At 35.0% G+C, this 144,179-nt stretch overlaps 11 protein-coding genes across 19 annotated transcripts; 6 read left to right on the forward strand and 5 right to left on the reverse strand.

Annotated features, from left to right (window-relative positions):
- Nucleotides 1-1,662: 1,662 nt before the first annotated feature.
- On the reverse strand, nt 1,663-5,955 carry LOC108998865 (protein SUPPRESSOR OF MAX2 1). Its single transcript, XM_018975601.2, has 3 exons — nt 4,310-5,955; nt 3,630-3,900; nt 1,663-3,484 (listed from the first exon to the last, which is right to left on the reverse strand). The coding sequence occupies exons 1-3, from the start codon at nt 5,515-5,517 to the stop codon at nt 1,835-1,837; spliced, it is 3,129 nt and encodes a 1,042-aa protein (XP_018831146.2). The 5' UTR covers nt 5,518-5,955; the 3' UTR covers nt 1,663-1,834.
- An 11,509-nt stretch (nt 5,956-17,464) lies between these two features.
- On the reverse strand, nt 17,465-24,864 carry LOC108998899. 5 transcript variants are annotated; one of them, XM_018975656.2, is made up of 12 exons: nt 24,573-24,864; nt 24,272-24,401; nt 23,894-23,974; nt 23,561-23,720; nt 23,355-23,441; nt 21,504-21,631; nt 20,480-20,576; nt 20,297-20,374; nt 19,982-20,207; nt 19,374-19,597; nt 19,166-19,245; nt 17,465-17,750 (listed from the first exon to the last, which is right to left on the reverse strand). In XM_018975656.2, the coding sequence occupies exons 4-11, from the start codon at nt 23,684-23,686 to the stop codon at nt 19,222-19,224; spliced, it is 990 nt and encodes a 329-aa protein (XP_018831201.1). In that variant the 5' UTR covers nt 23,687-23,720; nt 23,894-23,974; nt 24,272-24,401; nt 24,573-24,864; the 3' UTR covers nt 17,465-17,750; nt 19,166-19,221. The 5 variants fall into 5 exon arrangements, with proteins under 5 accessions (XP_018831201.1, XP_018831200.1, XP_035538852.1 ...); XM_018975655.2 differs by having other exon boundaries at nt 23,894-23,983; XM_035682959.1 differs by lacking the exon at nt 23,894-23,974.
- Nucleotides 24,865-26,512: 1,648 nt separating this feature from the next.
- Nucleotides 26,513-33,060, forward strand: LOC108998917 (tRNA (adenine(37)-N6)-methyltransferase). 3 transcript variants are annotated; one of them, XM_018975683.2, is made up of 10 exons: nt 26,513-26,648; nt 26,754-26,875; nt 27,980-28,156; nt 29,403-29,503; nt 29,907-30,102; nt 30,207-30,299; nt 30,817-30,876; nt 31,013-31,087; nt 31,681-31,761; nt 32,377-33,060. In XM_018975683.2, the coding sequence occupies exons 1-10, from the start codon at nt 26,558-26,560 to the stop codon at nt 32,746-32,748; spliced, it is 1,368 nt and encodes a 455-aa protein (XP_018831228.1). In that variant the 5' UTR covers nt 26,513-26,557; the 3' UTR covers nt 32,749-33,060. The 3 variants fall into 3 exon arrangements, with proteins under 3 accessions (XP_018831228.1, XP_018831229.1, XP_018831230.1); XM_018975684.2 differs by lacking the exon at nt 27,980-28,156; XM_018975685.2 differs by lacking the exons at nt 26,513-26,648; nt 26,754-26,875; nt 27,980-28,156 and adding an exon at nt 28,163-28,649.
- A 3,386-nt stretch (nt 33,061-36,446) lies between these two features.
- Nucleotides 36,447-52,460, forward strand: LOC108998882 (diacylglycerol kinase 4-like). Of its 2 annotated transcripts, none has more exons than XM_018975621.2 (13): nt 36,447-37,048; nt 37,984-38,106; nt 38,266-38,403; nt 38,486-38,571; nt 39,643-39,730; nt 40,885-40,960; nt 41,609-41,691; nt 42,729-42,799; nt 48,391-48,468; nt 48,700-48,787; nt 50,492-50,608; nt 51,200-51,385; nt 52,352-52,460. In XM_018975621.2, exons 1-12 carry the CDS (start codon nt 36,719-36,721, stop codon nt 51,356-51,358), a joined length of 1,437 nt encoding a protein of 478 aa, XP_018831166.1. In that variant the 5' UTR covers nt 36,447-36,718; the 3' UTR covers nt 51,359-51,385; nt 52,352-52,460. The 2 variants fall into 2 exon arrangements, with proteins under 2 accessions (XP_018831166.1, XP_018831167.1); XM_018975622.2 differs by having other exon boundaries at nt 52,300-52,403.
- LOC108998809 (glutamate receptor 2.3-like) lies at nt 52,124-56,352 on the reverse strand. Its single transcript, XM_018975512.1, has 5 exons — nt 56,100-56,352; nt 53,913-55,240; nt 53,469-53,781; nt 52,965-53,374; nt 52,124-52,684 (listed from the first exon to the last, which is right to left on the reverse strand). Exons 1-5 carry the CDS (start codon nt 56,350-56,352, stop codon nt 52,124-52,126), a joined length of 2,865 nt encoding a protein of 954 aa, XP_018831057.1.
- A 20,718-nt stretch (nt 56,353-77,070) lies between these two features.
- Nucleotides 77,071-88,439, forward strand: LOC108998875 (conserved oligomeric Golgi complex subunit 3). Its single transcript, XM_018975613.2, has 24 exons — nt 77,071-77,348; nt 77,515-77,721; nt 78,271-78,315; nt 78,404-78,478; nt 78,612-78,707; nt 79,102-79,179; nt 80,034-80,119; nt 80,282-80,348; nt 80,495-80,557; nt 80,656-80,757; nt 80,978-81,082; nt 81,169-81,261; nt 81,497-81,585; nt 82,331-82,550; nt 83,697-83,783; nt 84,413-84,529; nt 84,615-84,647; nt 84,830-84,916; nt 85,007-85,069; nt 85,983-86,099; nt 86,815-86,907; nt 87,382-87,507; nt 87,759-87,859; nt 88,045-88,439. The coding sequence occupies exons 1-24, from the start codon at nt 77,262-77,264 to the stop codon at nt 88,175-88,177; spliced, it is 2,370 nt and encodes a 789-aa protein (XP_018831158.1). The 5' UTR covers nt 77,071-77,261; the 3' UTR covers nt 88,178-88,439.
- Nucleotides 88,440-92,475: 4,036 nt separating this feature from the next.
- On the forward strand, nt 92,476-96,012 carry LOC108998876 (small nuclear ribonucleoprotein E-like). Its single transcript, XM_018975614.2, has 6 exons — nt 92,476-92,654; nt 92,787-92,813; nt 92,969-93,031; nt 95,380-95,458; nt 95,540-95,585; nt 95,661-96,012. The coding sequence occupies exons 1-6, from the start codon at nt 92,613-92,615 to the stop codon at nt 95,668-95,670; spliced, it is 267 nt and encodes an 88-aa protein (XP_018831159.1). The 5' UTR covers nt 92,476-92,612; the 3' UTR covers nt 95,671-96,012.
- A 15,020-nt stretch (nt 96,013-111,032) lies between these two features.
- Nucleotides 111,033-112,272, forward strand: LOC108998781 (protein GLUTAMINE DUMPER 3). The gene has a single exon (XM_018975479.2). The coding sequence runs from the start codon at nt 111,130-111,132 to the stop codon at nt 111,619-111,621; it is 492 nt and encodes a 163-aa protein (XP_018831024.1). The 5' UTR covers nt 111,033-111,129; the 3' UTR covers nt 111,622-112,272.
- Nucleotides 112,273-117,701: 5,429 nt separating this feature from the next.
- Nucleotides 117,702-119,251, forward strand: LOC108998820 (PTI1-like tyrosine-protein kinase At3g15890). Its single transcript, XM_018975525.2, has 4 exons — nt 117,702-117,754; nt 117,886-118,036; nt 118,169-118,431; nt 118,539-119,251. The coding sequence occupies exons 1-4, from the start codon at nt 117,702-117,704 to the stop codon at nt 119,209-119,211; spliced, it is 1,140 nt and encodes a 379-aa protein (XP_018831070.1). The 3' UTR covers nt 119,212-119,251.
- A 7,907-nt stretch (nt 119,252-127,158) lies between these two features.
- LOC108998881 (zinc finger protein CONSTANS-LIKE 5) lies at nt 127,159-129,056 on the reverse strand. The gene is made up of 2 exons (XM_018975618.2): nt 128,114-129,056; nt 127,159-127,999 (listed from the first exon to the last, which is right to left on the reverse strand). The coding sequence occupies exons 1-2, from the start codon at nt 128,861-128,863 to the stop codon at nt 127,628-127,630; spliced, it is 1,122 nt and encodes a 373-aa protein (XP_018831163.1). The 5' UTR covers nt 128,864-129,056; the 3' UTR covers nt 127,159-127,627.
- A 10,773-nt stretch (nt 129,057-139,829) lies between these two features.
- LOC108998774 (probable 1-deoxy-D-xylulose-5-phosphate synthase 2, chloroplastic) lies at nt 139,830-143,845 on the reverse strand. Of its 2 annotated transcripts, none has more exons than XM_018975474.2 (10): nt 143,586-143,845; nt 143,273-143,454; nt 142,966-143,130; nt 142,678-142,828; nt 142,108-142,379; nt 141,603-141,876; nt 141,205-141,512; nt 140,782-141,063; nt 140,374-140,658; nt 139,830-140,254 (listed from the first exon to the last, which is right to left on the reverse strand). In XM_018975474.2, exons 1-10 carry the CDS (start codon nt 143,698-143,700, stop codon nt 140,099-140,101), a joined length of 2,190 nt encoding a protein of 729 aa, XP_018831019.1. In that variant the 5' UTR covers nt 143,701-143,845; the 3' UTR covers nt 139,830-140,098. The 2 variants fall into 2 exon arrangements, with proteins under 2 accessions (XP_018831019.1, XP_018831018.1); XM_018975473.2 differs by having other exon boundaries at nt 139,831-140,254; nt 143,273-143,452; nt 143,581-143,837.
- Between the last annotated feature and the right edge of the window lie 334 nt (nt 143,846-144,179).

Here is a 144,179-nt window from a genome sequence, read left to right on the forward strand (position 1 = left end):
ATATCAAAATATAAGAATTTATTTTTAATTTAAAAAAAAAACAAAAAGGAAATTCACAAAAACTCAAAAATCACATGTTACAAAATCTTACCTACCTAACCATATATATATATATATATATATATATATATCATAAACCTCAATAAATAAATAAAACACATGTAAAAAGGTTTTTACTTTTACAAATTACTTATCATCTTTCCTACCAACTTTTATAAAATTCAATACAAATACATCTCTGATTAAAAAAAAAAAAAAATCTCAATTTTGGGTGACCATAAATGTCCACATGCAGAAAATCTAGAGAGGGAAAACATTGAACAAGAATTCGGCTCCTGCTGGGAGGTTTGTGGATCAAGAAGGAGAAGGAGAAGTAGCCACGCAAAGTCACGTAATTAATGCAAGCACAAGAGTCGCGTCGCACCTGATGAATGTAGTAATACATAGCCATCATCACCGTCCACGTGATACTCGTGCCAGCTCACACCCCTCTTTTTTGGACCGACCCCTCTATTGTTTTCACCAATCTTCCAAGACTTCGAGTCATGTCAAATGCTAATATAGTTCATGATATATACTCGTGTCACCATGACACCAATCTCGCCACCTTAAAGTTAATCAACCGTATTAGATAAGGAAATTTTTTTATACCATATTCTCAACATGTTTTCATCTTACTATGGTGATGGTGACATTATTAATTGATTTTTGTTATTTTTTTTTTAAATAAGTGATGATTAAAAGGTGATAAAAATGACACATTGTTCAATTTAAATAGATAAATGAAAGGAAAAATAATTTGTATAGCCTTAAGATGGATAAATCTCACAGATTTAAAAAAAAAATAGATAAATTTAAAATTTACATAAAAAAATATTTTTTAATAGATAAATTTCACTTCTTTTAATAAAATAAAATGTATAAAAATTACTCATCTTAAAACTATATCTAGTATCACTCAAATTAAAGAGTGAATTGAAAGAATGATAAGGTTACTAACTTACTCCTTCGAATAAATTGATACCAGAGAACAGCATTCCCTTCACTACCTAATCCGTTTTTCTTAAAAAAAAAAAAAAAAAAAAAAAAAGAGAAATTATTAGAATGGATATACCATCAATGAGGTAGAATCTCAGAAAGAATTCGTACCGCACAATTCCACTCATACTCAAAATCAATCATGTGTCGACTGTCAAGAGTACTCTGGATGGAATCTTAGCACAGAATCGTATTCAAGATAGAAATCTGATCGATTTACAGTTTATTTCAAAGTCATAATTTAATAAAAAAAAAATTTATACACAATATTTTTTATAATACTTTAATAATTATATTTTAAATAAGAGATATTTTTATAAAATATCTTATAAAAATAACTGTTTTATAAAAATATCTTCATCTTATAATATTATTATATTGTGAAAATATATTATATATATCATTACTCTTTAATAAATAAAAATAAAAATGGCAGGCAGAATAGAATGACAAAAATAATGTAGAATGCCATAAATCTTATTAATAGTTGTCTATGTATGTAATTTGATTGAAGATAATATAAAAACACCTAATACTCTTCTATTTATATTTATATATATGTGAGGAAAAAATAATACAACATCCAAAGAAATTAAATAATAAAGAAAAGGGGTGAACGCACACTGTTAAAACGGATCCCGTCTATGTATCCAACGTTTACTACTCTCTTCCAACGGCTTTTTTTTTTTTATTAATCTTTTCACCTTTTCAACCGTCATGCTCCCCGCCAAATATTTCAGCATATTTACATCTCTATTCAACACAAATGTCAAAATACCCGCTGCATCCACCGACCTCATGACAACCCTTCAGTCACCACCTTCACGCTACTTGGGAGCCAATCTCCACAGCTCTGGCTATCCGAATTGCCGTCGTATTCGAGCCTAATGACCATTGAATCATTGCGTACACTGCTGGGAGGGTGGCACGCCTTGATCATCTGGTGGAAGCTCGGAGCCAATACTTTCTCCGTCCATTCTTCTAAACCCACTTGGCCTTGCCATACCCCACTCATAATTTTCTCGAGCGCTTCGTCTTCTACTTCCATTGAAATTCTCATGTCACCCATCATCGTCGTAAATCTTTTGGTAATGGAGCTTGTGACCTCGCTGCGAAAGGGGCCAAAGTTCACAGGCTTGAAGACGATGGCCTCATCAACAGCATCAAGCAGATCACAAGGTACTGAGGACGTTGTGGGTGATCGCAAATTAATGTTGTTGAGCCCCTGCTCGTACTCATGTTCGACCGTGAGCTCACTTGAATTGTGTGACCCATCTGTCCTGTCGTCCTCGACATCGGCAGCTTCATTTAGATCGAATGCTAAACCTGAACTTGGTTCCTTCCTACAGGGCTTCATTGGCCTGTCTCCACTGTGTAGCCAATTGGCCCGTCGTTTTGCAGTCTTCTCACAAAGGGATAGCCTTAACTGCCAACCGCCTTTTGCTAAACCAGCAAGCTTCTCCTCGTCGTCAAGCGTAATGCCATTGGATAAGTATTTGAGATTTTCTGGCAACCAACTTGAAGTAAGAATGAAGATGACATTTCCGAGACTGATTTCACGTCCATGAGAGTCAGCCAGACGCCCTCTCTCCATTGCCCGTTTGATGCTCCCTCGAACTAGCATGTCTGCTTCGTTAATGTCCTCAAGTATGATTACCGAAAAGGGATTCCTCCTAACTGCCTCAGCAATACGATCCAATGCTGTCTTACCACGGAAACTCATATCTGATTCTCCATCATTGCGTCGAGGGCCAAGACCGATCATTATTGGATTGGACCTCGATACCAGCTCCGCAAGAGCTGATGCCATCTTCTTCTTGCCAACCCTGTCGGGACCCATAAACAATAACCACATATCACCTTTTGATCCAGCACCACGTTGTCTTCCATTCCCGACTTTGCATTGGGTCACAGTCGTAGCTACTGCTGATGCGGCTTCCCGCTGCCACCACACCTTCTCTATTAGACCCTTGAGGAGCTTCTTGAATGAGTCAGTATCTAATGTGTTAAGCAGTTTATTGGTCTGCATTTCATACAAGTTGTTCTGAGGTTCAGAAGACACGCGGCCCAAAAGATTTTTCATGTGCTCTTTAGGGGTTCCATCCAGGCTGCGTTCGGTGACCTTTGTTCGCCCAAGAACGAGGTCAGTCCTCACAGGGCTACCTGGTGAGGAAACTGCCTTCTCGGGGGGTTGAGCGGGGACTCGATTAGTGTTCGGCTGCAGAGTTTCCTCGAGATTTCTGTTCAACTGTAATTTGGGTTGAAAGGCTTGGCGACCAATCAGAGATGTATTGTACAACCCCGCCATCGAGAGATGTATAGGAGCAATTCTCTCAGAGCTGAGATTGGGATGATGGAAATTCGGATGCAGACGCAAGCATGCATCATTCCATTTCTTGAGTAACTCTTGACTCCTCTGCTTCCGAACCAGTTCTAGGTCCTTATTCTGTAAAGGATTAAAATGATAATTGAATATAAACAATGTCTTTTAACACACAAAAGAACAAATGAAAAGGGAGGCATGGAGGGAGGGAGAGAGAAGAAAGATTAGGCTTGTTTTGAGCTTGTGGACCAAGTTAAGTTGAATTTACCTGCGTCTGGTCCATTGTTTTGGCATCACCTTCCTGGGCTTTAGCATTTTGCAACCACTGCGGCAGTGGTGATTGGGCCGCTCCTGATTTAACTTCGGAAGATGAACTCTCAAACTCCTTCGGTAAAAATTTTGCCAGCTCTTGTTCATAGTTCTGAATGCACTGTGGGCAGCAACTTGTTCTTCTGGGCAGAGCGGTTGTTGCAGCGGGAAAGCCCTTCAATGGGGACAAAGACTCGACAGAGCTGCTAAGGATACCGTTGGCGCCAAGCCTGCGAGACAAGAACAATGAAAGTAAATAAAAATTGCGAGTAAGCATGCGTTCAATGCCTAAACTGCATCACACAAACAAGAAGACAAAAGATATCAAGTCCTGTAAACTGCCTGAAGAAAGGGATCTATGCGATTTCATCAGTTTTTGAAGCTTCGATGGGTGGAAGAAAAAAAAAAAAACCACCTAAATTTAATCTTAAAGCAGGATTAACTTTTCAAGGAATAATGGGTTCTATAACCAACAACCGCGCCGCGCGGTTACGAAATTCACAACCAATGTACAGCATAAAGAATGGCATGATCGACGTCTCTGACATCAGAACTATTACCTCCGCTATCAAGTGCCACTCCAATAATTTCATAATAAGCATTATATTGATCCAATCAAAAGAAGAACACCAAAGATACCTCGGAAACATTGTGGAAGGCCCTCTCGCAGCAATTGGCACTGCCTGAAGATCCCAATCATTTTCCATGGAAGTATGATAGACCTGGCATCTCAAATAAGTCTCACAAGTTGCAGTCCCGATCAACCAAAGTCGCCCTCCGAACCTCCCCAACAGCTTCCCCATCTCCGCCACTGCAGCACGCCCTACCTCTGAAACCACATGTTGCTGCGGTGCAGCACCCGAACCCACCACCCCAAAAGTCACTGGCTGCTCAACTAGCCATTTCAAATCACCCAAATCAAGAATAACACCACCACCTCCATCACTCAAGTTAGCAATCCGCGTCTCGATCAAATCCCCCAATTCTTTAACCTTGACCGGTACTTGGGTTTTATCCGAAGAAAACTCCTTGCCCAAAGGAATCACCTGAGCGTTCATGAGAGGCCCGTCACCCAATTCCTTATTCTCAATCCTCCTCAATAGTTCCCTTACCACCGCCTCCGGCTCTGATTCGCCTACCAATACCGGGTTCCTCTTTTTCGTCCTTAACAAAATATCAATAACCCGCTTCACCTCCTCACCCCTCTGTTGCCCCATTTGGGCCGCACTCCCCTGCTGCAACCGGGGATTTAAATACAGATTCCTGTTCGTCGTCGAGGGGACTGGTGTTGCTCCAGGTCGGAATCCCAATCCAATTGGAGAAGAATTAGCAACCGAAGCCGAAGAATTCATAGACTGTTCAATTGTGGCCTTGACAGCCGGGCTGGAGAAGCTGGCCTCTCGCATAACTCGGCTCACACTGGGGTCGTCAAGAATGGATATAATCAGCTGCTCCAGCTCGACTTTGACGGCTAAAAGTGGCTGCTGCTGCTGCTCGGGACAACCGCGGCGCTGATGCGCCTGGGCACGCTTAAGCGCCGCCATTAGAGCATTGGAGATGGGCGGTTCCATCCCCGGGCTAACGTTCTGGGCCGTCGGGAGGCGCTCCAGTGCCACGCTAAAGCAGAGCTCGAGGGCCCGGCACTGGAGCGGGTGCGAGGAATTGGGATGGGATTTGATGCAGGCTTGTCGGAGGAAGCCCGAGGGAGAAGCCAAAAGGGTCGCCGCCACGTGGAGAGGCGTAGTCTGGCCGTGGTTGCGTCGACCAGCCTCGGCGATCGAGTGGTTAAGCACGGTCGCCGCCTCTGGCGTTAGGGTTTGCTGGATCGTGCTGAGTCCGGCTCTCATTTCCAAATGACGAATTCGACAAAACCGCCCCGACCAGACGAAGCCCAGAAGGTTTTGCTTATGGAAGTTTAGTTAAGCAAAAGTAAGCCCTTTTCTTAGGGAGTGTCCTTGGGATTGGGCGTATTTGGAGAAAGAAGCCAAGTATGCGTAAAATTCACAGGGAAGAAACCAGAAATGCAGAGAAAGACAGAGACAGAGCAAAGTAGCAATGAAAAGGGTCCGGTTGGGGTTGAAAATGGACAAAATTCGGGACTTTGAGAAGATGGTTGAGGAAAAAAAAAGGAATCAGCAAAAAGAGAGCTTTTTTACAAGCAAGAACAAAATCAAGAAAGTAACACCTACTAGGCTTTTAAAAGTTTCCTTTAGGGATCTATATACCTCTTATTTTCTCTCCTACTTTCTTCCTTTGTTTCTATCACTCGCACACATGCATCCCCAAAAAAAAAAAGACAAACTTTATACGAGAAAATTCATCATGAAAAGGAAAGATGAGATCCCCTCCTTCACAAGAACCTTCTCATCTCTCTATTCCTCTATTTTCTCTTTTTATATTTATTTTGGAGATATCTCCCTCCCCTTTCTATCTCTGTATATCTGAATCCATATCCCAGAGAAAATACTCTACTTTAATAAAAAAGCTAAATTCGATTATAGAATAGAAAAAAATAAATCTTCACAATCTCTTCTATTTTATACTTTATATTTTTATTATTTTTTTTATCAAATATTTATTATAAAAATAAAAAATAAAAAATTTGAAATAATTTAAAATAAATAAACTCAAAACAAATTTTAAAAAAATATTAAAAATTTTAAAAAATATAAAATATAAAATGTGATAAAAATTATGTAATATAAAAAATAGAGTGTGATGAAAATTATGTAACAAAACTCAAAAAAAAGAGGTCAAAATCAAAAAGTATCTACAATTTATTCACACTTCACATTTTATATTTTTTTAATTTTTATTATTTTTTTATCAAGTATTTATTATATAAATAATAAATAAATAATTTTAAAAAAAATTTAAAAAAATTAAAAAATTAAAAAAATATATGTGAAGTGTAAAATATGACGAAAATTATGTAAAAGAACTCGGTGAAAATATACCCCCAAGTCCAAACCTCGTCAAAATACATGCTTTGCGTCACTACGTGCAATAAAAACATCAGATCAAAATTTTTTTTTTTTTTTTTTGTGCCTATGATACTTTTTCTTCGTGTCAATTCGTTTCAGATAATGGAGAGAGATAGAGAGAAAAACAGTGGTTTTTAGTTAGAGAGAGAGAGAGAGAAAGCGGTCAATCCACAGTCCTAGGCCGAGAAATAAATGTTCAAAAGAAAAGAAAATAAAAGAAACTCCACGCTCTCACTTGGCGGGTCACACCACTCCCCGGTCTCTCCTAATTCAATTTTCTGCTTTTCACACACAAACGCTGCAAAGGTATCGCACGGGTCCCCTTTTCACCTTTTCATACTTAATACTCTCTCTCTCTCTCTCCTCTGATTACCCAGTACCAACTTTGTAACGTATCAATCGGGCATATTAAATAAAATTCTTAAATTTATAAAGTTAGATCAAGAAATCTACTTAACTTATAACAAAAAAAATTAGTGATTTTAAATTTTAAGATAAAAAATATATTTTTTTAAAAAAAATAAAATAAATATTTAAATATAGGAGGTGTTATGATTACCCATTTTGTTTTAGGGATGGTTTGAAACCTTATATCATTGCTTGAATGAAGCTGGAGAGAAATTTCAAAGTTGTATGGCAAAAAAAACAAAAAAGAGAAAACTGGCATTAATGATGGTGGCTTGGATAGTTTCAAAGTTTGTGTGCTTGAAAGGCTGAAGTGAAACCGCATCCAAAAGTTTAAAGAGCCATCATGATCTTCTTTTACATAAAAGTTTAATTGTACCAATTAGTGTGTTTTCTGTAATGAGTTGTAAAAATCCCTTATTCCCAGTCCAGTGTATGCAGTAGTACAATTATTGTTTCTTTCTTTAAAAGAAAATACACAAAATTTAAAAAAAAAAAAAAAAAAAAAAAAAAAACTTTTTGTTGGTTTCTTGTGGAAGGAGAGTACTCTTTCATTAAATGCCTTGAAAATGGCACAATCCTACCCATCACAAGACACAGCCGCCCAATAAAATCTAACAATTAATTGAGTGCAGTACTTCAACTTGGTTCATATGAATCAAACAGGTTTTAGATGAGGCTTTCATTAATTAACTGGATATGTATGACCCTCTTTTCCATTTTCATTTCGTCATCATTCATCAATGACTCATTATCACCTACGAAAATAAAACATATTTCATTCGAAAACATCATCAAGTTTATTGGGTTGCAGCTGCCATTTTACATTTTAATCTTCAAAACAACAACGATAAAATAAAAACAACCCAAAACTACTTCATTTTGATGAGTTTGTCTAAGGCTTCTAGCCCTAACTTTACGATCACAAAGTATATATAAGTTCCAACCAAACATGACTACGATTACCTACTTTATTGTTTTGTTAGTAGAAAACTCAGGAATGCGAAACAGCCTTTGGCAAATACCACATATATATATATATATATATATATTTTATGAGTTGTATTTGTTTTTAAGAGAAGATGACATACCACATTTCGATTTTATTAATAATTATGGTATTACAAGAGGGAGTACTATGAGAGTTATGTTGGGAATCTCAAAACTAAACTCTTAAAAACTACGTGAGAATTATTAAAAATAATAAAATGTTCAAAAATATAAATCTATGGGCGGGGGGAACGGGGAGCCCTAAGGATTGCATTTACTGCTCATGATCCATGATAGTACAAAACATAAACAGGAATCGAAAGGCATGAAAAATGTTTTTAAGTTCAAGTGCTAACTTTTTGGGATTCCAAACTTGAAAGCGGAGAAATTAGCACACAACTTTTGAAGATCAAAGGGTACTGTTTCACAGTTAGAAAGAAAGGAAGGAAAAGAAAGTAAAGGAAAGGAAAATCATCATCATCATCTTCATCTTCATCATATATTCCCTTTTGGTAACGCACGCCCTTCCCTTGCCTTTTACGCGTTTCTCGAGCTCCCCATCCCACGACTGCTGCCCTGCATGCCCACCTGTTTACACTTGCTTACCTTCCTTTCTTTTCCGCACACCCTTTTGCCCCCTAATTTACTCCTCCATGCATCTGATTAAGCTTACAAGTACATCCACCTTATCCCAACCTCACCCACATATAGTACTCTGGCGGCCTCCTCTTCTCACCATCTCCATACATTATAAGTCTAATGTCTTTATAATTAACAAAATTGGCAGTACTTCGGCTAGTGATAATTTAGGATCGATGTCTACGATTTGGCTTAATTAATTAGTTTGCATGTGCAAGTTTGGATCACGTATAATTATGTATTATTATTGGGTAGAATCTCTCTTTTTTATGGTCACCAATCATGATTATTAGTTTATTCATGTTATCAGATTATCGTAAAAAGAATATATATATATAGTAATCATTTAAATTAGGATAATCGTTGTAGCAAAGCGTATGATATTCTTACTAGATCTACCATGATTAATTCCAAAGTCGCTGATGATCTTATCATAAAGTGTGATCTTTGTTTATTATTGATTTATCGCAATACAATAGGATCCATATCGTGACCAAGAGATAAAAGAGGAAAAGCTGACGCGTGAAACTTTAGTCCTATCCTTTTCCAGTGACCGAAATATAAAATTAAAGTGAGAGTTTGAAAGCTGTAAGCAGAGAAGAGAAAGAGATAAAGAGAGACTTCCAACTTTCAACATTTATTACCGTTCACGTATCTTTGAAGCCTCTTTGTCCCTTTATTGGCAATATGTAATTACTATAATGCCTCTACCTACTCACTCAAATCTCCCCAATTAACACCCTCTACTCCAGCAGTGTGCCACGTAGCAATAATGAGTATCTAGATGTTGATATAAATAAAGTAAATATATATATATATAATATATATGAGTAAGCTGGTTAGAGATAAGTTATTATTGTAATGTATATTTTGTATTCATTATATGACTATTTTTAGTTAATTATTTTTAACACCCACTTGAGTAGATATGTGATCTAAATGATACTACATAATATGTGTAAAATGAATACTCTCAATATAGAGTGACTTCTATTTATATTTATTTATATATATATATATTATACATATAAAATAAAATTTATTTAATATGTAATGTCAACTTATATTTTTTAAATAATTATAATTCTTTTTATATTTATATTTTATTTTAGATCTTAAAGTTCGAAGGAGGACTTTAAAAAATTTAGACCAAATATTTATTAAATTAAGTTTGAGTAGTGTTTCAAATTTGAAAGGTTGGAGGCTTTAATTAATTAATTGCTAATCATAAACTTGAAAGGTAATTGGGTGCAGAGTTATCTGCAATGCCAAATCTAATACATAAAGTATATTATCCCATAAAGGTTTATAGAAAAGGCAAAAAGGAGACTAGAGGCGTATGCTTATAGCTCGTTGATAGACTCAAAAAGTCTTTTAACTTTTTGCGGGGCGGGTGGGGGGGATTGATGAAAAAAGTATGACCAATTAAGAGATGCTTCGTTGTTAATTAATTTGAGACGTTCCAAGCTGCTGCTGCATGCTAGCTAGCTAGCTAGCTAGGGTCATCAAAATATGCACATTTATTTGCTTTGACTGCACTAATGTGTGATTCATAATTCAAAGTGATGAGGGCTTGTTTGACTTTGAAGATCATCGTCTCGCGATCCAATTTCGTGAAATCACTGATCCAGTTAACTAACTGGCTAGCTAAGCTTTGTGTGACGAATGGTACTCCTAATTCAATTCTCCTTAATCAATCAGCTAGCTGTAGTACTTCATGAGCCTTTTTCTAGATCTCTTCATTTCTGGCATGCATTTCATTCCATCCAACTAATTAACAAAAGGGAAAGTGGCCAGTTTCTTGCATAAATTTATAATGTGATGATCCGATTCTCTCACTTGTTAAAAACCAAGTGCATATATATTAGAAGAATATTTTAATCACAAAAAATTACATAAAAATAAATTTATAGGATGATGTGACACGATGTGATATATTATATAATAATTTTTTTTTATTATAAAATAGATTTAACGAATTGTATATATGAAATCATATCAGTTTATAAATTTACTTTTATATAACACCCTTGTATCACATGATAACTAAAAAGAATATATATATATATATATGTATATTAATCGCTTTGCATTTCTATCTATATTGAAAGCTGCACAGTAATGGATATTTTATTGCCAGCTTTGCATGATATGCCGTGTACGAGTAGGTGCAATATTTTTATTTGACATTTTGGTCATATGGGGTTGAGAAAATCTGCTTTTACTTTCGTTTTGTTTTCTGGTATCAACGTTTGTGGATTTAAAATATGATTCCGTTTCCATTGGCTTTAGAAGACCCAAAGGCGAGGGAATATATTTATATATATATATAATATATTTACATATTTTTCTCCGAAGAATAACAGAATTAGGAAGAAAAAAAGATGTTTTAATTTTGTACGTACTTGCTAATTTGGCTACGGGCCTAATCAAATTAATATTTTCATATGTGAAAATTAACACTGAATGAGAGTACATGAGTAGTACGTAGGAAAACATACGCTCAACAATTTGGACTTTGTATTAATTTCATTTTGTCTACAAGCTAGCTTAGCTTGTAAACCTGGCCGGTCGCGTACCAAAGTATTTCCTTCGCCACAACAGCCATTTCAATAGCCAAATGATGACAGTGATCCTCACGTTTCAACGCTATAGCAAAAATATTATTATTATTATTCTTTTTTTTAAATGAGTACTCATGTCCGGCCCTTATGCAAGTTAATTTATGGATAATTTTCCTTTTAGTGTAGTATATAATAAGAGTGGTGTTAGGGCCACGTACAGAAATTCTACACATTTTTTTTATCAAATAGTGTAAGTTTTTTTTTTCTATTTTTTAAACATTTTTAAAAATAAAATAAAAATCACAAAATTATTAAAAAAATACTTTCTTAACTATTAAAAAAATAAAAATAAATCAAAATATTCGATACAAAATAGGTAAACACTTTTTTTCCGATGACTCTGTCATTTCTAGCTCATATAGTAAAATAAAGGATAAGATTTCAATGCAACAGGCCAGTAATTGTCATCACTCATGATCTGTAGAATAAGTTGAATGATAAGAATATTCCAAATTAAAAAAAAAAAATGGCATGAATTTCAACACGGAAAGTCTCACAAATTAAAGTTCTAATTGATTAGGTAGCTAGCAGTTTGCTAATTTACTCGTGGAATGTTTACGTATCGATTGGAAAAAGAATGATATTTACTGTTAAAATATTAATTTTTTTTATGTGAATTTTATATTTATTTATTTTTTTTAAATTATTATGTAATACTTACACACTTACGAATTGTAAATATTATTTTTCGTTAAATTTATGTCTACGTGGATCTTTACTAATTAATAAGTCTATTAATGGAGCGTACAACTTTCGGCTTTGATTGACCATCAGCCGTCTGGGATCACCTAATTATCAAAGCACACATAATTAACGCATACATACACATATATGTATATATATATATATATATATACACACACACTTATATAGACGTGCGTGTCCGCATTCTATAAGAAATGTAATCAGGATGTACAAAACCATATTTTCATGTCAGAAACAATTACATAATAAGCTTATGGTTAGAAATATTTTGTTGAAAAGGAATTAAATGCTCTACGTACGTCATGTTTCCTATCACTGAAGTCCATCTAAATACATGCATGCATGCATATATATATATAATATGCATGAATTATGTGTATGTCGTGTACTATTATGCTATAATCTTCATTTCTACATGAGATGAAAGCGCATCAATATTGCGGCAAACATTTTGCAAAGTTTCCTGGCTGATCATCAATATTGACACGAGGGATTAATAATTAATTAATGAGCTTTAATTTATAACGTGTAAAAGTCTCCCAATTTTTCCTTCGTTTTCTTTTACGTACCCTTCAAGCTGCCGGCCTCCATGCATGCTACATTTTGATCAGAGTACGTACGTAATACTGCCTTTGATTTGTGCTTGTTACGTGCAGATTAATAACTACGTACGTACATGGATTAAGGGTACGTACTAGCTAGTAATTGTGACCGTCTATATTAATAATATAGCTATTTTAATTGCATAAATGTTATTTTATTTTTGTTAGGCAAAGAGGAGATCGAGGAGATCGATGGCGCTTTGGCATTTGACTAATTTAGAGAGAGAGAGATGCTAGCTAGCTAGAGCTAGTAGGAACAAAATAAAATTAGAAGGGATATTATTGTGGATCGAATGAATTAATTCTGCAGATATCAAGGATTTTTGTAAGGAATTAGTCAGCTAATTGTTTATAAATTAATTAGTTTTGTCTGATCTAGCTACCAAATTAAACCCACACGGTCGAATCTTAAGCTGCATGATACCGTAATAATGCCCCCCGCCACCTTAAAAAGGCAGCAGCTAGCTAGCTTACGTACGTGACCTCATCAACCCTGGCTAGCTAATTCTCACCTCATCCCACATCTTATAATAAATATTTTTATATTTTATTAAAAATACCTACATAAATATCTTATAAAAAAAAATTATGAGTACAGGATGTATGTGAGAGTAAATAATAATTTATGTATAATAAATCCCTTTTTGAAAATCTGAATTCTCTCGATTATTTAAACCATTTAGCATCATTATCAAAAGGGGTTGCTTTGTAGTTGGTTCCTTCACAAGGGAGAAATAAATAAATAAATATATACTTTTCCCCAGTACTACTACTACTACACTGGCCTTCTCTCCCATGGCTTTTTCAAGTCCCTCCCTAGCCCCACCAATAATCGAGAAACCATAATTCAAGAAACACTTTTTTTCACACAAGAAAGGATTGCTAGATCAACCAATGACCCCAGCAATAAGGATCGGATCTCCCATCTCCCTCATGTAATTTGTTTCTAAAGTAGCCATTTATTTGACCAATTAGAACCTCAAAAAGGCCACCTTTTTTTTTTCCCCATCAAAGTTAATTCAAATGGAAATCGAGCAAACGATGATGATCAACTACAAGTAAAACTTTCCGCCTGAGGCTGGCCAGGCTAGCTAGCTAGCTAGCTAATTGACGGAATATTATGAGACATGAGACGTAGGCCCCATATTCTTTTCACTAGTGCAAGCCAAACCCCACCTAGCTAGCTTTTGTCATAGATATGAATACGTTCAAATCATGTCATCTAGGTCAAACTTTAAGCAAACACATAACAACAATCACTCACAGCTGGGGAGAATTGAGTGCCATCTTCTCTAAAAAGTTTTGGTAGCTTCTTGCACTCAAAGCAAGTAGACTTTTAAGCCCCCCCTCTACCCCCACCCCCCACTCCTGGCCTCCCAGCTCCTTTTTCACCTTTTTTTTTTTTTGGTTTTCTCTTGTCTAGAATTAATGAAAGTGATATATCTTGCTTTTTGGTGAGATGAATTCCGCAGGAGAAGCACCAATCAAGCAAAAGACAACCATTGGTTCCCCATTTTCACAGTAGAATTAGTATATAATATTTTATCTTTATGAAGGAAAATAAAGATACCAATTAAGGGGAAAAAGTTTGAATGTGATGTCAAATGGAACTCCGACCGACCAAACAAATAAATAAATGAATGGATTATTCAAAAGAGAAATTTATAATTATTCTATTTCCATTGGAGCTTCGTCACTTCACATGCATATATAATGGCAAACATCTACATGGAGGATTCTAATGCTGATTGAGGACCTTTAATTTATATGTATGACTCATATAACTGCCAAATTTATTAGTGGTTTAATTTGGACCTAGCTATATATATATATTCATTTTAAATGACAGATCATAATTTGGAGGCACCGCCCCATCAAAGATAGACTTGATCAAATATATCCTATACTTTTTATGATCTTCATGAAAAAAAAGGGACAATTGGAAGATGCTAAATCCCCACCTCAAAAGCTTAATTTAATTGAAAAAACATTTATAACGTTATGGCATCTGCTTCCTTTTTTCAACCTTTTGAAGTTCTTGGAATCCTTGAGAGTTACCAACAATAGACAAATCCCACTTAGATTAGGCAGATGAAAAGCTACTTTTTCTCCACTAATATTGCTGCGGAAATTTGGCTTTGTCAAGCATGCAGCAGTAGTAGTAGTAGTACTGGTACTAGTCCCGCGCGCGGGCCTATTATACTTTACACCTACACATGATGAAGCGTTTAACTTTTCGATCATGTAGAAATTAACAAAAGGTAATTTCTAAGAGTGACTAACCCTAGCTTTTGGATACATATTATAAAGGAAGAGATGCATGCGTACGTAAGACACTTGAGCCTTACATCAATGGAATGAAGTGCTAGCTGATGAGGTACGTAATTCCTTTAAACCAAAATGTCGATCGGGTTTTTAAATATTGTGCTTTTAAAGTTAAGACAAATCTTTAAGATACCATGAATATCTTAAGAGGGACCGAAGCTATTTAATTAATTAATTTACTTTTGAATTTTATTATTAAGGCCGTATATATATATATGCTAATAAATATTTAATATTTAGTACGTAACAAAATAATTTAAATAATATATATATAGTTTCTTATTCTACAATATTTCTTTCTCAATATATATGGATGATATGCGATCGAGGAAAAGAAAAGAAAAGTACAGAAATAAATTACCATGCAGGTTGTAAAACTTATAGCATTCGCTAGCTAGATAGCTCTAGCCTGGCACATACGTATATACGCCATGATATCGTGCTTGTCAAAACGACGTGTGTGTTTGAAATTGTTTTCATCGATATATATTATATATGTTTATAAAATGAAACATTATCAATTCTGAAGTCATGACCATATCATTAATTGCCGCCCATTTCATCTTCATGCACGTTATAAGTTGTATCAATGCATGCATGCATTGAATATAATCCTCATCACCAACATTCAATAAGCTAATTAAAACTATTAGGTGGCATATTCAATACTAAGGGGTGCCTTGAAAAGACAATACTAAGTGTTCATTAATTTGATGAATATATATATATATATATATATATATATATATGTGTGTGTGTGTATGTACCGATGGCTAATGTCGTCCTGAAGTTAATTTCTGAGCTTATCCCTTCAAGTACTGTACTACTGATTAATTAATGATTCATAGATTAACGTTTAACTAAAGGGAAAGGTTATATCTAAAAACCCCTTAATCGATCGGATCGGAGGTTAAAATTAGTTTGACTCGAAGGATTAATTAAGCTATTGTTTTCCATATACATGACAGATAGAAGACAAGTACGTAGTTCTATCTTTTTTCCAAGGAGAACAAATGTAAACTGATCTTTTCTTGGTTGGACTGTCATGATGATCTTCAAGAGTATGAGTTCCTAAGTGAAACCAAATCTTTCTTATGAATTAGTATTGTTGTTTACTATGCGATTTTCCGACCTAGTTAATAATAACAATTAATAAAACAATTCGATTATAGCAATAATATAAGATGATGATGTAATAATTAGATGGTTCGATTGATTAATTGATTAGGGCTACCTTGTTAAATTAAAAAATATCTCTTTTTTTTTTAATATGTCGTGGTAGCTGTTTATGGTTTTGTTTTGGAAATCCATTTCTCTCAATTCTAGGGAAACCATTTATTTCTTATTCTCAGCGAGTTCAGAAGTAAAACGAATGCCCTATGATGTCATACACCATCCGTATAATGTCTATAAAAGCCTGCAAGAAGCAGAACCAATTCCTACTGTTACCTCCTCCCCCAAGGAAAAAAGAAAAATAAAAGAAAGACTGCTGGGGAAGTAAAGTAACAAAAAAAATCCAGGTCTTAGATTTTATGTCTGTATGGTGAGATAGGGCGAGAAAGAGAAGGCTTGAAAGCTGGGACATGCGCCTGTTGGCCGCAGCCGAAAAAGCTGATTTTGCCCAGAAACTTTCATGTCAGGAAGAGGCTGTGAAAGCATGCATGGCACATCTGTCAAGAACTACATCTTTTAGACCTCTCTAAAGTGCACACACAAAGCTACACCGAGAGAGAGAGAGAGAGAGAGAGAGCTAGTACACTTGGTTTTGTTCTTTTTTCCTTCCCTTCCACCACGACCACCCTAAGGAATCCCTACTTTCCAAGGCATTTTTGCTAACATTGTACTATTCGCTTGACTTTATCTTTGCCTTGTTTGTGGGGTTTTGGATTCCTTTTGGCCTGGAATTAAAAAACTCCCCTTTTCGCATTAAAAAATTAGCAGAAAAGATAGGGAAAAAGAGTCACATTAATGCAAAAAGTGGAAGCCGGTTTGGCCAATAACAGGCAACCCCCGAAAATGCTGCCGAGCTTCAGTTATGCACGCTTCAATCCCTATTTCGCAGGAAAAAATGACTTTTTGAAGGATATGGAGAGTGGGCCGTGGAGTATTCAGGAGAATAACGAGACTTTGAAGACGATGCTTTTGTGTTCACACGCGTTCAAGGGCCCAATAAATCTCTCATGAGGTAATCGTAATTATATAAAATCTAAATAAAAAATCGAATAATTTTAATAAAATAACACAATCATATTAATTAGTTTATCTTTAAAATAATTGTATGAATATAATTATTTTAATAAAAATATGGGATTTTTCTGTTGTGGTCGCATATGTGATGATACTATGGGCCTGGTGGCATAATGAGTACAGTAGTCTTTGAAAAATTTCCCAGCAACTCTCTCTCTCTCTCTCTCTCTCTCTCTCCTGTTCAATGTTTTCTTTTGTATTGCACTTTTTTCTCATAGAATTTCTATTTTTTTTTTTTATCATTTACAAGCATCAACCATTGTGGACTGTATAAGCAAAGTACCAAATACAAAGAACTTCATAAATAAGAAGGAATATTTCCATCCTACATATCGCCAAAATTAAATAGGTTCTGCATTTGATTTGGACGCAGCCAAGAAAATATGCATACATATAACAAAGCCCTTTTTAAAAAAAAAAAAAAATTAAAAAGACTACCGCTTGATTTGCTTTGCTTGCTGGGGATCTCATCATACTCAAAACTGTTTCTCCACAACTCTTGTAATAGGGGCCTGACTTCCTTCTAATGCTGAGACAACCCGACCATTTATTGCTTGCTCTGAGAAAAAACAGATTTTGGTAGACCATCAATTAAAGGATCAACTCAATCAATTCAAACCCAGATTCTCCATCTAACCCATCTAATGCTTAAAAATGGATGCTTAAAAAGATGGTTGATGATATTTTAAGCATCCATTTTTTGCCCATCTCCTTTAGAATTTATTTACATTTTTCATTTTGATATAATTATTTAGACAACCGAAAACTGTATGCTTTGAATCTTTGGGTTTGGACGTCGCTCTAATGATTTTTAGAAATCTTTAATCGTTTCAAAAAATCGCAAAGAATCATCCAAATGATTCTTAAATATACTAAAGTTGTTTCAACTTATTAATAAACACTAACTCTGGATCTCTGCCCGTAGAAAATGAATTACTACAAGTTCTCATTAATGCATATCTTCGAAAATTTTTAGTCCATTCATTCTTTTTGGGTAACAATCCTTGCTAGGACCAACTTTGAGACGACTGCTATAATCTATTTGGTGCAAATAACAGCGGGATTGAGAACCTTTTTGTGCAATGAAACTTCGCTAGATGAGTAGAAGAAAAATGGGTGTTAGTGCGGTGAGATGAATAGCATTCACTCATACTGAAATAGATAAGCAAAGTGTTTCCATCAATCTAATGCTTATTCAGTAAAGTTGCATGTGTGGTAAAGCCAAATCCTCCATTACCCTGCTTATAATTCAATTCTAAAACCCAACTCAATAAAGCCTTATCTAAATACTTGGGATAGTAAAATACTTTAACCATAAAAAGATTACACAAAAGTAAACACACAAACTGATATGGTTTGATACAGTGCGTCAGATTGTAAAGTTATTTTTATTGTCAAGCAGATTTAACAGATCACATGAAGTCATGTCACTTTGTATGTTTACTTTTGTATTATCCCTTGGTGTCTGTAATACTTCTCAACAAAGTCCCATGTACCTAAGTAATGGTTTACTTTTCTAACTAGTGCAACAAGCGAGCCAATAGGATTATTTGAAAGGAATGACATGCAAGTACTAATCAAGAGACAAAGGTTGGGAGAATTAATTACAAAAAAAAAAAAAAAAAAAAACAGCAACAGACCGGAAAGGTAAGAAAACCAAACATTGTGAATGCTAATTTACAGATCAGCATATAGATATATGAAGTAAAATTAGCAATGAGCAAGTTACATGTGACATAGAATAATTTAATTAAATATGTAATATGAGGAAATGGTATATAACTTGAACGCACAGGACATGTTTTAATAACATAATCAATTAAAGAATCAGATAGAACAAATTCAGCAAGCACATAATGTAATTATTTCTTACGTCCAAATACAGATCAGAGTTCAGAAACTTTTTTATTATAAACAGCATGCATGTATGTCAGAAACTGTGGCATATCCGATGTAATTGTAAATTGCCAGTACCTTACGCCACATCATGATGAAAGAATAGACCTTCTCTTTGGCAGCGTGAGATTGTATCAGCTTGGTTTAAGGACTACATGCTGTCAAAAGAGACAGGACTGGAAGAGATCAGATCTCCCACAAAGCAATGTTCTCAATGGCATGCCGAATGACACCATTAAACAAAACTAATAAAAAGCATCATTGACATCAGAAATTAAGTCGTTACCTTAATCTGTGTCCTATTGTATGTGTATGTGATGTGCACGGACCCATCACTAGCCTGGATAACAGCTGGATATGAGAATTCCATTTCCAAATTCTCCTCCAACGTCAAAACATCACACCATGTGTCACCATCATCCTTAGAGAGTGCAACTTTAAGCACACCCCTTGAGATTGTATTATACGCAAGTAACAAACAGCCATCTCTCAATTTGACCCCATCAATACCTGGTAAAAAATTGAAATCTGAAATCAAAATCAGACATAATATGGAAATGGAAAGAAGAGAAACTGCACATGGGAACATATATTTGCAATGCCTGGAATTGAAGTCATTCAATTGTTCTCAGAAATTAACTGAAAATTGACACCAAACTGATTATAAAACAATAACCGTTTTAGTTGCTCACTATCCAATTGATTAAATACTGCAGTGTAACGTATTTCAAAGGTTATCAAAACCAAGATGGACCCGCTTTTAAAGTCCATTAAATCCATTCATAAAAACTAGATGTTGCATACCTGCTAGTATGATGCAAGCAACACAATGTTAATGTTCGTACACAGTCAACAGGGTTGGCTGATCTCCTTTCACATAATAGGGCCACTAACCTGAATTTGGATTGGGGAGTTCAGTAGGTTTTGCATAATCCCAGTTCTGGCCACCATCGCGGGACTCTGACATACAAATTCTATCAATACCTTCAAAGGATCGCAGTAAAACACGCAAGGTCCCTTTTGCAGTCTGATAAGGAACTGGTTGAATCACACTGAGAGATTCATTTTGTATGTATATTGGGCCATACTTTCTCCATGACCTTCCAGAATCTGCAGTAACCTGTTCCATGGGAGTCACGAAACATGTTAACCCTCTCCAAACATCAAAACCCTTGAATTATCTCAATGTAGCTGAGTTGTTGCTCAAACCTCCACCCATGCTCCCCAAGAATTCCAACTCTCGACAGACGATCCACAGAGCAAGAGGCCATTTTCCAGCAAGATAGGCTGAGGAAAGCAAGCAGTACAGATGACAAGTGCAACCTTTGAGTAAATGAGGCTTCCAGAGTATTTAATTTACACAAATATATTGCAAAATAATTCAAGTCATACCTTATTCTTTATTGGACCTAATATGCCAGGAGGAAGTTGTTCTCTCTCTGTCCAAGTAATACCTTTATCATATGATCGCTTCATGCATCCGCTCCACCTGAGATTTAGCCAATGATTACTAGAGATTTAAAAACAGAAGTCAAAATATGAAAAGTGTTCGTAGTTACAATTAAGATCACATTTCTGCAGAGTGCACAGTAAATTGAGAGTAGTGATAATATAGAACACATTGATAATTGAAAATAGAATGTTCAACTCAAAACACTTTTATTATCGAAACACTTGGATGATTGATCTGTAACATACCTATTTGGGAAGATAAGTTCCAAAAGATAAAACTTCCATGCATTTTTGTTCAGAAATTCAAGATTACAAAAATATAACTGCACTCAATTCCTGCCATTGGAATAAAGTAAGAAAATGAGCTTTGCTATTCATAAGCCTCGTACACCACACACCACAAATTTTTTTTTGGTTTTATTCTTCTTAAAACAATTGAATTCTTCTACTCATCATCCATATACCACACATTTGATAAGAAAAAAAAATTAAAAAAATAACAAAAATAGTGGTGTGTGAGGCTTATGAATAGAATTTTTCATAGAAAAAAGGCTTAAAGATGAAAGTAGATAATAGCAAAAAAATACATCTTCCACCCTCCAACTGACAGACGTTTAACACTTTCCTCAAACTATCAAAGTTTACACATTGCACCCTCCAGCTACCAAAAAGTTGTGAAGTGAACCATTCATTAACATTCAACCATTAAAATGTGTCACATCACCTATTTGTTATCCATCTTAATGGCCAAAATTGGACAGTTTATCAGTTTTTGAGAGTGCAATATGTCAGTTTTGGTAACTTACGATATAAAGTGCAAAACACCTGTTAGTTGGAGGGTGGGAAACTTATTATCCTAAATGATAATGAATGAACAACTTGTCAACTACTAAATGGATTTTGCTACAAAATCACTAAGGAGAAAAGAAAATAACATTACAATTTAGTCAGAAGGTTTCATTACTTTTGAACCTCTTGACCTATTTTATAGAAGATCAGCAGCTCGTCAGACGGAAGTTTAAATAAAACCGGGTTCCACATTGGAACATTTGGTTCTTCATCAACGACAACAGGTGACTGCCAAGAGCCATTCTGCCCAGAAAATACCAAGAAAGTTAAAAATAAATATGTTATTACTCCAGGGAATCAAAATGGAGTGATCAACTTTATTTTCAAAAGGGTTCATATGATTAAAAAGATTAAAGAAATCAAACAAAATGAGTGAACACATGCAGGAGTGAGGTGAATTGAAGAAACCTTCCAATAAATGCTACTCTAAACAATACTTAATACCAATGACCTTGTAGCCTAGTGGTACTTCTTGCAAAGGCGGAAATGAAGTGTAAACCCCTTTCCCAATAAGGCCACGAATGCCATGTCATAACATTCATAGTACCAGATATTAAGAGTTCTATATACATTAAAATTTCGACACGACTGAGCAATTTTTTAAACCCCAAACTCATAATGAAAAAAACCCAACATATCAAAAGTAAGTAAAATATGTCACAAAAAAGTCTAAACCAAATCGTAATAGCCTGTGACAAGCATTCGTTCAGTTTTTCATTTTCAATGTCTTCTCTACTGACTTTGGCCTGCGGACTCATTCTCATGGTACCTAGGAATGAATTCCAGGAAGACCAAGGAATTGCGGCAGTTTTTGGGTTCTCTTGTGGCCTCCAAATATATATTTTTCCCCAATAAATATCCTTGGGGGAATGACCTCAATGCAGATCATTTTTAACTCTCCAATTTATCCTCAACCAGATCTGTTTTCTCTCCTAAAAAGATCTGGTTTTTTTTCATCCAAAAGGATTCTTGACCGAGTTAAACTTCACCTAGGCAGCCATAATCCTTTTTAAACTAACCTTTCTTCTATTTTTTTTCTAACCAGTAAACATTTAATAATTTAAGCATTGTATAAAACAAAATAAATGAAACTGAAGTCCATATAAAAAATAATTACCAAAATAGCATCCCATCACAAACCACTTTAAAGGAAACCCTAGAATTTTGGGTGTGACATCAACCCTTTAACTCAGCAAGGTATGGAATTTCTAGGATGAAGGGTTCTTCCATCGATTATTTGAAAAGGTTCTTTATTTTTTATTTTTTTATAAGTAAATGATTATATTGATATGAATAGGCATAGCCCAAATACACAAGATGATATACCAAAGATCACATCTATTTAGAGAGAAGTAATAGAAACAAGAAAGTAAATTATTTGAAAAGGTTGGATAGAATATATAAAATAAATCATTTGTACAGCTGGAATATGTTTAAGTAGCAAATGAACCAAAGCAACCCCTTGCTTGCAAAAAGCAGCATAATTATAAATGAACAAGGCTAGGTTGAGAGAAAGAGTAGCAGACAAATTAGAGCTTACAGGCAGCATATGCCACAAAGGAATGGACACTACGGTTCTGGAAACTATGACATTATAATTTCAACTTTGAATGATAGAACAAGCATGTTTAGATATATGAGCAGGAACTCTATGTGCACATCCTTCAATAAGGTCACAAAGGAATGGTTAAGAAATACATCGTTGATGAGGTGATTTAGAAATTTTGAGGATCATGAGTAGATGATGGAAGAACTTAAAACTTTCCTCTTAAATACTGTGTTTTTTTGGGCAGCAACTATTGATTTTAAAGGGCCAAGTTCTAATGATTTTCTCATATCTTTTTCTATTTCTAGTTAGGTGTCCTCCTGTATATATCATGTGTACTTGGTATGTTCCTGTCATGTTTTTTTTTCCATAAATCTTCGATTACTTATGAAAAAGAGAGATGATTAGTTAAACATATACCTTGTAGTGCTGCAGCCAAATTTTCACGTCAGATGCCCCTTCTAATGCACCCCCAAAATAGGCAACCACAAAGTGCTCTTTGTCAACCTACACAAACCACAAAGAAACCACTACAATCTAGTCCACTCGCGTCAATGAAGTCAAAACTACACGCCATAAACTTAAAAAAAAAAACAAATTTTGAAAATGCTTTTGTTGTGCATAACCTCAACAATGGTAGAAGCATGACAGCTACTGAAGGGAGTAGAACTTGCAGGAAATGTGAACTCCTCTATCAATGGGTCTTCAATGTAACTGTTGTTTCTCAAATCTAAACTCTTAGGAAATGACATTGCAGTTTCTGCCTCTGCGTATGGAACTAATTTCCTGCAAAAACGTTCAATTGATGCTCAGGATTGATCAGAAGACAATAATATCACGGGCATAAAGTACATACAGACCCACCCGGTGACCCACACGGTGGTCTATTTTGAAAAAATAAATTGTTTTGTTTTTCAATAATAATAATAATAGCAGATAGAAGAGAAGAAATGGACGACCTGGTGAGAAAGGCTCTAAAAGAATGAAGGCTGTGGTGGGTGTTCAGTGTGAGATCGAAATTGGAGAAGAGAGGAGCGGAACTGAAGGTGCTTCCAAATCCATATAATGGGTCATGTAAATCAGACACAATGGAGATTGAAAACAGCAATAAAAATAACATACACGAAAACAGCAATAGAACCAAAACGATGCTTCTTCCCAATGTTCCCATTGATGCGCACACCCCAAACTTCACAGAAGTGGGTTTCATTTTTTTTTTCTTTTTTTAAATATTTAATGTTTGCATTTAAAGATGCATTATATAATATATATATATATATATGCATTGTGAGAGGGGAAAAAAAAAAAAGGATAAACGAGGTATAATTGATGTTTACCTAATAAATCGCTCATAAAATAATCCGAACTAAATATTAATTTATAGCATAAATACAGCTGCTGTGCCATGGCAATTTTGACTCAAGGGGATGACAAATTCCATTGTCTCAAGATTGCAGAGGGAAGAACCTGTGAAAGAAAGGCAGTTTGATTAGTGTACGTTACAGTGTCACCTTAACTGGTTCAAGTATCAGAGTGTTGAGAGGGACGTGCGTAGGTGCTGCGAAACTAGGCTAGGGAAAGAGACAAAGAGAAATAAAATAAAAATTATTAATATGCAGATGTAGATATACAACATACAACTGTATTAAGTAAACTGGATTAGCACGCTGCCTGATTTATCTTGCATATACACAAAGATACGCAATCCCTGATTCGCCTCCGCGGCTGTCGGCAGACATCACTCCGTCGGATTCGGTATTTGCACCAACGGTTCTTTGCAGCACATACCTGATTCGTTTACATTAATTATCGGATTCTCATGATTTCATCAATCCTTCACCAAAAACCAGTACTCTAGTTTACAGAATTATGACTCGACCTTGGTTCTTACTGACTTTACTTTTTCACGAAATGGAATCGATTGGATTTGCTTTTCTTATTTTGTTCATAACAATATTTATGATATCGATACGATACGATAGAGTTGAGATATACAGTAGCCTCATTTTCTGTATATTATTTAAAAAATATATGATTTTATTTTTTTATTTTCATATTTTATATTTTATAAAATATAAAGATAAAAAAATAAATTTATATATTTTTAAATAGTGTATAAAAGTGTGAAATATATAAAAAATTTTAATAAAATAAGTAAATGCCATTCACTATATATTTTTTATTTTCCAATTGTGATGCTAGAAGTATTTTATCTCGTGAAATTAAAGTTAAAATTTAAATAAAATATTATTAAAATATATATTTTTAATATTATTTTTTATTTTATATAAAAATTTGATAAAATTTTAATAATTATATAAAATGAGACAAGATGAATTAAAAAAATAAAAATAAACCAGGCCTTACTCACTTTGACAATGTCTAACTTAACGGAAAAATATTGAATATAATTTTAGGATTTACTTTATGTAAAATAAAATTAAAATTGATTATAAAAAAATATTTTTTTTTATGTAAAATCTCAGTTTATCTAATTTGTTTCAAAAAAATTACCAAAATTTAGACTAAATATCATTTTTCTAATCTATAATTTTAACTTTTCCTTTCAAACTATTCTTTCCGTCTATAATATTTTCATTTTAGAAAATAGTAATATTATTTATCATCTTAATTTTCATCATCTTTTCATTATTTTATAGTGTGATATTAAATGATTGGAGACTATTTATTATATTTTATTTATAAACTTATCATCTAATGTCACATTATAAAATCATGAGAGGATAATTAAAAAAGAAGAAAAATATTCACAATTATTTACTTTTAAGACATTTATATTTAAATGTTAATAAGCTATCTTCCTAAAATTTTAATAAAAATATTGTCACCTGACATAAATACCACTCGTCATCATTGAAAAACGAACAAATGCATATTAATATATATATATTTATATAATCTTTGAAACAACAAATTTTTGAAAACACCTAAAATGTTTTTTTAAAAACAGAGTATCAAAAAATATAAAATTAAAATATAAAACGGTATTAAAACCTAAAATCCGAAAACCACACAAAATGAAAAAAATAACAAAGACATGTTTTTAAAATAAAAAAACTCAGAAAAATAATAAAAACTACAAAATATAAACTAAAAATGAGAGAAAGGGAGGTGTCCTCTGAGTCCCTGGGGAACCCGGATCATAGTGTAGCCTGTGGCACCTTCATTTTTTTTAAAAATGTTTTTATATTTTTAATATTTTATTAAAAAAAATTAGCAGGTGTAATATATATTCTTTTGGATTTTAGTATTTTTTAGATTACATATATATGCCTAAATATTTGGTGTTTTATTATTTTATAACTATGTTCTAGTTTTTTCTAATATAATTACTGACGTGAATCGTGATTAATCATTTTTTTTAGTTTGTTTTTAGATAATTTTTCAACTCATTTTATTTTATTTAATTTAATTATTATAATTTTTTAAAATTTTTATATGAAATAAAATAAATAATTTAATTTTTTAAAATTTTAAAATAAAAATAATATTAAAAATATATATATTTTAACATTATTTTAATTTTTATCTCGACCTACATCAATTAATTAAGCGCATCGACGACTACGAGCAGCTACTCAAGTCAGAGACTCGCCAATCTCATGGCCACCCAGTGGTTAGGTTCGAAATGCTCGACAGCTACCATAGCGTTAGCCATCGCCGCTGCTCTCTCTGCTTCGACAGCCATCTCTCGTACTCCTCTCTCTCTCTCTCTCTCTATCTCTCCCTCTCCGACTGCCTGACTGGCGCACGCGCAGGCGTGTCAAGGCTAATCTTTCTTTTATTTACGATTCTCAGTCTATTTCTGGAGGAGAAAGTGCAGAGGTTTGGAATCCAAGATACGAGAGCTCCAGAAATCCCTCAAGTCCTCATCGGAGAAATGTGGTGCCGAGAGACAAGGTCGTATTCGGGCTCAGCAGGTACTCCACCCCTCTTCTTTCAGCACCCCCTTATCTTTAATTTTCTTTTTGTTCCATTTCATTTGTGTAAGTTTGTCTTGGCTTTCTTTGTACTCTGTTTGGTTTCTGAGAAAACTGTAGGAAAAAAAAAAAAAAAACTAGAAAGAGAAACCAAATGTTCCAACATTGAGTTTTTTATGTTTTCTGATAACTCTAAATAGAGTTATCGGTTAGTGTCCATAAATGAAAAGCGGCTTATGGTTGTTAAAGGCTAAACCATTGATTTAAAAGTTCCAAGACTGTTAGAGATTAATTTAGTTAAGCCTTTAGTGCTCAGATCATGACATTACAATACACTTTTGAATCCGACGTCCTAGGTGGCCACTCTATCGACGCTGACCCCATACTAACCATTCCCTTTTTGGCAGCTTCACACATCTATTAATGATCAATGGATTAACATCATGCTCATACATAGTACCAAGACATTTTAATCCAGCTTATAGGTAGCTCCTTCCGTGACTTGAACTCTTGGCGTGGTCCCTACTCTACACGCAACTTGCCCAAGAAAAACTGTAATTTTCAGTTGTAATTAAAATTGAATTGAAAAGAGAAATTGATCGGACTTTCTGTTGATAAGGGCTACCTTGAGGGAAACCCAACCTGCTGGTAGATTCAAGAAGGGAATTGCCAGCAACAAAACAGTGGCATTTGTATTAAAGGGAGACAACATCGTTTTAAAGTGTAATTCCAGTAATAAACGACAATGTTTTGATGTGTAGTGTAAGTAGAAACAGCAGTGTCGCAAGTATTATTTTTTATTTCTAGCAGAAATTAGTTCTGTTATGTTTGCTAGATTTGTGGGACAGTTGCTTATGTAGAAGTTGAGAGGCGGTTGAGGGCTCCCTAATCTTAAAGATAATTCCTTTAGTTTTACTCTTGTATGTGGAGGTTGGGTTTCCGACGAAGTAGCTCTTATCAATAGAGAATTCCATCATTTTCTCTTTTCAATTCACTTTTTTTTTTTTTAACTAACTCAATTCACTTTTCCTTACGATTGACAATTACAACATTCCTTAGGCAAGTTGCGTGGTATAACAATGGCTTTGGGGTTTTAATTTACAGATCAGTGTCATATCATCCAAGCTGGTGAGGCAATCATATGCGGCAGCTCTGAAGACGGGTCATGCTTCGGGGGTTCAGAGTGAGGGGAACGGTGAAAGTGGTCTGCAGATCACGCCTCAAAACCAGCTTGTCGTGATGCACAATTCTTTAAAAGAGATGGAAACCCAACTTGTCGAGGTAAATAGCAGTGATAGCTTTCTTGTCTACGAAAATAGACCTGCTTTCAGCCGGAGGCAACGGGGTTGTAAGAAAAAAGACTAAGATAGGCCCGAATCCTTTAAACTCAGATAAAGGAAAACGGAAAATTGGATTCGGCCCTGTCCCAATAACCAGATCCAGGAGAGTATGGCGGATCAAAATGAAATCTGAGTCGTTTGAAGTGGGTTCTACGTCGGGTATCAGCTTAGAGACATCAATAATGGAATGTTATTTGCCTTAGGTAACACATGATAGACTGATAGTCAGTATTACACTCTTGGTCCCCGAATAAACAATGGCTCCCTCGTCAGAGTTGAAGGAAAATGGTGTATTGCCGAGGTCTGAAGGAGATGTCAGATCCACTGAAGTTGCACATAAAGGGTCACCAGAGATGAAGGGACCTGCTGTCATCCCAAAATCTTCAATGGGGACCCTGATACCATTGGAGAGAACCAATGGAGTTGCTAAGGAGGTACGAGATTTGAATATGGGTTTGGCGTTGGTGCCTTGTGCAGAGGAATATCTAGAGTCGAGAGTGCAGGGGGTCGGGCTTGGTGTATTTTTGGTTGTTTTTCACGGGCTTTTGGGTCATTAGGGGCTTTCTAATATGGGCAATGTGTTTTCTTGTATACATTTAGTGTACTTGATTACTCCTATTAATATATATAATATTTTTACTTATAAAAAAAAATATCATTGTAGGATATGTTCATACAGATCGGTGTACTTAGGCGATGCCTTGTATATCAATAAAATTTTACTTCTACTTATCAAGGCAACAAAAAAAAAAGATAAGCTCATACGAATCCTTTATAAATATTACTAGGGAAATAATGCAGTCCAGTTCTGGAATAGGAATAATGAAAATTGAAAGGTATTATTTATTATTTCCATTAGTATAGTTTTTTTATAAGTATTTCCATTAGTATAGCTGATTATTACCTTTAGAAAGAATTAGTATAGCTGATTATTATAATTATTACTATAATTATATTTTATCGTGTTTTTTTATTTATTTCATAGTGGGAGAATCATCAATACTTTTGTAATGCTCATATGGAATAATTTCTTTTGTGTTGTTTACAATTTGTATCTGTCTTTCTGTACTGGTGATGATCCAGCAATCCATAACTGTTTATTGTTGGGCTTATATACGTTTTGCTTACAGCTCATAATAAGTATTTGTTGTTGTTGGTCATGTTCTCTGCTGATATCTTTTCTATAGGCAATGAGGAAAGCACTAGCATATCCTAAATCTGACAATTTGGAGTTATCTTCTTATCCCATGGCGCCCATTGGTGTCATCCAGTCATGCTTCTCTACCAGGTGCTTGCTATTAAAACCTCATAACTTAAATAAGCATTACCAGCTATGAAGAGTTCTTTCCCTTTTTGCTTAAAATAACATGCTTGGGAAATTTATGCTCAATCATCTAAATACAATAAATACTTTCTATCCAGTTAAAGGCATATAAAATTACTAGTCATTCTATCATTATCCTCCTAGGAAACCAGAATTTCACAAGAGTACTTTGCTCCTTTTATCCCCAGAGAGTTATTTTTGTCAGGAGATCAACACCATGACTCTGCAATTTCTCATCATGCAATTTTTGAGTGTCAAGTCAACTGTGTTTGATAAAAGGTCAATAAACATGACCAAAAGGTTTTGCATGCCTCTATGCTTATTTAATATGCATAAATGATCTCAGGTTTTGTTTGTGTGTGTGCAGGAATGGAACACCCAGGCAGCCTTTACTTGTACCCCTTGCTAGAGCATGTCTGGTATTTGATCCCACTCGGGTTCCTCCTGCATCCCTCGAGGGTCTTGGAGAATATTCTCATTGCTGGATTATATATGTGTTTCACTTAAACACAGATCTGGAGAAGTTATGGAAGGAACCATCTAAATCAAAGTTCAAGGCGAAGGTATGTAGAACAGCTATTTAACATTTTGTTTACATGTTTCATGCTTATAGTTGTTTCAAATGCATATGTTTTTAACTTCATTAAAAGGTTGGCTGGATGGCTAGGTGAGAGTACCAAGATTGAAAGGCGGAAGGATGGGTGTCTTTGCTACACGATCTCCACATCGACCGTGCCCTATTGGGCTCACCGTTGCAAAGGTTAGGATATGAAAAGAATTTTCCCTAGCGTTATGTAAAGATAAAAATTTAGGAGTCGTTTGGTTTGAGAAACACTGTCAATCCATCTCATTTCATTATTATAACTTTCTCAAATTTTCACACAAAATATAATAAACAATTCAACTTTTTCAAATCTCAAAACAATAATAATATTAAAAAATAATATTCTAACAATATTTTATTCAACTTTCAACTTTCATATAAAACCATCTCATCTTACTATCCAAACAGCTCTTAAGTCTATAAGGGGAGAACTGGAAATTGAACCTTTTAGAAGTATGAGAGGCTAAAAATCCCCACAAAAGTTTGACTCTCTCCATTTATAGTTTTACATTTTTCATATCACTAAATATATGTATTACGTTGAATAGGATTTGATTTCTGCTCTGATTTTACAGTGGAAAAATTTATTCCTCCAAATAAAAGACAAATATGCCAACTACGAAGTGGAAAGAATATTATTCAGTTTGATAAAGCTAGAATTTGTGTACTGTAGGTGGAGGCTGTAGAAGAAAATATGGTACTTCTTTCTGGTGTGGATCTGGTTGATGGGACGGTAAGTTTTTCAATGCTTGTCCCAGGTAGCCACACGAATTTTAGACTTAGTGGGTCTTTGGTATAACTTTGAAGTACATCTATGGGATGTTGCTTATGACTATGTCAAGCTGCTAATTGTTTTAATTTGTCAACAGCCTGTGGTTGATGTCAAACCTTATCTACCTTACTGTGATGCAATCAAAGGAGCAACAGTGCCGAAGTGGGTTATGGTATTCTCTCTATAGTTCCTTAGCATAATGTAATTGGACAGTTATGATACGGTAAATTTTCCAGAGAGAGAGAGAGAGCCATTTCCAATCATATGTATGACCTTTATTAGCACGAACTATATGAACAAGTTTAAAATACATGAAGAAATATGCCTTAAGCACAAACTCTAAAATAGCGAAGAAGAACATGATATGTTTGCAATTGCTTTATGTCATGCCGAGTAAAGTCAGTGTTGGGTTGGGTTTGTAATCACCTGATCCAAAACCCAAAACCTTTACAATCCTTTTGTTGAAACTTGAAATGTTCCTTCACTTCATTTTGTCTGCTTATATTTCCTATCTTATTATATTCCGAGAATAATTTTGTGGATTGTTGGAAATTGATTATAAGTTGGAAACATGCGTCTTATAGGTGTAAATGGAATTTTTCTTTTATAATAATATTTTGTTAATAAGAAAAAGCCGCAACCTAAGTTCATAGGTTATATGCATAAGTGGAATTACCTTCCCCCCCTCCTCCTCCCCTTTTTCTTTTCTTTTTTGTAATGCATATCACTAATTGGTTCTTGTTATGAAATAATACGTATGCACAGGAGGACAATTTGTTGGAAGTAGCTTCTGTTAGCTTCTCTGAGGGCTTCCCTTCCATTCTTGCTGATTGTTGGGTTAGAATGGTATGAGGCCTAATTTTCTACTTGAAATGTTTGGCACGTGTATTATTTCATTTATTCGTTTAACATTTTGTATTACATGGCGGGATAGTCCACATTTTTCTTTTTTTAAGTACAATCTGCACAGACCTGCTGCTTGCATGCTCTGTGAGACTGACTGCCACTCCACAATATGCCACTCCATATATAAAATTTATATATTTTTATGGAGCATGTTTCTGCATTGATCTTAGTATGCAGATCAGTGTCAACTTGGGCTAACGCAAACCATGTTTTGATCAAAACCAAGTGACCAGCCCAATTGGGTTGGTTCATAGCAGCAGCCACACACTGCTGTGAAGCATGTGTAAGCCATGCGTTGATTGTAATAGCCCCAAAAAATTCACTTACAGTTTTTCTACATATAACTCAGTACACCACAACAGTCCCCATGCGTTCATATCATCACAGCTCTTCCCCTCCCCCCCCCCCCCCCCAACAAAAAAAAGGACGGTTGCATGTCAATGTAGTTACTTGGAGTTTTGCTTTGTTCTCAACCATTATTTTATTTTCTACAAACTTATAGACTTCTAACTATTATATTTCAAATTTTTATTGGTTTTTTTCCCAATGTTTAAGGGTAAGAAGTCACTCTATGCTTCCCCGGAAGAGTTCCAAAGTTTAATAAAGCAGGTGCTTTCATGGGATATTCGGTCACCGTCTCAGAGAAATCGACCTTATGATTCCCATGTTGAGATAAGAAATGGTAAAGCGTCCGTTTCCGATTCAGACAGTCACCGAGATGAAGAAGCTTCTACCCCCACTAGTGATCAGGCTTCTCTTTCTTTTGGGGGAATAATTTATCATCTTAATTTGGAAGGTCTAGATGTCTCATACAGAATCAATTGCGATGGAGATGTCATTGTTGAGAAAGTCACCATTTCACCCGACATCCCAAACAGCCATCGAAACCGTTGCAATTCCTCGTCATGGATAGACAAATCTAGGTGACTCAAGGCCTTCGAGATTTGATATTGGTGTTTCAATGCCTAGAATTCTAGCAAGTTTGTTCTCTAAACATTTTTATAAAACTGGTGACTTCCCTAGTCCCTAGAAATAGCATTGCGGTTATATTATCAGTCAGTAAATTTCAATTTTTAATCAGAATGGGAGGTGAGGGGACTGCAGTCCGAAGGCTAGCAGCCACACAAAGTGGCCATGACGCTACTATCCACTATGCTCCGCCGGTCCCTACCCGTGCATGTACCATGATTAACATGTTTGAATAAGATATTTAATGGTTGCTGCTGCATATGCACTACATGTAGTTTGTATTGGTTAGTTTGTCCCATTCAACATGTTCTCTATGATTTACATTGAAATGCGAAATTCTCCATGTGCTTCAAAATCTTAGCAGCAAGCTCCGAAAGCATCATATAATTTTAAAATTGAAATTCAATGTCAAGTCTTCTTCTCTCATATATTGTTAAAGTCCAGTCCAAATATTTAATCCGTAAATAAATGATATAGTAATGATAGTTGTAGTCATGTGTAAGTATTATATAATCATTTTAAAAAAAATGAATAAATACGAGATTTACATTAAAATAAATTAATTTTTTAATAATTATTTTATTATTTTTTAAAATAACTATACAATATTTACGTATTTTACGATTATATATAACATTATTCTATAAAAAGATTCCAATCGCAGTTTGTTTAGCTTGCTGGATGGGCATAGAATCAAGTGCCCCCAAATGTAAGTTTAGGATTTTGTGACATTGGAACTGAGGCAAAGTATAATTCCATGGACGACTTTTATGCAACTTGTTTCCACCCCACCAAAACAAAACACATAAAGATGACTTCACAACGACCTTGGATTGCTTGAGTTTTAAGGAAGCGGGAGATTGATAAATAAAGTGATTTTTATATTATTTATTATTTATTTAATATTATTTAAAATTCTTTATACAATTAATCATACAATATTAAAAACTTTATTTCACGTGTTTATTTCTCATTTGTTAAGTCTTAAAATTCAGACCGTACTTTAACGAGCCGGGTCAAGTGCTTCGAGATCGAAACAAGAAGAAAAGTAGACCAGAAAACATGTTTTTCGAACTTTGAACATTTTAGACGGCAATATTGGACTGGACAAAATTGTTGGTGGGCAGAAACAGTATCAACCGCGTGGACCACGATTGATTCCCTATTGCCTGTAACCTCATGGTCTTTTTTTCCATAATTGTTCGTTTTTATGGCCAAAATTTACGCGAGTGCCACTGTGCCAGCTTGGACTAGTATCCTATACAAAAGATTTGCTTCTGAAAAGCAATATAAATATCAATGCATGATAAGATATCTGTTATTGAATTTAAAAACAATGGACATATATTTAGGCCAATTTGGATAGTTAGATGATAAGAGATGATTTTAGATAAAAGTTGAATAAAATATTATTATAATATTATTTTTTAATAATATTATTATTTTGTAATTTGAAAAAGTTAGATTATTTATTATATTTTATATAAAAATTTAAAAAAATTATAATAATAAGATGAAATGAGACTGTTTCTACATCTAAACGAGACCTTAAACAAAAAACATATATCTTAAAGATAATCAGCCCTATACATTAGAAAATAAAGGAAAAATAACAAAATATCATTGTGTGCTTATAGTTTAATTATGATGTTGAGACCTTGATCTTCATCTTTTCAACTGCCCTCTGCTAAACCACTTTATAGCCCATAACTTCTATCTCAATTTGTTTCCTATCAAATTGCCAACATAAACTTCATGAAATTACAATTATTCATTTTAACATAGCAAAAATGTAATATAACTTAGTCAGGTTTGTTTAATATGTTGTGTTTCATGTCCTTTTTATTTTAGTGACTAATTTAAGCAATCACTTAAAATACGTGATAGGAAATGACATTATTAGAATATTAAAATTAGATTCGTTATTTTCATCTTTAAAATTTGATGAAAAATATATGTTTTTCATAAGGGTAATTCTATGCATCAGCCTACACTCTCCACACACCATGCATTCAATTTTTTTTTTTTTTTTTTAACTCAATACACTAAGTGTGTTGAGTGTGTGATAAATAGTAGGCTGATGCAAATATTTTTTCGTTTCATAAATCTAAAACCTCTCTATCCATAACCCCACATTGGATTAGTTATTGGATTTATCAAAATAATAATATAATATTATTTTGTTAATAATAATATTTTTAATTAATTAATTTTTTATATTTTACAATTACACTGACTATATGTTAATTAATAATTTAATTTGATACTTAAATTATTATTTCCTAATTTAAATATATTGTGGCTCAAAATTAAGAAATAATAATTGAAATAAATAAAATAATAGTTATATAATGTGAATAGTGAGTCTTCAAATTTGAAAATAAAGAGAAATGTACTGTAGTTAAAAACTTGACATTTAAATATATGGTGAATCTAATGCCAAGATTTTAAAACTAAAATCATTAAATTTTGAAGATCGGACTCATTTGATGAGTCTAATGGTACGTTTGGGTAGTGAGAAGTGTTGAGAATGTTTGTAAATAGTAGTGAAAAAGTAATAAAAAAGTAATAATAAAATATTGAATAGTAGTAAAAAGTAGATGAAAAGTAATGAATAGTAAAAAAATAAATAAAAAGTAATAATAAAATAAAGAATAGTAGTGAGAGTACTTCACTTGCCAAACATAGCCGGTACTCTTATCATTTGAAACAAGGAGTTCATTGCACGCTTCCTACATTTCAATCAAGTATATTTTTCGTAACACAAACTTTGACGATAGTAAACCAAGCCAACATAAGATAGTTAAGCGACCAACTTTAAACATACTAATTTAAGCCTTTGGATCGAAAAAAAGAAGAAGACATCAACAAGCATGTTTGTTGAGCCAGATACGAGAATATCAAATTAAAAGTAAAAAGAAAAATATTTAGAATATAAAAAGAAAATAGAAAAAAAAATGATAAATTGATGTAATATGTTATTATATAATAAATTGTAAATTATTTTTTAAATTATATTAATTTATAAATTTATTTTTATAAAATATCTAAAATATTGCCCTATCATTGTGGAACGGTCTCACATATTTTGTTTGGTTTAACAGAATGATTATAAATTTATAAAAAATCAGAATATTATAAATGAGAAAAGATATTTATAACAGTGAATTATATAATTATCAGATAATCATTTTAAAAAAAATAAATAATTAATTTTATATAAAAATAATAATTTTTTATTAATATATCTTATTTTTTTTAAAAATGATTATGTAACATTTATACACTTCACTATTATATATAGAATTACTCATTATAAATTTAAAAAAATAACAGTTATAGTCGTGAGTATACAAGCACCACACAATCATTTAAGAAAAATAAATATAAAATCTATATAAAAAAATAATTTTTTAATAATAAATTTTATTTTTTTTAAATAATTATACGATATTTATACATTGTTCGACCGATTGTAAGTAGAATTAATTATTATAAATTTATAAACAAAATGCTTTGCGTGTCGATTCTTCTTTTACGTCCACAGCTCAGCCACGAGCTATCCCATTAAAATACCTTTCAATTTTGAGGGGTTGGTTAGAAGTCAGCTGGCATTTAATAGGATGGCCCTTTAGTAAATAACGGGAAACCAGAAGGGCAAACACTCTGTGATGGATATACTCACACCGGCGGACTTTTTTGAAAAAAACTGCTTAGTGTAGCGCTCTCCTGCCTATATTTCTGCCTCCGCCTCTACCGGTTCCAATATTCCGAGGCCGGGGCCGGTTCCACCCACCACTCTCCCTCTCTGTAAAACTGTTCATAGTGATAAAGAAAAGTAGTTCATGCATGTTTTGATACACATATACTCAGGCGCGAGAGATTTGAATTTCTACTGTTTTTTCTGTGTCGCGAGAAAGACAGAGATATGGAGTCTCCGTCAACGGGAGAAACGACGCGGATCGCCGCGAGGGCGTCTATAGTAGATTCTTTTAAGGGGTGCGGTCTGTCGGGGGTCCGGATTGACAAGGAGGAGCTCCGTAGGAGGCTCCTGATGCCGCAGTACCTCCGGTTCGCCGTGCGCGACTCCATCCGGTTAAAGGACCCCACCGCCGGCGAGAGCCATTTTCTTAATCGAGGCGAGGAGAACGTCGAGCCTCCCGAAGCGCCGATGGTCGTCTTCATCAACCCCCACAGCGGTGGGCGCCACGGCCCCATGCTCAAGGAGAGGCTTCAGCAGTTGATTTCCGAAGAACAGGTCCCCGCCAATTTCCTTTTTTCTCTTACCGAAAAGATTCTAACCAAGACTTCCTTCATGCATATCAACATATCATTATTTATGTATATGTGTGTATGTGTGAGCGCTATAATGTTTTTGTTGCACGAATTATATGACTTTTTTATTTTTTTTTCCTTTCATTTGGCGATTTAGTTGAACTGTTTATATGTTAATGAAAGTATTACATGCTGGGGCGTATGATAAAGAAGCACGGGGCTAGAGCTGTGGTACTCTGAAATGTGCTTAGTTTCGTGGGATCGATGTGTGCGATTGAGGTTTCCCTGGAGTTATTGGCTGATGACCATTACATATGTCAGAGTGAGAAATACAAGCTCTTTGGTCCTTGCATGAAATCCCATTCAAGATTTGCCCGTGGAAGCTAGTGTTACGTACCATGTCAGACGCATTACGCTTCCAACTCTCTGGCTATTTTGAGAGGACATGGAAGCTGAAAACAAACTTGTGAAAGTTGGAATGTTGTAGACTGCGGAGAGTAGGAAAAGGTTTCTTCCAACCACGCCAACATGGCCTCTAACTATCGGGTTATGAAATTACTTATATATATATATATATAAAAGAACTACCGGGTTTTGAAATCCAACAAACTCAGGATTTACCTTTCGAGTTTAGGAATTGTTACTTTTATCTACAGTTTACAAGGTTGATGGCCTTTATTAGACTTTAATAATATGCAGCAGCAAGCTTATAATTGTGAAACTTAAATGTAGGGTGGGAAGAATTTATTTGCTTTAAGGTTTGTTCTTTTTTTTTTTTTTTTTGGGGGGGGGGGGCACCCTTCTAGTTGTTATTTATAATATATTTATGTTTCTTTTTACTTATAAAATATATATATATATATATTTATGTCTCTTTTTTAATTTGGTATTTTGAACTGGGAATACTTTGTAATGCAGGTTTTTGTCCTGGCTGATGTGAAGCCTCATGAGTTTGTACGATATGGGTTAAAATGCCTAGAGATGCTGGCTGATCTTGGTGATTCTTGTGCCAAAGAGACTCGTGAAAAGATGAGGGTTATGGTATGTTCACTGGAGCACATTTGCACATATTGGTCTACATTATATAGCTCTCAGCTGAATTTCCTGAACCTCTATGGACAATTATAGTGGCACTTAGTCATTGTCCGAAATACTGAATTATATTTATGTGAAATGTAAGATATTGAGCTTCTTGAGCAGGTCGCTGGAGGTGATGGTACAGTTGGTTGGGTGCTGGGAAGTCTTGGAGAACTTATTAAACAGGGTAGGGTGCCATTTCCCCCTGTAGGAATCATTCCACTTGGTACCGGGAATGACCTGTCTAGGAGTTTTGGTTGGGTAAGATTTCTCACGCCGGGAGTATTTGGGTTTCCAGGTGATGTCTTGCATGCTGAACTGTGGGTTTGAATGCTTTATTCAGGGTGGTTCATTTCCTTTTGTATGGAAATCAGCCGTCAAAAGATCTCTCCACAAGGCTATTGCAGGTCCTGTATGCCGTTTGGATAGGTACGCTTTCTCTTATTCCGTAAGGGTTAGTGCTATATTCTGAATATTTCTGGGGTGACAATGCTGATTATTTTTTCTAATTGTAGGGGTGGTAATGACCATCAAGTTGTATGCCTTAGATTATCATTCCTTGGGGGCATGTTTTATATTCTTCATGCTTAGATGAGGTTCGACCTCTTTCTATTAAAATTCCACATTATTTATAAACAGAAAAAAAATTGTTTTAGGAGAAATGACTAATGAGGTTAGTGACTTGGAAAATAGGGCTCAAGGATAATATGCTGTGGCTTAGTTTTGAAGCTCATAATCCTTAATGCATATGCATTGTAGTCTGGTGAGCTCATTGGGTGAAGCTGGAATGCTCTTTGACTTTAAAAGAACTGGATAGGTCCCATTATCAATTGAGTTGAATTGAAAAATCAATCTGACTAAAGAGTTTCATGGATCTGATATTTATAACATTTTAAAAGTTTAAACCATAAAAAAATAACACTTTAAAAATTTACTTAGTCAATAGAATTTGATTGAAGTTATCATTATTTCATTGTGAAATTTAGATAGATAACATATTTGATCACGTGTTCATTCACAAAACATATAAGAAAGAAGTTACAATTCATCCTGATTTTTCAACTTTCATGTAATATTAAAAAATATATAAATATTAGGTGGTGGGTCTGAATTCGTTTTATTAAACATGCATGCTTGTTGCTGCGTAGACCCTTTACTAGTTATGTGAATAACAAGTGACGAGCAAGATGACGAAGATATATAAAACATAATTGTAGATTTTGTGGTCTATAAGTGAAGTATAATTATTGTGAAAACCAAGAATGATAGCTCTTCTATTTTGTCAAATCATTTTTTATTAGTTATTTTTTTTATAAAACATTATGTCTTAACAATTCTTCTTCTTGCTAATACAAATGATATAATTTGTTTCTCTTATGGTCATCTAGTTTAGCTTAGGGTCCCTTTGTTGTGGTTACCTCTGTTTTTGGTCAAAGTACTTCCTACGAGGGCTTATTGATGTGGCTAGGAGTTACGTAAAAACTGTTTTCAATGATGCAGTTGGCATGTTCTGCTGTCAATGCCAGTTGGCGAAGTTGTTGATCCACCCCACTCGCTGAAGATTACAGAAGAGTGTGCGCTTGATGAGGTTGTTGATTTAGTTAGTTCACATTCTACTGACTTGCTGCTCTATTTTACCCTGTGAAACCAAAATCCCATCAGTACTTGTTCTGTTTAGTTTCTTTTGGCATTTACATTGAGATATATCAGCTACTAAAGCATATAATGTGGAGTTACATATTGAGTTGTTCCTTTGCTCTGAAAAGATTCTGCTTTATACAAGTTAATTCCATTATTTCGATGATATCACATGTATGATCACCTATGATATATTAGTGCTTTTTTTTCCTAATTGCTATATTAAAACTGAGAATCTTGCCTTGAAGAACTAGTTATGGTAAAGGTACATGGAGTGTGAAATTTGATATTGATTCCTCATTAGGTGAAACTGATTTTTATAATGATTCCAAGGCGCTCCAATTGTAATCTTGACTAGTTCTTTTGGAGTATAAGCTTGAATATAGGTTGTGGTTTTCTTGGGTCTTAACAGTAAATACTCACCAGTGAGTTGCTGGACTGTGCAACACACATGGTAGATGTGAGTTAGACATTAAGTGTATCTTTCTTATTCATTGGTACTATAGAAATTATGTTAGCGAGGGAAATACTAGTTGTGGCTAATAGCTTTCTGGAAATTTCTTTATTGGCTTAATGTGCCAATAATTTGACATTAATTTCAGTTTTTCATTAAAATAAATTATAGGGAAAATTGTATTTATACCCATGAACTTCTACTGTATTTTCAATCTGCACCATAAACTACCAAATTTTGGCACTCTGCCACCTCGGTTAAGATTTTGACCATTAAAATGTGCAACGTGTTCTCCACGTGTTCTATTTTTCATCAATATGACGGTCATGTAGTTTGTAGTACAAATTACCAAAATTTGATAATTTGGAGTGAAAGTGTAGTTTCCCCTAAATTTTAGCGTGCGTATTTCTAAAACCTATTAATTATAATCTACTTATCTGTAAAGGAGGCCCTCTTCAATGGCAGTATTAGAATGCTAGATTGTGAAATTTTATTTAAAGCCATTCAAATCTATGTGGTTTTGGTCTTTAGTTGATATTGTGTCTGGTATGTATAAATATGAAACATTGAAGAATCAAAGTTTTGAGTAAAAAACTTGAGTCAAGGAGAGACTTTTTGTTTCTAATGATGGAAACTTTCTTGTGATGCAGGGCTTGGAAGTTGAGGGGGAGTTGCCTGAGAAAGTCACTTGCTATGAGGGAGTGCTTTATAATTACTTTAGCATCGGTATGTTGACTGGACTGGTTGAATTTAATAATTTGTTCCACTCACAGAGTTTGACTAGGCTTGAGCTTTTTTTTTTTCCTTTCTAAAGGGGACTTAGCCCTGAAGACTAGGTTGGAGATAGTAACATGAAAACACGTGCCCATGTCTCAGCTTATTGGCATGGATGGAGTTGAAACCTTAAACGGTGGAGCAACTAGCTGAAAATTTATTAACATGGTCAACCTAAAGGAAGCTCTGACATGCCCAATAATTCCTTACGGTGCTTATGTGCATCTATATATCCATTTTACTTTCTTTTGGTTTTTGGCCAAGGAACTAAACTAGGAATCACCCTGTTTAATTAAGAATGTTGAATCAGTGCATCTGCTGCAGACTTTGTTATGAAACCCCTTTTGCTATTCAAAATTAGATTTAGGCCTCATTGTTACTATTTAGGGCGCCAAACATGTTCACTCAAATGAGACTGCCCTGTCCTCAACACGCACGCACGCACACACACAAATCTGCAAGAGTGAAAAGAATTTGTTTGTAAGTTGCGAAAACTTTGTTATTTTGTTTGTAAGCCTTCGGTCTCAATAGTAGCCTTTTGAGATTCTTTCTTACACGGAACTTTTGATCATTTTTGTGAATTTATATTTTGCCGCGCAGGAATGGATGCCAAAGTTGCTTATGGCTTCCACCATTTACGCAATGAAAAACCTTACCTTGCACAAGGTCCAATTGCAAACAAGGTCGAGTTTTGAATCTCTTCTTGAATGCTTTATCTTTGAGTTTCGTTTATGCTTTGAGATATTATATCATCAACATTAGAGTTTGATAACTGATCTGGGCCATCTTTCTTTGGTATGTGGAGGTTTGTTTCTTGTATATGCTATTTGCCTTATGGGAGTTATTTGTAGGTCTTATATAGAACCCTAATGAGATATAAATAGGAGGGGGGTGGGGAAGCACTTTATAGTTCTTACAATTTTTTAACATTTCTGTGTTCCTTCAAACCATGTTGGGTGATGAATAATATTGGTTCCAACTTGAATTCGCTACTGCCAGAATCTTTGCACATGAAACAGTGATTCACTTTAATTGCTATGCAAGTAGTTTTGTTTTCCTTCCATATTTCAGGTTTCTTCCCTGCACACTGCATCAGAACACAAGGAAATATAACGTATTTGTTGATATGTTGTCCTAAGAGTTTGAAGCTTGTTTGAATTAGGCTAAGCTGAATCAAATGATTTCTAACAAATATGACTCAAGCATTGAGATTGTAATCACTCCACAAGTCTTCAACTTCCTCAGGAAAACTCTCTTTCCTAGGCCACATGTTTTCAAACTTGAAGGAACTCCTCCCTCTGTAAACTTCCAAACATATAGGACCTCTTCAGGTGGAAGAAAATTTATGAGAGGCACTAGAAAACAGAACAGGCCAGTTGATAGATAGACTAGTTGAAGCTTGCAATTAGATATCAGTGCTTATGATTGCTCTGTTGAAGCTTGATTCTTTGTTCTGTTCTTCTTTGTTTTGTTGATAATTTAGAAATGTAAAACTTATATTTTTAAAGATTAGTTACATATTCAGAAACTTGAAGTTTTGAATATTATGTATGAATTTATATAGAAAACTGTAAACTTATTTTATTCCCTTTATTATAATTGTTGTTCGGATGAAATTAGTCTTTGAAAGAATAATTACATATATTGCCAACATTCTGATGGTATCAATTATTTAGGTCATACTAACACAAGATTGCAATTGCTCACTCTGTTATTGCAGCTGATCTACTCTACTTACAGTTGCACTCAAGGATGGTTCTTCACACCTTGCTCGAGCGATCCAAGTTTAAGGTCAGATATCTCCCAATTGACATTGTTTACATTTTTTTTTTTTAAAGTGACATCGCTTGCATTTATTTTGGTGGCTCTCTATGCTTGCTACTTTGTCTAGAGGTGAACAAAATATTAATTCTTCCCAGCAGGACTCCATTTCAATTTGATTGTGTACATTATATTGATGCGCTCGCTCTAAAAGTTCCTTTAGTTCTGATGCTATGGCATTTTGCTCTCTCTCTCCCTCCTCTTTTGTTGGCTGAGACGTTGCTCTTTCTGTATCGGGCCCCTCCATCGACCCCGAAACCTCGGAGGGTTTCGGGATATGCTTCTCTGTCGCCGACAACAATTCCATCGAGGCCATCCTGCAGGCCCAGTGGGGAGTGGGTCAGCAGGCCCATCGGGGGGTGGGCCAGGGTCGCCGACGCCGGCACAACCTCAGTCGACGTCGACGGAGGAAACAGAGGCCTCGATGGAATTGTTGTCGGCGACAGAGAAGCATATCCCGAAACCCTCCGAGGTTTCGGGGTCGATGGAGGGGCCCGATACACATACAGCAAGACCGAGTCTTGGACAGGGGATGGAACAGAAGGGAGCGACGGCTCATGGGGAGGTAGTGGGTGGTCTGGCGGTGACACTACAACCGACGGAGGTGGATGTGGAAGAATTCGCGGAGGTGGAGGTGGAAGAAATCGCGGAAGGGGAAGGTCTGGAAGTGAGTTTGGATGAAGATGGGTGTGGGTTTTCATCAGGGACACCACAGAATCTCTCGGGGAGTCAGGGGTTACCCGGGACACCACAGAACCTCTTGGTGGAAAGGCCCGAGCTGCTGGCACATCCAGAAGGTGCTCGACAGCAAAGGTCACAGTGGTCCACAGCAAAGGTCACAGTGGAGTGTGGGAGCGCATCAGAGATGGTAGGAGAAAGTCAGTTGAAGATGATTGAACCAAATAAATGCTCTAAAGTGGGGGAGGAGTCTGCAGGAGTGGATCCGACTCCAATAAGAATGATTTTTCCTAATGTTTCAGATGATTGGGTATTGAAAAAGGTAGAGGAACTTCAAAGTTGCATGGGAATTTCGTGTAAAGGATATGAAGAACAGTTCAAGGCACTGATTATAGCCATTGAGGCAGGACAACATGGTACAGGGTTAAAAAGAAATAGGGAGTTAAAGAGGCTGATGTGGTCTATTAATTATGATGGAAAAGAGGGGAGTGCAAGTCGTATAAGAAACAAGGGGAGGGCTGGAACAATTGTTAAATGAAGCCTAGAATTTTGTGTTGGAATGTTAGGGGGCTGAATGAGGTTAATAAACGTTTGCGAATAAGAGCTCTATTAAGGCAATGGAAAGTGGAAATTATCTGTTTACAAGAAACAAAGTTGAAGTTTATCGATAGAAGTATTATTCGGAGCTTATGGAGTTGTCAATACGTAGGCTGGTCATATTTGCCTTCGAAAGGGGCTTCGGGTGGAATTTTGATTATGTGGGATAAGAGGGTGGTGGAAAATAGTGATGAGTTTGTGGGAGAATATTTGGTTGGGTGTTTTTTTAAAAACACAGAAGATAATTTTTTATAGGCGTTTATTGGGGTATATGGTCCCAATTTGGACAGCGAGAGGAGGTTGCTTTGGGATGAGCTTGCTGGCCTATGTTCTTGGTGGGAGGTACCGTTGTGTATAGGTGGAGATTTTAATGTGACAAGATTTTCCAGCGAAAGTTCAGGGGCGGGTCGACAAAACCAAGCTATGTTGGACTTCTCGGATTTCATTTTTGAGGTAGGCCTTATGGATTTACCACTAATGGGAGGCGATTACACTTGGTCAAATAATCAAGCCTGGTCAAGAATTGATAGATTTCTCATCTCTCCCTCGTGGGAGACACAATACTTAGAAGTAAGTCAAACTAGGCTTTCAAGGATATGCTCTGATCACTTCCCTATATTGTTAGCTTGTGGCGGTACTCAAGGGGGTAGAAGGCCGTTCAAGTTTGAGAATATGTGGTTAAAGATGGATGGATTTGTGGAGATGGTCAGGCAATGGTGGAATTCATACTTGAAGATTTGGAATGAACAGGTAGTTGGTGATGTAACTTTACAAAAGAAGAGTTTGTTTCAGGAGTTACAAGGTCTGGAGGGTGTAGGGGAAGAAAATATCAGAAAAGGTCAGGTAGTTGCTGAATTGGAAAGATTGACTTTAATGGAGGAAATTTCATGGAGACAAAAGTCAAGGGCCTTGTGGCTTCGGGAGGGGGATAGAAACACAAAGTTCTTTCATCGCATGGCCAATGCACATAGGAGGTTTAACTACATTGAGTCTTTGAGCATAGATGGAGATGTATCTTCAGATCAGGGTGAGATAAAAGAACATGTGGTAGGGCATTTTGAACTTTTGTTAGAGGAACCTTATCCATGGAGGCCCACAATAGATGGTTTAGCTTTTGAGGTAATTGACCAATATAGCATGGATTGGGTGGAGAGACCATTTGAGGAGGAAGAGGTAAAACAAGTAATCAGGAATATGAACAAAGATAAAGCTCCAGGCCCGGATGGATTCACAATGGCTTTTTTCCAGGTTTGTTGGGAGGTGGTGCGAGAGGACGTAATGCTGGTTTTTCAGGAATTTTTCAGTCATGGAAGATTTGAGAAAAGCTTAAATGCTACTTTTATTGCACTAGTCCCTAAAAAGGCCGGTGCAAGAGAGGTACAAGATTTTAGACCGATTAGTCTTGTGGGCAGTGTGTATAAGATACTTGCCAAAACTCTTGCTAACAGGATGAGCACGGTCATGGAGAAGATTATCTCTAAGTCTCAAAATGCTTTTGTGAGGGGGAGACAAATTTTGGACTCGGTTCTTATAGCTAATGAATGTTTGGACAGCAGGCTCAAGTCGGGAGATCCAGGTATCTTATGCAAACTCGATATGGAGAAGGCTTATGATCATGTAAATTGGGATTTTTTGATGTACATGCTGAGGAGATGTGGGTTTGGGGAAAAATGGAGGAAGTGGATGAGATACTGTGTGTCATCGGTTCACTTCTCGGTTCTGATAAACGGTGATCCCGTGGGTTTTTTTCATAGTTCGAGGGGGCTGCGACAAGGTGACCCTCTATCACCTCTCTTATTTGTCTTAGTTATGGAGGCTCTAAGTCGTATGGTGTCGGCGGCAGTAGAAGGAGAATTTTTTTCAGGTTTCTCAGTGGGAGATACCCATGGTTCCACTATTATTTCTCATCTATTGTTTGCAGATGACACTTTGCTTTTTTGTGAGGCAAATGAAGGGCATATACAATCTTTGAAGGCCATCTTACTATGTTTTGAAGCGGTATCCGGGTTGAAGATTAATCTTGCAAAGACGGAGATGGTTGTGGTTGGAGAAGTCAGAAATATTAGAGGGTTGGCGAATATTTTGGGATGTGAGGTTGTTTCGTTGCCATTGAAGTACCTTGGGTTACCGTTGGGGGCTTCTTTCAAAGCAAAGACAATTTGGGAAGGGGTGCTGGAAAAATTTGAGCGTAGGTTGGCCGGGTGGAAAAGGTTGTATCTCTCTAAAGGGGGGCGAATCACACTTATGAAGAGTATCTTATCCAATCTCCCCACTTATTACTTATCTTTATTTCCCCTCCCCGCAAGTATTGCTTCTCGAATAGAGAAACTTCAACGGGATTTTTTGTGGAGTGGGTTAGGAGATGAGCGTAAGTTCCATCTAGTAGGGTGGGAAAAGGTATGTTCCCCTTTGAGAGACGGTGGGTTGGGGGTCCGGAATGTGAGGGCGTTCAATAAGACCCTATTAGGGAAATGGTTATGGCGTTATAACCATGAGAGGGGGGCTTTATGGAAAGGGGTGGTGGATATGAAGTATGGAAGTGAAAGAGGGGGTTGGTGTTCTAAAGAGGGTAGGGGGACATATGGAGTGGGGCTATGGAAGTTTATTCGAAAAGGATGGGGCTCTTTTGCTAGTAACACTCGTTTGCGTTTGGGGGATGGTAGTAGGATCAGCTTTTGGCAAGATGTGTGGTTGGGAAACACGGCCTTGAAGGATGCTTATCCTATGATTTTCAGAATTGCACGGGAAAAAGAAGCTATGGTGGCTGACTTGCGGGTTCTTAACCAAGGCACACAGGAGTGGACTATCAACCTCACTCGGGATGCACACGATTGGGAAGTGAATGAGCTGGTGGGATTTCTGAGCATGCTGTACAACATTACCACTGCTGCCACTTTGGAAGATACGATGGTTTGGTGCCCCTCTAGGAAAGGGAAATTTTCGGTAAGCTCTTTTTATGAATCCATTAATATGCACCAAAGGCATATTTTCCCTTGGAAGAATATCTGGAGGACTAAAGCACCGACAAAGGCTGCATTTTTTGTGTGGACGGCAGCTCTAGGGAAGATTCCGACCTTTGATAATCTTAGAAGACGTGGCCTTATTATTATGGACTGGTGCTGTTTGTGCAGAAAAAGTGGGGAAACGGTGGACCATTTACTTCTTCATTGTGAGTTTGCTCGAGATATATGGACTAATTTTTTCAGTAGAATGGGATTAGCATGGGGGATGCCGGGTAGGGTGGTTGACTTGTTAGCAAGCTGGAATGGGATCTCAGGAACAGCACAAATTGCAGCAGTGTGGAAGATGGTTCCTATATGTATTTTCTGGTGTATTTGGAACGAACGTAATGAGAGACTTTTTGAGGATCATGAACGCTCTTTGGAAGAGTTTAGGAACTTTTTCTGGAAGACCTTGTTTGTGTGGGCCATTGCTCTTGATTTGAATGGTCTTAGTTTTCATGATTTCCTTGTAACTGTTTCGAGTCACTAATTGGTGTATTCACATGTATACTTCTAGTGTACCTGGGCTATGCCTCTTTCATATCAATAAAATAACTTATTACTTATCAAAAAAAAAAATTCTCCAGAAGATGGTTTATTTTTCTTCTCCTTACTGAGAGCTTGTGCACCCCCGGGATTAGTCGGGACTTTGTTCTCAGACACTCGGTGCCAATAAAAAAAAAAGATGGTTTATTTTTCTTACGTTGAAACCATCATCATTTGTGATGTATATTTGAATTGATCCATAATAATGACCTGCCAGATGATAGTGATTTTCTGCATTCTTTGGGTCCATGTGCACAGCATGAAATGAATATTCAAAGATGCCTTTTTTGTGAGATGTGTGCAATTTGTGGAAAGTTGCACGTCTGTAAATTTTGGAGCCACAAAATTTGAGTTATTTGGCCTTTTGCTCGAGCACTGGATTGCAATTTTATTAAATCCCTCAAAATCCTGGGGGTATTCTTCTGCTTTAATTATTTAGCTAGAGCCCTTCTCTTGTTCGGGAGGTTAGGCTCATTAGTGGCATTTAATTGTTTGTCTAAATGAGTATAGATCTTGGTATGGGGATTTTTTGGGGGCAGGCCAATTTGGCTTGATTGCAGCAAGAGATTAATTTCTCTTGTTGCCTCTTTGTGGCATAAAACGTTTGCTCTAAATTGTTCACAGTAAGGTTCTGTCAGTAAGGTTCTGTTAGCAGATGTTTTGCCTTGACAGTTTCCATTCCTACAGTAATATGTATTCATAAAAAAATAGTATTTTAAAACCTTTTTCTCATTGTAGAGGCTTGAGGAATATTTTAAGGATGCATGTCAAAAAGGTCAATTGCTCAGAATGGGAGCAGATTCCAGTTCCCTCAAGGTAAAGAACTGGTGATATAACTTTTGCTTGGCTTATACTATTCAAATGCCATCATCTAATTGGGAGTACATGTATATAACTCTTATTCTTGCTGGTCCTCTTTCTTTTTTCTAGAAGTTAGATTGTTGAATTTTGCTTGATACTAGGCTTTTAGTTGGGGTAGGATGCCATTGCCTTTTAGTTTATTGTGTTGCTTTATTTCTCCTGAAAATGTTCTTTTTCCCCTTCCAGTGTAAGGGCAATTGTTGCTTTAAATCTTCATAACTATGGAAGCGGAAGAAATCCATGGGGTAATTTGAAGCCAGAGTATTTGGAAAAGGTATCATATATTTGTGCTCGAGATGACATGCGCTACTTTTCTGCACTTTTGTAGGCTACAATAAGTCAATGCACTGAGATGCATGTTGTATTTTCCCTCTGTTATCATGACTGAGGGTAGTTTACTTGTGTATTTGTGTATTTTTTTTGCATTTCGTAGTGGTTGAAAGGGTGTTTAAGTATTGTAACTGTTCATTTTAGTCAGTTTGAGTGGTTTGTGATAGTGGTTGTGGTTGCTTATTGAGTGGATCCAAAGACTTCTTACATCACAAAATGTCCATAGGATGACAGAGTATACAACGGCAGAAGAGCTTGGTATTCTCTCTTAGTGAAATGAATGTTTTAGATATGAAAAATTCTACTCAGCAGCCCTACACCACACACCTGCTTTTATTTTTTTTCTTTAGCAGGTGTGTTGTGTAGGGCTGCTGAGCAAAATAACTCTTTAGATATGTATGGTAATCTTCTTTGTGAAATGTATATAGTAATATCCTCCACCGTGGAATAAGAGCAGGATAATCATCTCCTCCATCAAATCTTTTGGAGATATGCAATAATCTCTCTTAGTGAAATATATGCTTTATGAGAGCAGCTTGTGATTGGGATGTTGATGCATTTACTGCATTCTTTGATGTGTTGTATTCCACTAGTTTGAGACAAAGAGGTGAAGACAAGATTCTTTAAGCCCTTTTCAAAAGGGGATGGTCAGTGCCATTCTTTTTGTAATGTATTTATTCCTCATGGTAACAACCCCTTTCCTTGGACGAAAATTTGGTGGACTAAGGTCCCTCTGAAAGCTGTGTTCTCTGTTTGGATAGCATCTCTAGGAAAAATTCTCACCATGAACAATCAGAGGAAAAGACTGTCGTGGTTGAGCGGTGTTGCATGTGTAAGAGGAGTGGGGAGCCCATGGATTATCTTTTATTCTATTGGAAGTTGGCTGCTTTGTGGAGTGACTTTTTTAGTCAGGTTGGTTTGGCTTGATCATGCCCACAATCAATGGTATTGAACTCTTGGGGAGGGGTAGGTAGCAGCCCACAAATTGCAGCAGTGTGAAAAATGGTTCCCACTGGCCTCATCTAGTGTATTTGGAGGGAAAGAAACCATATAACTTTTGAGAATGGTGAACTGATGATGGAGGAATTCTATCTTTTATTTTTTTTTAAGTTTTCTCCTTTGGACAGCTTCTGTAGACTTTAATGGGCTTAATTTACATTATTTTCTTGCATCTTTTTCTCTTTCTAGATTGGTGTGTCTCTTGGGTACATTAGCCTTGTTTGTTTTCACAGATGACATGAGATGAGATGAGTTGAGATTAAAGTTAAAAGTTGAATAAAATATTATTAGAATATATGTTTTTAATATTATTTTTATTTTGAGATTTGAAAAAGTTGAATTGTTTATTTTATTTTGTGTGAAAATTTGAAAAAATTGTAATGATTAAATGAGATGAGTTCAAAGGAGTTGTGAAAACAAACGAGGCCGCTCTTGGGTTTTGAATCTTTTACGCCTTTTTAATGAAATTTTATTACACCAAAAACTTTTCTTTTCTTTCTCTGTAGCTTGGTCTTTGTTACCATGTATTTGCAAGTATGTCTATTGTCGAATGCCATAGCGACAATTCCATGGTGAAAGCCTGTTTGTCAGTGTGTGATGCTTCCTAGAGTCAATGCTTACCTAGATCTTGTTTTTGGCTTTCTTTTAGAGAGGTTTTGTTGAGGCCCATGCAGATGATGGTCTACTTGAAATATTCGGTCTAAAGCAAGGATGGCATGCATCATTCGTCATGGTTGAACTCATCTCTGCCAAACACATCGCCCAGGTACTGCTTCTACTTCAATTTTCTTTTATTATGGTTTATGCTATTATGTCAAGGTCTGACTATCAAACGCTATTGTTAGTTTATGAATCCAGCACCGGTCAGGGTGTTTACAGCGTTGGCATGTGGCAATGACACAATAATTTGAACAATATGATTCATGGGATATGTACCTTGACATTTTCTTTTATTGATAGTCATGGCGGCTCTCCCAATTTTGTATTTCTTCACCTTTTCTCCTTAATTATCAGGGTGCTTTCAGATTTTGCTGACCGAGTATCATCTTTTATAGTTGAGTTCTCCTTAATTATTAGGACAGCAAAACGCTATGTATTATTAAGTGATATCTTCCCTATATGTGAAACGCAAGGTTAGAGTTTGAGTCTTGACTGCATGCCTGGCCTTATGTTTCACATCGTTAAATACTTGGATTGGCAAAGTAAATCCTAATTGGTCCAAATTGGAGCTTTAGTACTAAATGGAAATGATAAATACTGTGATAAAATTATTCTTGCTTTTGCCATTGTGATAAAGGATGATGGTTGAGCCCTGTTAGTCGAATATTGGCACTTATGAAGTTTTATCTGGTATTAGGCTGCAGCTATTCGATTGGAAGTTAGAGGTGGAGAGTGGAAAGATGCATATATGCAGATGGATGGGGAGCCATGGGAACAGCCGTTGAGCAAGGACTATTCAACGTTTGTGGAAATTAAGAGGGTCCCTTTTCAATCACTTATGATTGGTGGAGGGTGACTATATCGTGGCTTACCTCCCATTTAGGTATGCTCAGATTCTTGTAAAGTAGGTATGCTACCTGAAGGCTTGTAATTTTCATTTAGGCACCGCAGTTAACAGTGTAATTGCTTGTGAGTTGTTGTATCAATCCATTGTTAGTCAAAATCCTATTCATTCCTTTTTCTTTCTAGTTGTGAAGACTAGCTTACACGCAATTGAGAGAGGGACGGGGTACCTGGTTTAAGGTGGGCTAAAATTGTTGTTCGTGGATTGTCCTGGTTTAGTAATTTATTTACAATTTAGAAGAATCTTTGTAGACTAATTGATAATAAATGGGCACACTGTTTGTACTCGCAACAGTTGTATGGTCCACTACTTTTTGTTGTCTTCTATTTCTCTTTTTAGTTTATTGAGAAGTTAGTATTGTTCACCAAGAAGAGAATCTGGGTTTGATTTCAAAATTAAATGTAAGGGAGTGGTTTTACCCTATATTTTTTGGTGTTTCCTTGTGAATGCAACTCATGGCTTCCAGCAGAGCGAGAAGTTTGAAGTTGGAACTTGAAATCAAGGCTAAGCAAAATGAGGGGCTGGGTTACGGGTATTGAACATTTGTCATTATTTATGCAACTTAGTTTGACATTCTTTTGAGGGACTGGGCAACTCTCTGAATCCATGTTTTCGTACGTGCATGTGTGTGTGGATACACTAATATTAAGAGCAAAGGCAGCCCTAAGGACACGGTTTATTTAAAGTACTACTCACAAAAGTAGTAATACTTTCTGTTCATAATAAATTATTAGGAACATCCACAGATGTATCATCATGTCCTAAAGGAAAGATTTCATCATCATCATCCTCGGCTACAGAAACATTTTCTGCTGTTTCATTAAATGTCCTTGAATGGTTGTGCATGTCATCTATGCGATGTGAAGCTCCCAAACCTTCGGGACTCATTGCAGGATTTGGTGTCGATCCATTTATACTCAAAGGAGGTGAACATTGATATTCCAGGTCGAAATGCTTTACCAATTTAACAAATCTCAGCCAAAAGGATCCTTCCGAAGGGATATTGTTTGAAGCTGGCCAGTGTAAACGAAGGCACCTGAACATATGGATCAAGAGGGAAGACATGGAAGCCACTCCTGTTATGATGAACAAGCCCCCAAAGCTGTACACACCAAGACTATGGGAGCCTGAAGGGATGATTTCAGGACCTAGATCTTTGCATGGTTTTTGAGGTGCCAAGTACTTGCGCCTAATTCCCTTCATTTTTTCTTTATCTTCAGTGACATTCAAGATTGCTCTTGACATGTAAGAGACTAGGGGGGATCCAAGCGGGAAGGCCTGAAGCAAGAAAGCAGAAGATTCCATAGCACTTGTAAGTAATTTTGATAGCATAATGGAGTAGTATTTCAAGAAATAGATAGGCAATCATTCAAAGGAATGTTACTATTCATTTTAAATCTTACCATCCACCACTCATACTCAGCACAATATCTGAAGCGAATTCATATATTAATTACTTATATAGATAGCTACTTAAAATGTATCACGTCACGTCAGCTGAGGATGATAAAATTTAGAATGAATGGAGGTGGTGATGAAGAGAAAGAGAGCGACTCACAAAGCCAAATCCGTCAGTTTTGTAGACTGGTCCAGCCATAGTATACTTGGAGCCATACTTGGCAAGGAAGATCTTAATATAGGGGATCTCATCAAAGATAGCAGCAACCCCACCATTTTGGCTTCCACTTGACAGTGCTTCATGATATTGCTCTGGGGTTGAATAAGGCTTCAACTTGGACTCGTCAATATTTAACTGTTTTACGAGAAGCCCTCCGACGAAGGAATCTCTATGATACCCTACAAAGTAACCATTCCTTTTGATCTCTGTTACATCCACAAATGCAGGCTTCAGTTGTTGTACTGTCAACATTGAAGCCAAGCTTGCTATGTAACTCTGTGTTAGTATGAGCACCACAAAAAGCCATATGATAAGCACCAATCTTGACCAGCTGTTCATCATTCTCTCCCCTACGTACAACAGCATACAAAAATGTTTAGACTTGCTTGGAAAAGGTATAATTTCTTTCGAAAGGAATGTTTGTAGTGGAAAAAGAGAATTTACTGTGACCGTAGATGAGCATGGAGAAGGAGAACCAGAAAATCAGGCAAATAATTTTTTTCGGGGAACCACTAAACTCAGGGTTTACACGGTGTTCAAGAACCCATATCACCAAACCCGTGAAAATGGAGATAGCCACGATGATTAACCAAAGATCCCAGCTTAGTGGCTTTAGAAAAATCCATATATTTTCGTTCTCATTATTTTTCATCAAAACCGCCATTGACACGCCTGATTCTGAGTATGGTAACGTAAAATCCACATATAACGAGCGATTAGCCACAATTGTTACGTCTCCAACCACGGCATCGAACTTCTGCAACATTTTCGAGAGAGAACAGATCATTATCATTACATATATAGCTATATAGCTATATATATATATATGAAATTACACATCAAATAACCATGTAATTAATGTATGAAAGCTAGCTAAATAATGGTCACCTTGAGTTTGAGTTGGTAAAGAAGCTCATCGTAAGTCCCAGCACTAGTCTGCCCATTTTCATTCACGTACGGCACAAACTCATGTCCAAGGAAAAAGGGCAACAGATCCATCACAGCAAGAAACAATTCAATTGAAAACCCTGATATCTTCGGCTTACCGGTATGAGGATGCCATTCCACTCTTACAAATGGATTAATGAAACCACCTCTTATTGGAACCCCGATCCTCAACTTTTTTGGCTGATCTGTTGTGTCTCCTGGCCAGATTGGTTGCTTGAGTTTGTCCTTTGATATGGAGTATGCTACTTCACCATGATGAGTGTCATCTAGTTCTCGTGAAAGTCCTTTCTTTGGAGTCCAATATCCAATAATCCTCTCTGTTTTCCCTATAATATTGAATATTTCAAAGGCTGATGCTTCTAATTGTCCCTTGACCAGATGAAAATCTCCGCTTAGTCCTTGAAATCTAGTGGTTAGAATTGCGTTCAGAAGCCTTGGACCCATTTCAGAAATTCCAAGAGCTGCAAGATCAACTTTACATTTGCTAGCATTATTTTGCTTCAAGAAACTAGAACGCTCTATGCCAGCCTTCTCCACCGCCATTGCCAATGCCCAAACAGTATCGTATGCCCATAATCCGAACAGGTTTAATCCAGGAATAATCTTATATGTTGGTTTTCCCGAGGTGAAATTGCTTGTCCGTCTTCTTTCAAAATCTTCAAGATCTTTTGACGTGGATACGTATGACCTGACTCCCAAAACACCTTGCATGGAGTCCAAGATTTCTAAATCCAGAGGATCAAACAGACCCGATAGCCCTTCTGTGATTATCCATGCATACCCTTCACTCATCATTCCTGCATTCTTTACACTAACAAAAAACTTTGATCCAAGAGAAGCAGTCATGTGCACGAGGAATATTCTCGTTTGCATTTCCTTTAATTTTTTAAGCTCCTCCAAGATATCTATATCTTTTGAGGATGGGGAAATGACACTTCTGTAAGGCACACGGACGTCAACTTCATGGAATGCATCTGTCACGTATGGGATTAAGCCGTTGCCATAATCCGTGTCTTCGTAGATGGGTATCACTTCTTGCCAGCCATAAGCCTGAATTAAGGCCGTTATGGCTTTCACTTGAGCTGAATCATTTTGGGCTGTCCGAATGAAAAATGGACTTCGGTTTGGGGGAAGAGAAGGACTAGTGGCTGAGAAGGAAAGGATGGGAACTTTAGCCTTTTCAGCAATATCGACGACAAACTTAGCTTGTGATGACCTTTGAGGTCCTATGATGGCATGTACTTCTTCGTTCTTCATCAAATCTAGAGCTGCATTCCATTTGAAAAGTTAGAATCTCAGTGTTAATTCCCAGGGAAAGAAGTTCCTCTTAATTAGGACCTATATATATACTTGCTATAATGCCCTTTCTTGGTTTGTTTAGGATTGCTGCATGTATGAAATTTGTCCAAAATGCAGGAAACAATATTGGCTTTGAAAGTAAAGGGGTTCATGCTAGCTGCTCCTAACGTACGTTATATACATAGCTAGGAAGTACTTGAATATTTTTATTGTGATCTTTTTTTTTTTTTTTTTTTTTAAAAAAAAAATTGGGTGACCATGCATTATTGATTTTGTATCGCCTGTAGCTCTTAATTAGTACCATACTCATGTAGGACTAGGGCATTTTTTTCCGCATAGGAACTATATATATGTGCCAACTCCTCCGCAAATGAAAACATGCATCATGTATAAAATCAGACCTTACATGAAAATATGAAGTATATTCTTGTAAATCTTCTTTTTGAAAGGAAGAAATGCAATAAAACTAGCACTTTCGATGCTTATTTCAGTAGAAAGCTCGGTTTAATCGACAACCTAGAAGCATGTGGTTTGTAGTACTTCTTTAAGTAAGGATATCGATACAGGACCACACAGAACTACAACCAGCAGTGGCATCTGACTCCGTATAAGGGGGATTAAGCTCTTAAAGTACTGTACCTTTTTTCTGGAGGTCGAAGGCCGCCTAGACAAACACTGGCAGATTTTTTTAAAAAATAAAAATAAAAAAGGGCAACCAGACCAGAGGTCGGGAGCAATTCAAGATCAGGGGCCAACTCAAAATAAAGTTCCTGCAATGGCAGCAGAGATTTCAGGACGTGTGTTAGTATGTGAGAATATTGTTGTTACCTGCACATGCAGCACCAACAACATCGCCCCTAGAATCCCGGGTGAAAAGAGCAAGTCTGGTTCGATAATGGGCATTCACTGCATAAAAATCAGAAAGCGCCATGAATATATAGCTCTCTGCCAACTGTCCCACCGTGGAGTTCAAATCAAGAACTACTCCCACTGGTATCACCGCTGCGATGCACTGTTTGACACAAGAGTTGAGTAGGAAGAAAAGGATGAAAGAGGCCGCGAGGTGCTTCTGGCTTGCCATTTGTCAACCTAGGCTTAAAGGACCATGCAACGCGAAATAGTTTGATGCAGTGCTGGCCTTATCATGATCAAAACCGAGTATATTGCATGCATGTGAAGGTTTATATAGAATTTTGTATATTTATAAAAGCGCACGACGCCTGCTGACAGTATTTTATAAAAATTTGAGGGCATATACGTGAGATCAGCGTTTTTGTAGACGGCCACGTCGGCCAGACAAGCCTATAAATACATGAGATCAGCGTTTTTGTAGACGGCCACCCACCCATACTTGAATGGAGATCATTCAATTCAAAACAATATCTCATGATGCTTGGCCTACAAAATTAATACACAAAGCCCTTTTTGTCTTTTTTTGAAGCGAACTACTTCGAGTCTCCAACCCACAGCTATAAAAAGTACCCTTGATCTTCCTGTATTTGTTTCCATCAATTCATACTTTCTAACTTCATGATTTATTCTACTGAATATTACACAAAACCAACTTGTGGCATGACAACCCTCGATCCTGCATGATTAGTTCTCAGTACTTAAAGATTTTGCAAGTACAATAAAGACGTCGAACACAGAATTTTGGGGTTCGTAAGTGGACATGGAAATAACGTGATTTTGGTGATCTTTATCTGAAGGAATAGGTGGCCATGTCACTGTTAGGTACTGCATGCATGACAGCTTGCCTTCGTCGTAAAGTCCTAGAATCCCATTAGGCTTCTGGAAACCATGCACAAATCCAAGGTATACATATATCATGAGAAATATTAGCTAGTGTTATAGCTAGGGTTTCGCGCACTACTCCCGTTGAAAAATAGTGAGACTGACTATTAAATATATATATATATATATATATATTTATATGTTTTATTTGTATCTCAACTTTACTTACTTTTTTAAATAGAGCTTGCATATGATCCTAAGAATATATAAATTATTTTCCTTTTAAAAAATCAGAAAAAAAGTGTTCTTGGTCCCCTTAAAAAAAATAAAAATAGCCTTAATTCGTTACTACCAACACATGATCTGTTGTAACTATATCTGAAATAAAGTTTCAAGTATACTTTTATATTTATGCCAAATTAAATTCAGATTTTAGCCCCCATTCTTTTAAACATACATTTAATCTTTTAACTTAAAAGTTTTGTCCTAAAACTTTATAAAATCTAAAAATACAAATTTCTTCGAAAAAAACGGCCCATATATAACGTGTAATATTTTCTAATATTCTTCCTTAATTCACCTCAAGTTTCTTCTTATTCTCTTCTACTTTTTCCTTTTCAACCCCCTGATGAACGTACGTAGTGACTTTCTTTCCATTTTTCTATTGCTTTATGTTCTAAAGTATACTACATGACCTCCGCCTTCATTTTCATGTAATATACTTTAACTTAATTACCTATGTTATTTAATTCAATAACATATATAGTGGGTGGAAGCTGTATGAAGTTGCTGAATAAGAACAAACCTCATTAATGCACACCGCTGATTGCTAATTATCATGTCTTGATCTTTTTTAACATCAATTAATCGTTGTCAATGCCGACCAATTCCAGCAAATTTCAACAGTGGGCCGGTTTGCATTGCACCAATATTAATTGACCGTTGATTTAAATCGTGCATGGCCCATACAAAATAAAAACGACGACGACGACCAAGACGAAAGACCATTAATGCTTTTCAGTATTGAAATATGCCTTTTTCGGAGTTAAGTAGACCATTAATGCCTCCACCAAATCATTAATTCCCAAGCTGTACGTGTACATTGTCCAGCATCTTTTCTACTTATTTATAAAATTTAGGATCGAATCTATTGCATTATATATATATATATATATATATATAGATAATTACCATGTACTATATATAGAGACAACTCAAGAATCTTATAAATTATATGTTGACGTGGCAGTAGGTCTTTCTCTCTGGAATAGTATGACTAGGGTTTATGCATGGCTGCTGCCAATCGTCCCAAGACCATTTCAGCAGCCATCCCTCGTCTGAGAACCTTTGCGGATATGGTTCTTGGTTCTCCGCAATCTCTTCCTAAGGTTGCGGTGCCTTTTCGGCCTCATAAAATAGTGGAGGGGGAGGTTTGTGTGGTGTTTTCTAAGGATGAAGTAGATTATTCTGTTTTGCCCTTCCAATTTTCTTTGGTCTTGAAGTTTTTATGTAAAAGGCCTTCGTTGGATTGCATCCGTTTGTTTATACGATCACGATGGCAGTTGTTAAAACAACCTATTGTTTCTGCGATGAGCAGGCCGCGCAACGTGTTTGTTCGATTGATGTCTGAAGAAGATTTTGTCAAGGCATTTGCTAGAGAACATTGTGAGATTGATGGGATCTAGTATAGAAGTTTTCATTGGACAACAGAATTCCAAGAAGATCAAGAGCCAGTGCGTGTCCCGGTTTGGATCAATTTGCCGGGTTTGCCTCCGAACTTTTATCATGAATCTTTCTTGCGTAGTATCACTGCATCAATTGGTCGTTTCCTTAAGAGGGACAATGCTACATGTTGTGCAACACATACTGATGGTGCAAGAGTCTGTGTGGAGATGGATGTCACAAAGGAACCATTGAAGGCGTTCTGGATCGGTATGCCAAGGACTCCTCAGAGTTTCTATCAAGTTATAGAATTTGAAGCTCTTCCGGCATATTGTATGAGAGATGTCATGTACAAGGGCATAACCTTAAGACGTGCAAGTGGGAAGGTAAAAAACAGGAGATGAACCAACAGGAAAGGAAAGATAAGGGCAAAGCAGAGCAGAGATGGGTTCGGAAAGAGAAGGAAATTGATCACCCTGTTATTCAAGAGAAAAAAAGTGAGGAACATCCTATAATCAAGGTCCATGAAGGGATGAGAAGTAGAGTTATAATCAAGGTCCATGAAGGGATGAGAAGTAGAGTTGGTGAGGAGGCTCCTAAGGAAATTTTGAATTTACCAAAGAAAGAGATAGAGCATTAGGAACCGGTTACTATCCATAATAGGGAAGAGAAAAGCCTTATTCCAAGTTCTTCAGTTGAGGAAGTTGCACTAAGAGAGGAGGTACCGGGGGGAATGGAGTTGCTGGTGCGGGAGGGAATGGAGATGGTTGTTGTGGGGATGAAAAACTATGGTACTTCATATCAATGTTTAAAGGGGTGTTCTGATGAAATTTTTAGTTTGGAAGATGACAACAGCACTAACATTGCATCTAGTTTGCAAGATGAGGAGATAGAAAGAAATTCTATCGCAATGTTGGCCGATTAGGAACAAAATCAGGGTACAATGGATGTATTCTTGACAAATGAGGGAGTGAAATTTAATGAAAGAGAGGTTTTAGATCCTCTCGTATGTTCCGACTCTGAAACGACAGATAAACTGGTTCATTTAGCTAAAGGAAAGCTTGTAATATCTTATTATGAGGTTTCTCAAGAAAATAAAGTGAAGGAAAGAGGATTGAAGTTAAGGGGATCATCTCCGATCATAAGCAGGCCCGTTAAGCTTAATCTATGAAGATTCCTTTTCTATTCTGGAACACTCGAGGTCTTGGTACTTCGCGTAGGCGTCTAAAAAAGTTGATTGAGAAGTTGAGTTTGAGAGTGTTTGCTATTGTTGAACCTATGATATGTAAGTCCAGAAATTTCCTGTGGAGAGATTAAAGTTTTGAATTTCGTACTGTATCGGCCGGTAAGGCCAAAATATACCCTTTTTGTGGCATAGCCGGTACAGAGAAGGGTATAGTTTCGTACCAATTAGAATTTCGGCCTTTACTTTTTTCTCTATTTTTTTTTCATTTCTTCAAACTGCAATCTCATTTTTTGACCCCCCAATTCAGACCAGACTATTTATAATTTATATATATATATTTATATATAATTTATTCATATATAGACTATTATTTTAGAATATAATTTATATATATAATTTATTCATATATAGACTATTTCGAAACGGTATCGGTATTGATATATCTTGTTTCAATGCCTCGACCAAAACGATCACCAGTACAGTATTCAAAACATTGGGCGAGATAGATTGAGATTCGAGAATTGTTGTTCTAATGGTAATTTAGGTGGCAAGTTATGGATTTTCTGGTCCCAGGACGCGGATGTTACGATTGAGGCTATGGGTTATCTGTTTGTGACTGTTTGAATAAAGGAGAACTTGAAGGAATTTATTATTACTTTTGTGCATGCTAAATGTTTTTATATTGAGCGTCGGCGGCTTTGGAATTCTCTGTTGGATGGAAACCCGCAAAACTGCCCATGGATAGTGGTGATTTCAATATTATTTAATCTGATCAGAAGATTTTAACAATTGGGTGGTTCTTGTGGTCTGTTTGATATGCAAGCAAGTGGACAAATTTTATCTTGGTGTAATGAGCATGCTGGTCATGCTAGAAGTTGGGCACGTTTAGATTGGTGTTTTCTTAATATTGCAGCTCTTGACGTATTTCTGGAGGCTCACTTGAAATACTTGTTGCGTATATCTTCTGATCATTCTTCGATGCAGATAATGTTGGAAAGGGAGGTGGAACTTTATGGGTACATTTCTTTCAAATTTCAACAAATGTGGGTGTCCCATGTGACATTTTTCTTTTGTGTTTCACAAGCTTGGAATGTTGCAACGTTGGGCTCAAGGCTATATAACCTTGTAGTGAAACTTAAAAGCTTAAAATGGGCTCTTAAAATATGGAATATATAGGTGTTTGGCCGGACCGAGACTAGTATTACTATTCTAGAACTCGTATTAAAAGCTGGAGTAGAGTCTTCAAGTCCAGTACTCGGAGAAGGTGGAATTGGACTTAAATACTTCTCAAATTGAACTTTTTGTGTGGATGGAGAGGGAACAACAACGCCTAGCACAACAAGCGAAGCAAGGTTGGATACAAAAAGGAGAAGGAAGCAGTGCATTCTTCTATGTAGGTAGTCGTCGAAACCAGAAAGTAGTAAAGGAAATGAGCCTAGATGATGGTTCCACTCTTTCTTCACCTAAGCAAATTCATGATGGGGCCATAAGGTATTTCACTTCTTTCTTGAAAGCTAGCGTTAGGCGAGTGGAACCAAATATTCATGATTTGGTGCAAGAGGTGCTGACTCAGGAGGATAATGAGATGCTGAGCCGAACGCGAAGCTCGTAGGAAGTCTTTGATGCTCTTGATTCCATTATGGTTGATAGTAGTCCAGGCCTTGACGGCTTTGGATCGGGTTTCTATCGGTCTTGCTGGCATATTGTGGGAGAGGATGTTGTTGAGGCAGTGACATAATTTTTTTGAGGTATGGCCCTTCCAAGATTTTTTAATGCTACGTTTCTTGTTCTTATTCCGAAAGTAGAGAATCCGACTAGTTTTGATAAATATCGGCCGATCAGTTTATGCACGGTGTTTTACAAGGTGTGTTCTAAAATTTTGGTTAATAGACTTTCTTTGTTGTTAACAAAAATAATATATCTGGAACAAGGTGCCTTCATTCCAAGTCGAAGCATTTTTGAAAACATAAGCTTGACCCAAGAGCTGATACATACCATTAACAAGCCTAATTTTGGTGGGAATGTAGTTATAAAGATTGACATGGCGAATGTGTATGATAGACTGATAGTGTTGATTGAGGATTTCTTTTGAAGATTTTGTGAGCGTTTGGCTTCTTGGAATTTTTTTGCTCTCTTATTAGGCAATGCATTCCATCTTCATGGTTCTCAGTGGTTATGAATGGTATCCCTAAAGGTTTCTTTAAAGGCGGAAGATGATTGAGGCAAGGGGATCCCATTTCACCGTATCTATTTATTTTAGTGGAAGAAATACTTACTAGAATGATTAAGAAACATGTGGAGTTGGGTAAGATTATTCCGTTTTATCATCCAAGAGGTACCCCGATTGTTTCACACATGCTATATGTGGATGATGTGGTTTCATTTTCGAATGGGGGTAAGAGGTCTATAAGTTCTATTATGAAGGTGCTAAAAGAATATGAAAGTTGGTTTGGTCAAGTGGTGAATAAAAGAAAGTCTTCAATTTTCTTTTCCAAACATATCTCAATACTCGACGGCGTTTATTGCTTCATAACACTGGTTTCATGGAAGGTCTTTCCCTTTTATCTACTTGGGGGTGCTTATTGTTTCTGGCATGTTGTTGACTTCTCATTTTGAAGTTTTGATTAATAAAATTTGGATGCGGATTGAGGTTGGCAGGCAAGAATTCTTTCCAGTAGGGCTTGGGTATTGCTATTAAAACATGTGCTGCAAAGCATTCTAGTCCACTCTCTTTCTATCTTGAAGACACCTAAGTTTGTTATGGAGAAAATTTCAAGGCTTATGAGCACCTTTTTTAGGGGAGTGAAAGATGGCAAACCTAAGAAAAAATGGTGTGCTTGGATAGACCTTTGTATACCGATCTCAGAAGGGGGTTTAGGGTTGCATGATTTGCATGAAGTGTAGAGTTCATTACACATGAAATTGGCTTGGAACATATTGAATGGTTCTTCTCTATGGTCTAAATTTTTTCTCACTAAATATGTTAGGAATAAATATATTACTGTGATCAATCCTCATAAAGGTACAAACTTCTCGCAAATGATCTTGAAGCAGCTTCCTCGAGTGCATGCAAATTCAAAGTGGAAAGTGCGAGATGGTAAAGTGTTTTTTTGGCAAGATCGATGGTTTGGTGATGCACCTCTTTGTGATTAATAGGTCATGGAATTGCCAAATCTGAAATTGGAGGAGTGCAAGTCTGGCAGGTCATGGAATGTGGACCTATTCATTCAGCTTGTGGGGTGTGAAAAAACAAAGGAGATGATATAGCAGTTGAGAAGGACAAAAGATGGAACTAATTTGCTTATATGGCTACCGAATTCAGATGGAAAATTTTTGACTCGTAGTGCTTGGAATTGTATATGAACAAAAGGCCCGAATTGTCCATGGTCGAAATGGGTGTGGCACACAGCTCTTCCAAAAAAATTTCAGTAACCATGTGGAAGGCAATGCATGTATGTTTACTGCTGGATGATTGGATTAGATGGGTTGGTATTCCGTTAGTGTCTCGTTGTGATTGTTGTAGAGCTCGTGCTTATGAAGATTTTGATATTGTCTCTGCGTGCGGAGAGTTTGCAGAGCAAATATGGCGCATAGCTTCTCAAAGTATTGGCGTGCCATGTATGGAAGGTAGAAACTGGGTAGAAAGGGTTGAAAGTTGGCAACAACGTGCTCGGAAATCATCCAAATATGGGCAACTGCTGGGCATCTTGCCGTCTATTATAACATGGAGGATATGGGGCCAAAGGTGCAAGGCGAAAATAGAGGGTGTAGAGGAATCAGTTCAACAGGTTTGGTCCTCTATTAAATTCTAGGTATCATGGGTTGCGATTAAATTGAAGGATGTTAATTATTTTAGTCGACACGATGAGGCGATTTTACGTGGCTTGAATTTGCCGTTTGTTTCTGCAAGAGAGTTAACTGTCAAAACAATTCAATGGTGCCGTCCGAAAGAGGGTTGGGCGAAACTCAATGTGGATGGCTGTTCTCTTGGAAATCAGGGTGCATTAGGTGCCGGGGGGAAGGGGTAATTTGAAATGATAGAGGTGAAATGCTGAGTGTTTTTGCTGTTTCAACTGGTCATCATTCTAATAATTATGCAGAGTTGATGGGGCTTTTACATGGTCTTAGACATCTTAATGGGTTGGGTTGTCTGAGAGTTAAAATTGAGATGGATTCTTGTAACAACCCGATCCTAAGTTTAGGCCATAAGATAAGTTCTATGTATTTTTTTCATATAACTATACATATTATTATTATATCAGATTTTACGTCCCTCTAGAGTTTTGGTTTGAATTCAAATCTTAATTTTTTCCTATCTCCATCGAACCCCATCTCTTGATTTTAGCCTCTGAAATAAATACTATAAACCTCCAAACCCGTATGCCTCTTAGTATTAGTTGTTAGTATTCTAGTGGAAACCGACTCTGTTGATGATCAATTTCTCCACTTCGCACGTCTCAACTCCCATGCACATGCACGTCTCTACTCCTTTAGGTTTCCTTTTATTTTCTCAATCATCTACATTTATAAATTACACTTATCCCTTCTACGAGAAGAGAAAAACTCGAAGTCAATGAGTCTCACCGTGAGTCACCCCACTGCTGAACTCCTCCACACCGTGAGCCCTTCCCCCACTCTCAACCACCGTGCAAGGCCAAGAGCCCCCCAAACACAATAAGCCTCACTGTGCGCCACCCTCTTCACGGACTCATCTGGGTGAACCTCTGCTTTCCACGTCCGAAACAGAGCAGTCACCTCTCCTCCACTGTAGCCACTGCAAGAGACGCCAAACCACCTCTCCGACGACACAAAGTTTTCCGGCCATCCTTTTTCTGTCGCACCCACTCCCTTCCGATAAGCCCACCGCCATCTAAAGTTCTTCAGTTTTACAATTCCTCTCTCTCTCTTCTCTCACGGCATCGCACCACCCTGCCTAGGAACCTAGTCACGTCGCCGGCCACTTCCAACCACCCCAGAGCTGCCATCACCTCAGTCTGCCCCTCAGTGAGTTTCGGCCCTGTATCGCACGCCACTCCCCTGAGCCTCTGTTTCTCTTCATTATATAAGTTGTGTTTGTTTTTAAGTTTCAGTTTAATGCCACTGTTAAATGAGATTTCAAAGTTTGCCCTTGACCCTTGATACGTAAACCCCTGAGCCTCTGTGTTATGAACTACCTATATGATTTTAATGGGCCTCGGGCCTTAAAGCCCATCCGGCCGAAAGTCCTGGTTCCTAGTGGACTTCTTCATTCATGGGAGGGTTGCTTTACAAAAACAAAAAAAAAAAGTAAATGCATGCTTGTGAGGATCATTACGAGGAATATTATAAGCTGAGTGGTTAATTTCTTAATTTAAATATGAATTATTCCTCTATCTAATTAGAGCGTTCTTCGTCCGTTATAGTTATAATTTGCATCTCAATACTTTATAGAAGATTATATAAAAACTAGTTTACGTCGATATATATATTGCGCGGCCACTTCAAGTGGTATCCTTTAGTGGGACATGGATGAGAATTGACTCTCATCTCCCGCCCCGCTACCGGTGGGGTAGAAACCGCACCCCGCTCCCCACTACTCAACCCATTATCTAAAAAAAAAATTTTTAGTTTAAAAATATTTTTAGACTCAAATTATAATATAATTTAAAGTATAAATTGAAATTTATACATTAAAAAAATACAAACTCATTAGAGTTATATTTTGGATTATCTTGACCTCTTAGGCCAACTATTATATAGGATACCAATGCAATACAATAGTGATAGTTAAGCAATGTGGGACTTAACAGCATTAACTTGAAGTTAAATTCAAGTTTTTAACAAATTGTATATATTTATATACAATATATTTATATAAACTATTTATATAAATATTATAAATTATAAATTTTTATATTAAAAATGGGAGGAGTGCAGGGCGGGGCCCCGCAGGGGTCAATCTGCCCCCCGCCCCTGCATGCCCCCGCTGCCCACCCTTACCAAATCCCCCCCCCCCTCTCTCTCTCTCTCTTTATGTAATGTATTTGTTGATTTTGGAATGTTTGTCGAGGACTTCTATCCCACTAAAATTTATATCCTGTAATTCTTTAGCTTATCTATAAAATACTAAACTTGCCTAAAAAAAAAAAATACATATATATATATATATATATATATATATATATATTGTGCGGCCACATCACTCTTGCATCGCAACTAACAATCTTATAATTTTAAATGTCTGGACTCTCTCTCTCTAATTAATTGTTGCTATATGTGTGAATTGGAAGAAAATTTCTTGGTTCTTTTAGTCTGAGTTATTATATTTCCAAATCAATGTGTAAAGTAAATTATTTATATTTAAATACTAAAATTTGATTTATAAGATTTAAATTTTAAAATTATACTTCCAAATCAAATTATGTCTATTAGGTACGTTATCCACAGTACACCGGCTTATAAATATAATTTTTTTTTAGAGCTCGTTTGGATATTAAGAATATCTCATAATATTTGTGAATAGTAGTGAAATAGTTTGAATTAAGATGTTTTATTAGATTTTGAGAAATGAGAGATAAAAAGTTGATTAAGAATATTATAAAATAAAAAAATTATTTAATATAATTTTTGTTTTGAAATTTGAAAAGGTTGTATTTTTTTTTTTTTGTTTGAAAGTTTGGAAAAACTTAATGATTATATGAAAATTAAAAAATTGAAATTAAAAAGTATTTTTTTTTAGTGATGTTTGGAAAGAAAATATTTGTAAATATTTAAGAATAAAACAATTGTGTTATCAAATGTTCCCTTTGTATGAGGGATGTCTACCTTGTGGAGGGATGTTTTAACACTATTTTTTTAGGTTGGTTGTCACTTTAATCTCTGAATTTCAATTTAAACAAATTCAACCAGCTTGTTGTGTAAAAACAGTCATATTAGAATAAACAAAACAAAAACAACGAAGGATCGAAGATATTAATGCATGGAGATCAGCAACTAGCTAGGTAGCTAGGTAGCTAGCTGTGGAGTAATATACGGGAAAAAGCTATAATATAGATAGTTGGAGCTAGCTAGCTAGCTATCTCCTCCACATTAGAGTGATGTGATGAATTAGCTTGGTCGGTCAACAAAGTTCCAAGTGTTGAGATTATTTTTCATCCATCTCGATCAACACATGCATGTCATCATGTACATCATTAAAGATACATTATCAACTATCTGCATATATATATATATATATATATATGTATGTATGTGTGCGCGTTGCACTAGTGAGAATAAAGTAATAAAAATGGAAGAGAATGAAATGATGAAAGGTTTGTGAATCAACCTCCTAATTAATCTGTTGGATGTGGAATAATATTGATCCATGGAGTGGGGTTCGATCGGATGATTTTACACAACTGTACGTACAAGACTTACTGTGAGCTTTGGTTGAGAAGGAAGCTGGCAGCGTCCGAATCGTGGATGGACGGCGCAGTAGTAGTGAGGTGGCGGCAGAGTAGGCAAAGAGAAAGAGTAACGATACCATCACATTTTACAATACATTTTATAATATATATTATAAAATAAAAATATATATTATAAAATAAGAATATTTTAATAAAATATTTTATTAAAATATCTCTCTTTTAAAAATATTATTGTATAAATTATAATGAAAAGTAATATCTATTTATCATTTTTTAAAGATAAAAATTAAACCAAATCAAACCAAACTAAATAGTATTTTACTCGATCCATAAGAATTATAGTATGTAATGTTGTAGGTGAGAACCTTTAACCCCTCAATACTATTTATAACCTTCCGATCATCAAAAAATTTAAGGACTTTGTGTCCTATTATGATTAAAAATAGAGTTGTACTTATATCCCACTATAACTAATCACTTAAGAGATAATAATTGAACTATCTTAAATCCATTAGAATATGGATATGTGGGACATAGAGTTTAATCAAACTCTTACACCTCATTGTTGTCAAGAATATTTTATGGGGTTGTTTTTTAAAAACAAATAAAAAAAATGAAGTTTCCAAGGCAATACCGAACCATGTTTGACCAGACTAGCTATGGATGAAAGACCAACAGACCACTTAATCATCTTTAATAATAGACGAATAAAAAATTAAGAGGATGCTCGATCCCTAGAGCACTCCATAACGTATATAAATATATATATATATATATTAAATATGAGAAGTGCTATAATTATAAACAGATTTAAAAAATAACAACACAAACTAATCTTGTGTAATACGTTAAATCTATATTACAATAAAAATAAATTTACAATTGAACGTATTACATCAAATCACATTAATTTATGAGTTTATTTTTATAGAATCACAATAGCCTTTAATTTGTTTGTGTAGTTCTAGTAGTATTTCTTTCCATCTTTATTGAGTGATCATAACGTATATATGAAGTGCATTACATGGTCTAAAAAGAAAGCTTGCTGAGTACTAGATCTATGTTTTTTCCGATCTTCAAATTTAGATAAAAACTTGAAAAGATCTTGATATGTATGTACTCGATTAGCTAGCTAGGTGCTTGGTCCATATATAGGTGTTGCTAGTTGGTTTTGGTTGGTGTACTCTGTGTGATGCTGCTAATTTTGGGACCCTGATCTGCTGCTGGATATCTTGATCATGTGTATATTTCTGTTGCCTAAATAGAGTACGTAACAAAAAGCCATCGATACTATTTAATTTCCATTTATAATATTGTGATATTTAAACGCGTACAGTCATAAAAATGGATTTATAAATGACAATGATCATAGAAATTCAAGCTTTAGACTTTGTTGTACCGAATCTACCGATAGCATTATTATAGTAATAATTTTTTTCATTGAATTCCAAAAAGAAAGTTGAATCTTATATTTTGTAAGGTTTTGTCATGTCATTCAACCTGTCAACTGGCCACTTAATTAGAGCATCCTTATTGGTTTGGCTAAAATTTAACTTTAACTAAATTTACCTGATCATCTAATGCTTAAGAAAGTTGTTTAAAGAACAGCAACAATGACAACAACTATAGTAAATGAAGACTCCACGGGAATATTGAATTGCAATATTTGACTAGACGAAGACATGCATGCACTGGCATGCTTCTTACTTTTGCTTAAATTTCGTGCACCTAGCCTTCTTGTTTCTACCTCCAGTAAAAACCAGGAAAATGAGTCCCACGACTCCCACCTAGAAATGATTTCTTCCATAGAGAAATACTTTAAATACAAAATAACTTTACATATTAATGCCACTTAATCATGTATTACGTCAAATTATAAAATTATTTTTATCGTAAAATAGATTTAATATATTATATAAAATCATATCACTTTGTAAGTTTAGTTTTATATAATCACTTTGTCTTTGCATCACTTCTCTTTCTCATATTCATTTCATGTCATCAGATTCTAGAATTAAAAAGTTATTGTAGAACTTTTCTTGTAATTGCCAAAGCGAGTTTACACTGATGTACACTTCGCGGAAAATTTTCTCCCTGAATTTTGTCGTATTTCTAAATATGACTAGATTGATGAAATTCATGGGCCTAACTCATCTCATAAAACCGGTTATATAAGAGAGGATTGCTCATTGCTTATAAACATGCCCAAGACCTTGTCCACAGCCAATGTGGGATTATTCCTCAACACCCTCCCTCACGTGCAGGCCAGTATTTTTTCTGGTCCTTGTCACGGGGTAAGTAGTGTGGGCCCACATTTGTCCTGTGGCAGGCTCTGATACCATGATGAAATTCATGGGCCTAACTCATCTCATAAAACCGGTTATATAAGAGAGGATTGCTCATTGCTTATAAACATGCCCAAGACCTTGTCCACAGCCAATGTGGGATTATTCCTCAACATAGACGAGCTCATGGCACTGAATTTTCTCCCTGATGTAGTGGGATTGCTTGGATTTTCTTTGATCATTTCCTCAGATCTCTTTTATGTGACAAAAATAGTTAGACTAAATTTCTATATTAGTTATTTCTTACCAAACATTTAATTAGTTCAAAAAAAAAAAGACTTGATCGTATTCATGTGAGTCGTGACTGCATGAAAAAGACTTCCTTCTGGAAGACCGACTTTATTGAAAATAGATGACAATTTAATTGGCCTCATTATACTGACATATATATTATTCAAAATTGTCACATATATAATTTTTTACCCGTGTTGATGCATTTACTGCATTCTTTGATGTGTTGTATTCCACTAGTTTGAGACAAAGAGGTGAAGAGAAGATTCTTTAAGCCCTTTTCAAAAGAGGATGGTCAGTGCCATTCTTTCTGTAATGTATTTATTCCTCACGGTAACAACCCATTTCCTTGGAAGAAAATTTGGTGGACTAAGGTCCCTCTGAAAGCTGTGTTCTCTGTTTGGATAGCATCTTTAGGAAAAATTCTCACCATGAACAATATGAGGAAAAGACTGTTGTGGTTGAGCGGTGTTGCATGTGAAAGAGGAGTGGGGAGCCAATGGATTATCTTTTATTCAATTGGAAGTTGGCTGTTTTGTGGAGTGACTTTTTTAGTCAGGTTGGTTTGGCTTGGTCATGCGCACAATAAATAATATTGAACTCTTGGGGAGGGGTAGGTAGCAGCCCACAAATTGCAGCAGTGTGAAAAATGGTTTCTACTGGCCTCATCTAGTGTGTCTGGAGGCAAAGAAACCATATATAACTTTTGAGAATGGTTCGGACTCGTTTATTTTTCTAAATGAGATGAAATGAAATGAAATGAATTAAGATTAAAGTTAAAAGTTGAATAAAATATTATTAGAATATATATTTTTAATATTATTTTTGTTTTGAGATTTAAAAAGTTGAATTGTTTATTTATTTTAATTTTTGTATAAAAATTTGAAAAAATTGTAATAATTAAATAATATGAGATGAGTTAAAAGGAGTTCTGAAAACAAATGAGGTGTGCTCTTGGGTTTTGAATCTTTCACGCCTTTTTAATGAAATTTTATTACATCAAAAAAATTTTCTTTTCTTTCTCTGTAGCTTGGTTTTTGTTGCTATGTATTTGCAATTAAGAATGTCTATTGTCGAATGCCATAGCGACAATTCCATGGTGAAAGCATGTTTGTCAGTGTGTGATGCTTCCTAGAGTCAATGCTTACCTAGATCTTGTTTTCGGCTTACTTTTAGAGAGGCTTTGTTGAGGCCCATGCAGATGATGGTCTACTTGAAATATTTGGTCTAAAGCAAGGATGGCATGCATCATTCGTCATGGTTGAACTCATCTCTGCCAAACACATCTCTGACCATCAAATGCTATTGTTAATTTATGAATCCAGCAACGGTCAGGGTGTTTACAGCATTGGCATGTGGCAATGACACAATAATTTGAACAATATGATTATTCATGGGATATGTACCTTGACATTTTCTGTAAATAGTTGGAGTGGAGCTGCTGAGATGGCAGCCCTCCCAATTTTGTATTTCTTCACCTTTTCTCCTTAATTATCAGGGTGCTTTCAGATTTTGCTGACCGAGTATCATATCTTATAGTTGAGTTCTTCTTAATACTTAGGACAGCAAAACGCTATGTAATATTATTAAGTGATAATATTCTCCCTATATGTGAAACTCAAGGTTAGGGTTTGAGTCTTGACTGCATGCCTGGCCTTATGTTTCAAATCGTTATATACTTGGATTGGCAAAGTAAATCCTAATTGCTTAGTCCAAATTGGAGCTTTAGTACTAAATGGAAATGATAAATACTGTGATAAAATTAATCTTGGTTTTGCCATTGTGATAAAGGATGATGGTTGAGCTCTGTTAGTCGAATATTGGCACTTATGAAGTTTTATCTGGTATTAGGCTGCAGCTATTCGATTGGAAGTTAGAGGTGAAGAGTGGAAAGATGCATATATGCAGATGGATGGGGAGCCATGGGAACAGCCATTGAGCAAGTACTATTCAACGTTTGCGGAAATTAAGAGGGTCCATTTTCAATCACTTATGATTGGTTATTGAGAAGTTAGTATTGTCTTCTATTTCTCTTGTTAGTTTATTGAGAAGTTAGTATTGTTCACCAAGAAGAGAATTTGTTGCTATATTTGTTAATTGAAAGAAATTTCTTGATTCTCTTACTCTAGTTCACTTTTATAAAAAATTTCATCTCATCTCATCTAATTATTATAACTCTTTCAAATTTTCATATAAAACAAAATAAAAAATTCAACTTTTTCAAATTCCAAAACAAAAATAATATTAAAAAATTCATTTTAACAATATTTTATTCAACTTTTAACTTTTATCTCAACTCATCTTATTTTATCTCATTTTATATGTAAAAACAAACGAGGCAGTCTGGGTTATTATATTCTCGAGCCTACATGTAGTGTACATCACTTAAATGATAATATTTGATTTATAAGATTTATATTTTAAAATTTTTCTTATAAATTAGTTATGCCCATTAGGTGTGTTATCTAGTACACCAACTTATAAATATAATTTTTCTTTAGAGTTCGTTTGGATATTAAGAATATCTTATAATATATGTGAATATTTGTAAATTTCTATAACATGTAAAGTTTGAAAACAAAGGATTGTATGAATGGAGACTTGAATAATTCTCATTACTTTTATGAAGATAAAAGACTGTACAAAGGGTTTATTTATACACTTCATTTACCCGAGTATATCTGTAATAAACTTAACTAACTTAACTGCTTATTTACAGATGAAGCTCTTTGTTTGGCTTCTAGAGATTTTAATTATAATTTCTTTATATGATTTTCTATATTCTAACAATATTAGTAAAATAGTTTGAATTAAGGTGTTTTATTAGATTTTGAAAAATGAGAGATAAAAAGTTGATTAAGAATATTATAAAGTTAAAAAAATTGTTTGAATATAATTTTTGTTTTAAAATTTTAAAAAATTATATTGATTATATGAAAAATTTGAAAATTTGAAATTGAAAAGTATTTTTTCTTTGAGTGATGTTTAGAAATAAAATTTATAAATATTTAAGAATACTTAAGAACAATTATGTTATTAAATGATCCTAGAGGGGGTGTTTTGACACTATTTTTTTAGCTAGGTTGGTTGTCACTTTAATCTCTGAATTTAATTTAAACAAATTCAACCACCTTGTTGTGTAAAGACAGTCAAATTAGAATAAACAAAACAAAAACATGAACAAAGGATCGAAGATATTAATGCATGGAGAGCAACTAGCTAGCTGTGGAGTACTATGCGGGAAAAAAGCTATAATATAGATAGTTGGAGCTAGCTAGCTATCTCCACATTAGAGGATGTGGTGAATTAGCTTGGTCGGTCAACAAAGTTCCAAGTGTTGTGATTATTTTTCATCCATCTCGATCAACACATGTCATCACGTACATCATTAAAGATACATTAATATCAGCTATCTGCATATATGTATATATATATTTATATATATGTATGTATGTGTGCGCGTTGCACTAGTGAGAATAAAGTAATAAAAATGGAAGAGAATGAAATGAGAAAGGTTTGTGGATCAAGCAAGTACTGCTACCTCCTAATTGGAATATTGATCCATGGAGTGGGGTTTGATCGGATGATTTTACACAACTGTACGTACAAGACGTAGTACTGTGAGCTTTGGTTGAGAAGGAAGTTGGAGGCGTCCGAATCGTGGATATATGGACGGCGCAGTTGTAGTGAGGTGGCGGCAGAGTAGGCAAAGAGAAAGAGTAACGATACCATCACATTTTACAATACCTTTTATAATATATATTATAAGATAGGATACTATCTATATTATAACACGATACTATCTATCTTTTTAAAATATTATTATATAAATTATTGTGAAAAGTAATATCTATTTATCATTTTTTAAAAAGAAAAATCAAACCAAATCAAACGGTATTTTACTCGATCCATAGGATCATGGTATGTGATAATTAATACCTCATCGATGGAATTACGTGCAATGCTTTTTTTATTTTTTTAATGGAATTACGTGCAGTACTTGGCTTGACCAAGAATGTACAAAAGGATCTAATTAAGGCGCAACGAAGAGATCAGGGCTCGTTTGTTTTTGGAGATGAGATGAAATTAAAGTTAAAAAATTAAATAAAATATTATTAAAGTATATATTTTAATATTATTTTTATTTTAAAATTTAAAAAAATTAAATTATTTATTTTATTTTATATTAAAAATTGAAAAAATTATAATGATTAGATGAGATTTTTTTCAAAACAAACTAGGCCTAAAATCTTTTGTTGTTTTGCGCGTGTTGGTCATCATTGACCATGTGAAGAATACTTTATGGGATTGTTTTTAAAAACAAATAAAAAAAATGAAGTTTCGAAAGCAATACCATATTTGACCAGACTAGCTATGGATGAAAGACCAACAGACCACTTAATCATCTTTAATAATTGACAATAAAAAATTAAGAGGATGCTCGATCCCTGGAGTACTCCATAACGTATATAAATATATATATATATATATATATATATATTAAATATGAGAAGTGCTACAATTATAAACAGATTTAAAAAATAATAACACAAACTAATCTTGTGTAATACGTTAAATTTATTTTACAAAAAAAATAAATTTACAATTGAACGTATTACATCAAATCTTATTAATTTGTGAGTTTACTTTTATAGAATTACAATATCCTTTAATTTGTTTGTGTAGTTCTAGTCGTATTTCTTTTCATCTTTATTGAGTGATCATAACTTATATATGAAGTGCATTGCATGGTCTAAAAAGAAAGCTTGCTGAGTACTAGATCGTGTACTTCTTCTTTTTTTCATGTTTTTAAGTGAGACTAGATCATGTAGTTGTTTAACTTTAGATTGGCTGGTATTATGCAGGAACATAAACTGCTGGTTAATTGGGTTATTATGTTGTACTGCTACATATCATCTGGTTCTTTGATTTTTTTTTTTTTTATCCAAAAGAGGGGAAAGATAGACTCTATAACATTTATTGTATTTCTATCTTTTTTTCGATCTTTAAATTTAGATAAAAACTTGAAAAGATCTTGATATCTATGTACTCGATTAGCTAGGAGCTAGTTTGATCCATAGGTGTTGCTAGTTGGTTTTGGCTGGTGTAATCTGTGTTTATAAATGGATTTATAAATGGTAATCATAGAAATTAAAGCTTCAATTAGACCTTTAGAGTACCGAATCTACTGATAGCATTATTATAGTAATCATTTTAATTACCTTATTCAAAGATCTCTTACTTCCCATACAAAGATATTTCATTGAATTCCAAAGAGAAAGTTGAATCTCGATCGACTTTCCTTCCACCAATGTTATATATATTTGGTAAGGTGTAACGCCATGTCGTCGTCATTCAACCTGTCGCCACCCAAGAAATTAAGTGGAATTGTAAATATTGGCTTGACCAAGAACATAATTAAAGATCAAGGCGCAAAAGACCACCAAAATCTTTTCCTGATCTAATGCTTAGGAAAGTTGTTTAAAGAACAGCAACAATGACAACAACTATAATAAATGAAGACTCCATGGGAATATTGAATTGCAACATTTGACTGGACTAACGACATGCACGGGCATGTTTCTTCTACCTCCAGTAAAAACCAGGAAAATGAGTCATCCCTAGAAATGATTTTTTCCATAGAGAAATACTTTAACTACAAAGTAAATTCATAAAATAATGCGACTTAATCATATATTATGACAGATTATAAAATTATTTTTATTATAAAATAGATCTAACTGATGATCATATAAAATCATATCAATTTATAAATTTAGTTTTATATAATCACTTTGTCTCTGCATCACTTCTCTTTCTCATATTCATTTCATGTGATCAGATTCTAGAATTAGAAAGTTATTGTACGCGTAGATCAACTTTTCTTGTAATTGCCACAGCGAGTACTTTCCACTGATGTACTCTCACGGAAAATAATTTTCTCCCTGAATCTTGTCGTATTTCTAAAGGAGACTAGATCACGAGCTGTAGTGGGATTGCTTGGATTTTCTTTGATCATTTCTTCAGATCTTATGTGACTAAAGTAGTTTGACTAAATTTCTATATTAGTAATTATTTCTTAATTTATAATACCAAACATTTAATTAATTCAAAAAAATAAAGACTTCGTATTGTGACTGCATGAAAAAGACTTCCTTCTGGAAGACCTACTTTATTGAAAATAGATTACAATTTAATTAGCCTCATACTGACATATATATTATTCAAAATTGTCACATATATGATTTTTTACCTGTGCATATATATGGAAAAATAAGAAGAATTCCACCCAAATTCCCATCTAGTTATAATCACCCTAAAAATATCAATTTTGACAGTCGCCCCTCAAATAAGAAGAATATGAAAATTAATAAAAAACATTAAAAAATAATTCTAAAAATTAAAAAAAAAACATAAAAAATTGAAAATAGAATAATTAAAAAACAAAAATACTTTTCTTCAAGACCGTAAAAAGAAAAAAAAAATTTGGTTGAGAAAAATGAAGAATAAAATATATTTTTCAAAAAAATAATAAAAAAAATTACTAATTTTTTTTTTTTTATAAATTCAGCTGTTCGTGCGACCAAGGCCTATGTGGAGAGTCTTGCGTGATAGAGAAAAGAGTATGAGAAGTCAGAGAAGAAGCCTTTTAGAAGCCTAAATTAGCAGTCAATGGATTCCAATTTCCATATATAACCATGTTTTGTGGTTTCATTAGATTGTCATTACCTCAGACGAGAAGGAAGTCTGGAATTTTCCGCGTACTGTTTATGTTACGGCGGCTTTGGATTCACTTGACATGATGGGACATCAGTGCAAAGATCCTGAAGTTGACGTCGTGCGTCACGACAAAGCTAGTAACCTTACGTACATCCGACCCTCTGACTTACTTCGGTCGTTACCTTCTCTTGTGGGTAAAAGGCCCAAAATCTTGTTCAGTTGGGCATATACTTCTTTCCTGGGCTGCAAATTTTATTCCCACACTCTTAAGTTAACATGTTGTTGGGCCTCAACACTGCACGCTAATGTACCTTACGACATGTCGCTTTTTCACATGCGCCTATTTTGCATTGCGACGACCGTCGGAGTGGCTCCCTTACGGCTTGAGATCCGCCGGTTTTCTCCAGTTTAATCGGATGGATGCCACGTGTGAGAATACCAAATCTGATGGTCAATTTGTCCCCACATCGCATCTCACTAAAAAGCAGACGTTAACGGCACCGGCCAGGCGGCAAAGGTTCGTTTTTAGCCCTCTGTAAGACTGTATCCCCTTCACTTTTTATTTTCTCAAACGTACTCCTCCCTCAAGAACCCGATTTCATCGGCGGACGCTCTGATTTGCAGCCACCGGACGGCTATGGTATATTTTCCGAGGACTGAGAGTTGAAGCTGACGAATGAGATTTGTTGTGGAGGAGGAGGGAAGTTAAGGACTGAGAGTGCAAATGGCAAGCACGAAACTAAGCGCTCCTACCCTTCCGAAATCGGGAGCAATTTCTAAAGGCTACAACTTCGCCTCAACTTGGGAACAGGTATATGCGATTGACTGATCTTCTTTGCTGTATATATGATATCGAGCTTTGTTGTTTCAAGATCTGCATTTTTAAATCCGAAATCTTGCTTTGCTAGTATTGGATCTGTGCGCTTCTTTATGATCGCAAACGCTTCCTTTGTTTGAAATTTTCTTCGGTGGCGCAGAATGCTCCCCTAACGGATCAGCAACAAGCAGCAATTCTAACGCTGTCTCATGCGGTTGCGGAACGACCCTTTCCGCCCAATCTTGCACTCGACCATGTCTCCCACCCGGATAACGCCTTGTCCGTTTCCGTTTCCGTTTCCGCTAAGGACACCCCTCTCCAAGATTCTGGCCCTGCTATCCAACCTTTCTTGGTCAATACAAACCAGGTAATGTCGTATCCTTGTTGGTTTCTTATCTACATCTTAAGGCTTATGCTTCTACTTCAGACGGCATTCTCTGTTAGTCTTTAATTAAGATCTTGCTCATATCTCTTGCACAAGATCACTGCCATACCCATTTTCATGCAACATGTTTGCTTTTTCCGCCCGTCTGCATTCTGTGATATTTATGGATCTTTGGGCAGCACCTTTGGGGGCTTTTGGCCGATTCATGCTTTGTGGCTTGTCGGGCAGAGTCTTGACAATGTGGGGTTAACATCAATCCTCGTTCTTTAAAGATTTGTACTATGCTTCTCGTTTTGTAATGTCACCATTGCTTCAACAAGGAGAAAGCAGCCAAGATCTTTAAGAGTATATTGTTGAATAGGGAACAACTTGCCTCAAATTGATTTTGTTAAATTTTAATCATTCCTCTTCTTTTGGTCCCAAACGAGCGCTTGACAGAAGTTGTATCGATTTATTGTTTGGTTCCGTGGTAACTGAGCTTTACATCTATAATTTTTGCTTTGCATCATCTGCCTTTCCTTTATGTTGCAGTTTTACAAATGGTTTACTGGTCTTGAGTCTTCTATGAAGTCAGAGGTTAGTTGTGATTTCCCATTGTAACATGATTAATTTTGTCGTTGGTGTGAATAATTGCTAATTCCACCTCATTCTTTTCTATCCTTAGACAGATGAGAAATATCAACAATATGTAACCACTTTAACAGAGCGCATACAGACATGTGATGGTTTACTTGGCCAGGTAAGGTTATTATGGACATCTATCATGTTACCGAATTTTCCATTGCTGATTGACTCTTTCACAGAACTTTTTTCTGACTATACAGTGGTGAACTATTTTAATTTTTAAGATGTCTGAGCTCCCTCTGGTGCAGGTGGATGACACCCTGGCTTTATTTGATGAACTACAGCTGCAGCATCAAGCAGTAGCTACAAAGACTAAAACTCTTCATGATGCATGTGACCGGCTGGTGTGTTTTTCTCTCCTTTCATACCTTTCTTTTTTTCAATGTTTCACTCGCATACCTGTTGGCTGGTGTAAATGTTAATGTCAAGTCCTGAGAACTCAAATATGGCTTCATTCTGACGTGATAAAGATTGAGCATGGTGCTTTTCCTTGGCATTAAAAAATGTAAAGGAAATTCATTAGTTGATCGCGTCATTTTTATAGCTTACCCTTGGGAGATGCAGTAAAAGAAAACATGATTAGTGTTAATGTTGCTTGCGTTAGTTGATTGTGTTATGTTGGACGTATGATAATTCTGGATTTGAAATTTTTGCCACACCTCACAAGCTACCTTATGTAGTAAAGCAGTTTGGTTGAAATAGTCAATCTGTCTTCTCATTTTACCCTTTTTGTTGCAGGTTATGGAGAAGCAAAGACTGATTGAGTTTGCAGAAGCACTTCGTAGTAAACTCAAGTACTTTGATGAATTGGAGAATGTAAGGTTTGAATGCTATCTTATCTAGAGTTTCTGATTGCTTTAAATCTTTCAATTAATAGTCTAGTACTATACAATATTCAACAGAAGAGGCCCACAATAAAAATATTAATCAAGTGATGGGAAAAGGTTTGGAACAACAGTTTGATATGTAAAAACTAGCAGCTTCCTACTAATAAAGTTATCATCATCTGTCAAAACCTCTTCCGTAGTCACTCTGGTTTATTCAATCTTCTACATGTTCAAAAGTAGAGTGCTTCTCTAAGGAATTCTTGAGTCACCCACCTCCAAACTAGGTCAGTAATCATGTATATTTTTGTACATAAAAATATTCTCTAATTCTCGTATCTTTTGTGACAAGATATACAGTAGCTATGTAATACAATATTGATTATGAAACCAACATCTTTATTAATTATGTAAGAATCGGGAAAACTCATAAACAAAGAATCCTCAACTGCTACTGCTGACAGACTTAATTTGTTAAAACTGTGTCTTCCTTTCTTATTTACTTTTGACCACTGTTTGTAATTCTAAAATAATGTATTTGGAACTATTTACTCACTTTCTCTTATATGGGAGCTTTTGCATGTGCCAATTTCTACGTATTATTTATTTTCTTTTAGTATCAATAGTCAATTTTAGCTATGCAAACATGAATCAAACTGAATATTATCATTTGAAGTTTGTGGGGAGCTCCTATACGCTTTGTTGCCAGTGGTTGAGGTTGTGGCTTCAATCCTTCATGGCTGGATGAGTTTTATTTAGTTATATACATACATACATATATACATGAAATAACAGTTTTGAACAATTTTATGCAAAGTGTTTATCTAATTTGACCACTGCGTGCAGATTTCTTCAAATTTTTATTCTCCAAATATGAACGTTGGAAATGAAAACTTTGTCCCTCTGCTCAAGCAGCTTGATGAGTGCATTTCGTAAGTGGATGATTTATACATCAGTGATTTTCTATAATGTTTTAGGTTGTGCGTTACTTGGTTAAAAACCTTGTGAGTTTGTAGTTGGGGCACTGTATTATTGTTATTTGTAGGTAACAGCACAGTGTGATTTTACCATTATTTAATGTGTGCCTATTTTAGGTATGTTGAAAGCAATCCAGAGTATTTAGAATCCAGTGTTTACTTGCTCAAGTTTCGACAACTTCAGGTAACACAAATGACTCTGATGTTAACATTTATGAGGTAATTGAGTGGGTGAAAACCAAAGTTTCCATCCTTTTCTAGGGTGTGAAACTATTGTCAGTATGATTTATTTTGATTTCCAATAACATAAGAAACTTACATGTTTGACAGTCTCGAGCTCTGGGCATGATCCGTTCTCATGTACTTTCTGTTCTCAAAAGTGCTTCTTCTCAGGTGAACTGAGCATGTGCACTTGAATGGTTGTCACACACACAGATACATAGGTAGATGGCAGAGGTTTCAGGCTTCAGTTATGTTATTCCCTTTGTCAGGTCCAGGCAGCAATCCGATCTAGTGGCAGCGGAAAAACAGCTGTCTCTGAAGGTGTAGAGGCGTCCGTTATATATGTTCGTTTCAAAGCAGCAGCAAGTGAGGTAACCATTTTCTTTGGCTTCAAAATACAGCTGTTATATGAATGGAAAAATCTAATTCCAGACTAACCACTACACAGGTGAGTGAAGTCGGGCATAAAAAAGCATAAATCTTTTTAACTCTACCAGGATCTATTTGATTTGGGAATAGGATGTGTGCTACAACTTGATCTTTCTAGATCTTTGTTGTCTGGAGGCAACTTAAGATTATATGTTTTTGCAGCTTAAGCCAGTGCTGGAGGGAATTGAAAGCAGATCATCAAGGAAAGAATATGTTCAACTTCTTGCAGAATGCCACAGATTATATTGTGAACAGCGGCTTTCCTTGGTGAGCTGATTGTTTGTTTTGAAGATAATTTTATTATTTCATTAGTTGGTCAGTTGGTTATGTTTCTTATGTCTCATGCTATCCAGGTAAGAGGCATAGTGCATCAACGGATATCTGAATTTGCAAAGAAAGAGTCCTTGCCATCATTAACTAGATCTGGATGTGCATATCTAATGCAGGTGGGATTGATTTTGATAAACAAATGTGAATAGATGTAGTTGATCCTGTATCTCCTTGTTGATTAACGCAAGTATGAGGAATTGCATTTATATGACAAGATTCTGTCGCCAATATTTTATTTGCTGGTGTCTCAGGCCTCTAACTTACTAACTTGTGTTTAAATCTTGGTGGATTGAGTTTTTGCGTCCTTTACTTTTCTCTGGGTCCTTTGATTGACACTAATATAAACTGCAGGTCTGTCAGCTTGAACATCAGCTCTTTGATCATTTTTTCCCATCTTCTTCTGAGGACGCTTCAAGTCTGGCTCCCTTAATAGATCCCCTGTGAGTTATGAAGCTATTTTTACTTATTAAAAAGTTTTCAAGCCTTTTTTTTTTTTTTTTTTTTTTTTTTTTTTTTTCCCCCCCCCCCCCCCCCCTCCATCTTTTCTTTCCTATCTTTTTTGTTTCACTTTTGTGAGGTTAAGAAGTAGCTTAGATTTAGTGTTTTTAACTATTTTAAACTGTATAGCAATGAATGAAAGTAGTAACTCGTTTTCTCAGAATTGAAATTTCAGGTTTAGGTTATATTGGATGATCTTGAATGGAAACTTATCCACGGGTGCTTTAATCCCTTAGAATTCAGTACATTATTTGGGAGATTAGTATATTACATTAAGTAATCCTTAAATGTTTTTAATTTTGGGTTTTCATGAAAACTAGGAAATATATTTTTTCTTTTTGGCCAAAGAAAGTTCCTTTAACTTGTCTGAGGGAGTTCTCTTTTTGTTGCTTGTTAAATTTGGGACATAAGTTGTCTTGTCTGGTTTAAGGAGATCACCTTTTTTTTATCTTTTTGTTCATTCTTCCCAATTTTTTCCATAGAATTGAAGTATCTATGAGGTATCAGACAACTTTGGAAAGTTGTTGGCATGTAAACTTCTTTGTATCCCTACAGAAGAAATCCATTATTCATTTCTATACTTCTGATCTTTTTTCGACGTTGGAGTTATTCAACATAGGTTTTGCTTGTTTATTTTCATCGTCAGATTATATTGAATTCTTGTGACAGTGATAACTTATCTTGCAGCTCTACATATTTATATGACACACTCCGTCCAAAACTTATTCATGAAACAAATATCAATTTTCTGTGTGAACTTGTTGATATCCTCAAAGCTGAAGTCTTGGGAGAACAGCTAAATAGGCGGAGTGAACCATTAGCTGGGCTACGCCCTACATTACAAAGAATTTTAGCAGATGTTCATGAGAGGTTGACTTTTCGTGCTCGAACACATATTCGTGATGAGGTACTTTTTATTCTTGATCCATGACTCATGAATACTGCAGTGTATAGACCAACCATTTTTTAAAAGAAAAAAAATCAGCATATCTCTTGCTGACCGGCTCTGAAAGCTTGTTCACCTGATTTCTTCACGAGTCATGGGATTTTACTTATAAAAAAAACAACTTGTTTCACGTGTTAGTCAGAGACAGCATTGATTTTCTTCTACAATGATGGTGTTCCTATGTGTCCTTCTGTCTAATTGAATATGAGGATGGTCTTAGGCGTTGATACCTTTTGAGGCATTGTGGCCTTTTATTTTTTTATTTTATTTTTAATAAGTAAGCATTGAAGCTTTCACTTGTCAGTGGGGAGATAAATTTTTTTGGATCGGTAAATAATAATTTTATCGATGATAGAAAGTGGGCATAGTCAAGTACATAGGGCGTATACAAGAACAACACCTGCCATTGTTATACTATGGATACAAGGAAGTCATAAAAACTCATGCCATTGAAATCGGTGGGGAGATAAATTAAAGAGTCATGCTACAAACATGGACGGAATGCATGGACCATGCACAGATGAAGGCAAAACTCTTTTACTGGGTATTACTGTTCATGTGAGCAGAGATGAATAATAATTTTTTTTGCCTTCGTCTGTGTATGCTCCATGCATCCTTCCATGCATATGTCATTTCTCTAACCTACATGATCATTTACCTTAGGTCATTTTGGTAAATTTAATACTGTTGATCTCTCTGGTATGTGTTTTCCTCAGTATGTGGGGGAAAAATACTGAATCTGGATTGAGTGATCGGTTACAAGTAGCATTGGAGTGTTGTGCAAGTATGTTTGAATACATTTACAGAGTTATAGGCTTAGAAACCACAAATGGGCTCATGGAGGGATTAGAAAAGTGGTTTTACTCATCTGGAGTTGTGTATTCTATGGTACCTGACGTTTGTGAATTGGCATGTTTTAGTGAAATGCATAAAACGCTTAAGAGTTGGACAGTATATTCATTTTCCTTGGGCTCTAAGATAGCTTCTGTGCTAAGATCAGTTTTGTAGTGCGCTTCTTCTCTTTCTCCATCCTGAATTTCTGCAGAAGCCATTATTTCTTGATATATGTTGATTTGGTTTTGAAGCTTTTGGTTTTTTCTTATGTAGATAGCAAACTATTTGCCTTCTGATGAAGACTTGGATTACCCTGTGAAGTTGGAACAATCTGTTGAGAATGAATCAGAAGCTACTGCTGTAATGTGCCTTGCACTGCTTTTTTTAGCTTTGTATAAACAAGCATATGACTATAAGACATATATATATATATATATATACACACACATATGAAGCATATGACTATAAGACTTGTGTTGCTTGGCAAAGATTCACTCATGTAGTTTCTGTTGTCCTGGATATTAGAGTTAAGAGTCTCTTTGCAAATTTGGACAATCTTATTAATAATTTTGGCAATTCATGTATTTATTCTTTGATGCCCTTGGGCAGGATGCAAGTAATAGCATGGAATGCTGGCAACTTATTCACACACACACACACACATTTATATATGTGTATATATATAGATATAGATATATATGGCATGCCGACAAAGGCACTTCATTCACTTGAAATATGTGATGAAGAAATACAGTATGAGATTACTGTAGGGATGCTGCAGTGAACTAGAAATTTCTTCGTTAATCCTTCTGCTGGATGCATGTTGGGTGTCCAACTTGTAGGAGTGTTAGCCATGCTGATTTGGCAGAAGCCGCACCTCTTTTTGGTAGTGGTCAGAGTGGAACTATGCATATTGTGTTCCTCTTGTGGTTGTTGCCTGCATATGTTGACTCAGATGTATTTATTCCTGCTTTTTTATCAAACTGTAGGCTGAGGAAAATCCAGATGTATTTAAAACTTGGTATCCACCACTTGAGAAAACTCTATCATTGCTTTCGAAGTTATATCGCCGCTTAGAGCCAGGAGTTTTCACAGGTTTAGCACAGGTATTTTAATATTTGCTATGCTATTCATCTTTTAAATTCCCTTTCTTACACTTCTCTGAAAGTTTGGTCTTGGTATTTTTATCAGGAAGCTGTAGAAGTTTGCTCCATATCCATCCAAGTAAGTATGCTAAAAAGTTATTGTTTTTTAGTTACTGTGTCAACTTTTTCTGTGTGAGGAGGCTTCCTATGTTGACCTACTTTTATGACGCCCATTCGAGCATGTCAATAAACAACTGCATTTTATGTGTAGCAGTTTTGCTATGTGTTTTTCTAATTAGTTTTTACTTCTATCTGCTGCAGAAAGCAAGCAAACTCATTGTAAAGAGGTCATCATTGATGGATGGGCAGCTCTTCCTCATAAAACATCTTCTTATTTTAAGGGAGCAGGTCATATCTCTTCTCTCTTTTGTGTTTCCCTGGTTGTTATTCCATCAAGCAATATTATTGAAATGATTAATAACAATCATTGTGTTCCAGATTGCACCCTTCGATATCGAATTTTCAGTTACACACAAGGAACTGGATTTCTCCCATTTGCTGGTATCTCTCAGGCTAGAGCTCTCATTGAGTTGAGAGCATTTCTATTATTTCTTGTTTCTGCTTGCAAATAAGTCACATGCTTGACACTCCTGTGGAGTCAATAATTTTTTTTTTTTTTGCTTTTCCATTCTTGCATTTCAAATAAATACATGCCCCTGTGCATTATAATTACAATTTTTGGTCTTGGACTTCATGATTTTGTATTTGGATCCCCTAGAGTTCGGATAGGAACTCTTGGAGCCTAGAGTGTAGGAGAGAGATGAAGTGGACCTTACAACATCAATGTTTGACACTCCTAGTGAATTCTCAGGCAGCATTAAATGCTTGACAAATTCTGTAAGGCCCACTTCATGTGTCCATCTCTCTCCACTCTAGTCCCTAGAGTGGACTCTCTTTGTTTTGTTTGGCTTGTACAAGTTTTGGAGTATTTTTCACTTTGATAAGGTCAAACAGGAATCAAAAGGCTATTGCAGGGGGCTGGAACCTGTTGTGTTGATTCTGAAATAAAATTTTATGAACTAAAAAAAAAATGTGGTGGTTTAGTTGTTAGCTTAATAGTGAGATCTCCATTCTTCATCGAGTAGTGATAAAGATGCAACTGTTTTACAACTATTTTACAACTCTATTTTAAATGAATGACATTTTTGTAAAATAATGATACTCTTACAACTGAGTTTTACAACAATGTAAAATAGACTTATGTCTATCATTTTCCTTCTTCATTTGGGTCCTTTTCCCAATGAATGAATAGGACAGTGGTCAATTACTAGATAAATTAGAATGTGGTACATTCAAGATCAGAAGTAAAGAACCTATTTAGTTCTCTCTTTTTTTCCATGTTTTCTTCTTATTAGAAAATTTATATTATCTTCCACTGTAATGGATATTCTTACCTTGTCGATTCCACTGTCAGGAACATTTAAGACGTATTCTTAGAGGTCAAGCTTCACTATTTGACTGGTCAAGATCAACTTCTTTGGCAAGGACCTTGTCTCCCAGAGTTTTGGAAAGTCAAGTAGATGCAAAGAAGGTTTGTGAGTTTGCCTTGCAACACAATCTTTACATTAGTTGTACAGCACATTCCTTTGTTGACATTTTGGCAGCATCTACTACTTCCACTCCTATGGTATGTTTGGAAGGCATGAGAAAAAAATGTTTGCTGATAAAAGAGGTTATTGGAATGAACAAGTGTGCCTCAAATGAAGACATGTAACTTGTGTTCTTATGAAGTCATTCTGGAATTATTGAAGTTGTATGTGCAATTCTCTCTGCGTCTTTCGCCATAATATATTTCATTCAATTGCTATGCTGTTAGAATTCATGGTCATACTCCATGTACCATACTTGTGCCTTTTGCACTTACCAGTAAAGATTTATTACTTATCAAAAAATTGATAGTCATACTGCTTATGCTTTCTATGAATGCTTCAGTTACTGAAGGCTGTTGGTACCATTAGTTTGTGCGTCTTTTGTCAGTCTCTTGTTTGTGCTCTTTATGGATTATGCAATTAGCAAATAATAATTTTTTATAAACCATGGTGATTGCTTTGTTCCTCTTCTAATTATGTCACCAACTGTTCCAACTAATGATTTTAGGGAATAACTGAAGTTTTGTGGATGGGTGGTTGTCAGTTCTGTTTCAAGTTCTGTCAATACCATGATGCTTGTTGGAACTATTATTGATAATTTATCAAACTTTCTTTGTAATGCCATTTCCCTTACTTTGGTAGTTTATTTATCTGCAGGATCTTGAAAAAAGCCTAAAAGTCACTTGTGAGGAGTTCATTATGTCAGTCACTAAGCTAGTTGTGGATCCTATGCTTTCATTTGTTACCAAGGTTTGTCTTTTTCATCAGTATTTAAGTAGTTAGAATTCAGAATATAATGCTGGAAACTTCTAGCTAGCTAATAAGACACCAGGCCCTGGATTTCAAGTGTGGAGTCAGTCCATCAGATCTGCACTTGTTGAAAAGGAAAAAAAAAAGAAACTGATGTGACTTCATTCCTGGGAAAGAGTGAGAAATGTACATTCTTGAATCTCATATCTAAGATCTTTTGTGTCTCAAAGATGACTTCATATCAGTCTACAACTAATGCGCCACAAATGTATATAAAAACCTACTCCACTGATGATTTGCAGTATTAAGGTGTGGGTGGGCTGCCTAACCACGATTGCCAGTAATCATTAGAGATTAAAATTTTCTCATATTTGTATGTCAATTTTAGTTTTCGTGGAGATTCAATCAGAGTCAATTACTTTGTCGTTTTAGAAGAACTATAAAGTCTAAAAAGTTTCAAATTTGTTTTTATAGGTGACAGCTGTGAAATTTGCCCTATCCTCCGGCAATCAAAATCAAAAGCTCGGGTCAGTTATGGCCAAACCACTTAAGGATCAAGCTTTTGCTACTCCAGATAAGGTGGCTGAACTTATTCAGAAGGTATGTCGTGTAATCTTTGTTGATTTTATATAACTTCAATAAATAGTTGTCATGCAATTATGTTTATGGAGCAATCTTAAAAAAGTTCTCCTGATTTTTGTTTTGAAAATGGGAATTATATTAAACATGAGGGTGGTCGTTGCATGATAAATTCTTTTCCAACATGCACGTGCACATGATATATCTCATATGAAAGGATTGTCTTGAAATGTTTGAGGCTTGTTTGCGTTGATTTTGTATTTCCTGAACAGGTAAGTGCTGCTATTCGGCAAGAGTTGCCAACAGTGATGGCAAAGATGAAGCTATATCTGCAGAACCCATCAACACGAACAATACTTTTCAAACCAATAAAGTGAGTTAATGATTCAAACGCATAGTTGGCAATTTGTTCGTCCAATCTTGTGTCTGTGAGATCAGGGCGTCACTGTGAGACTGTTAGCTTTTTCTTGCTAACAATTCAACCGAATAATTTATTAATCAAGTGCACTTTTATTTTTGTTTTTTGTTTTTTTTTTGTTTTTTATTGGGGTATTGCAGAACAAATATTGTGGAAGCCCACGTACAAGTACAGTCCATGCTAAAAGCAGAATATTCCACTGAAGAGATAGAAAGCGTCATCAATATGGTGTCGATACAGGATCTGCAAGCACAACTTGATAATCTCTTATAAGGTGAAGACCATCGAATTTCCTAATGCCAAATCTTTCCATCAGTAAGATGATCTTGAGCGTTATTTTTGCTGTGGAACCATGAGGTTGCTGGTAGATAAATAGGAAATGAATTCGACATAGGGGCACGTTATGAGCTGTAGTTTTTCCTTGGTAGAATCCATATCAAGTCATATTATTTGGTTCCGGACATTCTATGCTGTTAATTATCTCCATAAACAATCATTTCATATACTAATATTGCTTGGGATAATTCTTGCATCATGATAGTGCTTTTGGCAGTATGTTAACTATATGAAATTGATGAGATATAACAAGTTATACCAGAAACTATTTATGCCAGAAATTGACAACAGGAGTATGCAGCACAAGAGTCGGCCAATATATCTTTTGTATGATGCTTTTATCTGAGAGGGGGAAAAAAAGTCCTCTTTTTAACAGGCATAAAATTTTGTACATCCGTGATGATTAGGGGTGTGCATGTGACCCGAGCACCTGCTGGACCCGGTTAGGCTGACCCGAACCGACTTGTATTTTATTGAGTATTACATGAGCGGGTCTCCAACCCGACTAAATAACGGGTTTAATAACTAGTGTCAACCCGTCCGAGACTATACAACCAACCATATTGATTCCTCAACCCTAACTAGTAGCTACCCACTCAGCCCACACGCAGGTTCACCGAACAGAAGATTTGCAAGACAAAAGCCAGAGATGAATTGGGAGAAATAAAAGAAATTAATTAGAGAGTGGCAAATACAGGGCTATGAGATAAGTGAGTTTTTGAGATTTGACCATGAATTTGACACGGCTCTAGTGAATCTTATTCTTACCAACCATTGTTTTCGGTAGCGTCGGCTCCCCGACCCGAGTCTAATTTGCCTCCTTCACCACTACCACTATCGGACCTGAGCTCCAAGTACCCTTTCTTCCACGAAGGTGGGTCTTCCCCTGACTTGATTCAGCATGCCGTTTAGTGTTTACAGATCTGATTCGCTGCCTTTAGATGTGCCATTTACAGTTCTATTGCTGCCGCTGCTAGCGCTGGTGCTGGGCAGGTTAAGGCTTGGGGATGTGGTGATCGCCTTCTCAACTCAATCTTCTCCTTCAATCCCAAGACCACTTCTCTCTCTTCCTCTCCCATGGTTTGTAAATGAATTATGAATCAATTTTCATTTCTGGAAGCATCTAAAATGACCTTGTTTATAAAGGTCGGGTTATACGAGTTCGACCCGGTTTGATTTTGTTCGAATCGAGTCGGTTCGAGTTGGAGACTTAAATGAGATCTGCCGGTTCAAGTTGGGTACAAACTTGGCTTTACCAAGTCGGGTTGCAGGCCTAGTGATGATAGCTTGTATACACATTCGTGAGAGGGACAAATAGTCCACTTTTTTCTCTTTGCTCCAACTTGATGGAGAAATAGCCACTGACTCAGTAGTACTAAGGGATTTAGAATTAATTATACAATAAGATTTGTTCAGTAGTATATAAGGTCGGTGTGTAGAGCATACAATTCATATCACTTAAATTCATAAATTTTAATATTTTAAATTTTAATAAAAAAACAATCCATCATTTTTGTGAATAAGCTTTGTCAATTCAAATAGTTTTTTCCTTTTCTAATTACACCATGCAATGCATGGTATCTTTTTCTTGACAACTAGGACTATAAGACTATCGGTCCAAAACAAAAAAATTGACCGGACTGAACCAATAATCTTATTAGTCGGTTTCGGTGTGTAGTTTTTTTTAACTGGACCGAACCGAGACCAACCGAATGTGTATATATATATAAATTTAAATATTATTTTATATATAATATATTATTTTATATAGTAGTTGTATAAGTTAATTATGTAATTTTCATCCAATAAATCACCATTGATTATATATAAAATGAAATTATTTAATATTCATTAACCATATATAAAATGTTAAAAAGATCACACTTAATTTTAATTTTACTAATTTAGTTAATTTTTTATATTAATTTTTTTGTGAAAAAAAAAATGAAATGAAATATTCACGGACCGAATGGACCAATAGCTAACGGTCCTGTCCGACAAAAAATGATGAACCGATTACACCCCTACTGATGACCTCAATTGCGTTTCTAAAACACTTATATTTTTCTTTATATTTAATTTTAAAAAATTAATTAATATAATTGTAAAATTATTTAAAATAAAACATCCATTTAAAATTATCAGTACTTTAACCACAAAAAAATTATAAATATAGAAAGTGACATGACGTCGTGTGATTCGTGAGATTGTAAAATTATTTATATCGTAAAATAGAATTAACAGATCACTTGAAACTACACCAATAAGTTTTTCATTTTTCATTTTATTATTATTTATTTATGTCAATTAATATGACAGGTTTTTAAATGATTTAGTAATTTAATCCTTTTTATTCTCATTTTCTTTTAGGTTTTCGTGGAGGGTAGAAAGTTATTCAAAACAAAGTAAAAAATGCTAGGGACAATGATTCATCCGTTGTTTGATGAATCTCTTTCGCTTAGACCTTATTTCTTTAAACTAATCAGAAAGCACGGTTTCAAGTAAAGGCGACAATGATCTTTACTTGTTTGTAATAGGATTTTGTTATATCTTTGAATTACTGGGAATCAATATCTCATTAGTAACAGTCGTTCTGAGCCTTGATTTCAAACCTGAATATCGGTCAGGTTGTACTGAAAATGGAATAGAGGTCAGTCTTGAAGAGTCCAACCGATGACAAACTGTATGGGAGAAGTTTGTTCTCCTAATCCATAAATTAGTTTCTTCTTCCATTTTTCCGTCATGGTAATTCGTTGAAACTCTAGAAGACCTTACACCCATAAACCTCTATAATCTTCTCCTCCTCTAGCTGAGCAGAAGGGTCAATCTTAGACAATACTATATGAATTTTGAAGCTTCAGAAACCAAATTTCCTAAAACCCATCAACTACCACTGACGAATTGGCTATTAAAAATATAATCGTTTCTTCATGAAAATCAAAGAATCATTGAAATCCTTGAAGACCGAATGAATGAGAAATCCCCAAAACCTAATTTCATCTTCATCAGAAGCAAAATCCCTCGAAATCGAAACCCATCATAGCTCATCCAAACACAAACCTCCCAGACATCAGAATTTGCTCATCACGGCCAAACCCAAACAAATCAATTAAAAAAAAAAAACTCTCAACAATAAAATAAGAAAAAAAACCTAAAATATAGAAAGGTAAACTCATGCATATTGACAACTAAGAAGAACTCATCATTGTAAACCCTATTAATCACAGAAGAAACCCAATAATTGGGTCTAAAGAATCATAAACCCAAAAAAAGTATTACAAACTAAGGAATACCCAAATGTATAAATAACCCAATATACACAAATAACAGAATAATAGGGCCTGAAAATAAACACAAGTCCCAAGCTCACCACGAGCGATGGTGACAGAATCGCCAAAACTTTGAAGGATATTTGACCGTCAACTTTACTAATCGATGAATAGAGGTACGGTAGAAAGATTGACAGATTTTTTTAACTTTTTTATTCTCTAATTATGTTTTTTGCTTTGATTTCCCCTCTTTTTGCGTACAATATTTTTTTTTTAATATTAACTGCTGACGTGGCAGTCGATCGGTTCTGTAGTGGGGACGCAGGGTCCATTGTCCCTAGCATTTTTTAAAGTTATTATACCAGAGTAACTGAAAGAAAACAAGTGCTGAGAAAAAAAGCAGAAGAGAACGAGTAGGAGAGAGAAAATGAGAGAAAATAGAGGTTGGATTGCGACCATTTCTTTGTTTTCACATATGAGATTAAATAAATTAAAATAAAAGTTAAAAGTTGAATAAAATATTATTATAATATATTTTTTAATATTATTTTTATTTTGAAACTTAAAAAAATTGAATTGTTTATTTTATTTTATGTAAAAAATTGAAAAAATTATAATAAGTAGATCAAATAAATTGAAAAATTTTGTGAAAGTGGCCTACGTCTTTAGTATGCAAAAGTAACTATGCAACCCTTCAAAAAAAAAAAAAAACTATGCAACCAATCAACTATAAAGTATAGGTCTTATTTATAAAAACATCACATATTTTTTATGAGATAAGATAAAGTCTCTCAATAATTACAAAATCAAATTTATTGGATGTATAATAATCAAGAAAAAAATTTATTCTGTATATAAAATACACTTAATAGCATAATTTGATTTAAAATATACATTTTTAATATATAAAAAATAATTAAAAAAATACATTTACATTTGTCGTCAGCAGGACTCTCGTTGGAAAATAGCCGTAACTAGAGTACTCAACTGCAAATTTCTCTTAAACCTCGTCTCGTCGGATAGAAAACGCTTTCCCCATTAGGGTTTTGCACTTCCTCGAGTCGAAGTCCGTGTAACCGGAAGAACCGCCGAATTCCGCAGCCATGGCAAGCACAAAAGTTCAGAGGATCATGACCCAGCCCATCGTACGCTCATTTATCCGCTCACATTCCCGTCTTAATATTTTTCTAGGGCTTGCTTACGCTTTCTATGTTCAAAGACTGTTATCTTTTTTTAATTGGTTTTCCTGTTGGTTTCCGGGGTTCTTGCGACGCCAGAACCTGATTTTCAGGTTCCTTCAGAGTGTAAGCCCTAATTCTTCTTCTTTTTTGGAGTGATTATTGTCTTATGGGTTTTTTTTTTTTTTTTTGTCTTATGGGTTTTTCATTGATGGATGGTTCGAGGATGGTTCGAGTGTTTTTTTTTTTTTTTGGGGGGGGGGGGTTTGGAATTGGTTCAGAAAGCTCGCATTCAAATATGGCTTTTTGAGCAGCGAGACCTGAGGATTGAGGGCCGGATCATTGTAAGTGTTATATTTAAGCTTATATGTTTGTCTTTTTTCCCCTGGTTCTCTCTTGATCCACTTTATCTCTATTAGGTGGAGATATCGTGGTCTCTCTTTCCTGTTCCATACTTCTGAAATTCTCATTTATTTATCTATTGCTCTACTTGACACACAAATGAGAATTAGTTTTCTATCAGTTGATTTGGCAGCTTACAGTTTATATTTGACACTTCACAATTCACCTGTTATTGGGTTTTTTTTTTTTTAATTATTTTATATAACTTCGATTACCTATCAGAAAATATATTGTTTTAGCTAAAAAATTCAGTAATTTAGGTTTTCCCCAAAGAAGTTTTGTTGAGCAACCTCGAACACTTACTGATAGTTCATTCGCTTTACTCATTGAGAGATGTTCACTGTGGTATATGATTGGATTATGTTCTAGAGCTATTTGCTGTAGCCTTATCTCATATTAGTCTGGTGGTCATTTCTTACATCTTCCAACCCCCCCCCCCTCCCTTCTCTCTCTCTCTCTCTCTCTCTCTCTCTCCCCCCCTCTCTCTGTGTGTTTGTGTGTGTGCCCGTGCATGTATTTCATATATTGATTAACAGGCCCTAAACAATTGTAATAAGGGGTTTTTCAGGATTAGGGCTTTGTTGAGTTGGGCATTATAGAATATAGACAAAATTTGTTACAAATGCAAGGGGCTAAGGCCTTTTATGTAAAAGCTCAAGCATGATGTATATGGGAGTCATGATCCCTTGGTGACATTTCTGAGCTTACTGGTGCCTCATGTCTTTAGGGTTATCTTATTCATCACTATTCTGTTATTTTAATAACATAAACAGGATTTGTTACCATAGATGTCTAATGTGGAATGTGTAGCAGCATAAGCTCTATGAATGGTTACTAATTAGTGTATATATTTGATACCCTATATGATAAGAATAAGGGTAAGTGGTGAATGAGATTCTACATTTCTTGGGAAGGAGAGTTTTTGCTCTTTATAAAGTTCCAATGGGGCTTCAATTGTATCATTGACTAGTCCTTTTGGAGTATAAGCCATGTGGTTTGGGCCTTCTATTGGGGCGTTATAAATGGTATCAAAGTCTATCACAACCATAAACGTAGGACTAGAGCCGTGCCACTTACGATGGATAGACCCAACGAGGATGTCGGGAATTTAAAAGGGGGTGATTGTGATATCCCATATGATAAGGATAATGGTAGGTGGTGAATAAGATCTCACATTGCTTGGGAATAAGAAGTTTTTGCTCTTTATAAGGATCCAATGGGGCTCTAATTGTATCATTGACTAGTCCTTTTGAAGTATAGGTCATGTGGTTTGGGCTTTTTATTGGGGCGTTACAATATGTTAAGATCTTCATGCAGCCATCCCTTCACAATTAATGGTTACAATGCCTTAATATTTTCACCTTTGCCTTGGTTTTTTCTCTATATGTTAACTTCTTATTCAAGTAGCTGCCTTCGTTTATTGCCTTGACAGTCTCTCATGCTAGGGTAGCTCTCATGATGACCACCACAATTCATATTTAAATGGCACCTCCACTGTTGCAATTAAGAACCTGACCTTGCTAGAACAAAAGCTGGTCACCTCCTTGATTATACTTGGAGCACTAGGTTAACAGTCACTCATGCTCTTGATTAGTTCTGCCTAAGCTTTCTAGACGCGGCTTTGATCTAGCTTCTTGGTCTATCAGTCCCATTGTTTGGGATTGTGTATCACTGTTATGTCAACCATAGATTCCATACCTTGTTCCTTTGGGCAGCTTCTATAGATTTTAATGCGTTGAGTTTTCCTTTTTCTTCATGTCTCTTTTTCTGTTTCTAGTCTGTTGTTCTTGTATACTTCCTGTGTACTTGTGCTATGCCTTTTGTGTTTTCAATAAATTCTTTGTTTACTTGTTAAAAAAGGAAAGCGCCATGTCGACCATGTATCTTATTTGCTTAATACACTCCAAATACCAGCTCTTCTAATCCATCCGTTCAGAGAGATTATGAGATCAAAATGAGTTTTATTTTTGTGAATTGTCCCACACCTTACATGCTGCTGGTGTAAAGCATGCACATAGGCAACTAGTGGAACAGAGAAGAAAGCAATATCATGTTTTGAATCTTTTTTTGTTTGTTTGGCAACTCCTATCAGTTAATCTCATGGATTTATTTTTCTTTGGTTGCTGGCCTAAATTTTCTGCAGAAGTCTTGATTATTGTCAACTTAGTATGACTTACATCTAATAGATGCAAATTCATTAAGAGAGAGAGAGAGAGAGATAGTAAGATTTCTGGCAACTTTTGGTAATTGTAACCTAATAAACGTTCATGTGTGTTGTTGTGTTTTACAGGGCTTTGATGAGTACATGAATTTGGTTCTGGATGATGCTGAAGAAGTCAACGTTAAGAAGAAGAGCAGAAAATCTTTAGGTGAGTTATCTTTGTCACTCTTTATCTTTTCTATTCATCTCCAAAATGTGCATGTTCCGAAGTGGTTTGTCTCTTGTTCAGGGCGGATTCTTCTCAAGGGAGACAACATAACTCTGATGATGAACACGTAAGTTTAACCAAAACAGCCCCTGCATCTCACTCTCTATCTATCTATCTTTATGCTTTTCATCTCTATTTACAGGGGAAAATGATGGTGATTCCAACAAATGTATAAATCGGGTTATGTTGCCTTTTCAATTACATGGAGGTCTAGCATCCTTTGGTTTACTGCTATGTTAGAGGGAACTACTGGACGTCATGTATGATTAATCAACTTATCTTTGCCTACATCTATGGACTAGCTAGACGCAACTGTTCCTCTTTTACATGGTTTGTGCTGCCTTCTGCACGGTTGGCTATGCTTATATTTGCATTTTGAGAATCTAGATTGGTCAATAGACAGAAAACCTATGCAGGTTTAATCAGGATTCCTATGAAAAGTTAAAATGGGACAAGAAAAATCGACTGAATGAGATGCTGCCTTGCTTTCATCATGTTATTGGCCCACCCTGCTACTAACTTTTCCCTTTCTTATTAGGAGATCAATTAATATATTCATATTGCTTTGAAGGACACCGTTTGTTTTAACTTCGAGATCATCTAACAAGAAATAATGAAGCCCATGGAGATAATTTTGCCCTATGCTTACTGGCATTTGATGATTCAATTTGGTTATTTATACAAGGTGTTTTCTAACGCTATTCTTCAATTTTTATTCCCAGCGTTGCTGTCAATTTTGTTGTTGTCAGTGATGCGCGATGAAGAGAAAAATATATTGATTCCTCTTTGTGATGTTATGTTTAGAACTGTTTGTTTGTTTGCCCTTTTTTTTTTTTTTTTTTGTATGGGTTCTATTGTTTGGTCTACAAAGCTTTGTTAAAATGTTGGGCTTGGAAACTGAAAATTGATAAACTGGGTTCAAATTGTCATATGGAATTATTTCCCACAACTGAGTGAATGATTGAAAAGGGAAAAAAGCGAAAGAAAAGGGTGAGTTATCTACTGGCGGTGCTTGAGAGCGTTGTTGTGATTGAAACAAGGCAGTCGGTCAGGGTGTAGGGAAGGGAGTGGCCTGTGGCAGAAAATGCAAGGACCCAGTTAGGATGAATGAGGATTGGACTGGTGCGGCGGGGTCAAGAATCTGGTTTTGGTGCACCCTTGTCCTCTCCTAGAATTTTGTATACCACCTGTCTGACAGAGGGGAAGCAAGTGCTCTGACCCCTTTTGTTGTCTTATTTTGCCCTATGCTTACTGACTCATCCTCCACACATGTCATATCCTTCCCCTTCTATCGTCCAACGTAATACGACATAACATATATGCTTAATTCTATTGTTTTTTTCCTTTCCTTTCCTTTTAGCTTGTTTGGGTGCGCTCTGCCTTGTTCCATAGCCTTTTGAGCACTTTTTTTTTTTCTTTGCTTTGGTTGGAGAGAAATGAACCTTCTCGCCTGAAATGTCTGTGCGATGGAGTGAGAGGTTTAAGGTAAATCTTGTTGGCGGATGGCTTGGATGAGTAGTACTGATGAGTGAAGTTTTAAAATGGACGAAGATTTGGAAGTGAAACACTGCCGATAGCAGCACTGGTATTCACAAAGTCATAGGTTGTTATCATTGTCAATATGTCTGTAAGTCGTTTGAACCCAAATTGAGAGAAAACCCATCACCCACTTCCTTGTAGGGCGCCACCACACCGACAAGCATGCAGTTTTAAACCTTCAGATATTTTTAATGGAATGAGATTTTCCTTCTTACTCATGCGTAGGGATTAACAGTGCTGTTTTAAACCAACATACAGAACACATCGAATCTCAATCATTTGAACGGCGATTTCAACATAAAACTCCATATATTTTCGGGCTTCTGTCTAAGGAGAGTATATTTTAGGATCATATGAGGAATGCTACGCGACAACGTTGTTATCATTGACTATGAAGTAGAGGATAACATTGAAGATAACATAGACTTTATTCTTATTACTTTTACCAAAAATATTTCCATAAGATATACTTTTTTACAGTGTACACACGCTCACATTCACTTTCTCCTTGAACAAAACCTCGACTCAACGAAGGATAATTCCTGCAATCCGACGTGGCTGTGGTTAACTTAAAAGCACAGCGGCTTGCAAATTTTGAGATTTGGATTCAAGGAACTCCACCACCAAGACTATATATTGTGCTATCACCTCATGCCAGATTTTTAGGGTTCTTATCCTTTCTTATCCTCGGTGTGGGTCCGATTATGACAGATAAACAGAGGGGTAGCGTTTGTTGATGGATGAATTTATGTGTATTTGCAGGCAAGTATTCTCACAGAACATGAAAAAAAAAGTGATGGGACACTCTGAGAGCATAAGAAACCAAATTAACTTTAATCTGTAGTACCTTGGTTTGGAATTAAATCATGTTAGCTAAGCCAACATGAAAAATGGTATCAGTGAAAAGAACTTATATATGAACGTTCGATCAATTGGAAATATATTGTTACGACATATACCTTGTCTGCAAGCTAGTCTCGACGAACTCATGTATCCACAATAATTAATATAGACATGCAAGTCTTTTTTTAGACTATGCTAGAGCTGGATTATCCTAATTTTCAATTTTAAGGTAATTGAAAGCTTTGTTTTTCAAATCATATTCAAAACTGGTGAGACCACTTTACTTACTGACAAAAGAGTACTTACAAATTAAGTAAAAGAAGAGAGCCTCGCTCGCTTATTCCCATATGAAGCAAAAGCATTCTCTCGGGCATGCTGACAAGCCATTAGATTGACAAAATATGCTTAAAAAGATATTCGACAACGAAATTATAACGAAAAGGGAGCCCACCAGGATGAGAAAATTCCCTTAGTTGATTTGATGGTTGTTTGGCTTGACAGAAATCTCACCACTCAGCGTTGTCGCCTCTTCCAAATTAATTCAGATCTTTCTAATTTCTATTATACATTGGATTTCAAAAGTTGAGTCGAACCAGTCTCAAATGCATTTAAAAGAATTCCTAAACTCATCTTCATGTGTACTATGATTCCATCGATCGGATTAAAAAAAACCCACGTTTTTCCATTCCTAACCAAAGAACCTAAGTGATCAATATATATATAATTTGTTTTGGCAACATGATTGCATGCCGGACCCTCCCTCCCTAGCTCATTAGCACTGGTTAGTCAGTTTGTGTACGCATTTGAGCCAAAATGACTTTTAGTTTGCTAGTTTTTCTTATCTTTTTTTCAGGACAATGCACATGCAAACTTGTAGTCGTGTGGGCCACATTACAATTTCACCTAACCAGAAGGGGTCAAGTATTGATTGAGAGGTGAAACCAACTCCTCTCTTTCCCAAGCAGAACAGTAACTTTGCTGAGTGTTTTTTGTTAGTGTAAGTACTGAGCTGATCAGTCAAGTCAAGTAAATTAATATTAAAACGTTGAGATTAGTATCTATGTTCAACATAGGTTAATCGAGCATTTGCAGAGCTTAATTAGCTACCTCATCATGATCATCAAACTAAAAGAAAAAAAAAAAAAAATTGTTCCTAAAATATTCAGCAAGTTTTTCTTTGAGAAATATTTCCTACAAAGCTATCATGTGAAACTTTTGCTTGCTCCTTGTGAATTCAAGATACCCTTTATAGGGTTGGAACAAGATAGAATCTTTAATTTCATGCTAATTTCCATTTGGTGAGTATCGATCCCATTTTGATCTTGACATCTTATATATATATATATATATATATATATATATATTTCACTACAAGAAATAAGACTTTTTGCAGCGATTTTATGACTACTGGAAATAAAATCGCCGCATAAAGTCTTTAATTGCGGCGATTTTTAAATCGTCACGATCTTTTTATATAAAATTTTGAACATTGTCTTTTACAGCGATTTTTTAGCCTTTTGCAACGGACATATCCGACGCAAATACTAATATGGTCATTTGTAGCGATCTTTTCCTTTTTGTGGCGAAACAAATCGCAGGTATATTTAAAAAATTTGTTACGACGATTTTTAAATCGCTGCAATTGCAAAAGTGGCCTTTTGCAACGATTTTTTAACTTTAAAATCGTTGCAAATAATAATTTAGCTTTTGCAGCGATTTTAAAAGCGTTGCAAATTTTTTTTTTAAATTTTTGGCCAATTACAAGTCGCTGCTTAATCTCAATGTGAAGTGGAAATCACATAGCAGATTAATGTATAATTCACTTTTGCGGCGATTTTTTGACTTTTTGCGGCGATTTTATTCGTCGCAATAAAGTTTTTAACTATTGCGGCATTAATCTATCGTCGATTAGGAAAAATCACCGCTAGAAACAATATTTACGGCGAACATTATCGCCGTAATAAAATTTAAAACGCCCGCCCTAAGTTTTCTTGTTATTTCTTTCCCTCCAGCCCTCATTTCTTTCCCCTCCTCCCCCCTCTCTCTCCCCAGTTCGTCTCCTCTCTCAAGCCTCTGCTACGCACAGCCCGTCGCCAATGGCCCCACCACGCCACCACCTTCTCATCTCGACGGCCACCCCCTCCTTCTCCACTCAGTTTGATTCACGAGCAAGCAAGGTAGTCTCTGCGATGAGATTTCTGTATCGTCTCCTTGTTCTTCTACCGTATCTACTTATAGGGTTTAAGCCTATTCGATTTGATTTGTTGGTGATTTTGTCATATTTTTTAAATTCAATTTTCTGCCTTCATATTTGGATACATTTCTACGAACTTTCATGCAAATAGGGAGAGTTTTATGTAATTAACTCCATGTTACCATACACATAGGGAGAGTACTTATGCATATCGCTCGTTGCAAGCTAGCAGTTGTATGGTTAAAACATAAAGATTTGGATGCACTTTAACCTTTTCTGAATTAGCTCTGCAAAAGTAGATACAGATAAGAATTCATGGACATGAGACAAGAATAGAAAAATAAAGCATGACTACATTATAACAATTGTATGCACGTGTTTAAATGTTTAGTGATATCGCCATATTATCACTTTTAGGCTTGATTTTATTTTCAGCCTGGTCCAGAAAAGAATCACGAGCCTTTTTGCAATAAATTCTGCACTTTTGTACCATCTGAGTCACAAACTAGACCATTGATGGGAGTTCTAATCATGCTTATTACACGCATTTGTACAATTCGGGCATGGATGAGGCCATCATAACGCAGGGAGTGGCTCTCACAACTAGCTATCACAGAGTAGCATCAGCCCTTTAGTAATGACCAACTAATTCCATGTAAAAGATGAGCTCCTCAAGCACATATTGACCAGATTGATGACTGGAGAATAATCTATAGTTTTTAAGTAAAAATAAAGAGCTTAGACTGAAAAACTAGAACCATCATGCTTTGCTTTTACCTCAACAGCCGTGAATCAACTTCCAAGTTCAGTAATACAGCATACCTGTGAAGGAACTCAATAATGATGGCAACCAAGTAGGAAGGGTCTCCCACCATCTCATGGGTGTCTAGTGAATGCTGTATTGCACATCTCACAGGAGTCTAGCAAAGTCTCTGGTTCTTAATTTTTTATCCAATTTTGAACTAAACTCAGCCCAAACTAATTACAACTCTAATGGACTTAGTTTTGTCATTAAAATATGCAAACAAATATTTTTACACTAGCAGTGGTGTTGGCAGTGGGTCCCCCCCGCGCACGCGCGCGGTTTTCTCTTATTTTCTTTTTCATCTCTAATGGTTTATCACCAAATTGAAACAATAATTTGAACTCAGAATTGAATTAGGACCATGGCATTTTTGTTTCATTTAATTGAAATAGATTATGGGAATTTCTTAGTGCATTTCATGACCATTTTTTCCTCTATTGCTTTAATTGTAGTTTTCTGGAGATGTTAGATCCATGTGTCATATAACTGATTTTTGAACCTGTTCAAATGATGAAAAAATTTGAAGCTAGATTCTTCTTGGATAAACGCTTGTATTTTGCCAAGCCGCTATGGTGCAAACACAATCTCACAATCGGTTTAGTTTGACAAATTCTAATCCTTAATTGCCTCAGTCAACATTTAACCATTTTTATTTTCCAGGCTATACGTGGATTAAACTATAAAAATAGTCTAAATATGTGCTAAAACAGTGTACATTTTTCATGGCTTTGCAGGTGTTGGAAGCACAGCTCTGCATTATGCTGCATGCTGGGGAAATGCACAATGTTGTCAAGTAAGTTTTCAATTACTCTGAATTTGAATACACTATTGGTATTTATGCTGAAGTTTCTAATTTCCTTTCTTTCTGTTCAGATTTTAATTGCCAAGGGTGCCAGTCTGACTGCTGAAAATGAGAATGGGTATGCATTTCAATTTCCTGTCACTTCTAATATATCCTATGATTTTATTCTAGTTTAACTAGGAAGTTTTATTGTTTCTTACAACTTTTGACTTTATCAATTTGTTGTTCAATTGGTTGGGCATAGGAATAAAGTGTATGGTGATGACATACCATTTATTCAGGACTTACTCGTGATGATTTTTTATAATGCTTGCAGTAGTTTTAAGATAAGGCTTATTGAATCTGGCTTATTCTAGACTTAATTTGCAAACTTTTGGTGCTCAAATGTCCATGGGTAATTCAATGCATTGGTGACATATTGAATGACATCAATTTCCGGTGAATCCCCTCTAAAGGATGGATCATGGAGAGTCAGTTGAGGATAGCTCGTTATTCCTTGGTTTAAGCACTATTTCTGTGATTATCATGTTCTCATACTTTCCTGATCACGAGATGATCACTTAATTTTGGCCAAAAAAGGGATCATGATCTTATAAGAGTTGGCATTCAGCTAATTGCTTGCATGGCAATTGATCATGCATTGAGCTGGGAACATGAGTTATTCGATCCTATCCCAAGCTGTTTGCTTCAGATATTGTTTGCTTCAGTGGCCTTTGTTTCCACCCTTTGTAAATTGAATATATGCAAATATTTTTACTGGCTATACCAAAAAGTCAGTTGAAAATGCTCAGTTTATAGTAGGCAAAACATATACATATGATGCCATAGATGTTGCCATTAAAATTGCTACTGTTGTTGTATGTGTTTCTTTTGTATGTAGATATATATTTATTATTGTGTGGAGAATTTTATTTTCCTATTACCTTGGTTGAAATCTTGTAGGTCACCATAGTAGTAGTTGCAGTACCCGCAGGGCTTCCCTTTATTCTAGTATATCCAGTTTCTTTATTCTACATGACACTTTATTTTTTGTTTTTTTGATAGGAACATGACACTTTACTTGATACTCATTATAGGCTTATGTTTCAATGGTTGCAACAAAAGGGAGTTTCATTTTGTGGTGCAATTGTAGAAGTCTCTAGTTTTCAGGAGCAAGTACATGATGGGTATGAGACTTGAGTCTTATTCTTGGTCTTGTGCTATTTCTTTTTTATCAAACTGTTTTATGAAGAAGGAGCATTATACTTGAAGTTGGATTGAATTGAGTACGCGGTTGATGTAGATTAATAAAATGCAGGAGTTAGAATGTGGTGTAGAAACTTAGAGTCAAGAAGTGGAAGCTTGTGTTGTATTGTACTCTTAATCAGATTTTTCAGTTATTAAATACACCTTAATTTGTTGCATGTGAGCACCCTTTATTGTTTGGGTGTTTTTTTGATTTAGTTGTTTGCACATGTATTGAGTGGAGCTAGGTAATGTAAAAAAAGAAAAGATGTGAGAACTGAATTTAGAGATTTTCTTGGTTATATAAGGTGGTGTACTGGTTGTATATATAGTTGATTCATTATTGTTTGATATAAATGTTTGATATAAATACTAAATTGCAATTTATATAGCTTGAGCTTTGTGTGGCCATCCAGAAATTTAATACTGAATATAATTTGAATGTGCAATATTTTTTTTTCTTCATTCTGTTTTGTGCATTTTTTTTTAATTAACTGAAATCATTTCCGGCGATTATAGTTCGCCGGAAATAATTAATCGCTGGAAAAGACACAATCTTATTTGCGGCGATTTTAACTGCTGCAAAAAATATTATTCACGGCAATTTATGAACACGCTGCAAATAATATCAAGATATTTGCGGCGATATTTTGTGGCGACGATAGAAAATGCTGCAAATACTTTTTCGCAGCGAAACGAGATTGAAATCTCAATGTTATTTGCTGCGAAATTAAGAATATTAGCAGCGAAAAAATCGCTGTAAATAAAAATTTTTGGCGACGAATTTTGTATTTCGCTGACTAATCTTTTATAATCTTTTAAAAGGCTCTAGAATTGCGACGAAAGTCCGGCGCAACATAAATCGCTGCAAATACTTATTTGCAGCGATTTTTGGAGTTATTTGCGGCGAATTTAAGCGAAAGACCCTGTTTCTTGTAGTGTTTATCGATTGGCTCTACCCTCTTCCATCTGGCATCGGAGCTTGTAGCTAGATGGCCCCTACTCATTGGTTGGTTTTTGTAATACTATATATATGGCCTTCGATCATCAATAAAGTGAACAATGGTAATTCAATTTATAAACATCACTCAAGTGCCTTATCCACGCATTTTCTATCAGCACAAACTTTATTGATTAAGATGACTATTATATTATTGAGATCGTGATCAGATCATTCATCACACAAATTAAACTTAAAAATATAACATTGTTTTAATTAGGACAATGGTTGTCAAAAGCAAAAGATAGGCTGCATGCTTAGCAATAAGAGCAGCCTAAAAGCAATCAGGGTGGCCGTAGTAATCCCAATTATTTGATATATATGATCTCTTAATCAAGCAGAAAAAAGAAAAGGTACTGGCCTGGTGGTTATCCGACCCACCTCTAAAAAAGTATCTAGCTAGCTACGTTCCATCTTCCGGTACATAATTAATTAGTACTTGAATTTTAATGCTTACTTTTTAAATATTATTTATTCTTAATTTGGGTCGACGTGCATGCACTTTGATTTTTCTTTTTCTTTTTTTATCGGATTGTTATAAGATCCTCCATATTTATAATTGTTGGTTGTTTTCAGAACAAATGGCATGCATGGATTCCCGATGAATTAGCTAGCTTATCCATACCAGGACGGACGATCGGGTACGCTTTTTTATAACATGTATATATATATATATATATATATAATTAATTACCAAATTAATTAGAAGAAACGTCACTCATGCAACTTGATGCATGTGGGGAAGATCAAGTTGGTACGTACTTATGTGCTTGCCTAATCAATCTCACTTGCGAGTTGCACCTTCTTTCAATTTTTGAATCCCAATTTGAAAGCTGCATGGTCATGGTAGGGTAGCCGATAAAATAAATGCATATGCATGTCCCCTTTAATTTGTGCACCTTTTTCTTTTAAGCAGTGCAACAAAAGATGATGACTATATATATATGTGTTGATGTATTTTGTTACGTCTTTGCAACGAAACTGATCAATACCAGTTTTGCTTGAATATTCATGAGAATAATTATAAAAAAAATGACGTTATAAACTGTCATATATAATAAGATTAATAGATATGGATATTGCACATCACATCGTCCCACATCAAATTATATTAATTTGTAAGATAATTTCTTATATTTCTCTTTGTAGATCATCATGTAACATTTCTACTTTTAAAATAAATAAATCTTATCATCTTTCTCAATGCAATATTGAAAGCATCTTTATTAATATATATTTTATAGGCCAGCCAGCCTCAAATGTCATATTATATATTGACTAGATATAATCATATTTTTTTGGCAAAACAGTAAGCTGTTTTCCTTTTTGGGTCTGTTCTGAGCAAAATAATAACTGGAGGTCCCCATCTTCCCCAATCATAAAGCATCAGTTCGTTGGATCCATCATTTTGTTACAAAAAGCCTGAAGAAATATATAGATCAATAGAATTAGGAGCTTGAATTGGTGGGGAAGAATAAATTAACTAATATAACAATATAATCTGCCCTAGCTAGCTATATATATATATATATATATATATATAGTTTTCGATCGGTTTCTATAGGACATGAGTACTATATAATAAAGACCCAACATTATTTGTTATATATAATGAGTACTTAACGAGACCAGCTTGTCAACACTAACGCCAAATATCTTATCATTAAGTACGACAGAACATGATAATTGAGCAAAGTAAAAAGAAGGTCGAACCTATTAAGAAAAAGTCATGAGATGCGTTTAATTACTAATTAAATTAATCACCATTTATTAATTATGAATTAGAGAGTGGGATTTGGTATGGTTTGTTTGTCACAATATATTATTCTTTTCATTTTTTTAAGTCCTTAAAATAGTACTATTCTAACCAAATTATACGATAAGATCTTAGTGGAGAAAATAATTAGATAATATAATATTGGTGCAAAGTCATTATGAGAATGAGCTCCCGTGACCCCTTAATCAAAATGGATCAAACCATATATACAATATTACAAGAAAAACGAGTAATTGCATGTGAGAAATATTTGTGATATTGATAATACATGCACTCATTTTGATAAAAGAAAATTGTCATGATTTTCTTAAGAAAGAATTAATCACAAGTAAGTATTTTTCTTGTATAATTATAATTATTATCTAATCTCTCCAAAACAGTTTAGTTAGTTTGATTGAAATATATGATCACTCAGTCTCGCTTTATTTTGATTGAGTCTAATTTAATTATGTAATATTATCTATTATTATTTTAAATCTTGTTATGTGATATATTTTAAATAAATTTAAATATCTATAAATTAATAATAAATCATTTAAAATATGTGTAAATATGATTAAAGATGACTGAATCTAAAACTGATAAAGATCGAAATCTGTCTGAATTTAACTTGTTTGTTTTCCAAAAACATCTCATCTCATCTCATCTCATCTCACCTCATCATTACAACTTTTCTAAATCTCTACACAAAATAAAATAAACAATTCAACTTTTTTAAATTCCAAAACAATAATAATATTAAAAAATATATTTTAATAATATTTTATTTAACTTTTTAACTTTAATTTCAACTCATCTCATCTCATCTTTGAAAACAATTAACATCGTGGTGAGTACTGATTGGGCGGGAATTTGGAAGTGCCGTGCGGGAATTATTAGGAATATCCAATTGTCCTTGGCGTGTACGTTGGGTGGTGGAAGCTGACGATGACTGCGTCTTCCTCTTGCATGCATGGGGCCCTCACCACTCATTTTGGGAACACTGATCAGGGGTACTTGAGAGAGAAAAATGATTTATATATAATATATTATATAACAATATTTTAAATGAATAATATTTTTATAAAATATTTTGTAAAAATAATATTATTTTATAAAAATATTTTTATTTTATAATATTATTATATAATATATTATGTAATGTATTATGTATATATCATTTACTTTTTAAAAAATGCATGGGACCCTCACGACTCCATTAACCTAGACTCGTTCAAACTTCAAAAGCTTGACGATCGAAATCATAAATACACAGTTTAATTTTGCTTCATCTTGTGTTTGTAATTAATTGGTAATTATATATATAAATATATCTTCGATCCAATACGTACTACACTGATCATTACTTATATAGGCTTAAAATTAATGCAATATTTGCCCAGTTTCCAACACTAAATACCGGCAGCCAAAGCATATTCTAGTGGAACGTAGGACCATGCATGGGTCCCATGGCTCATGACCGCTTTTCGTTGATTGAATATTTTGTTTTCAAGATCAGTGACACTGAATTAAGCTGCTTTCTTAATTCCATTCAAATAATCTCCTTAATTATAAGTAACCCTTCTGTTTGAATATCATCATGATCTTCCTAGCTAGGTAAATACCAATTAGTCATGATTATTAATGGACGGAATATCGATCGATCACCTTAATTTCTAGCTAGCTAGCTAAATAAATATCACCTTAATTTCAAATTAACTCAAGTGATTTACGTTTATTGGTCTTCGAATGTAATGACACTAATCATGGAACTGGTTTGATTTTCAATTACGTATAGTACTTATTGGGATATTAATTCATCAATAATTATCCATTTAATTAAATTATATATGGACAACATGATACGTACCCAACAATTTCTGTGATCTTTTTGTACGCACACACATATATTTATATATATAGATATATATACATAAAGATGTAATAGAATTTTTGCGTCTGACATATATTTATTATGCAGAAAATTATTTATGCACAATAATATATTGTGCAATGTATTATTTTCATTACTCTTATTATGCAGTAATGTCTGATGTTGTATGCTTAGTCTTAACGGATACACATGGTGATAAAAGAACAAGCTAAGCTAACTCGACAAGTGTACAGAAAAGGTGGTTTCCCGCTCATAATTGTTTTCCTGTGCGTTCTGTTCTTTTTAACAGCTAGCTAGTTACCGTACAACGCGCTCCTCCAACAGTTTGGAACCGCTCCCGCTGATTATGGCCCACAGTTTCTTTGTAAGAGTGATTATCAGGTGCAGCGCAAGCAATCTTTTGACGGCCCAGATCGAACTTCGAATTTATAAACCGATATCAGACCAGGCAGTTATGGCCCACAATTTCCCATGTTGTTTCGGTTTTCCGTTACAACTATCGTTGCTGGCTCCAAAGCTCTTTAGACATAATTAATTAATCAGTTCTTCTATAGACAACCGCCGGTGCGGAACCGGCGCGAAACCGGTTTAAAAAAAAAAAGTGCGGAAAACAGACGAAATATTCAAATGAGGGAAATTGAAATTGAAATGGGTCTGTCTACGGCCGTCGTTCCTTGAGCAAAACTAGAGAGTTCCTGTGAAGCCGAAGCATTCCGCCCTTGATCTCCAGCATCGTTTGTTGTTGCTGATGGTGGCCTCGGTGCCCAACTGTGGCAAGGAACGGCTCTCGGTTTGGACGACGATACTCTGCCTCCAAGGCCTCAAAACAGAGCAGCTCTGGTTTTCGCTCTGGTTTTCGCTCTCAACGGCTGGTTGCTTCCATCGTGTATCCTGCATGTTTTGGAGGTGGAAGGTGGTTCGCGGAGGAGCAGACGTGCAGCGGCTTGCTCTTAAGTTTGGGGTGACATTGCTCTGTTTCGGTGTAGAAAAACAGAGGAGGAGGAGGCTTGCATGAGGCGGTACGTGCGCTGAAAGACTGTCTGTAGGAGGCGTGAGGTGGTGGCCCTCCGCTTGGATGCTGGTGGCAAAGATACGGCTTGACAGCGGTGTGCGGTTGCGAAAATGGGCCGTTGGTTGTCATCGTGTGCATGGTGCAGTAATGTCGTGGGTGTGGAAGTCGTGTAACAGTGGAGGTTTTCTCTTGTGATTTTCTGTGGGTCCTGATGCTGGCTATGGAAGAGCACGCAACGGTTCTTACCTACGGTAGTGAGTCCATTACGGATGTTTGCAGCAGGCTGTATATCGTGGTGTTACAAGGTGGCTACGGTGATGTTCACAGAGAAGAAAAGAGAGGGAGAGGGAGAACAATGGGGGCGAGGTGGGTGCACGTTTGAAACGTTTGGTTTGGCTCGAAAGGTGGTGGTGTTTGAGTCCGTTACGGATGCCTGGTGCAGGTAGTGGAGAGGGACTAGAAGCAGGGATGCCCGCAAGGGTTGGAGTGACGCCGCGAAGCTACTGGGCGCTACAGAACCGTGAGAAGGGCTTTCGTGGGTTGGTCGTGCGGTGGTGGATTTTCAGAGGTGAGCATCACTTTGTGATGATGAGGGCTATTTGTGGTTTCTAAGTTGTTTACGGCGAGATGAGTCTCGAGAGAGAGAGGTTAAACAAAGGTGATTTTCCAGTGAGCTCGAGAGAGAAATCGACTGAGGAAAGATAAAGAGAGAGAATGAAATGAAAAGGTGAAAAGAAATAAATTTTTTATGCAACCGGTTACGCGGGGGTTCCCCAGCCGGTTGCAAGTAGAGTTTTTGTTAATCAAGTAATACTCCTGCTATACTTTGTTTCTTTATGCCATTATATATTTATATAACTACTTTCTTAAAAAAAAAAAAAATTAAGTAATACCAGTACGTAATTCCTGCACCTGAAATTTCAGAAAACCGTTTTGGAATTAGATTTAAAAAATATTTTATCTTATTTAATTTCACCTCATCATTATATTTTTTTAAAATTTTTATATAAAATATAATAAACAATTCAATTTTTTTAAATACTAATTTAATTTTTTTTTAATTTAAAATAATAATAATATTAAAAAATAATTTTTTTAAATTTTAATTTTTTATTTAAAATTACCTCATTTCTAAATCCAAATAAATACTGAAAGTCAAAGTTCTGTAATATTTACGACACAAATTTATTGAGTTCCGTACGAATCGAGTCAAACGTCTTCCCAAGAATGATCAGATAGAAACCTAGCTAGCTAATTAAGTAGAGCATGGTGATGTACTTCCAAATTATGTATCCAATGTCGACATGAGTACCGCTTACACGCACAAAGCTTTTTAAAAGTTTAAAACGAAAGCAGCAGCTGCTTCTACCATAGCTAGCTAGCTAGCTAGCGTATCAAATTCAGCTACAAGGCTGCATATAGATAGATAGATCGCAAGTGTAGCTGAATGCATTTAATGTCTATCTAAATAAATTATAAACTCAAATGGACCCACCCACCTCATTATTATTGATGAGATAAATAGACATAAACATTCCTAATTCAAAAAATCTACTCAACCTCCTACTATTCACACAACCTTCACACTCCACATTATTTTTAATTTTTATTATTTTTTTCTTTTATTAAATATTTATTATATGAATAATGAATAAAAAATTTGAAATAATTTAAAAAGAATAAACTCAAAAAAAAAAATTTTAAAAAATATTAAAAATTTAAAAAATTTAAAAAAGTGTGGAGTGTGGAGTGTGGTGGAAGTTGTGTAGCAAAGCTCTTCCTAATTTCATATATAGTCATTTAGAATAGCCCAATTTAGATCACATCATGATACAAGTAATGATGGCACGAGAGAAACCTTTCCTATGGCCTCCAAGCTTTAGAAAAATTCTATTCTCCATTCCTATTATATTCTCTTATCCAATTAAGTTGAGTTTTGTACATAAAACTCAAAGTACTCAAACGTGTCCCATTAACCACAGTGACGCACCATCTCTCAGTAATATTATTCATTTAGCTAGCGCTTATAAATTAAACCTAAAGCACTCTTAAATTTATTATTTCTTATAGGAGTGGGACCCCAGGTTTTTAGGACTTGTGATTAAGCTTATGCCCTATCGCATTTCTATTTGTATGGTAGGAAAATGTCAGATGTCCTAGAGCCAAGAATCTGATGTTTCCTTCACATTTTTTTTTATTTTTTTTCTTATTTTTTTTCTCTTTTCCTTTTCTATTTGCCAAACGTCCCAGGAATCCATTCCCTCTATCATCATTACCAATTTACCCCTAAGTGCGTTTCACTGTTCTTTTAGATGTCCCATTCATCGGGTCCCGTACCGGGCCCCACTTCATGCAAAATGACGACATTAATCACCAGCAAAAACAAATCCACCTCTCGAACCGACGAAAACCATCATCTCCCCTTTCCTTTCCCTTCTATAAATAACTCCCTCTCTTCTCCCACTTCTCACCCCCCAATATCACCTCCTCCTCCTCCGGTCGCCACTTCCTCTCAAATCACTAGCTCAGAATCCAATCTTGCATGGCAGCCAGAGAGCCTTTCAACGTAACCGCCAAGTCTCCCTTGGCGGCGCCGCCTCACTCGCCTTGGCATTCTCCGGTTCCTTACTTGTTTGGTGGCTTGGCAGCCATGTTGGGCCTCATTGCTTTTGCTCTGCTAATCCTTGCATGCTCCTATTGGAGGCTTTCCGGGTATCTCGAGGGAGACGGCGCCGCAGAGAGAGACCTCGAGGCTGGCGAGGGGAAGAGCGATGACACCCAGAAGCCGCCACCGGTGTTTGAAGAGAAAATTTTGGTGATTATGGCGGGTGAAGTGAAGCCAACATTCTTGGCTACACCCATGTCCAGTCGGTCGTCTTCTTTCACGGATAGTTGTAGCAGTTGTGGTAACGAGAAGAAGGTGGAAATGGCGGAGACTGCAAAGCAGCAAGGTGTTGGTGATCATGTCCAGGTACCACAAGAGAATGAGAACAGGGAGACCCGGCCTGAAACCTCAGTAGATCAGGCCCATTAATTTCCATCTTTTTGGCTCGTGGTTCTTGGCTCTAGATGGTTTGGTACTCGTGCGAGCTCATACTAGGTGTATACTTTTTTATTCTAGGTCATTTTGGGAGCGTCTGTGAATGAGCTTGCATGCTAGAATATTGGTGTGGGTTGTTCTGGGATGTACTTCCTTTTTCTTCCCAATCTTTTTTCTCTTCGGGAAATGTAAATTGATTTGAGATGGGATGGAATGGAATGGAAGAAGCACCAACTCTTCACCTTATTACTTTCTTTTTTTCAGTTTTTATAAGATTAGATTGTACATAGTTTGCGGGGATTTTCATTTCCGAGAGGCTGGTATGGTTTCGGGAAATTCAGAAACCAGGAGAAAACGGCCCGGATCAAGGAGCCTAAAATTTGACATCATCCGGATTCTGGTGAAAAGGTAGAGAAGGAAGAGTAACGTGGGGAGCTGGGATTAAGGGTCATAGTAAAAGGAGAGCACGTGTAATGCTATGCAGGCATAGACTCTGTAGGTGTGTGCCTGATGCGGCGAGGTGAAGCTGCACCCAGGTTGCTGATCACAAGTACTGTTGGTGAGGCTTTAATGTACTCAAATTTTGTTACCTGTGTACATTTATTAAACATTTGGGGTTGTTCTGTCGTGACTATCGTGATTTAATGCCATTCTCTGTTGCAGCAGCCTTTTTCATGAGACTCAGTACCGTATCTAGACAGAGTAGTATGATCAAATTACATTAAACGACGTCACTCTCGCCATGTTTCCCTCGGTCTGTTGCCGTGTCCTTAATTTATTTAGGAATAAACTAAAGGAAATTTGTCAATAATAATAATAATAATAAATAATTTATAAATAATAGTGAATTACTTATAGTTAATAACGATTTCACTTAGGCACAAATATCATGTTTTGAGAGTGGTACACCGCAATGAGCAATATTTCTGGGTTTGAGTTTCATAGCTGCACACACATCGTGATGACACATGATAGAGCCCATTGCCAGATAGGTATAGAGGATATATGGTTAGTTGGACCTTCATTTATGTTGAAAATGACGGCATACGACAATGATTGGAAACCGCGTCTCGTTATGATTCAAATAGTTAGCAACCCGAGAGAGTGGTTTTAATTTGGTGAATTCGTAGCCAATTCAGGCTCTATACCCTTCAACACTAGTTAATGCTCAAGAAGAATAAACACGTAATTATATTTTTATTTCCCCGAGACCTCCAAGGAAAAATCAAAGAGTACAACCAACTATACTTTGGCAATGTGAGCAACCACGTACGCGCGTACATATTCACGGCCAAACAAAAATAAATAAATAAATCAAAGAAAATTTGAAAAATTAAAGAGATCTAGAGAGATCAGAAGCCAGCAGGCAGAGAAATAAGAGAGGATGCGAATGCTTTTTATTATACATAGTGCACATAGAAATGATAAGATTTGTACGATCGAGCATGGGGTTAAAAGCAATCCAAAAGCCTAAAACTCTTAAAAAAAACAACCCAAAAAATAAGAACTACCTTGTACGATCTCTGGATACTACGAGCCCATTGTTTCATTTCCCTTTTATGACAAATTAATGAATGCCAGGTGTTTGTGACTTCTTTCCTTGCATATATATATGAAATTCCCCCTACTCCAACTCTCCAACTGCTTTTCGATCACTTTCCAGTTTTTTTCCCAAAGGAAAGTGAAGTACTGATGCTCTTTCTTTCTACTCATAATAGGCTTAATTCGTGTGTGTGTACTTTCATCGATTCGTCTCCGGCCTCCTATATATCTAGGTACGTGCGTGGTACCTTCTACTTATTTAATAGACCCACTTTTTCGGTTTGATTAATTTAGAACTCAAGCTGCATGCAGCCAGTACATGATTTACGGCCTAAATCGATCATGAGTTCATAATCGAAAACTCATGTCTTTTACTATTTATTTTATTAAGAAAAAAATAATAATATCTAATTACCATATATATATATATATATATATCAACTCATCATTAAATTACCATATAATATCAGTTCATAAATGAAGGCCATATATATTCGTTGAAATAAGTATGGGGCAACTATAGCAATCACCTTATAGGCAACTATCAACTTCACTAACATTACCACAAACAAGGGGTACATAAACAAATTAAAGAACAAAAACTAAACTTTAATAATGCATGCATGGCACCTAATTATGGTCCTTATCATTCCTATTATCCACGCAGCGCGAGCTTGATCAAAACCGGATACCATCCGGCTCAAATATATATATATATATATATATATAGTCAGATGAACTTTCCTTATCTGCTCATTAGAAAAGAAAAAACAGATGAACTTTTCTTATCAAAGTTGGGTACTGTAGGCACGTTGATATCGAACATGAGGACTACATTAAATTTAAAGACTGCATGATCGGTTACAGTACTGCATTTAGAAAAAAAAAAAAAAATTATTATTATTATTTTCCTGAAATCATAATTAAGACATTATATATATATATATATATATATATATGTGTGTGTGTGTGTGTGTGTGTATAGTTTGGTGAGTGGGAAGCACCATTGATTTCTTCTAGGCTTGCTCATGAATATGCTGCCTTTTGTAACGACTTGACCCAATATAGATGGCGATATAGTGAATGAAGCAAACGTCACATTGTGTTAAGAAATCATGATCACGAGTATGCTTAAATAGCACAAAGCGTGATGATCGACAGTGTCATTACGACAACATCCATTAGGGTCTGCATCACACATTCCACCATAATGTTAGCTAGCTTGAGTGCTACAATTCATGTACCCAGCTTTGTTTGGCCCACTCAGATCAATTCGGATTAATCGATCAAAGGCTGTTTGTATATATACCTCATGAATCTCTCTGAAACTCTCTCTCTCTATATATATATTTGACTGACTTGAAAGTTGCCTTGCCTGCTTTTATGCGCGCTAAATTAATGGAGATCTCTGCAAAATCCATTTCTTAGAGTTTTGTACGTGGTTGAAGCTGATTGTTCGTAAAGATCATAGGGAAAAAAAAAAAAAAAAAAGTTGTGGATTCAAATTAGATCAGGATGAGGTGCCAATGATTGAGACCTTCATTACATGCGTCGTGTCAAATCAAGACATTCCAAATATATATAAGAGTAATTCGAAATAACTGTAGCCGTTTGATTTGTACGTACTTTTTCTTTTTTCTCCATATAAAGTTTTGAAAACTACTATTCTTAGGATTTTTATGGCCAGAAATGGCCCATCATGTGGATGATCAGCTAGACTAGGTCTTGATTCAATTAATTTTCGGGACAAAGATTGGCAATTGAAGCTTAGTGGCAGAGTGGGCGGCCAGTTCACAACCCAGAATCTTGAACACCTAGGTGAATCGCATAGGTATTATTATGCCAACCTCAAATTCGGGTGGAAGGAAGCTGCTTGATCCGTGCGTGTTGTTTTCAGTAATTAGGCAATGATGAGAAAAAAAGAATATACGGCGACGGAAATAATTATATCTTTCTTCATCAATGTGCATGGCAGGACGAAGTACTCGATCGGCCGGTAAGATGATCGAGCATTTGAAGTTCATGTGATCTGATACTCTTTAGCTGAATTAAGTGTAGACTGAGACTACGTAGAAATTTAAGACATGGAAGTACTCCTGAGATTATATATATATATATAATACAGAAAACTGGTTTAAATTATTATTTTTTTCCCTGGTTAAGTTAAACTTGATAGAGAAAAATTCGAGGCATAAAGCTGTACAAATGCTTTGCAAAAAGTCTTACCAAAAGTTAAATTAATGGATGGTGCTATTGCCCCGATGCGATGCCCGTTATATGACCGAAGGAAGTGATCGATGGTATTTTTTGTTTTTAATATTAAAAAAAAAAGCATCGGTCATTTCTTTTTGTCATGACTATCATCAGACGTACAAACATTTACCTAAATTAATAATAGAGCAAATAAGCAAGTGTTGCTAACCAATCAACGCAAAAGGTTATCCGATCAGAGTCATCGACTCATCGTGTTTTTTCTATATATCAACACAAGGGGTTGGAGATAAGAGTAATGCTATTCATTATCTTTTTTTTTTATCATTTTATGATGTGGTATTAAATTATAAGTTGAGAGTATTTATTATATTACATTTGTAAATTTATTATCTAATACTACATCATGCGATGATGAAAAAAGAGATAATAAATAGTTTTTTTCTATAGAAAAATAGTGGTTTAATTGTTGGCGGCCCACGATTTGTAGAGTTGGCATCTTGGATTTGTGCTAGCTTTGCAGTAGGTGTTGGGCTAGGGAAGATTGGGAGGCTCTCTCAGTACTAGGCCTACAACGTCTCAGGCCTTGGGTCTATTTGCAAGAGTCATGGGTGATGCAAGATTAGAAGGCTCTCTCTCTCTCTCTCTCTCTCTCCCTCTCCCTCTCTCTCTACCATGGCAAAGCGAAGGATCGATATATATACGACAGGAAAAGGGAAAAATTAAAAGCGAAAAGAAACTTGTGGAGCCACGAATTAAGAAGATCCAAGGGATAAGCGTACAAAAGATAACACATTTAATATGTAAGTCAGTTTGGAAAGCAGACAGAGAGAATGCACCCAATATGCACATTAAAAAAAAAAAAGTGCGGAGCTTGGTGTGATTAATATTATATTGTTGTGCATTTGGAAGTTTTAAAAACACATGATCCCATTGTCTAAAGATTCAACGCATGCAGCTTGACCGTCTAATTAACGGACCCAAAACATGTACATGACATCTCCATCCCTTCAGTTGGAATATTGTCTAATATTTTTGCTATTCCAATTAATTCGAGGCATGCAGATGCAGTAATACTACTACCTACTACTACTACTACTTTCTTGTCCCACTAATTATTAATTCAGATGCGTCAACCCCTTCTTGCAATTCGTCCACCTGGAGCAACATCAAAATTCCTGATTATTAAACTTTTCAGAGAACCGAATGAATTAGACATCATGACTTGATTAATCATTATTTAATCCATGAGTTCGACTCAAATGACTTAAATATTAGGCATGCATGCAGCTGATAATTGGAGATCAAGGATTACAAGTTTTGAACATCATGAAGATCTTGTTCATCATGCAGATCATCATACATCATCAATTATGAATATACGAGTATATACATATAATACATATACATATATATATATATATATATATGTATACGCGGGTATAGTCTCATTGCGGTTTATATTGAGACAGTGAGATTTGAGACGATGTATCCAATAAGTAACATCGACATTATCATGAGAAACATATTATAAGGTGGGCTGAAATATTCCACCTTTTTATGCCGCTAGTAATTAGTTTGGAACTTATATCTAAGATGAGGAATAGCTAAAGCTTCGATCGGCCTTGGTTATGGTACTACTACTTGAGGCATATATAGCCAAAGCTTCATGTATGAAATGAGGACAACGAATTAACCAGAATATTAATTCAAATATATGGAAGAGATCAATTTGTGCTCAAAAGTCAAAAGGCCAAACACTTTTTTTTTTATTTTTTTATTTTTGGGTTTGGCAGAAATCAGTTTTGGGTACCAAAACCGAAGACACCCTAAATTCTGATCATATGTTTTTTAGATCTGGGAATTTATATATATATATATATAATATAATATGACATGATGCATGCGGCTAGCTGGATTATGCTCGACCAAAATGATGGATGTTGAGATTTTACGACTTTTATGATGACGGACCATCCAACAAACTCAGAAATTAACTACCTAAATGGCATCATATTTTCTTAATTTTATGGAGTTAATAAATTAATCAATTAAATCTAACACATCCAAATGCATCATGTGTTAATTTCTATTAATTTCATAATTAATTATTGTTTCTTGGTTTAATTTAATCAGTTGAATTTAATCAAATTTCTACATTTTAGATACATCAAGCCGGCCAAGGACGGCTGGCATTACAACAACAGGGGAAATGACTAAAATAAGCACTACTCTGGTTTAAAGGGGGAAACTCCAATGAATTAAGAAGCTCAACTGTATTTTCAAGACATTCGATCCCGTACGTACGTAGTTCATACTATATGGGATCCGTCCTGAGTTGCATTTGTCCAGAGAAGGCCGATGATGAAGGCCGGTATGTAAAAGCCAACGTTTTTCCTTGCATATTTCAACTCTGAATAGAAGTTCTCGAATTCAGCCTGAAACGTTTGTTGTTTTTCTTTTTTCTTTGTTTGTGGTTGGAACTTGGATACGGGACTTTTTCAGGGTCAACGCAGTCGTTGGAAGCAACGCTACATGGAGGATATTCACTTACAAAGAGTTGCATGCAGCAACTAACGGATTCAGCGACGAGAAGAAGCTTGGCGAAGGGGGGTTTGGAAGTGTTTATTTGGGAAAAACCTCCGATGGTCTTCAGGTAATGGCCACATAAGCTTAATTATCACGTCCGTCAAATTTCAGTTTCCGGTCCGCCGGTACTGTTCAATAATGTTCAGGGAACCATTATCCTTTTTTTTTTGTGTGTGTGTGTGTGGCTATTTTCGTGCAGATAGCTGTGAAAAAATTGAAGGCAATGAGTTCTAAAGCGGAGATGGAATTTGCAGTGGAAGTGGAAGTTCTTGGAAGGGTTCGGCACAAGAATTTGTTGGGTCTCAGGGGATACTGCGCTGGGACTGATCAACGGCTCATAGTCTATGACTACATGCCGAACCTCAGCTTGCTATCTCATTTGCACGGCCTACTTGCTGGCCAAGTACTACTGGACTGGAAGAGGAGAATGAAGATTGCAATGGGCTCTGCAGAAGGCCTAATGTAAGTGGGCCGTTTTCTTTATTGTTGATACGTACAGCCTTTTTTGAAAAACATAAAACCCACTTGAAAAAATTCTCTTTTTTATAATGGTCTTCTTTTGTTGTAAGGTATTTGCACCATGAAGTAACACCCCACATTATTCATCGAGACATAAAGGCAAGTAATGTGCTTTTGGACTCGGATTTTGAACCATTAGTGGCTGATTTTGGATTTGCGAAGCTTATTCCAGAGGGTGTTAGCCATATGACTACCCGTGTTAAGGGCACTTTGGGATACCTAGCACCCGAATATGCCATGTGGGGAAAGGTTTCCGAGAGCTGTGATGTGTACAGTTTTGGAATTCTTCTGTTGGAGATCGTCACCGGAAGAAAACCCATTGAAAAGCTCCGGGGAGGAACTAAGAGGACAATAACAGAATGGGCCGAGCCGCTCATAACCAAGGGAAGGTTTAAGGATCTTGTTGATCCGAAACTTAGGGGGAACTTCGACGAAAACCAACTTAAACAAGCCATCACTGTTGCTGCCCTGTGTGTGCAAAGTGAGCCTGAAAAGAGACCCAACATGAACGAAGTGGTTAGCCTTCTGAAAGGGTGTGAGCCAAAAGTAAAGGTTATGCCTATGAGAATTTCAAGTATCAAATACAGGGAAGAATTGCTAGCACTTGATCAACCTAGTGATGATGAGGGTGGTGGTCCCGATGACTACGGGGTTTTTAGTGCTTTGGACGGCGGTCCTTATCAGAACTATGGAGACGACGGGAGATTGACCAGAAACGCGTAAGAGTTTGCACACATTTTGCCCATGGCAGGCGATCGAAAAATAGCACCAAAAATCAGAAGTAATTAATATTGTGTAATATATATTTCCTTGAAGATGCAAATGTGAAAGACTTCATGTAATTTAATGTTTTGCTCTATATGGTCGAAGTTGAAATATAGAAAGCACAATGACAATATTCTTCAAAACTGCGACTAGTCTAGACTAGGGGTGAAAGTTGATTGGTCCAGACCGAACCGACTTGGGACCAAAACCGGTTGTTCTCAGTCTCTAAAGTAAAGGATTGAGACTTTTCGGACCGACTAAATTTTAAAAAATATATATTATATATTATTTATATAATAATTATGTAATTTTTATCTAACCTATCATGATTAAAAATATAAAATTTTAAATATGTTATTAACAAATTAATATTCTATCAATTAACTAATATATAATATTAATTAATTAATTATATAGTAATTATACAACTTAAGACTGTAATTTTCATCTAATTTATTATAATTGACCATATAAAATAATTTTTTATTGAGTTAGTTACATAATCCACATTAAGAAATCACTTAATTTTAATTTAGTATTTTAAATAAATTTTTTTATTAATTTATTTTTTAAAAAAAAAAGAAAATAATTAGGCCAGACCGAACGGACCTGACTGATAGCTATCAGTCCGGTCCAGTCCCTAGGAATGTTCGGTCTATTTAGGAAAAATGATAGACTAAAAATTTCAATCAATCACTCCCGGACCAGACTGAACCAAACTGGACCGATTTACACCCCTAATCTAGATTATAATTGATATGATTCTAGTTAGCTTCCTTTTTCTTCTTCTTTTTCTAAGTTTTATTAGTTTAGTTTTTCAAGTCTTTTTTAATCCTTATTTTTCTAAACAATATTTATTATTGTTCATAAAAATATTTCAGATAATATTGAAAAATTATATATTATAAGATTCATCTAATATATTTAACTTTCGGTTATTCAAACTTGAAAAAATCTATTTTTGATCAATTCCTCTCGTCTTTCTTCTTCATTTTAATTAGAAAAATGAAAAAATATCCACCCCTTTACAATTTTTCTACAATCTTCAAATAAAATAATACATTTTAAAATAGCTATTTTAATTTTAATTCTGATTTTGATTTGATGTGTTTAAATTTTTTAAAAAAATATTATTTTATTAATAAGTTTGTAAATAAAATATAGTTAAATTGTAACTTTGGTCCTATAATTACTCCAAAGTCCCACGCATCATCGGATGGAAAAGTAGACAGAATGACGCCCAACATTCACCACGTTGGATGACAATTTAGACACCTATCACCTACCTACCAACGCATAGAGGACACTGACACCCACATTTCCTAATAGAAGAGCGTCCTGCCCCTGCTACGTCCAAAAGGCCATAAGGCAAGGTTTTTATTTTATTTTATTGATATTTTGACCATTCTACTACCATCCAAAGCTGTAAGTATTTAAGTAATTTCTTCATACATGTAAGTCTTATCTTCATAAGGGCTTGTTTTGAAAATAATTTCATCTTAAAATTTTCATTCCATTTTATCTCATATTATTTAAATATAAAAAATTTTTAAACTAATTATTACAAATTTTTCAAATTTAAAAAATAATTCAACTTTTTCAAACTTCTTTCTTAAAACTCCATAAAACATTAAATTATCATATCATCACACTCTTCAAGTTTGTCCTAAATGTTCTCAGTATTCTTACTTGTATTCCTAGATATTTTAATATATTTTCTTTTCAAATATTACTCAAATATAAAATATTGTTCAATTTTAAAACTTGAAATTTTTCATTTAATTATTATATAATCATTATAACTTTTTCAAACTCTCAAACAAAACATAAAAATTAATATATTTCTTAAAAATTTTAAAGTAAAAATTATAATAATTTTTTTTTATAAGTAAATAAGGGATTTGAGAGTGCTGGCTATGGGGTAAATATATATATATATATATATATATATATATATTCTAAGTATCCAAGCCAGCATAAATCTCTTTCCAGAGAAAAAGTTGGCTCAATTTTAGAGAATAGAGAGCTAGCTGTTAGGTTAATGTTTGAAAATACAGAGTCTATCAAAATTTTTGGCCAGGAATCTTTTCTATGATCCGAGACTTGGGTCAATATTAATTGGGAATTAAAGATTTTTCAAAATTTTCTTAAAATGTCTTGGTATAAATCTAAACATATTTACACAGAATGAATCCAATTTTAAAATATGCATGGAGATCAATATAGAAAAACTAATTTTTTTAATAATAAATTTTATTTTTTTTAAATAAATGTGCGATGCTTGTACAACCATAAGTACTATATCATTACTCATTATTAAAACATCTTAATTACCTTGATTTACATATCAACCAAAATAACAAAATAACTTTTGCAAAGCTAAAAAACAAATATTATACCAAAATTTTCTCTCCAAACATGTTTTTAATAGATCCATCACTTTTTCAAAGCATTTGCAACCATCTTCATAGAATTTCTCCATCTAAACGTGTTTTTTAACCGTTTCACCAATTTCATAAAATCCCATTAAATTTTTAAAACTTCTACGAGAGATTTTAAAAAAAAAAAATCCAAAAAATATTACGTCAAACATCGATCTCTTTAATCGCTAATTTACGATTTTTTCTTGGAGGATCGAACTGGATCTTCTAGCAAAATTATCTTATGACCTAAAACTTGTCTCATAATTCGATTGGGTCTAATCTATATAGGGTAATCTGCAGGTACTGTAACTGGACTAATTAAACTCATTAGCTCAAAAGCTGATTGGGGTCCACTCTCCGTACCTCAAACAGGCCAGTTAGGTCGTACACAGCCCAATCATGTCCAACACAGAAATACGGCATACTTTTTTGAGTTCATGATACCAATTTGGGTGCGTATGATATTCTTAGAGTAGGTACCTAATTAAATTTCCCTCCCAACTAAATATTGCTAATAATGTATACGAGGTTTTTTATTCGCAATAAAGCACCGTGTGATGAATTAGAACGTCAAGCTCCAGAATACATATGCTATGTTACATTCATTTTTGAAAAGAAAAATAAAAACTTATAAGCTAGTACGAAGTACATATCATTCGAATGATATGTATCAATAATCTTACAAATTCACACTACTAATATAATAAGATTTATATTTTAAATTTAAATTTATCTTACAAATCAAATACTACTGTATCAATAATCTAGCTAGTCAATATATTCCACACAATAACTTTAAAACATGTTTTTAGGAGTGAAACAGGACTAGTTTGGTCCGATCTTTAACATATTTTAAAATCGAACCGATATATATCAGTTTTTGAGATTTGAAGAACCGATACTGCACCAGTTATATTCTTAAACCGATATTTTCGATTTTACCAATTCCGATTCAGTTCGGTCTAATTTTTTCGACATATTATATATATAGTATATATAATATGTTATATATATTATAGTATATAATAATATAGTGATAATATATAGTTATTTATTTAGGATTTTAAAATTTAATGTTATTTTAATTAGAAATTTAGCATATAATACAAGATTATTTTATATATATTAGATATAAAGGTTATATATAATATAAAAAATCATACAAAAAACATTTTATATAATCTAAAAAATTAAAATATACATATATTTATATGAACAAGCCATGTCCTATTCGATCCGGTGTTAGAAAAAGGAAAACTGGATTGATTTCGACCGGTTTTAAAAAAAAATAGAATCGATACTAGACCGAACTAATTTAGAACCAGACCAAACTCACTGATTCGTTTTGGTTGGGTCCAGTTTATCGATTCACCGGTTTTTTTTTTCACCCCGACATGTTGTAGATAAAAGCTCGGATCATTGCCTCTCTAGGATTTACTATATCTTTTTTTCTAATATAGGAAGGATTTACTATATCATTAATGTATGTGAGGTATGGTCCAAGATAAACATGGTTACATGGGCAGGCATTTATGTGGATCTCTCTCTCTCTCTCTCTCCCCCTCTCTCTCTCGTGAGAAATGATAATCTTCCTCACAAATTGACACACCATGCATGCAGTCGTTCCAAAGGGGAGAGGGTGCGTTCGGATATATAGCACCACATGAGTACTTCATGCATGCACGGAATCGTGTATGGAAAGATCACTGATATTAATTGTTTCTGCGTTCGGGATGTTGGAAATCATAACTGGCCGGAGATCTGTGGAATCATCAAAGCAAAACCTTCTTCTATGGATATTTGTTTTCCAAAAACATCTCATCTCATCTCACCTCATCATTACAACTTTTCTAAATCCCCACACAAAATAAAATAAACAATTCAACTTTTTCAAATCCCAAAACAACAATAATATTAAAAAATATATTTTAACAATATTTTATTCAAATTTTTAACTTTAATCTCAACTCATCTCATCTCATCTCTGAAAACAAACGGGATGTATACTGGAACTTCCATCCATCAGCAAAAAGAGAAAGAGGACATAAATAAATATGGCTTCTTTGTAACTTACTTCTTTTTATCACTCCTTGATTCCACATCCTAGCTTTAAATTAAGGTTAATTATCATGCATGTATACTGGAACAGATCAAGCCATGGAACTTAATTTAGGGCAATTCAGAGTAATTAAAATTTGGGGTAGATGTCAATATTTAAAAAAGATCAAAATGATGAGATACTTTCAAATAGACATATTTTCTTTTGCCAATAAAAAATTAGAAAATATTAAATATTATATTTTCACCTGATCATAATTGGGATGAGTTATATGAAATGTCACGTTTACGAAATGGGATGAAAATTAATGTAATATGGGTGTACTATATAGCATCATTTAAATAACGAGTTTCTCAACAAAAAATATCTTGTTTCACCGCTCACAGCTTGGAACCTGATGATCAATTGGAACTTGGTTTGATTAATTGAATAAGAAAAAAATCTATTTAGCATCTATTTTCTTATCATTCTCTCAGCATATCGTGATGTGATATTAGATGATAAGTTTACAAATAAAATATAATAAATAGTTTTCAATCATCTAATATTACATTAGAAGATGATGAGTACCATTATTCATTAAATAAGAAAGAATAAAAAGTGTTTACACCCTCCACTGTTTATAAGGATTAGTATCTACCAATAGTAACTAATTTGAGTAACACGGTACTTTTGTCCTACCAATAACATTGAAATCCTTGTGAGCAACCAATAATATGATGTTAAGTTTTGCATGTATTTTGCAGTTTAAGAACTTTAATATCTCGTTTGTTTTTATAGATAAAATGAGTTGAGATTAAAATTAAAAATAAAATAAAATATTATTATAAAATATTTTTTAATATTATTTTTATTTTAAAATTTAAAAAATTTGAATTATTTATTTTATTTTATATAAGAATTTGAAAATTTTATAATGATCAGATAAAATGAGATGAGTTCAAAAGAAATATGAAAACAAACGAAGACTCAACTTCAAGATAGTTTGGATTTATAGGCGGTTTGTCTAGATTGAATATTTTCTAGATGTTAGTTCCAATACATATACAAAAACACACTTAAATGGCATCTTTTGACTGAAAAGATAGGTGTATAGAGATTGATGGTGCCACTATCCACCACCAATAAATAGAAGGAGCCAAAAAAAAAAAAAACAATAAATGAACTTCTTAATAACATAATAAAAAAACAAGCAATTTAATGCCACAAATGAAACATTTATCCACTTTCCTTTTGTAGCACGGTATTTAATATGGAAAAAGGATGAAAGTCCATTGAAATAAATCTCCCATTTTTCAAATAAATAATTTACAAAGCAATTAGGAATTTAAGCGCAATTTTAAATAAAGAATTAAATTCCAATTGGATGATGGTCGTGTTTCACTCATGAGGGTAGATTTTGCTGCGATGAGCATCGAGTAAATCGGGCCGTTGACTGATGAAATATGACCAATCACGCACGGGCTGGGTTAGTGGATAGAGATAATGGGGAGGTTTTTAAAGTGGGGATGGACCACTTTGGAAAGTGGCCTGAGTGACAGGTGGAGGCCCACGGCTGTGATGGCGTGGGCTTATGGGGCACGTGAAGGGGGTGATGTCCTGGCCCACTAGTGGTCCCCATTTGATTGGGACTGCACGTGCATTCCCATCTTTACAAGCCGACACTTTTTCACTCCTCCCTCTACTTGGCATCAGTGCTTTTGTGATTTTGGATTAGTTGACCGCACTTCAATGCACTATTTACTCACTGTATTCCTTTTCTTCCACTCTGTCAAGCTTTTAATCATGAAAATTTTACTCATCACTACCATACATATCAATTTTTTTTTTTTTATCAAATATCAAATATATCATGTAATAATATGTATAATAATTTAATTAATTTAAAAAGAATAAAAATAAATATAGTATATAGTATGTGAAGATGATAAGAGTAGCAAAACTATTTTAAATGGATTTTAATTTAAGTGTGAATCTTTTTCTCCTAAGGAAGGATAACATGCGTTTAAAGATAGACTCGTTTATTTTCGCACATGAGTTGAGACTAAAGTTAAAAAAGTTAAATAAAGTATTGTTATAATATATTTTCTAATACTGTTTTTATTTTGATATTTAAAAAAATTAAATTGCTTATTTTATTTTGTATTAGAAGTTGAGAAAGTTGTAATGATTAGATTAGATGAGATAAGATGTTTTTTGAAAACAAACGAGACCGGTTGGTGCAAATAACCTAATGGAAAATGCTAGTGGAGTCCCTCAAACTTATCACTCAAACTGACAGCTTGATTATTTTAATTTTTCTTGACTTAATTGTTAAGGAAATGACTATTAGTAAAGTTGTGTAGGCAGATTTGTGAAGTGGAGAAAAAAAAAAAAAAGGAGAGTGAGATAGAGCTTACATTTGGTTCCACATTAGAAATTCTCTTGCAATAACTCCATTCAAAATAGTTACAAACATTGCAATATATCATTAAAAGAAAAGGTAATGAAAACATTGCAATATAATGACATGTAGTATTGACAGCTTAAGTGAGGTTTGGATAATGAGTTGAGACGAGTTGAGATGAGATGAAAGTTGAATAAAATATTGTTAGAATATTATTTTTTAATATTATTATTATTTTATTATTTGAAAAAGTTGAATTGTTTATTATATTTTGTGAAAATTTAAAAAAATTATAATAATTAGATTAAATGAAATAAGTTGAGATCAACTCTAAATCTAAACAAAGCCTAATAGTTCATATTAGTTACTAGATTGGATAAAGAAATGAGAAAGGATTGAGATTTGGGGCAAATTGTATTTTCGGATGACAACTATTGGGAATTCAGACTTAAATGGTCACTTTGACGCATGTGGTGCAACTCAATTTATTTTAAAAAAATATATTTAAAATAAAAGAACATCTAAAACCATAAAAAATAAATATTAGAATCATAAATTCCTTCCACCATTTTTATGTTTGTATTTTACTTTTTTTCTAAACTACGTAACAACACACGTAATTAACCATCCGACCAATAAATTTCATATAAATAAAAAGTATTATTATTATTATTATTATTATTATTATTATTATTATTATTATTATGGTAAGGTATGGATTTGCTTGCTAGTTGTATATTGTAGATTTTTTTATAAAAAAAGAAAAAGAAAAGGAAAGGCCGATGCCGGTCAAAGTTCATATTGGATGGGATATGCAGCTTTTTGTTGGAAGAGATTGCTGGGAAAGCAGGAGCTTGACCTTAAAGTTTAAAGCCCTTTTAAGTTTGGTTTAGATTCGGTTCAAAGACGATAGTTCCAGAAGAAGCAGAAAACTACTTTTTCTGTTTTCGTAGAGCATATTCTATCAAAACCTCATCGCTTTTCTACCTCTTTGAATCCAAACACCGGTGATTTATTTATTTAGTACCAATGAGACAAAATTCAAACTAACTAATTTATTAGTATAGAACAAGTTGAAAATAAAGTTACAACGAGCCAATAAGAAATCAGAAAGAGATCCGTGAAAAAAGAGGACAAGAAAATAAATTGAAAATAAAAGATTTTCCATGAACGAAAAAGAGAGTTACAGAAGCCCCAAATAGGAAAAAGCAAATGGGCTTTTTGAAGACGAGAGGGAGATCTAGGTGCGAAAGCTCAGCTTGAAGAATTGCTCTTGCTTGCTCTTCTTCCTCCTTGCACCTGCAGTTCAAGTTCAGCCCCCCTAAACTCCACACAGAACCCTCTTGCTTAATGCGAATAATTTACACCAAAACATTCAAATCTACCAACTTTATATATTATTAATTATAAAAGCGAGCACCGCACAAATTATTCTAGCTAGGGCGCAAAGTTAAGAATCGTGATCTGGGAGCGCAATACGATCATCGGAGAAACTTCGTTCGTTGATCAGAAGGTAGGAACGACGCCATACTGGGCGTCGGACACGAAAGCCGCGGCGGACACCGAGTTGTATAGACAGTCCACATCGGTTTCAATCTCCGTCCGTTTCGCGAACCGGCCTTTGATTCTGGGCCGGGTTTCCGCGTACGCCTTTCTCGAAGCGTAGCGAATAGTCTTCTCGAACTTCCGGTTCTTTCTCTTCTCTCTGTACCTCAAAACCCTGGCTTCACGATCGCTTCCACACAACTGAGTCGCCGGTTGGTTTGTAGTCCCCGATACCGGCACGTTCGGATCGGCACTCATGTTTCGCCCGAAAGGATAGGATATATCGGACATGGAATTCCCGTCCGGAACCACTCCGACGTCAGAAGAGGATACCTGAGATATCACATACATATCAGTACAAACTATATATATAGTGGTTCACCAGGGAAGGGTTTTTTTTTTTTCCCCTGGAAAATAAAGTGGTTCTCGAACGGGTCAAGAAATTACGCTTTGGCTGAGAGACTGAGTAGAATAGCTGAATACAGAGAGCTTGGATCTGCAGAAATCAATATCGAAGCACCTCTCTCCGGAGTGGTTCATGACTGCAGCGGAGACGGGTTTAGTTTGAACTGGTACCACGCTATCCGTTCCCGCACTGTAAAACGGGTTTGGATAATCGAATTCAAGAAATGGATCCATTTCGGAGAAAAGAATGTCGCTGGGTTTCACATCCAGACCATCCATGACCTTGGAACTGAAATTGGGGTTCGGAAAGAGCCAAGACGCCGCTTCGGCGTCGTCGTGATGGTTGGTGTCAGTCTCGGATTTCGCGGTGGTGTTATTGCTGGCGTTCACGTTCTGATCGGTGGGGACCACAAGGAAATTATTGAGCGCCGATGATTTGATTAAGGAATCGGCCGAGTCGAAGAAGGGCTCGACGGGGACCCGCTCGTGGCGCCGGGCAAGCGGGTTAGCCGAGTGGATGTCGGCGTCGCAGGTGACGCAGAGCGCGGCAGCGTCGGCCTTGCAGGTGACGGCAGCGGGAGCCTGCTCGCACACCTCGCACATCCACAGGCGCTCGTGGCGCGACGCCAGCTTGTTGGCGCAGTGGATCTTTCCATCGCAGCTCAGGCACAAGAATGCGGAGTCTGCTCGGCAGAAGGTGGCTGCAGCGGCCGATTTGCAGGAGTCGCAAGACTTGGCCGTAACGCCCCAGCCTCTGCCGAACCCTTTCAAGCTCTCCGCTTCGATTCCCATATCTAAGGAAGGAGAAAACAAACACCAGTTTATTAAAAAATGCACTGTTACTAGATTTTTTCTCTCTCCTTCACTCACTCTGCTCTGTGCTCTGCTTTAATGGCGTTGTGCGAAGACTGATGATGCGTGAATCAGTGAGAAAGGGTTCGTGTGTATTTGGAGTTTTAGGGCCTTGATTTTTCAGCTAAGATACTCTGCATCTATCTAGTCAGCGAGAGGAAATCTGGCTAATGACGAGTAGCATCTGCACACGTGGGAGACTCTCGGCCACATTTGATGAAATGGCTTATAGTTGTTGTCATCTGTCTGTGCCGACGTGGGACCCAACCAACTAAGCCGAGAGTAGTTTAAATTAACAGGGTGTCTCATGGCATTTTCAGAACACCAGCTCGAGCTGGCAATTCTGCGGATCATGCGACTCTCCATACAGCATCCTCGTAGATTATACAAATATTATTTGCATAATATCACATTATTTTAAATTTAATTATTTTACTCAAAATCTAATCTTATTAAATTATCTATTTATATTTTATTAGTTAAAATATTAGTAATTTAATAAATTTTTTTATATATTTTTTATATTTTACAATTCTATCACTTATATGTTAATTATAATTAACATATAATTGGTAGAGACAAACTATAATTAATACTAGAATCATATGTGCTTCAGAATGTTTTTTAAGTATTGGTGAAAAAAATTAATTAATAGCAGAACAATAATTTAATGTAAAACAAATTCAATACAAGACGTTTAACGAGGGACAGCAACACTTCAAGTGCAAAGTGACAAAAAGAGATAGGAGCAGATAAAAAACTTCTTGTCTATAGTTTTGGTCTAAGTTAAAGGATATTTTTAACTAGAGGTTTGTTGCGCTTCAGCCGCAAGCCACAGCACACTTTACGGGCATATAATTTTAATTTTTTTTTTCACTCATTATGTTGAGTGTGTGCCGACTTCCGACTGATACGAATATTTTTTCTTTTAATTAATATGAAATAAATTTGATTTTGACTATTTCAATTCTAAATAGTTACTTTTTTATTATATAACAATAAAATAATATGAGATAAAATTGATTTTAACTATTCTATTCACATCAACTTCTTATATTGAATTATTTGTTTGTTCATTATATAGTAATAAAATAATACTACTTAAAAAAATATTTAATTTTTTAATTATTAATTTATTTAATTTTATCTTATTTTATTATTCTACCTATTATATGTTGTTTCATATGAATTAGATAAGAAAGAGGAAAGAAAAATAATTAATAAAACATATATTTGGTCTATCTACAGTAACCTTGAAACTTAAAAAATATTTTGAAAGTTACTGTAGCTAAAGTCGAATTATTTAGAATTTAGTTAATCCATTGTGATCATATTTTATTGTCTAATAGCTAAATAATCAATAGATTTAACTTTTAACTAATCTATTAAATATGCTCTAAGGAGTTAGTTTACTGTAGCTAAACTTATTTTTTTTTATATTTACATAATCCAATACAGTACATTTTTATCCTCTATTAGCCAAATTCCTCCTTTTATTTGCATTTGCACATTCCTCCTTAAAAGCCTATTCCTCCGATTGAGCAGAAAATCTCATTTTTGGTAAAGATATCCTCGTACCTATTTTATTTTACTATCAGTTATTTTTTATTATTATTTAAATCTGAATTAAAAATTTTAGAATAAGATATTCTTGTATAATTTGAAAACAAATAAATTCAATCAATCAATGTAATCATGTAATTTAATTAAAAATAACTTTAATTTTATAAAAGTTGATTCAAAGAGCAAAAAAATGTCAAGTTTTATAAAATCAGATTTATTTTAATTAAATTATATGATTGAATTTATTTTCTTCTAAATTATGAAAGAAGGTAATATTTTGAGATTTTTAATCCAAATTTAAAGAGCAAAAGAAAGAAAAAATATAGATAATAAAATAATAGTAAATGAAATGTAAGGGTATCATTATCCATCATTTTTTAAATTTTAGTAAAAAATCTAAACTTTTTAATAAAAATCCCTCTCTATCTAGCTGATATTTTAGGGGAAAACTTTGGGATTTGAACATTGACTTCGTAAATATGCATAAATACTGTTCTTCCTTAAATAATTTTTTATAAGTATTTTATTATAACCAATCAAACAAATCATGGGCACAAAAATATGATAAAGAAATTCGGGAAAATATGACAAAAATATTGACCATTTGTGAAAATATGATTTTTTTAAAAAAATATTATTATTACAAAAGCATTGATTTTGAAGATATTATCTTTTACAGAGATAAGTTGTTTAAAAAAATTTGTTACAGATGAAAAACCGAAAACATGGGCACAAAAAATAATTAAATAATTACAAAAATGTGAAAAAGAAAGTTAAAATTTTTTCTTCGGCTCTTTTCCCGAAAGACAGAAAAAAAGAGTAATTAAAGATGTACAAATAAATTAGTAGAAAAAATAATAAAAAAATATTATTTTAATAGAACAGACAAATAATATGGAGTGAGATGTATAAGGTTTTGAAAATATGATAAATATTTAGAGAAAAATTTAAGGAAAATCATTTTCAGCTAAGATTTAGTAAAAAATTCAACCAACACTAATGATTTTTGTCAAAAACAAAATACAATGATGTTGAGGTTTAATTTAAGGTTTTGAGTAGGGTTGTAAGACTATCGGTATGGATCGGAAAAATCGATCGGATCGCATTAATAGTCTTATTAGTCGGTCTAGGGGTGTATTTTTTTGGATCAGATCAAACCCAGATCGACTGAAAGTGTATATATATAAATATTTATATATATATAATATATTATTATATATAGTAATTGTATAAATTAGTTATTTAAATTTCATCAAAGGGATCACCATTGAACATATATACAATGAAATTATTTAATATTCATTAACCATATATAAAATATTAAAAATATCACTTCATTTTAATTTTATTAATATAATTAATTTTTTTTGTCAAAGAAAGGAAAAAGAAGAAAATAAATATTCATGGATCGAATTAGATTGAATGGACTGATAGCTAACGGTCCGGTCGGGCAAAAATAATGGACATAAATTTTCAATCCATGACCCTTCCGGATCAATTACACCCCTAGTTTTGAGCTTTGTTCTAAGCCTCCTTCAGGCACGAAATCAAGATGTTGGCAAGTCTAAAAAAAATTAATCCAATTGATACCATTCATGGTAATTTTGAATCCTTTATTTTAATATTAGCAAAAAAATATTAAAAATCATATATAATATAATTCAAGTATTTAATATCATGTATAAAATATAAATTCATTAACTAGTTTCAATAAAAATATTATATGAATTTAAATAATTTTAATAAACATGTAATTTATATATTTAGCTTCAATTCTCGATTTTTTTACTTCAAATATGAAGAAGATAAAAGACCATTAGGTTATAAGCACATGACAAATATAATATTTTATGCACACCCGCATTTAATACAAAATATTCATTCATCTATTAATTTGTTTGTTCAACTAAAAAATAAAACACTGCATATCTTATTTTTCAATTACTCCGCGATTCTTATTGAATACAATGATAAGAAAGTTAATATACGTTTAGTTCTTTCATGTTTTTGTAAAAGAAATTAAAAGAAAAAATTACAATTGTTAGGCAACTTAAAAATAAATATAGTTTTAAATTGGTTAGAATCGGCCAGACTTGGTATAAAATTGGTAGAATATGTCTAAATCGATCAAATGAAACGGTTCAATAAATGATTTAACAAATTTACTAAAATCGATTTGGTTTGTAGCCGATTCAACTTGAATCAATCGAACGTTTTTTTGAATATTGAATGTTAGTAACTTGATGAGATTTTTATAATAATTAGTGGTAGCTTACAAATATTATTTGCTTGATATATATATATATAATATATATATAGATCCAATATTTAACTTTGCAAACTTATATAGAAGAAGGGAATGATATATGGGTATGGGCCATATAGCATGCACGCAAGTAATTTAATTAAGCATGCACGAGGATAACCCATCGGACGGCAAAATCACCTCCCTCGCTCGGCTGTAATATTACATGCCTACAAGGCTACATCTATCATTTATTAAAGAAAACAAACAAATAAATATAAAAAGAATTATATATATGACAATAGACGTTAGAGGGAGAGGAAGAAAAATACGTGCCTTCGGAGGACCCTTTTTCATTGACTCTTCAGAGCTGGAAAAGCCTTCCTTTGTAAGCGGGTACACAAAACTAGGTTTTTATTTAGTTTGTAAGACGAATCATTTCATTTCATCTCATTGTTATAATTTTTTTAAATTTATAATTAAAAAATAAAAATAATATTCTAATAATATTTTCAATTCTGCTTCTAAACGGTCGGGTTGTTATTAAAAGAAAAGCAGCCCTCCTTTCATCTGTTGCCACATCAAAAATCACACAATAATCTCAATAGTCTCACTCACACTGAATAACTTCATCTGCAGAAAACCTCCACGACTAGAAGTCTAATTGTCCTCCACTTTGCTCTGCTTCATCTCTTTGCACCACTGCCAGAAAAACCTCCACGACTATAAAACCTCAAAGTCAGTTCTATCACCAGCAGCTCAGTTCGACAACAACCGTCCGTTGTTTTCACGGATTTCGCACCATTGTCTCCCCTTCGCATCCCTCTTGCACATCTCGCACGACTTCCCCTTCGCACGACTTTAGCCTCGTCGTCCCCTCTCACATGGCTGCCGAATCACTTTGCTCTGCCCCTTTAGATTTCTGTCGCCATTGGTCCGTTGCCCAAACAACGATATAGAGAGATGCAGAGAAATACAGGAGGGTGGGCTATAGGTTATGCTGGTATGGACCCTAATCTCCCACAACAGTGTCAAGATGAGGCCAAACAAATCCTCAATCTTTTTTTCTATGTCTTCGTTTTCAATAACATGCCTTGTTTAATTTCCCTTTCCTTATGATGACTTTTCGCGTTTGAATCCTACAAAGGAAATAAAAACAAAATGTTTCAATCTTGTGACTATCACTCCAATGTCATGTCTGATTTCCTCTCTAGCATGCATTGTCTGAGGAAACAGATGAGTGCAAGTGCGTTTTCATTTCCTAAAAGAAAACATATGAGTGCAAGTGCATTCTTACAGTTCTATCCTAAAAGAAATTTATGGGAACAAAGAAAGAAGCCCTCCTTTCATCTTCATGCACTTCATGATAGGGCTGGTGGGAAGCCTATGTGTCAGTTTACTATTGGCGGGTTGTTAATTGGGTAAAATTAGATGGATCGGTTCTAAGGTATTCTCTAATATTTTATTCAATTTACAAATTTTATCTCATCTCATCTCATCTGTGTAACAAAATGAGGTCTTAAAGCATGGTTAGATTTAATTCGTTGATTAGGTATTGTAACTATTGTAACGTAAATTTATAAACTGACATAATTTGATGTAGCACGTCAGATTATATATAAAAATAGATTTAATGTATCAAATCAAATTATGTCAATTTATGAGTTATTTTTATGAAATTTCTTTATAAATATAACACTTCTCTCTTACGAACAGAATTTTCCCATAAATTAAGTTGTAGAAACGTTCTCTAACTCATTTTTAAATAAGAAAAGTGTTTAATAAGCACGTGACATGTACATGTTTTTCTAGCAGTCTAACCTAAAAAATTGGCATGTCCCTTTATTAAGAAAATATATATTTCTCACATATTCAAAAGACATATATATGTCAATTACTATTCTAAGCTAATTTAGGGAAAGATTCTGTCCTATTTTCTTCCATTGATTCTAAGAAAAACTGAAGTCAAATCTCTCTTTATAAATACAATTTAATTTCTTGTTGAGCTATGATAAATAACTAAAATGAAACATTTTACCGAAATTCTATCGCTTGATAACATATTCGTACAATATTAAATGAAATATCTAGAAAATTATATTTAATTAGAACGATTGTTTTTCTTTTTTCTTTGGATCGTGCTACAGCTCCCGCTGGGGCTCCCGCTGGGAGCTCCCTCTAGGGGCTGTAGGTATATATTGTATGTATTTTTTTTTAAGTTATTTTTTATATAATATTTTTTAATATTTTTTAAAAAATAAAATAAATTTAGAATATCATTAAAAACACTTTCTTAATCAAGAAGTAAAAAAAAAGTTATTAAAAATATTTTCTTAATCAAGAAGTAAAATAAAAAATCATTTTTATGATTTTTTATTTTACTTCTTGATTAAGTAAGCATTATTTAATAATATTATAAATTTTTTTATTTTTTAAAAATATTTAAAATCATTAAAAATATTTATATAAAAAAAATTAAAAAATACAAATGATAAAATATACTAGAGCTACAGCGGGAGCTCCAGCATTATCCTTTTTCTTTTGGTACTAGAATAATGGCAAGACCACCATATTTTGTTACGTCTTATATATTATGGGAGCTTTACATCAAGTCGTGATCAACTAATTATAAAAGTTATAACTGGTTTATATTGAGAGAATCTGTCGGCAATCGCGTACTGCTCATGTAAGCTTAGGGGCTCGTGTAGTCAACTCTTCATGACGTGTATCCCGACATGTTAAACTTCTGCTGTAATAACATATATCCGAATTATAATAAGTAGTTTTGAAAAATGATAGGAGACATACAACGTCCATTTTTACAATCTTTTAAACAACTATATAAATATATATATATATATATATATATATATTTATACAAACAATGGAGAACGTGCAACACACGCTTGCCACATTGTCAAATTCAAGAAAAAAAATAAAGCGTAATTTTAAATATTAAAATAGTCTAATATATAAAAATAAAATTATTATTTATTTATATTCATTATTTATTATGAAATTTAAATTATATTAAAAATTTAAATTAATTAGATAGTTTTTTTCTCTTAAAATTATACAGTAAAATTTCATCATTTATTTAATGATGAAAAATTAGTATTTTATAAATTAAAATTGATTTTTAGTGTATGATATAATATTATTTTTTTTAAAATGTTCAGTAAAACTTTATCTTTTATTTAATGATGAAAAATTAGTATTTTATAAATTGAAGTTAATTTTAAATGTATGATAGAATATTTATATTTTAATTATCTATTTTATGTTAGTTTAAATCAATATTTAAACTTCTACCGTTATATTAAATCTGAAAATTAAATATGAATGGTTGGAATATAAAATCCAAAAATCAACATTTTTCTCCACTTTTCCTTTCTCACTCTCTTTCATTCCCCACGCACGTTTGCCTAATTTAGTTAAATAAGAATATTATCATATTTAAATTATGTTAAAACTCTAATTATTTATATGGTTTTAATTTCTTAAAAATATTTAATAAAATTTTATCATTTATTTAATGATGAAAGATTAATATTTTATAAATTAAATTTGATAGTTTATGTATGATATGCTATTTATTTAGTTAATTAAGGATATTATCATACTTAAATTATGTTAAGAGTCTAATTATTTATATGGTTTTAATTTCTTAAAAATATTTAATAAAATTTTATAATTTATTTAATGATGAAAGATTAGTATTTTATAAATTAAATTTGATAGTTTATGTATGATATGCTATTTATATATTAATTATTTAAATTTTAAATTACTTTAAATCATTGTTTAAATTTATATCGTTAGATCAAATCTAAGGACTTAAAATGAAGGGTTGAGATTAATTTCTTAAAAATATTTAATAAAATTTCATCATCTATTTAATTTATTTTAATGTTTTTAATTAAGTTAATGTTTATGTATATTTAAATCAGTATTTTAATTTTTTACAATTAGATCATTTTGGAGATCTCAAGACGAATGGACTAGATAAATACCCAGATCCTTTTCATTTTCCCTCACTTTTTCCTCCCCTCTCTCTCTCTCCTCCCTCAACTCACGCGTACGCGGTACGCTGCCCCTCTCCCAGCCGAATCTTCCTCTGCCCAGCCCTGCGCTGCCGTGCACCGGTGAGCCTCACCGCCCCCTCCACCGGCACCACCTCACTCCGGTGAGTCCCCTCACACCGGTCTCCCTCTCTCACGCTCTCTCTTCCTCTCTCTCGGCTGTGCACAGCCCGAATGGGCTTGATGTTGCTGTGCCGCCATATGCCATCATCCAGCGTCATCACCTCCACGGTAGCCTCCTCTTCTACTGGCCATCCCCCTCCACTGAACTCGGCCTCCATCTTCCTGCCGTTTGCTCTCATGAAGTCCACCTCCCTCACGCACATGTTCTCACACAAGTTGTGTGATGACTTGTGTGATGATTTTTTTATTTTGTGGTATTTTGTTGTGATTTTATCGTAATTTTGTTGTGATGATGTAGAGAGGGACGCAGATTGTGGTATTACATCGCACACTGGCATTCACATGGACGAACCCAAAAAGAAACAGAAAAACCAAACAAACATGCGGGAAAAAAAATAAAATAAAATAAACTCTTTACTGTTCATTACTGTTAATGAACAGTAATAAACAGTAATAGAAAGATAGCCTCTTTTAAGTTATAGAAAGATATTTTTTAAATAAGTGGCACTTTTTGTAATATAAATTAATAAAAGTAATATCATTTTATAAAGATGTCTTTATTTTAAAAAATGGTTTTACAAACAATTGTGAAAATATTTGCGTATGATCATTCTGATCTATATAACAATAAATTTTCCAATAATATATATGTTTCGCCAAACAAGAGCAGGACAAAGTATTTTAATAAAAATTAATCTTGTTGGTCTGAGTTTGATACTCTCAATTACTAATCATGACCCGAATTATTTATTTCAGTAAGCATATATATATATATATATATATATATATATAATGAAGAATTAGCTAGGCACTCAAAAAACGGTTAAGAAGTCGCCAATATATATATAGAAAAATATTATAGTTATAATGAAAGTGAATGCATACATTGCATAGAAAGCATATTTAGTGATAAAATAAAAATAAGTGGGTTCAGGTACATATATAAAATAAGTGATGCTTATCAGTTTTCCTATTAGCTTCTGCAGCCAGCGACCTTCTCAAGATTCATTCCAGTTCTAGAGAATTAGTTATAAATTGCAACGTGTATGAAGTATTTAAAATTTTTTTTAAAAAAAGGAAAATGAAAAACAAATTATGGGCAAAATAAAATAATAAAAACTTAAAAATATATGAGTATGAGGTAGGGGTGTACAGGAACCGACCGGCGACCGGACCGGCTGTCACAGATGGGAACCGGCTGTCGGATTCAGGAACAGATAAAGAACTGATCGGCCGGCGGTTGGAATTTCTCAAAACCATCAGCAATTGGTTTGGTCCAGGTTTGAACCAATTTCAAACCGCTGAACCAGCCAATAAGTTATAATTTATATATATATATATATATATACATATATGAAATGATGTCGTTTCACTTAATTGAGTGAAACAGTGTCATTTTTAACTTCTTGTTTACAAAAAATAAAAAATAAAGTAAAACGACGCCGTTTGATTTAATCGTTTCACTTTAAGGTTTAATACCTTCGCGTCCCCCTCCTCCTCTCCTTCTTCTTAAGTTCTTCTCCCCCAAAATGATTCTTCTCAAATGCTCTCTCACCTCTCTCATGCACAGACGTCGCCCACCGCTGTGAATCTCTCACCTCTCACGCTGCGCAGCCTCTTCCTCCAACAATCCATGACATCTATCTTGCCCTCTCCTCGCCGTCCTTGGACCTCTGTGACTCCATCACTCATCTTGCTGCCTATGAAAAAATTTAGGAGTTCAAACTTCAGGTAATGGTTTTGTTACATCGTGATAGATAGTATTGAGTTCAAACTTTTGTTTTGTGGATTGTGTTTGGAGAATAGTACTGATGGAAAAATTGAGATGAATTTTTAGTTTTCGTCGTGCCATGACGCCATCTGGTGATGAGAAAACATACCCCATAATCGTTGAATTGATACGGTACCAATCGTCAAACTCCGGCTGGTTCTCTTTCTCTTTGTCGACCCATTTCAGTCAAGAATAACATATATTCTAGGTATCGGTGTAGTTTTGATTTGATACCTTTAGTTTTCAGTCCTAGTAGGAGGGAACAAACAAATCCCAATAAATATTGCATTTTAATAAAATAAGAAAATCAAATTACCTAATGCATGGTTCGGATTCTATGATTTTTTAAGTCGTGATCAAAGAAGAGGTGGTTTCGAAAGTAACTGCACGTAGATTGACGTGAAAAATCATTTTATTAAATAATTATTGACGTGAAAAGTCTTAGATTTTTTTTGAAAATAACTGTCTTGAGTCGACAGGTCGCTTTATAGGGCGGTCGCAAGGTGGAAGGTCGGAAAGGAGTAGAGGATCATACGGCACACCGCGTGATGGTTGTTGAAAAGGGGTGTAATGGTGAAGTCGTGAGCATTAAAAAAATCAATCTAAGTAATTTATAGGTTTTGCTTTCGGCCATTCACGACAATAACTATCCTAATTCCTATCCATGACTACAGTTTACTATGCTGAACTTCAAAAAAATATATCATTTTAACTTCTTTATTTAACTAATCGATTATCTATTTGTCCAGAATAGTAATGATCATGAGAATATTTGAATCATAAAATTCAACATCAATAATCAGACTAATTTAGCTTAGGAGAATACGGTAAATTATGCAGAGCATCCCGATTCAAGACATGTACAAGAGAGCAAGAGAAGCTATATATATTCGATCGAAGAAAATATTGTTTCCGAGTGATGAATTAATAACTTGATATAAGAAACGATCGAGATTCGGAGTACTTCACCAGCTTGTCCGGTGAGCTAGAAATGAAATTAATTAATTAGCCCAAGTAATCTGAATTACTCCATGCAGTACTACTACGTGCTTCTATATATATATGTTAAATAATATGAATTTCTTATGATCTCATCGTTCAAACAAGCTAGCTAGCTAGCTGCAGGATACATACTTATAAATATTGCATAAATAGTAAGGAGGGTAAACATATTTTTTTCTCTAAAATGAAGCTCAAATCTGCTTAAATTATTTAATTACGTTATCTATGAATATTCTAGAGCTACATTTTACATACATATACATTTACATATATATATATATTTATATAATTGAGTGGACTCATTACTGATAGATCAGCTGGTTGGTCCAATAAGTATAAGCTGGTACAATTTTGTGCAGTGGCAATAATGTCTGGAACGAGTTCATGATCTATATCTGGAGAAGATGAAGGCTCTGATCCCTTGGTTCACCTATCAATGACAATACAGTAGTGGCGATATGCTTTGAACTAAGCCCTGCTTCTTCGATCTGACCGGTTTGAGAACCGTGGTCGATATATCTATCTGGAAGCATCATTGCCCTCCACTACACTCACAAAAAAGACCCAAAATTTAATTAGCACTAGACTGATCTAGTTAAACATATTTATATATATATATATATATATATAAAGATATGCATTAACCAAACATAAAATATCAAACCTTGAGGTTTCCATCAAGCAATCCGTTCAGTCCCAAGTAGTGTGAAACGTGAGAGCAAAATCCTCCGATAGACCCTTCTTCAACAGTGAGGAGGACCTCATGCTCCTGAGCTAGGCGTCTGATCAAATCTCCATCAAGAGGCTTGCAGAATCGTGCATCAGCCACAGTTACTGAAATGCCAAGCACTTGAAGCAGCTCTGCTGCTGCCACACAACTTTGTACTATTGTCCCATAACCCAAAATAGCCACCCTACTTCCCTCCTTTAGCACCCTTCCCTTACCAACCTACGTACGTTCAAACGTTTAAGTTAGGACAATGCACAAAAGAACGTTTGAGTACCTCCAATATTTGGCAAATGGGATATATACACAAATAGGCTGGGATAATGAGACTTTATATTTAAGTACCTCTAAGGGTGTCCCTTTGTTATTTGGTGGAAGAATCGAGCCAATGCCACTTCCTCTAGGGTACCTAAAGCAGCTAGGCCGATCGTCAATAGCGGCAGCTGTGGCCACCATGTGCATGAGTTCATTTTCATTTGAAGGAGCCATGACCACCATGTTAGGTAAGCAAGCCAAGAAAGTTGTGTCAAAGGCCCCACAATGGGTTGGACCATCTGCACCGACAAGGCCAGCCCTGTCTATTGCAAACCTCACAGGAAGCTTTTGTAGGTCTACATCATGAGCAACCTGCATCACCATCCATACCACTAAGCAATTCGAGACTTTCCAAAAATATTATTTTTAGAAGAAAAACATGTAGAAAAGCAATCTGGTAATGTCACAAAATACATCAAAATGAAGCATTATTTGAGAGATGACTTTATTCACCTGATCATATCCTCTTTGTAGAAAAGAAGAATAGATTGCACAAAATGGCTTAAGCCCTTCAGCAGCTAGGCCAGCAGCAAAGGTAACGGCATGTTGTTCAGCTATCCCAACATCAAAACATCTATCCGGAAATCGCTTCTGGAATAAATTAAGTCCTGTACCCCCTCCCATAGCAGCATGAATGGCTACAATCCTATCATCTCTTTCTGCTTCTGCAATCAATGAATCTGCAAAGTATTGGGTGTATGAACGAGTACTCGATTTGGACTTCAGCTGTTTTCCTGACTTGGGGTCAAATTTCACGACACCTGAAAGTAAAACCAAAACCCCTTAAACCACATGTTAACATTAAATTCTAAAAGAAAATCTTTCAGGTGAGTTTTAAGAATGACATTCACCATGCATTTTATCTGGTGCTACTTCAGCCGGAGCATAGCCTTTTCCTTTCTCAGTGATAACATGGATGAGAACAGGTCCTGGAGCTGGCATGGCCTTGACCTTCTTCAAAATATAGACAAGGTCTTCCACATTATGGCCATCTACAGGACCAATATAGTATAGTCCTAGTTCTTCAAACAAACATGCCTCAGCACCACCCACAATCCCTTTCATATAGAAATCAAGCTTAGAAGTAATCTGGTGCGCTTGCCCTCCAATTTGCTTTGAAACGCTCTGTTCAAGTAAGTCATAAATTGTTATCTTGCAGTTGATAATGCTCGAGTTAATACGACAATTGACAGGAGGTTGGGCTTTTGAACCAGGTTCATCTCCAACACGGGCTGTCATCCAATAGTCTGGATATATTAGGCATCTGGGCCTGCTCGGGCCCTTTTTTTTTCTTTTGCCTTTTTTCCATCAAAGTACGAAAGTTTTTTTGTTGCTCAATGAGAGTAGAGGTAATACCTTCGCAACTTCACGCAACTGGCGGAACTTTCTACTGGATTGTAGCCTAGTCAGTGATCTACTCAGAGCTCCAACGGGAGAAGCAGGGCCGTCCACAGTGGCAGTTGGCAAGGAAACTTGTTCATTGTCGTTCAAAATGATGATAAGATTTGAGTCAAGGTAACCCGCATTGTTCATTGCCTCGTATGCCTGTCCGGCTGTCATGGCCCCATCGCCTATTACCGAAATCACGTGGTTGTTCTTCCCCAGCAAGTCTCTGGCTACTGCCATCCCTGTAAGCCATTGTACACACAGAGTTTTTAGTAAGATTTCCAATCAATCAGCAATGATTAAAGCCCATCTAACATCCTGTGTTGGATGGCCGATGAAATTTGCCAAGGCCATGGGATTCGATTCGGGCTTTTTTCTCCTCTTGGTGTTCGATTTAACATTACACACCATCTCAGTTGGAAAAAGTGTAGATTAATGGCTTTTAAATTATTTGATGTGGAACGTTTTTAATTGTTGATGTCAATGAACTTTTGACTCTAAAACACGCACAAGAAACAAGTTTTCAAGAATTTTCTATACCCAAGCCAGCGGAAATGCTTGTTGAACTGTGCCCTGCTCCAAAGGCATCGTGTACACTCTCTTCCCTCTTGGGGAAGCCAGCAAGCCCACATGTTTGCCTAATTGTATGCATTCTGGATCTCCTGCCGGTTAAAATCTTATGAGGGTAGGCCTGCAAACACGCACCCAAATTGATCCAATAAACTACTTTCAATTCTACAAGAAAAAAAATGGAAGAAAATAAGAGGCACGAGAAGAATTGGATATAGCCTGCATAAAAATGTAAATCGAAAAAGATTGATGGATCACCTGATGCCCAACATCCCATATAATCTTATCTTCAGGACTGTTGAATACATGATGAAGTGCTACTGTCAATTCAGCCACCCCCAGGCTTGAACTTAGGTGGCCTCCGGTCTTTGACACTGTATAAACAATGTCTTCTCGGAGTTCATTGGCTAAAACCTCAAGTTCCTAAAACAACAAATATTGCTCAAACATTAATTTAAGAGTAGTAAGAGAACCATATACATATATGAATGATCAGTTCACATGCACTCTGAAATTGGGTTCTCTTTGCAACCAAGTACAGAAGCATCATTTGAAGATTTATTACCTCAATGGAAAGATTTTTCATGTGCATAGGGTAGTTTATGGTGTCAAGAATTGGAGTGGAGGGCTTCTCTTCTGAGAAATTGAGGAACTTTGTGGCCAGTCTGTTATGCCTTGTCATCTGACCTCTGTTCACCAGATCATCACTTGCATTGTTTTCCTGAGCAACTATCGTTCTATTGAGCTGAAAAATGAAAGAGAATATACTGTCAAAAGACACTTTTACCTATTATATTGTAGAAACAGATAATACCATCTATTAATTTTGCAGTTACGAAAGTGTATTTTGACAAACTAGAGAGAGTGAGAGACCTTGATCAGTTCCCGGGGCAGACGACCAGTAGTCTTTAAACTCTGCGAGATTGGAAAAGAATGCGCATCTTGAGGACAGAAACATGGAATAAAACTGGTTCCAAGGACCGAAGAACTCATGTCTGTCTTTGAGAAAAATGTTGTTCAAGAGATAAAGAAGTAGAAGCAGAAATGGTTGGGGGATCTGCTGAACTGACTTGGTGGCTGTAGGCAAAGGTAGAGCTTGATCATGAGAATACCGCTAAACGGGTTTTATAGGAAATGCAAAACAGTGTGGGACACTGGACAGGCGCGTTGGAACCAGGAAACGTGGATAGTCATTTTCTCGTACACATAAATAGACGTGCGTGCATGTGTTTCTCACAGTGTCACTCACGCAAAACACATTAGTTTGTTTTTAGAAAAATTATATACTAAACATTATTTTGGTTAGATGTTAACACAATGTTTTTTTCTTGGGTGTGGGTAAGGCACCTTATTTATGACCAATTTGATTCTGAATATTATTTTTCTCTTAAAGAAAATTACTTCGTTTTGCTAATTTTTCGTTTTCATGAATTTATACCAATAAAATAGATCATGAATGTAGAAGAAAACAT

The sequence above is a fragment of the Juglans regia genome, chromosome 11 (genome assembly GCF_001411555.2).
Source record: "Juglans regia cultivar Chandler chromosome 11, Walnut 2.0, whole genome shotgun sequence".
In the NCBI taxonomy this organism is placed as follows: domain Eukaryota; kingdom Viridiplantae; phylum Streptophyta; class Magnoliopsida; order Fagales; family Juglandaceae; genus Juglans; species Juglans regia.

Coding starts and splice junctions, on each gene's coding strand:
- LOC108998865 (XM_018975601.2), bottom strand. CDS start 5,517: ATGAGAGCCGGACTCAGCACGATCCAGCAAACCCTAACGCCAGAGGCG. Junction 3,901..4,309: donor CCTTCCACAATGTTTCCGAG/GTATCTTTGGTG, acceptor CTTGTCTCGCAG/GCTTGGCGCCAACGGTATCC. Junction 3,485..3,629: donor AAACAATGGACCAGACGCAG/GTAAATTCAACT, acceptor AATCCTTTACAG/AATAAGGACCTAGAACTGGT.
- LOC108998899 (XM_035682959.1), bottom strand. CDS start 23,686: ATGTCATTTCCTAAGAGTTTAGATTTGAGAAACAACAGTTACATTGAA. Junction 20,577..21,503: donor ATAGGTCAAGAGGTTCAAAA/GTAATGAAACCT, acceptor GCTAAATCTCAG/GTGGAGCGGATGCATGAAGC. Junction 19,246..19,373: donor ACAATAGGACACAGATTAAG/GTAACGACTTAA, acceptor CTCTTTTGACAG/CATGTAGTCCTTAAACCAAG.
- LOC108998917 (XM_018975683.2), top strand. CDS start 26,558: ATGGCCACCCAGTGGTTAGGTTCGAAATGCTCGACAGCTACCATAGCG. Junction 28,157..29,402: donor TGGAAACCCAACTTGTCGAG/GTAAATAGCAGT, acceptor TCTTTTCTATAG/GCAATGAGGAAAGCACTAGC. Junction 29,504..29,906: donor CAGTCATGCTTCTCTACCAG/GTGCTTGCTATT, acceptor GTGTGTGTGCAG/GAATGGAACACCCAGGCAGC.
- LOC108998882 (XM_018975621.2), top strand. CDS start 36,719: ATGGAGTCTCCGTCAACGGGAGAAACGACGCGGATCGCCGCGAGGGCG. Junction 38,572..39,642: donor CCTGTATGCCGTTTGGATAG/GTACGCTTTCTC, acceptor TCAATGATGCAG/TTGGCATGTTCTGCTGTCAA. Junction 40,961..41,608: donor TTATAATTACTTTAGCATCG/GTATGTTGACTG, acceptor TTTGCCGCGCAG/GAATGGATGCCAAAGTTGCT.
- LOC108998809 (XM_018975512.1), bottom strand. CDS start 56,352: ATGGCAAGCCAGAAGCACCTCGCGGCCTCTTTCATCCTTTTCTTCCTA. Junction 55,241..56,099: donor TGTTGGTGCTGCATGTGCAG/GTAACAACAATA, acceptor AATGGAATGCAG/CTCTAGATTTGATGAAGAAC. Junction 53,782..53,912: donor TTTACCAACTCAAACTCAAG/GTGACCATTATT, acceptor AAAATGTTGCAG/AAGTTCGATGCCGTGGTTGG.
- LOC108998875 (XM_018975613.2), top strand. CDS start 77,262: ATGGCAAGCACGAAACTAAGCGCTCCTACCCTTCCGAAATCGGGAGCA. Junction 81,262..81,496: donor GATGTGCATATCTAATGCAG/GTGGGATTGATT, acceptor TATAAACTGCAG/GTCTGTCAGCTTGAACATCA. Junction 82,551..83,696: donor GAACACATATTCGTGATGAG/GTACTTTTTATT, acceptor TTTCTTATGTAG/ATAGCAAACTATTTGCCTTC.
- LOC108998876 (XM_018975614.2), top strand. CDS start 92,613: ATGGCAAGCACAAAAGTTCAGAGGATCATGACCCAGCCCATC. Junction 92,814..92,968: donor TTTTCAGGTTCCTTCAGAGT/GTAAGCCCTAAT, acceptor GAATTGGTTCAG/AAAGCTCGCATTCAAATATG. Junction 95,459..95,539: donor GAAGAGCAGAAAATCTTTAG/GTGAGTTATCTT, acceptor TCTCTTGTTCAG/GGCGGATTCTTCTCAAGGGA.
- LOC108998781 (XM_018975479.2), top strand. CDS start 111,130: ATGGCAGCCAGAGAGCCTTTCAACGTAACCGCCAAGTCTCCCTTGGCG.
- LOC108998820 (XM_018975525.2), top strand. CDS start 117,702: ATGGGATCCGTCCTGAGTTGCATTTGTCCAGAGAAGGCCGATGATGAA. Junction 118,037..118,168: donor AAACCTCCGATGGTCTTCAG/GTAATGGCCACA, acceptor ATTTTCGTGCAG/ATAGCTGTGAAAAAATTGAA. Junction 118,432..118,538: donor GGCTCTGCAGAAGGCCTAAT/GTAAGTGGGCCG, acceptor TTTTGTTGTAAG/GTATTTGCACCATGAAGTAA.
- LOC108998881 (XM_018975618.2), bottom strand. CDS start 128,863: ATGGGAATCGAAGCGGAGAGCTTGAAAGGGTTCGGCAGAGGCTGGGGC. Junction 128,000..128,113: donor CTCAGTCTCTCAGCCAAAGC/GTAATTTCTTGA, acceptor GTGATATCTCAG/GTATCCTCTTCTGACGTCGG.
- LOC108998774 (XM_018975473.2), bottom strand. CDS start 143,700: ATGAGTTCTTCGGTCCTTGGAACCAGTTTTATTCCATGTTTCTGTCCT. Junction 142,380..142,677: donor AAGCATTTCCGCTGGCTTGG/GTATAGAAAATT, acceptor AATGGCTTACAG/GGATGGCAGTAGCCAGAGAC. Junction 141,877..142,107: donor AGTTGCGTGAAGTTGCGAAG/GTATTACCTCTA, acceptor TTACTTGAACAG/AGCGTTTCAAAGCAAATTGG.